This window comes from Lutra lutra, chromosome 13 (assembly GCF_902655055.1).
Source record: "Lutra lutra chromosome 13, mLutLut1.2, whole genome shotgun sequence".
Lineage (NCBI taxonomy): Eukaryota > Metazoa > Chordata > Mammalia > Carnivora > Mustelidae > Lutra > Lutra lutra.
Genome location: NC_062290.1, coordinates 81,896,780 through 82,038,477, shown reverse-complemented (window position 1 = coordinate 82,038,477; position 141,698 = coordinate 81,896,780). Strand labels below are relative to the sequence as shown.

Below are 141,698 nucleotides of genomic sequence, written 5' to 3'. Positions count from 1 at the left end.
CCTACAGCTTACTTGCCCTCTGCTCACAAGGCTGCAGTAGACTTCACTCCTCGCACCTTCAGGGTTCATATCTGTAAAATGGGTCAGCAGCCCTGCCTGTTCTCCCTAGTGTAACACCCCATAACATATCAGAAGACCCAGATCCAGCCTGGGCCCAAACCTGGTATCCCATTGTGCTGGAGCCTCTTTATTTGAACATGGGGGGCAGCCCCTCCCCGGCCCCGGCCAGCTCACAGGCTTTTCACAAGGCCCGAATACAACAAGGGAACATACTAGTGCTTTGTATGTGCCGTGGTACCTTGCCACACGTGACAGGCTCCGGAAGTGTGAGGGCTTCTCGCCCGGGTTGCTGATGGCCAGTCCGCAATGGAGACAGACCTGCTTTCCCTTGACGAGTGGGGGTAACAAGTAAAGGTCCGGCCCAGCAAGTTCTGGTACCTTCTGCCTCAGCACCGGTGTCCCAGCAAATACATCTCCATCCCTGCTCGTTGAGTGCAGAGCTAATGGGATTGAGGACAGGCTGCTACTAAACCATTACTTGTGCCTTTGCGCACTTGTTTCTGAGGGGAAGACACATGTGGTTGCTTCTAACAGTGTGGGTCGCAGCCACTGTTTCAACAAAGGCTTCCTGAGACCCATCTGTCCTCCACTGGCTGGACACTGGGGAGGACAGGTAAGATGTGCACCCCTCAGGAGCCTCTCAGTCCAGTGCGGGAAGCAGGTCCATAAGTAGATCATTGAGACTGATACGGAAGAGTCGCTCAGAGAGAGCACTGGGTCCCAGATCCACTGGGTGAAGCAGGGAGGGAGGGCTTCACTGAAGAGGTGACATTTAAACTCCGCCTTAAAATATTTTGAGATCCAGAGGATCCCTGTGGCGGGGAGAGGAAAGTCACTAAGGCGAGGAGCAGTCTCCGCTGCGGGTGGGGGGTGGGGTGGGTGAGGCAGAAGCATGGTGGGGAGGGAAAGCAGAGCATGGGCTGCATGCAGAAGGCATGGGGGGGTGTCCCAGCTGCCTGAAAATAGGGGACGTGGGGAAGGAGGGAGGGGCTCAGATCACCTGCAGGTGGTCCTTTGCGCCATTCACAGCAGGACCAGATGGTGAGTTCCAACATGCGTCCTCAGCAAAGCCCTGAGTTTAGTGCCTTGAGCGCCTGACCTCGCAGAGTTCCTTGGGGGCGGGAGGGGGGGTACCAGACGGAGGCCACAGTTTAACGGGACCCTCACTACTCCCCTGTGAGGGGCGTGGGAGCCCCATTGGAAACACCGGGAAGCTGCGGCGGAGGAAGCCAGGTGCACAGCCCGAGGTCAGGTGGGAGCAGGGGAGGCAGCTGGAGTCAGGAGTCCGGTCTTCCGTGGCTTGTTATTTTCCTTCCCCTTCAAGCTTCATTTTGGCTGAAGTCTGCTGCTGCGATGAGCTCCGGGCCTCACGGAGGCCTCGGGAGGCTGCGGGTCCCTCCGCGGCTAACAGGGCCAGCCCCTCGCCCCTGGGAGAGGAGGGCGAGCACGGCCAGCACCCAGCACGTCCCCACTCGGCCGGGGCTGTGATTCTCTGACAACCCTGAGCTGCTCCCACGGCTGCTTTTACGCCTCGCATTGCTGATTGCTTACTGTGAGAGACACTCACTAGAAGATTAGGGAAAAGAAAGTACAAAGGTACTACACGGGAGGGAATAAGTCACCCATGAGCCGTGTCCAGAGGGAGTAGGGGTCTTAGTAAATTTTCTTTGTCTTTTTGAAACAGTGTGTACAAACAAACTTTTTTTTTTTTTTTTTTTTTTTTTTTTTTTTTGAGCGCTTGAGCAGAGATGTGCAGAAGGACAGGCCAAGAGAGAACCCTTAGCAGGGTCCATGCCCAGCACAGAGCCCAACACGGGGCTCCATCCCACGACCTGAGATCATGACCTGAGCCAAGATCAAGGGCTGGCTGCTTAAAACTGATTGAGCCATCCGGGGGCTCCCACACGCACAGACTTCCTAAAATGCAATGAAAATCATACTAATTACAGCTTTATGCTCTCCTGTTTTCATGAACATCCCGCTACTACATTGTGCCTCTTTTTGTAGGCAAAGGCACAGCAACTAAGCAAAGGAAAGTAACTCACTCAAGGCCATTTCAGATAAGTGGTGGGACAGGGATTTGCATTTTTGATGTGATTCACACTCAGATGGGAAAAGTGAGGCACAGGCATGGGGGGCGACCCACATGAGGTTGCGTTCATCCTGAGGGCTGAGCCCCCACCAAAGGCCTAAACTCTCCTCTGTCCAGCATCCAGTGCCCAGCAGTGCTTGGGGAGATCCCAGGAAAGGATTCTCTTTGTGGGTCTGGAACAGACAACAGGTCCGGAACCTGGAGGACAGGACACCATGCCCACAGCCTGGGCCTGGGGACAGTGAACCATCCTCAGCCTTCAGCAGCTGAACCTCAGCAGAGCACACAGGACATGCTGTCCCCTCCTGACCCCTGCTTCCCTGCTGAGCTCGAGAGCAGAGACTGGCCAAGCCTCAGTTTCCACTTCTGCCACGTGGGTGAAAATTCTAATGCCCCAGTATTGTGGCGAGGGTGTCAGGGATGATGAAATCACTGGCTTTGGGCACTGTGGCATCCCGGTCGAGTTATAGCAGAAACAAGGGTCCCCAACAGCCATGGAGTACCTGGGTGCAGGCAGCCCTCCAGGACCTCATGGAAACCCTATGAGGAAGCATGGTGGTTATCCTCCCCGTGTGATGGACAAGGAAACCCAAGCTCTGAGAAGTAAAAAATCACACCCGTACGGTCACACAAGGCCCAGATCAGTCTGTGCCAGGTCCAAACCCTTCAGGCCGGTGACTGGATCAGCATAACGTTGTGGAAATGGCACAGCAAGGTGAGACCCCCTGCACCCTCCTCCCCCACTCCCCTCTGCCCGGGGTGAGCCCTGCTTCTGGGCCAGCCCCCTGACAGGCTGGACGACAGGCTGGACGTGACTTCTATTTTTAGCCGCTATACTTGCTGCCTCCACACAGCTGGCTCTCATGCTTGCTGGGTGCGGGCCAGCCCCACGACCGCCATCTCCCTGCCAACAGGGGTCTAGGGAGAACGCGACTCCACGGTTTGGGGCCTTTCAGGGCTTGTAACCAAAGCTTTTGACATCCCATGGCAAGGAAACATTATCTGCACGTTTCCTATGACGAGGCCAAGGCTAAGGGGTCTCTACGAGCGAGGAGGGGCCTGAGCTGCCCAAGGCCTGACCCTGCCTACCGAGTGTGGGGCGCTTGCCAGGTCTTGCGCAGCCTTTCTTCGGGGGATATTTTAAACCTTGCAAAGTATTCTAACCAAGAGAAAAGGACAGAAGCAGTTTGGAAGGAGGGGGTAAGTGGGGGAAGCTTAGCTGTGCAGGCAAACTGGGTCAGAGTAATAATAAAAAAAAAAAATCCACACAAGCATAAACGTGAAACGATGGAAGCCTGAATCACCTTATGGTTCAGAACGACCCCTGGCCTCAGGACTACCTGATTTCCGGTCCCTGCCCCATCCCTTAGCAGGCTCCAGCTTGGCCTTCCTGCGCCCGGTCTCCTCCACTCCACCGCACACTAGTGCTTGGAGGACCACTGATGTCTCAGAACCTCAGGGAAGGTTCCAAGTTGCTGCTGTTCACCAAGGGCTCCATGTGTGTCAGACCCTGCTGAACAGTTACATAATCCCCCTCACGGATGCACGGCAAGCTCACGAGGTCCCGGCGGTCACAATCACTGTTAAACTTAAGGAAACTGAGGCAGACACAGGTGGGATCCCTTTTCTATGTCACACGCCTTGTGGGGGGCAGAGCTAGGAATTTTTTGGTTTTAAGATATAATTCAGGGGCACCTAGTGTCTCAGTCCGTTAACTGTCTGACTCTTGATTTCAGTTCAGGTCTTGATATCGGGGTCATGAGTTCAAGCCCCGCACTGGTCTCGGTGCTCAACGTGGGGTCTACTTAAAAATTTTTTTTAATTTAAAAAAAGATATAATTAAGATATAAATCATATACCATACAGTTCACCCATTTAAAGTGTGAAATTCAAAGGTCTTTATACATATACATAAAATATGCATATATACACATACATACTGGTGTATTTTTTTCTGTTTCTTTGGTAGAATCCTAAATGACGCAGTCCAGATTTGTTTTTCGTTTTAAATAATGTTCTATTTTCTAAGTACACATTTGTTAAATATATAATCATGTAAAATAATATAAAGGCAGGGTGTATTTTGTGGTAAGTAAATTATACTCCAATAAAGCCACTGAAAATAATAATATAAAAATGATAGGTGCTCATTATTTTTAAAAAGGGACAAGGGAAATAGAGAAAAGCATCCCACTGCTCAGAGATCACTGCAATTAACATGGTCCTATATTTCCTTCCAGACACAGATATGGGTATCAGTACAGAAATTACACACACACACACACACACACACACGCGCGCATACAAACTTTAATATTGATGTATGTATATATCATTCTTTTTTTTAATTTATTTATTTGACAGAGAGAAATCACAAGTAGGCAGAGAGACAGGCAGAGAGAGAGGAGGAAGCAGGCTCCCTGCTGAGCAGAAAGCCCCATGCGGGGCTTGAACCCAGGACCTGGGATCATGACCTGAGCCGAAGGCAGCAGCTTAACCCACTGAGCCACCCAGGCGCCCCTATATCATTCTTTATCTTGCCTTTCTTGTGAACAGTTTTCTGTATCATTAAAAAAAAATCTATGTAAAATGTTTATTTGTGGCAATGTTGTATTCCATTATATGGAGGGGACAGAAGTCATTTTACCACCCTCTTACTGCTGGCTAGTTCAGCTTCACCCCACTTTTTTTTTTTAAGATTTTATTTATTTATTTGACAGACAGAGATCACAAGTAGGCAGAGAGGCAGGCAGAGGGAGAGGGGGAAGCAGGCTCCCCGCTTAGCAGAGAGCCCGATGCAGGGCTCGATGCAGGGCTCAATCCCAGGACCCTGGGATCATGACCTGAGCTGAAGGCAGAGGCTTTAACCCACTGAGCCACCCAGGCGCCCCTTCACCCCACTTTGATGAACTGTCTTGTGCTTTAGTCTTTAGTGATGCCTCTGATCACTGCCAGGGGAGAGATGCTCGGAAGGGCTACAAAATATCAACGGATATAATCACTATTAGGGCTCTCAGCACACATTGAAATTTGTTTTCCAGGGCGCCTGGGTGGCTCAGTGGGTTAAGCCGCTGCCTTCGGCTCAGGTCATGATCTCAGGGTCCTGGGATTGAGTCCCGCGTCGGGCTCTCTGCTCAGCGGGGAGCCTGCTTCCCTCTCTCTCTCTCTGCCTGCCTCTCTACGTGTGATCTCTCTCTGTCAAATAAACAAATAAAATCTTTAAAAAAAAAAAAAGAAATTTGTTTTCCAGAAATTACAGACACAGTTTACATTTCCCAAGCAGTGTATCAGAGTATATATCTCACCTAAGTGTGATTGTATTTTTAAGATATGTGCTAATTTGCTACATGAGAAATGGCATTTAAAGATGTTAGCACATCTTTCCTTTGGTATCTAGGGAAGATAAACCTATTTCGTGTGGTTATTAAGCATCTACATTTTGTTCTACGTGGATTGTCTACACATGCCCTTTGTCCAAATTTCTAGGTAAACATCAGTATTTTTCTTATTAATTTGCAAGCAATCATCACAAGGTATGGTAATTAACTATCCCTCTGCCATACTTGTGGCAAGATTTTTCTCAATTTGTTTCTTGCCTTTCTATTTTTATGATCTTTTCATATATGAAAGATCTTCATTTTTTTTAAGTAGCTCTATGACCAATGTGGGGCTTGAATTCATGACCCCATGATCAAGAATTGCATGGTCCACCAACTGACCCAGCCAGATTCCCCAAAATATCTTAATTTTTTAAATTTATTTTTTATTTTTTTTTAAAGATTTTATTTATTTATTTGACAGAGAGAAATCACAAGTAAGCAGAGAGGCAGGCAGAGAGAGGAGGAAGCAGGCTCCCTGCTCAGCAGAAAGCCTGATGTGGGGCTCGAACCCAGGACCTGGGATCATGACCTGAGCCGAAGGCAGCGGCTTAACCCACTGAGCCACCCAGGCGCCCCAAAATATCTTAATTTTTTAAATGGAGCTGTATTTCTTATTGTTCAATATGTCCTCATCCAAGTAAGTTGTGTAGTTTGTTAATAGTATTGTACTAGTTTCAATTTCCTGGTTTTGAAAATGCACTGTTATATAGGAAGTTGTCATTGGGGACAGGTAGGTGATGGGGGACACAAATATTCTGGACTCTTTTCACAACTTCACCTGAGTCCTAAATTACTCTAAAATCAAAGGGTAAAATGTAAAAACCAAAGTGGAAAAGTCATCACTTAGATTTTCTTTTAATTTTTATGGACTGTTTCCTCCATCAGAAATTTATTTTATATGCAGCTAGAGGCAAAGGCTCTCACTTAAAGTTTTTAGATGGATGACTAATTGTCCTAGCCTTCCCCTTGAACCATCCCTTCTTTTTTTTTAAGATTTTATTTACTTATTTGACAGACAGAGATCACAAGTAGGCAGAGAGGCAGGCAGAGGGAGAGGGGGAAGCAGGCTCCCCGCTGAGCAGAGAGCCTGATGCGGGGCTCGATCCCAGGACCCTGGGATCATGACCTGAGCCAAAGGCAGAGGCTTTAACCCACTGAGCCACCCAGGTGCCCCTGAACCATCCCTTCTTGACCTAGTGATCTGGGTTGCCATTTGTATTATCATACACTGAAGCCTGTAGATGATAAAGACTGTTTCTGGGCTCATTGTGTTTTTCCGGTCCTTTTGCCATTTCTTACAGTCTTACCACTCTATTTTTATTTTTATAGCTTTATAGTATGTTCTAAAATGTGCCATAACAGGTGATATTTCCTGTCACCCGTTTAATTATTCTTTTTAAAAAATTACTCTGATATTTCAACACACTTTGATTTTCTTATTCTTCCAGATACAATAAATGTGATTGAATATTTCAAAGATTTCCTGTGGGAATCTCACTAAACTTACAATGTCACTTGAGAAAAGTTGACGTCTGTACAATATCGTTTTCCCACCCCAGACTATCCATATGAAGGGACCTCCTTTCGTTGATATTTGTGTTTCTCAATAAGGATTTGTAGTTTTCTTCCTATAGGTTTGTCGGATTTCTTGTTCATTTCCATCATAGGTATTTCATAGCGGAGATCTTTTAGAATTATATTTTCTAGTTGGTTTTGCGGCTCTGTAAGCAGTACAGATATATAGGGCTCTCACCACCTTCCATATCCAGTTCCTTAACTGAATCTCTTCTTAATCCTAGTAGCTTTTTCAGTGAATTCTCTTGGATTTCAAGAGTGATAAACAGATCCTCCTGAACCCAGCATCATTTTGTCTCCTTTCCAACAGCAAGAACACTTGGAAGCCAAGAGGACCGTTCGGTGGATAAACACAAACAGGTAACTTATGATCTATGAATTTTCATTCCTTTAAAAGTAAAAAACAAAAATAATACTAATACATAAAACAATTACCTAGCCTGTGGTGGGGCCATGAGAATCAGATAAAGTATTTGATGTAAACTCCAGTTTCAGAGTCCTCAAGAAACGGTGGTGTCTTAAAAAATTTTAAAAATAATAAGATAAATAAAAAAATAAAAAAAGAAACGGTGGTGTCTTTCTCTCATCACCTTCTTGCTCCATATCATCTGTGGTGGCTTGCATTTGCAAAACAACGTCAAATAATAGTAGTAGCAGACATCCTTTTGGATTCCTAATTTTCGCTGGAAGGCTTCTACCCAAAGAGCCTGTTAATCAAGCCATCATGCTCTTACAGCCGTAACATAAACACAGCATGAAAATCACAGGCTCCTCTTTAAGGCAATCATGCTCCCTTCAATTTGAAAGCTCAAAAGCCTCCAATAATTTCATGTGTCAACTGTACATCAATGAAGCTGGAAGAAAAAAAAAAAAGATGTTTTTGAAAAGCTTGCTGGAAGTTTCTATGCTTTGTTTTCTTAAGGAGTCAGTTCCTTGATGAGTTTCAGTAACTCTGGAATCCAAGCGAGGAAAGACCCAGGAGGCCAGGGTAAAGGTTTCAGCAGGGCCTGTCTCTCTCTGGGGCGCAGACAGAAAGAGCATTGGACCTGGAATCCTCTGACCTGGTTTCAGGCCCTGCGAGGTCCTTGTCCAAAGTCCCATCACCAGCTCTGAGCCCAGCTGCCTTGGAGTGTGGAGCTGAATAACCAAGTCCCTGACCGGTGGGAGAATGAGGGGGCTGGGATCACACATATAAGGTTCTGACACGAGAAAGGTTCCCAGGTGTGATCAGTAGGAGGGAAATGAGCACTCTGGGGACTGTTTATTTAAGCGGGGAGAATTTCTAAAGCCTTCACCCAATACATTGTTTATTAAGTGTTTATTCATCCCATCTACTATGTTCCTGGCACTGGGCTAGTCTCAGTAATCAGTGGTCAATGTCTCTGCCCACAGAGCAGTTAGGGAGACAGACAACAAATGAGCACAAATAAATTGGTCTTCCACAGGGAGGGCCAGGCATGGGCCTCACCGGGAAGCGCAGGGCTGCCTGCCCGAGTGGGCCCCTCCTCCGGTCCCCTCGGGTCCAGCCGGCACCGCCCAGCACCAGTGGCCATAAGGAATGCATTGAGCAGCGCCTGCATTCCAAGCACGGGGTTCTGCTCCCGATGGAGCCTGTTCCAGGCCCTTGCCAGGCCCTCCCCAGGCATGGGGAGCTTCTCCTGGCCTGGAAGTCTGATAAGGGATCCCCGCCCACGGGGAGGAGGGGGTGCGGCGGGAGGGAGCGTGGTAGCAGATCTCCATTGCCCCTGCTAAGGGCAGGAGAGGGGGGAAGCTGGGCCTGAGACTGCAACGTGGCACCAGCCTACAGGGAACAAGCCAGGTGGCCCCAGGGCTTCTGGAATCACAAGGATCCTGTTGCTCTGTTGTAGAAAACTAACAGAAACATTTCAAATAGAAACTCCTAATGCTGGCATTTAGGGCCCAACCAACTTTCTAATCCGGTTTCCCAGATTGGAGCCCTAGCCTTAGGGTCTGTGGCTGGTTCCCAGCCATCCCAGAACAGCAGCAGGTACAAGTGGAGGGGGCCGCTCAGCACCAGCACTGTGTCAGGCACGATTCCCACACTCCTCCCATTTCCCTGCAGATGCCCACAGGAGAAGGCACCAGCCCTCTTCACAGGTGAGGTGATAGGCTCAGAGCTAGAACCCAGGATTTGCCCTTCCTGCTACCCCACTGGTCTACAAACTGTGCCTCCAGATCACCCCAAGGGCTTCTCAGAACAGGGCCCTGGGCCCACACCCAGATTTTGTGATTCAGTAGTTCTGGGGTGCGGTTGGATAATTTGCATTTATCCCACATTCCCAGCTGATGGTGATGCATTCTGTAGCGGACCACACTCCGGGAACCTCTGCCCTACATGCCAACGAGAGTGCCCCCCTCTAGATCAATTTTCAGCATCTAGGCAGACTTCACATTCCTCATAGGCAAGGATCTATGAAGAATTGCTTTACTCTTAACGATAGTACAGGGTTACACTCCTGACTGTCCACCTGATGTCCCAACCTCAGAGGAATGTCCCCCAGGTGCTACCTTCAATCCTTTATAAGCGCTCGCCCTGAACACCACAGGACACAAACCTCCTACAGGGGGAGTGCAGCCACCAAGCGATGAGAGCAAATGATGGTTCATGGTGAATTTGCTCCTACGTGATGACCAGGAGACGGGCTGGCCAGTTGGGAGGCAGGGACGGAGCTGGAAAGCTTGGGGGAAACAGTGAGAAGCTTCCAGAAAGGGGGGTGTTCAGGACTAGGGCTGCGTAGCTGAGTGATGAAAGGAGCAGGACAGAGTCTTCAGCAGCAGAGCCTGCTGGAAAGAGAGTGTTGGGGAAGCAGCAGGCTCTAGACTGGGACAGGAAGCCACCTGCTGCCGGCACCGGAACCAGGGCTCCCTGGACCAGGTAAGCAGAGACCTGGGACGCAGAGCTGAGGAAATGCAGGGCTTCCCAGAACTCATTTCCATTTTATTCCCCAGCAGGTACATGTGACTTCTTCATCAGACTCAAGCCAGCTTGAGCAGAGCGAGAGTGTTCTCACTCATGCTGCACCTTCTTAATTAGGCTCTTAAATAGTGACGTCATAGACAAGGGCATTTCTTAAGCACCTGTTGTGTACCAGGCTCTTTACATGCAGGATCTCATTCAGTCCTCCAACAGCTCTGGTGAGCTGAGTGCTGAGATTATCCCCATTTTACAGGTGCGGAAATGGAAGCTAAGAGAGGTTAAATAATTCGGCGAAGGTCCCGGGGGCTAGGAAATGACAGGCCTATTGTCTCCCCCTCTCTAAACTGTCGCTTTCCACCCCATCATCCTGCTCTCATTTCCTGAACACCTGCTCTGGGCAGGGCTCTGGGTGCGACTCAAGATGAATCATTCAAGTAGTCACTTATTTAACAAGTCTTTTTTTTTTTTTCCTGAGCACTTACTACTTTGTATGGGCTTACGTAATTATAGCATGCCTTATTCCAGAAAACAGAAACTAAACGGTGCAGGTGTGGTCACGTGACGAGTGACAACTAGAAAACCAAAGCTGAGATGGTCAGAAGAACCCAGGAGTGAAGCAGGCACCCAAAGGGCAGGACCTCAAGGCCATGTTACAGAGACAGGCCCCAGATCGTCCCCTGAGCTTTCTCAGCCACCAAAACCCGAGCCCAAGCAGTTCAGGGATCATGAACCCGTTGCAGAGGAGAAATGTGACTCTCTTAGACCCCAGGGCCAGAGAGGCCTTCTGCTGAGCTGGTGAGAAGCAAGGGCGTGCCGTCGAATGTAAGGAACACTGCCCCCAACTGTGTGCTTCGGTGCTGGTCTCAGAGGCTCTTTCCTAGATGCTTCTCAATGCTGGCCCAAGTCCCACAACTGCTGTGCAGAGGGGAGAGGGTGACAACACAGGGCAAGCATGCCTCCCCGGCTTAATCTGTACACAGAGTTTATAGGAAACATTTAGGGCAAACTGTCAGTCCACTAGCTGAATGCAGGCCTCAGGGGGAGCTTTGTTTGGCCTGAGAAGATGTATTTAAATTGATTGAATTACAAAGGGACACACAGCATCCCAATGTTTAGAGCAGGATTATCCACAAGAGCCAAATTATGGAAACAGCCCAAGTGTCCCCTGATGAACGGAAAAGAAGCAGGGCTACGGATACACAATGGAAGATTACTCAGCCGTCAAAAGGAATGAAATCCTGCCTTTTGCAATGACAGGGATGGAGCTGGAGAATATTATGCTAAGCGAAACAAATCACCCAGAGAAAGACAAATGCCATATGGTTTCACTCCTAGATAGAATTTAGAAAACAAATAAACAAGCAAAGGGAGAAAAAGAGAGAGAAACCAAGAAGTAGACTCTTAACTAACTATAAAGAACGAACTGATGATTACGAGAGGGGAGGTAGCCGGCAGGGGAGGGGACAGGTGATGGGGATTAGGGGTACTTATGTGAGCACCGTGTGTTGTATGGAAGTGTGGAATCACTGTAGTGTGCACCTGAAACTAATATGTGTGTTAACTGACTCGAATTTAAATAAAAACTTTAAAAAGTTGTATTGAATTAGTTGTCAAGTTTAAATAGTTAAGAGTTCACAGAAAAATCCATATTTTTTTTATTAAGAAAGGGGGGGTGGATTTGACAACATGGGGCCCACATTTCCAAAGGACAAGAACTGGCTGGGGCTGAGTAGTTTCCCAATCCCCCCACCCCCACCCCCGCATGGTTCCCTCAAGGCCCTGTATGTTTTTCACTTCCTTGCCTGGCTTTGCAAGCCCTGGGAAGCTTACAGCCCTGAGCCGTGGAGCGGTGGCACACAGGTGTGGCCTCAGGATCCCTGGTAACTTCTTCCCACTGCAGGTCCTCGATGGGCTCCTTCGATTTGGGGTGGGGCTCAGACAGTCATCTTTCTCCCAGGTACTGTGAAGCAGGTGCTCCCTCGTCATCAGCCTGGCAGGCTGGGGGGGGGGGGGGGCGGCGCGGGGTGGGGCGCAGAGCAGCTCAGCTCCACTGATCCAGGTAAGAGGAGGAATAGTGCTTCTTTCAATACAACTTGCGGCAAACATGGTGGGGCTGGGAGTTCAAGGTTATCCCGGCCAGAGGTGCCCAGAGTGCAACTCCTCTGAGTTGCTGGGGAAATCCCGAGTCAAGTACTATAAATCACAGAGCCGTTCCACCTTGGCTGCACATTAGAACCATCTGGGGACATTTTCAACCCGTGCGCACCAATCGCATGCCTAGGCCACCCCTCAAGCCAGACCAGTTAGAATCCGTGAGAATGAGAACACAGGTGTCTGCATTTTAAAGCTCCAGAGGTGATCCCAGCAGGCTCCAAGGAGGGAGGAGCAGGACACAAAACTGAGCACCTTCTCTGAGCCAGATCAGTCTGGATTGTATTGACACGGAGGCGAGCAAAGCTCCTGGAAAGGGAGTCACAGCAAGTGCGGTGAGTGCTCTGGGGGAAGCCACATGGGAGCACCTAACCCAGCCTGGGAGGCTCAAACCATGTCCCCCATCCTCTGCAGGAGAGGCCTGGGCTAAGTCTGGGGAGTAAATACCATCCAGCCGCATAAAGAAGGGGAAGGAAAATCCCAGCCAAAGCAAGAGTACAGTCCAAGACTCTGAGGCCCGAATGGAGGGGGCGGAGGTGGAGCTGAAGATTGTCTAGCTCAGCAGGACAGCAGGATCAAGGTTGGGGGTGGGGAGCATAAGAGTCCACAGAATGGGGGGGCGGTTGCGTGGAAGGCCAAATCACAAGGCCATTGAACTTGACCCTGAAGCTAAGAGGCACCTCTGGAGGGTTTTAAGGCAAGGAGTCATAGAGCCAGAAAAAAACCCATGATGAGCTTGAGTTACCAAGGAGGGCTTCCTGGAAGAGGTCAAACTTGAGTTGCGGGGGATGGGTAGAATTTGGAAAGTTCACAGGGAGGGAAAGGTGGGGGCATTTTGATGACAGCCACTGCAGTTAAAGCTCTTGAAAACCCTTCCCTCCCCCACACCCTTGGAAAGTCTTTGAATCACACAGCCTGCCTGTGTTAAAGATGTGTTCGTCTGTTATTTGAAAATTGTGGTTTCTCTTTAAGAGATTCTGGGCCCCATCCTTTGACTGGGAACCAGGAAGGAATGAAGAATGCATCCTCTTGCCCAGAGAGCTAATTATTGAAATGCTGTGGGCCTCACAGGGTTTATGGTGTCACTGATCTCTTTCCCCATAACAGCCCCTCATTTCTAACTGGTCAGTTTTCAGTATGTTTTTATGGGCTGCCCCACAGCCAGTTAGAAGCTTTCTTCCCATAAACTCTCCCTGAATCAAGTAGCCAGGTTTCACCATTAAAATGAAAATGTCAAAGGGATTATTTAAAATATACGTGTGTGTATTTAATATACATATGCATATTTCCATATATATACACCTACATATATCTATATAGATATATAGATATATATAGATATATATAGATATATATATTCTCATTTGTGAAGCCTCAGCTCATGAAACCCACATCAGAGTCCAATTACATCTGCTTTTTTTTTTTTTCCTGCAAAGCCGCTGGTCAGGTTAGGATGTGGATAAAATCACTTGATGGCTTGTTTATCCATTCACTCAACAAACACTTACTGGGCATTTACTAGGTGCCAAGCTGTGAACTGGGCACCAAGATGAAAAGATGCCTCAGGCATGATTGCTCCATCCCCACAGCCCTCTAGGACTCAAAATATTTTACAAAATGTTTACACATGCAACTTTGTGAGCTGTTCCTGCTATTATTCTCTCCACTTTTCGGAGGAGGTAATTGACCCTCTTGGAGGTTAGATAACTTGCCCAGCATCGTGATGCTGATCAGTGGTATAATGTGCTCTTCGGTCATCCAAGTTCACATCTAAGTTCTACCAACTCTACCTTGTTGATTTTCAAGCAACACCATCTAACCGTTACTGGCTTAAGTAAGAAAATAGCTCCAAAGGTTTAGCTGTTACTTGTAATCTGTCCAGTGTCCACCCCACCTAGAACCCGGGTTCCCTTTGGGGTGTGGGGGGGGATTCTCCATTGTAAAGAAGGAAAAAAAAAAAAACAAAACCTAGCACTCATTCCCCATGTCCACCATTCCTATGAAAGCATAATGAAGCCAAATTCTTTGCCAGCATCATCCCCTGCCTGGATAGGCATGTGTGAAATACAGCATCAGCCGGTCAGATCCTTGTTCCTTAAGCTGACTCTTGAGTGAGTGGTGAGGGGACCCTTGCAAAATTCACTCTCAGTAGAAGCCCCTGGGTCATACTATACCTGCAGGATTCCATTGGCTGGGATTCCCATGGCTCCCTTGGCTCTGCCCTTTGTTCAAGCCTGTTCTCCAGCCTCTTGTTGGTTCTGTGAGCCCTCACTGTCTTCCCACAAGTCCCTCCTCACTGAAGATGGCCAGAGACAGTCCTGGTGACCTGTAACCAAGAATCCCGACTGATACGAGGTCACAGGTCCTCCTCCCATTCACTGAGCTAGCTGGAAATAGCCACCTTTCATGGTGCTGTGGGCACTGACCCAGGAGATCCTTACCAGGAAAACCATTTTTGAACGGAGGTGCTCTGAAAATGTTGACACAGCCTCTGTTGCCAATACCAAAGACATATCCTAGCTAACAGACCCGGTTATCCAGGCTCCTGCCTGTGTCCTGATCAGCCAGAAATAGTCCCCTGTTCGGTCTCACCACACGGTTCCAGGCTTCTCCCTCTTCCAGGGGCCACCAAGCTTGATCTTCTAGAACCCCATTCTTGTCTGGGTCCTTCTGGCCCCTTCTCAGTCACGAGTGTGGAGAAGCAGGCTGAAGTAAACCCTGGGGGTATGGTCTGCAGAAGGAGGGATGGGCTGGGGGATACAGACAGATGGACAGAGTGCCAAGGGGTAAGGAATTGGGGAGAGACCTACATATCGTCAGGGGCTGATCAGTAATCTGTAGTCATATATATATATGTATATATATATATATGTATATAATGTCATTCATTCGTTCGTTCGTTCATTAATTTAGAGAGATTTTCTCAGGGTTGTGGGACTGCCAAGTCTAAAGTCCACAGGCCAGGTTGGAAGGCTGGCAACAGGCAGAAGCTGGTGCCACAGTCCTAAAGAAGCATTTCTTCTTCCCCAGGAAACCCCAGGTTTTGCTCTTAAGGGCTCTAACTGATCAGATAAGGCCCACCCACGCTACCAGGGGTAATGTTCACTCAAATCCACTTACTGCAGATGGTAACCACATCGACCGCATACCTTCTCAGCCACACCTAAATCAGTGTTGGATCAAACACCTGCGAGCTCGGGCCCAGCCAAATGGGTGCATAAAATTAACCACCCCAGAAGGGCCAGGCCAGAGGGGTGCCTCCGGCTAAGTCCCATAAGCTCCTCCTTCCCCACCGCTCTGGACCCCCTCTCATCTTCTCTTCTAACCACCCCCACCTACCCTGGGCCTGTCCAAGCCTCACAGGTGAGAGCCACATCTGGGAGCTCTTGAACTCACAGCCTCCTACCCAGGGTAGGCTGCCTCCACATCTGGCCCCAGATGTCTCTTCTCCTCCGTGGCGGGAGGCCTATGGGACTTTGAATTGTAATCTTGGAAGAAGCTGCTGTAAGACACAGAGCTGAGGGGTCCTAGCTAACCTTGTTGGAACTACTGCCCTCCTCCAGGCCCAAAGATCAGGGAGCAGGACAGACCAAAGACAGAGATCAGACTTGAGCGTTTCTTCTGAGGGCAGCAAAAGACTGAGGGTTATCTTGAAATAGCTGTAGAATTCTGGTGGCGGAATCCAGGCTCTCTGGGCTGAAAAGTCTCATCGATGTTCCCCCCACCCAGGCACAGACTCCCTCTGACATTCATGAGAATGTCACACAGCACAGAACATTCTTACCACAAGGGTTTTTAAACAAGTTCTGGCAATAGAGAAACTCAAGGACTGCTGGACATCTGACAAAAACAATGTGACATAAATCTCTGGGCAAGGAGGCAGAAGGCTTGATCACGGCATGGCTCATCTGCTGATTGATTGCTTGACCTTGAACAAATCTTTTCTTGATGACCTTGAGCAAGCCTTACCTGCTCTCAAGAGACAAGTTTCCCCAGATGAGGAGTTGGACGACCTGACTTGGAAGGTCTTCTCCAGCTGTCGTGACTCCCTGCTCCCTGAGGCTGCTATCTAGCTTATCTTAGTTACGTGGCTGAGGGCACATCACTTCACCTCAACCTCAGATTCATCACTGCAACATGGGAGAATCATAATGCCACCTTGCTCTTCTTGTATAGCGGCCTTGAGGATGGAGTGAGAGATGTGAGGGTCCCCTGGGTAAACTACAAAGCACTATTCATCTATAAAGTATTATCATAAGATGAAATATTGTATGAGGTATTTAGAGTGTCTTAAATGGCATAAGCCCCTGTGACAGACCCAGTAGCAATGTTCATAGGGGACAAAGGGCGTGGGGGTTAAAGGCTCTGGAGCCAGACTACCTGGGTTTGTGGCTCACCTCTGCCAAGTTTACTGTTTCCTCATGGGTGAAATGGAGTCATGATAGCTCATGTGAAACCCAGGGCTGTGCCTGGCATGTGGCATATGCTCCACTCCCTTGGGGATCGCCATGAATATCCCACCATAAAGCAAAGGAGGCAGAGTGGCTTGAAAGTTATCTGTAATCCCCTCTGAAAGCATAGATGGCATAGATGTTCTAAATAGCCAGTGCTCTTGCTTTGGGCTTGAATCCTGTCTGTCTGTCTGTCTATCAATTCTATATTTTACAATCATGTTATTTGTATCATATCTATCAAAGTTCTGTTTGAATGTAATATGTGGACCTATTTCACACAAAAGAGAAGACAGAACGACTATCCTATGATAAAAGCAGCGTTTGGTGGTCTAATCTTTATACAAGAGCCTTTGTGGAGAAAGACTAGGAACTACTCATCCCAAACATTATACTTTAACCGGTGAGGAAGTCGGAAGCCCAGATTAGGAAGTGACTTATTTGAGGACACACAGAGAGGGAGAAACCAAACTTCTGTGCCGTTCATAGAGTGACAGTGTTGTCACAGGAGCCTTAGAGATCTCTGGTATTTGCTCAAGGCCACCAATCCTTGCCTTGACCGCTTTCTTAATGTTGATGGGTCTGTCTCTCCAATCCCACCGGCCAGCTCTGGTCCAGACGCCCACCGCACATTGCCCTAAGTGTGGAATTCAACGAATGTTGAATTGTGAATAGAGCCCACTTAACAGATAGGGAGACTACATTTCAGAGGAGGGAAGGGACCCACTGATGGTCCCGAAGCACGCCTGTGGGGAGGGCTGTTAGGATCACCTGTGTCTCAGCAAGGTCTTTTTTCTCCCCTCCTGGGCTCAAAGAGGGGGCAGAACCTTGCCTTCTCTCATTTCCCCACAGAAGCCACAGGTAAAGGTGTTTATGGCTAGGTAGCTAACCAAGACCATAAGTACTTCAACAGGTCAGAGTCTGACCTTGTCACGTGTCGTTGTCATTGTTATTTTTTGTTTTTTAAATGGTGTTAACAATCATGCTTTCTACTATAATTTGAAAACACTTGACACCTCTGTGCCAAGGGACGTTATTAACTAACCCCCAAATCTGGGCAGCGAAACACAGACACAACTAGCTGGCCACCTGGCTTCAAGGGTAAAAGTAGCTTTACCATAGCTGTTTGTCAAAATTGTATGGCAACAATAATTATCCATATTTGTGAAAAGAAGTTCTTCTTTGCAGAGCACTTGAAAAATATTTCTGGAACAAAGTTATGCTCTCTCAGAATAAGTTAGTGCTGTACTTTGAAAGCAGGTGAATTTATGGTGTAGGAACTACGTACACCTCTATAAAGCTGAAAAGACGGAGAAAATCACAAGTGACTTTTATCTTCTTCCTGTGCTGTTCCCTATTTTCCAAGTCATCCTTAACAGGAAAAACTAGAACAGTGCAGTGCATGGAGAAGGGTGAATACAGCAGGGAAGGTGACCTCCCCTGGAGGTCCTTTGGCCTTTCGTCGTCTCCTGGGACAGGCAGGTGTAGAGACACAGTTGCGGAGAAGGGGACCACTCCTCCCTCCCTACTGCGTGTGACCCTGGACACATCACATCACCTGGCCTCCATATTCGCCCTAGGAAATAGGTCTGGAGGCTGCCCTGCCGGGGTCCCAATCTCTTGCAGGCCTCTGTGACAGACATGTTAGGACACGGTAACCGTGATGGCCCCACATATGTGACATACAAAAAACAGAGAAAATGTTTTGAGCTTGAGAAGGAGAAGGTCTGCCGAGAACAGCTATGGACGGGCCACCCAGTTCTGTCAAATGTTGGCTGCCTTTGCTTCAGATATTTTTAGTTTCCTAAGAAATAAACCACCATAGTTAGAATTAAATTCTCTGTGTGTCTCTTTCTGATCTCATTCCCAACCCTCCTTTCCAGAGGTAACCGCTAAGATTAATTCAGTGTCTTTGATTTCTCATACACATTTTAACATTTTTTGTACCTGTGTCCCTAAATATATTATATATATGTATGACAGTTTTGAGTATTTTGAAATACTTTTTTATAGGACACTATACCTATTCCACAATTTGATGCTGGACTTTTTTCTTTTTTTCCTTCTAGGAAACATCTGTGTTGAAGCTTATAGTCTTGGTTTATTTTTATACCCCATCTATCATCCATGTATGAACAGATCATGATTTATCTGGACATCTGAGGATGGACAATGAATTAAGGTCTAAGTTCTCAGCATTATAGGCAGAGTGAGTAGAGTGGAGTCACTGCATGGTAGGCATAGGCAACCTGGACTTCATTAAAGTTTGTCAACACTTGTCCAGTGTAGCTGGAGCCCCTTACATGCTCATCAGTAGTGTATGGGGATTCCAACCGTGCCATGTGCTCAGCAACCCCCCCAGCTCACCCCATGTTGACAGACCTCTCACTCTGCCTGTCTGGTGGGTATGAAATGAGGTAGCACAGCTCAACAGCTCTCTTCATTTGCATGTCTCACGTGACCAGTGGGGCCAAACTTCTTTTCATATTTTTGGCCATTTAGATTTCCTCTTTTGTGAACTGCCCATTGCTATCCTTAACCATTTATTTTTATTTTTAGCAATTGGGTTGTCTTTGTCTTATTTGTCCCCACTTTCAAGCCACTCCTGCCAGATCCCAAAGCAAATTCAGATCATGGCACTTTCCACAGTTCTCTCTAGAAGACGTACAGCTTAGCCTGTCACCTTGCCCAGTGGCCTTGGTTGGTCTGTGGGCTGAGAATTGAGCACAGCCCCAAAGTCCACTCCACCTTCTCTTCCAAGCTCCCCTTCCACTGCTTCCCTCCACTCCTGAACTCCAGCCCCATCAACACAGCCTGCTCTGTCCCAGGCTTCCTGCACATACCATTTTCCCCACCTGGAAGGCTCACCTCCCTATTTCCAGATTCTACCTACACGCTGCCTTTCCCAAGATATTTATACCCTCTTCTCAATTCAAAGTCAGAGCTGCCTCTGATCAATCACTGGTGATGCTTTCTACCCTTCTGGTGTAGTGCTTTAACAACTCCGCACTTTGCATACCCCCTTTTCCTCTACAGAAGCATCTGCTCTTTCATTATGCTATTTTAATCTTCATTCATAATCTGATTTTAACCTCATCAATGCAACCACCTGTGAGATGGGGTAGTGTTCATAAGTCCTTTGACCAGATGAGGAAATGTGGCCTAAAAGGGGACCAGCTTACCCAAGATCCCATAGGGGCCCCAAGGCAGAGCCGGACTCGAAACCAGGACTCTCCCAATTCCACCATCTAGATCACTGCACCACGCCCCTCATATGTGTATGTGTGTGTTGTTGTCGGCATGTGCCCACACCCGATTTCCCTTGACACTGTGGGTTTCCTAGCTCCCACTCTAGTCCCCCCGCAAGGGTGCCCTCAATGAATATATAATTTCTTGAAACTACAATAATCACAGCACACCCACTGGGTACCAGGGGCTGTACAAATATAAACTCTAATCTTCACAGCAACTCTCTTCAGATAAGGAAACTCAGGGTCCTACAGCCAGTAATCCGTGGAACTGGCCCTTCAGACCCAAAGGTAGCCTCTTCCCCCCATCAGCTCTGTCCATCGCACCCTAAAGGCAAAGCCAGCCAGCCGGAGAGATCATCCACCCAGGCTGGGAGGCAAAGGGCCAACAGTGGGCAACCTGAGAGTGAGCAAGGAAGGCTGGGATGGGGATGTCCACTGACCACACCCATTATGCACACACTGGCCCAGCCTCCCAGGGGTATCTGCAGAACGGGATGGTAGCAGGTCAGAGGAGGCTGAAGGATAGGGTGGGGGGTTCTTTGCAAGTGTTCTCCACCCCACCCCCCACAGAGAGTGAGTCTGGATAGGCACAAGTCTGCCCTTTATGCCCTGGGCCAGGACACTATCTGACTGGAGCCATGTCCATTGCCTCTGTCTATTTCTAGGACGCTGCATGTTGTCTTTCACAGTGTGAACTATTTATACGTTGTGTTTGTGTCTGTGGTATGTATTTGCAATTGTATCTTTGCGTTGTGTTTGTGTGCGATATGTCATTGGGGTACTTTCTCTCCCGTGTCTGTGTTGTTACTGTGTTTTGGGTCTATGCCTGCTGCTCCTCTACATTACGCGTATGCTGTTGTGTGTCTATGCCGTGCGCACTGTGTCTCTCCTTGTGTGTCTCTATGCCTGCACCCTGTTAAGTGTCTCTATTGTGTGTTGTGTGTAGCACGCGTTAGGACCTTGGGTCCTCGCCGGGTGCGCCGTGGACCTTTCCACGTTCGGCGGGGGCTGTGTCGCGGTGCCGACCGTCCACACGGCGGGCGCGGGCAGCCGTGCGTTCACGTGTGGGAGCCCCGTCCGGCCTCCCCGGGGCCGCGGCTCCGCGGGCAGTCAGTGCGTGTCCGCACCTCCCCGCAGCGCGTCCGGGCCCGCGGGAGGTCTGCGCCCCCCGCACAGCCTGCAGGGTTTCCTCCGGGGGCGCGCGGCAGTGCTTCCGCGTGTGCCCGCGGCGTGGCCGGGTCGCGGCGGGCTCCGCTTCCCCGTGCTGTCGCGCCGCGTGCCTGCGCCCGGCGCGCGGGACGGCGGGGATGCGCGCGCGGGGGGCGGGGGAGCGGGGACGCGCGGGGGGCGGGCGCGAGCGCGAGCGGGCAGGCGGGCGGTGCTGCGGGGCCCCGCGGCCGCAGGCTCCAATGGCGAGGCCGCCGCGGCCCCCGCTAATTACATAAGCGGGACGTCAATAATTCGCGGGAAAACGCGAAAAAGATGGCGCCCCGCGCCCTGGGGGCCCCTTCCTGAGCGCCCCGGCCCCTCCCTCCCCCGCCTCCCCCCCTCCTCCCCGCGGCGCCCCCGCCCCGCCCCGCCCCCGCCGAGACCCCGACCCCGGCCCCACGGGCGGACACTCGGCCGGGCAGCCGCGGGCCGCGCGCAGCCGCCTCCGCCGTTGCGCCTGGTGGCCAGACTCCAAGTGGGACCGGCCGACACGCAGACTCGCGGTAAGTTCAGCGGGGACTCCCCGCCAGAAGCTTTGCTCCCGGCACACGTCGCTCTTTGCGAAGTCTCCCCGGACTTGGGCGAACCGAGCGCCTCGGGAGGCAGCGGTGGGGGGTGGGGGGCGGGGAGTTTGGGGTCCCGGGAAACTGCATGCCTGGGGCTGGAACGGGGGTAAGCGGTGTCTGCGGGGCGGGGGAGCTCCGCCCGGGTCCCCGAGCCTTTGGGGGCGGGGGGCGTGGGTGACAGGTCGCTGCTCCCTGGCCCCAAATCTTGACTTTTCCCGTTCGGGGGCGGGGGGTGGTGGTGGCGGCGGGGGTGGAGACCGACAGAGGCATTTGGGATTTTGCTCACGTCTGAAGTCAGGCTGCTGCAGGACTGGGACAGGGAGGCTTGGCGTCGGAGCAACCGAAGAGAGGAGCGCTTGAACCCGAGGGGGGTACCTCTGCAAGTCCCCCCCCGCCCCCGAACACCCTTTTTAAAAAAGCCAACGGCCGCCCTGGGAGAGGCCCCGGCGCATGAATCATCCTCGCTTCCTGCCCCCGCCCGGCCCCGCGCTCCGGGTGCCGCGGATTTGAACTGGACGCCGACGGGAACCCGCAAACAGGCATTTCTTTGCAGATGGGTTTGAATCAACCAATCACAGCCCGCGGGGGCCCGCTCCGGGAGGATGGAGGCGCGGGGAGGGGGCCGCCACCCGGGGGCCCCCGCCCGGCCAGTGGGGGCGCGGCGACCGGGCCGGCTCCCAACGGTGCAGCGGGGGAGGAAGTGTCAGTTTGTGAACCTGCGGGGCCCCGGGCCCAGGCCCGGCGGGCGGGGACTTCGCAGCGCCCGGGAGCCAGGTGGCAGGGAGAAGGCTGGGATTCGGTGCAATTACCTCGCCCAATGCCTGCACTGCTCTGCCGTCCAGAAAAGGGCAGAATGGGGATGTGGGGTGGAGGGGAACGTGGCCACAGTGTCGTCTGGGGAGCCTAGACCTCAGCAGTGCCCCGCCTGCCCCAGGGCCCCTGACAGGCACACACATGTATTTAATTTCATATACCCACTGACACACGGCCGCAGACATCGTGAAACACAATCTCACAGGAGTCTACACGCACTGACACAGCAAAACACACAGGACTCTCTCCCTGTCTACAAACACCAGGTGCCCCCTGCCACAGCGGGGAGAAGGAGGGGACCAGGGAAGGGGGTGCAGGGAACAGAGCAAGGCTGTGTTCCTCTGGGCTCAGCGGAGAGTGTGTGGAGGGGCATAGAGCCAGGTGAACCCAGAGAGGGGAGGAGGGGGCCAAAGCCTGTGAAGACACTGGGGAGCCACAGAAGGTTTCTGGAAGGGAGAAGTAAGAATTGGTGGCCGTGTGGAAGTGTCTGGTGGGAAGACAGGAAAGCAGGGAGTGACGTGCAGTGCGTGCTGGTGGTCTCATTCCCCATCCCAGCACCCTGCGTAAGTGAGCACAAGGCTTGGGAAATAATTATGGGATGAGTGAATGGCCCAAGCAAAAGAGAGGCCTGAACTCAGACCAGGACAGGGACATGGAAAAGAGGGGCCAGATGCCAGAAATCCACTGGGCTTGAAGTTGGCCAACTGTGGCAACTCACTGGTTGGGAAAGTCTAAAGGCGCTTAGGGGTTTGGGGGTCCCCATTAGTGGTCCCATTAGCAGGAAGAAGAGAGCAGTGGGGCAGAAGTGTGTTCTACAGGATGGTGGGAGAGACAGGTGCTAGGAGGGTGGCTTGTGTTGCCTTACCTGCTAGCAGCACATTTGCATCTGAGTAGAAACAGAGTGAGTTTAAATGTCCCAGGACTGGTTTCCATTAAATCACCGCATAATTGAGAGCAGAACAGGGGATTATGAAGACACAGGTGGACCATCTATACCCGGTCACAAGCCACCTAGGAGTTTTCCTTCCTAGGTGAGCTTCCTCTGGCCAGATCTCAGGGCAGGGGTTGGGCTGGGGTGGGGTGGGGGGTTGGTAAGCAGCAAAGTCTTCTCAATGCTCCCCTGGAAAAGGCCCTCCACTCAGAGAACATGTTTGCTTAAGGGATAAATCTTCAGGCTCCTAAGCCTGGGAGTTCAGGCCGCCTGGACATGGAGACTGCTCTATGGTTGGTTGAGAGATTCTTTATCTTTAGAAGGCAGCATGGTATGGGTGGGAAGAGAGGCAGGGTTTAGAATCAGCCCACTTGGGGCGCCTGGGTGGCTCAGTGGGTTAAAGCCTCTGCCTTTGGCTCAGGTCCTGATCTCAGGGTCCTGGGATCGAGCCCCGCATCAGGCTCTCTGCTCTGCTCGGCAGGGAGCCTACTTCCCCCCACTCTCTCTGCCTGCCTCTCTGCCTGCTTGTGATCTCTGTCTGTCGAATAAATAAATAAATAAAATCTTAAAAAAAAAAAAAAAAAGAATCGGCCCACCTGATTATGAGCCTGGCGTGGCCTCTGCCCCACTGGCCACTTTCCCTTGCCAAACCTCAGTTTCTCTGTCCGTAGAATGGGAATAATAAAGTCTCCCTCACAACTCCAGTCACGAGGATCCCATGAGATGATAGAAGTGCCTGGCACGTAGTACCATAAGTTGTGTAAATGGTAGTCTCCTTCCCTCCCCGGATGGACTGCTGAAGCAGGAGAGCGAGGAATAAAAATCCTCTTCTCTTTCTCTTCCAGTGTCAGGGGAAGCTGATGGAGAATCGCTCTCTGGACCCAGGGACTCGGGACTCCTATGGTGCTACCACCCACCTCCCCAACAAGGGGGCCCTTGCAAAAGCGAAGAACAACTTCAAAGACCTGATGTCCAAGCTGACAGAGGGCCAGTATGTGCTGTGCCGCTGGACCGATGGGCTGTATTACCTTGGGAAGATCAAGAGGGTAAACCTCTCCTCCCTGGTCCCAGTTTCCAGGTGTAGCCTCTGGTCTAGGCCTCCCTTCATGCCCCTCCTGCTCAAAAGATGATCCTGGAAGGACCCAAAACCTGCTTTTGCAGGTGCCATCTTTAGGGCCAGTGTCATCCAACCAGGTCTTTAGAATAGAGCTCTGTGTGCCTAGAGAACAAAACAACATCAGGTTGGAAGGGATCTCAGAGGACCACCTAGCCTGTGCTGCCATCTGCATTCCCACCAGGTTGCGGTCCCCCAGACCCTGACTCTGGCCCCGGGTACTGGCGCGAGTTACCTCTGGAACTGCTGTCCTCCCTCCCCTTCCAGCCTAGCTCTGCTTTCTGGGGCACAAGGAACAGGTGTAATCCCCCTATCCTGTGGGGACAAAAATGGGAATGGAAGACCGTGTCCCAGTGGCTTTTCCCTAGCCACTTTTTCACATTGTCCCTCCCTGTTCATGCCCCAGGTCAGCAGTTCTAAGCAGAGCTGCCTTGTGACTTTTGAAGATAATTCCAAATACTGGGTCCTGTGGAAGGACATACAGCATGGTGAGTACTCCTAAGAGCTCGGGCTCCCTGGCCCCATCCCTGGCCCTCTCTCCTCCTCCCGTTTGATTTTTTTTTTTTTTCCTTCTCTCCTTCTCTCTCGTACTGCTTGTGTCTGGCCTTGTTCATGGACCCCTATGCCCCAACAAGCCCACCTGAGCAGATAGGATGGCTAGTTGTGTGTTTACATGGAAAGGCACTTCTGACATCCATCATGCCCTTGATCACTCCCACGTCACGAGGGAGGCAGGCAGGTGGAGAAGGTGGCTCAGGGGAGGTGCTGGGAGAGCTGGGATGGCACATCATCCCCAACTGCACAAAGCTGAGGGTCAGGCTGGGGCTAGGAACTTGGGCGAGGGGCCCAGGCAATCAAAACTGGCACCTCTAGATGTGAGCACTGTCCACATGTGAAGAAAACTAGTGGAGGCAGTCCTAGTCCTGGTGGGAAGCCAAGAAAGCAGAGACGGACCAGGCATTGTGGAGACAGACATGCTTGGACAGAGCTGGACCGCCTTCGAAAGGGAGCTGGGTCGGGTGCCATCCCTGTACGCAGAGAGCTGACATTTTCCCATCTGGCCATCATTCTTCCTTACCACAGACATGACAGACGCCACTCAGGAGTCCCAACACTCCTAAACTTCCAACACGGAGCTCCACGTGTAGGCTCAGGAGACCTCAGACCAAGTTTCAGCTCTGCCGCTCGCTAGCTACATGTCCTTGGGCGAGTGACGCCACTTCTCTGAGCCTCAGTTTCTTCCCCTGAAGAAAGGAGGTGATGACATTAGTGGCCTCACAGGCTGGTGATGTGAGAACCCAAGTGTAGCACTTAGCTTAGCACTGATGAGTTCCGGGGTGGCACTTCTGAAAGAATTTGTTACTGTAAGAAAGGACTTCAAGGAGCCTGCCAAGTAGAGGCCACAGAACCCAGCCGGGTCGTAGAGGTTCCAAACCACCCCTGTCTCCAAGGTGTCGTGGCTGATGCTGACGTGGAGACTCTTCTCCAAGCCCCTGTCACTCTGTTTCTTCTACAAAGGTCTAAAGCCATGGGGAGCTCTTCTCTTGAGCTACCTTCCCATCGGAAGGCATAGGGAGCCAGCAGGGGAAGAAAGACACCGGTGCTGGGAACCCTGGACAGGCTAACAGTGCTCACTTGGGGAACAGCTTCCCCAGCCAGATAACTGTGTCCCACAGGCAGGACAGTATCCCTCTAGCATCACCCAAGATGAGAGCAAAAGGCTGAGTAAGCCAGAGTTATTGATTACTTAATCAAGCTTACTACTTTATTGGTTTACATCAGCAGCTCACTTCCCTGAGCCCGTGCGGGTTCAACGCACCCCGCAGTGGCACATTCAGGAATAAGAGGCAAGAGACCATGTAGTCAACAAACGTGTCTTGTACACATTATGTGCTACACAAAGTAGAAGGTCCTGGGGACTTAGTGACGAGCAGGTACCATTTCTGCCCTTATAAAACTTTGAGTCTGCCAGGGGGACAAGACAGAAACATGTATCAGAATGTATTAATATACATCACACCTTTCACACAGAAACACACATATTCTTCAACAGTAACCAAAAGTAAAGAAAAAAAAAAGAGATGAGAAAGAACTTGCACATAGAAAGCAGTTGAACATACTTAAAATTGTTATGACATTTTAATTTAAGAAACAGTTGGAAATATGAACACTAATTGAATTTGTTGGTTGATACTAAATTGTTTTTAATTTTTAGGTACAATAAAGGCACTGTAGTTATGTTGCATTTTTTTTAAAGAGTATCCTGATCTTCCAGAATTACGTACTGAAATATTTTCAGAAAATGGTTAGGTATCTGGGAATTGATTCAAAATAATACAAGAGGAAGAAATAGATGGGAATATAGTCAAAACAAGATTGGCTATGAGTTCTTAATTGTTAAGAACATGGAGTTTCATTATAATCTATTATTGTTTACATAAAAAACTAAATTAGGCAGAAGAGGAAGCATGATATGGTCAGAAAGAACAAAGGAATTGATGTCAAACAGTCATGGGTTCGAATCCCTCCTCTCCTACTTAACTTCTGGGACTTAACCACTCTGAGCCTCAATTTCCCGGTCTTTAGAATAGGCTAATGATACCAGGCTGCTCCGCATGGTTGGGGCGATTCAGTGAGTGGGCCCACGGGCCCAGTGCCAGGTCCCACATTGAGTAGAGGCTTAGTACCTAGATGGTAAATTTTTAAACTCTTCTAATTCCCTTGAGCCAGACCTGACCCAGGAGGGCTTCTCTCTCTCCCTTTCAGCTGGCGTTCCGGGGGAGGAGCCCAAGTGCAACATCTGTCTGGGGAAGACATCAGGGCCACTCAATGAGATCCTCATCTGTGGGAAGTGTGGCCTGGGTGAGTGTGGTGAGCAGGGCACAGAGGAGGCCCTGACCTGAGGTTCCCCACCCCCTGCTGGCCAAATGGACATGCCTCACTGTTGGGATCTCAGCAGGCTTCCTGTTTCTTTTGGAGCTCCAGAGTGACAGGGAGCTGATCCTGGGAATGAGGGCCTGGGGAGGTGACCCTTGGGGATAGCTGGGGCTTCTGGAAAGTAAGACAAGATGTGCAGGTTGGAGCTCCCCCTAACCCAGTAGAGAGAATGGGTGGAGAGATGGGACACAGAGGCTGAAGGCAGACTGTGGTGTCTTCCCCACCGGGGCCCAGGCTATCTTTGAGTTGCCTGCTTGGACACCGGCTTGCCTGCCTTGGTGAAGATCGCCTGGCAGCTGGCAGGCACCCAGCTGCTTGGACTTGCTGCGCCCTTCCCAGCGCCATCCCCAGGCCTTTGGGTTGATTGGCCTGGGGGCTGCTGCTTCCCTGCGGGCACTCACCACCCCCCCTCTGCTGTAGGGTACCATCAGCAGTGCCACATCCCTAGAGCGGGCAGTGCGGACCGACCCCTGCTCACACCTTGGTTCTGCCGACGCTGCATCTTCGCACTGGCTGTGCGGGTGAGCCCTCCTTCCTTGCACTCCCTGCCTTTCCCCACTTCACCAGGAAGCCTACACGCCCTGGGCTCTAGGTCACAGAGCCTGGGCTTTGGAGCAGACAGTGCTGCCGCTGCTGACCAGCAAGTCATATGTCCCTGGCCAGGTTCTTTAACCCCCCTGAGCCTCAACAGTTGGTAAAATGGATCTGGGTTTGGTGCCAGGGGTAGGAAGCCGCCAATAAATGGTGTTTGCTATCAAAAGACAACACCCATGTGAGTATCCCCCTCAATACATATTGGTTATTATTGTTACCTAAAATGCTGTTACTAGGAGAGCCTCGGGATGGAGAGAGGATAGATAGATTTGGGATCGATGAGGAAAAACTTCTTGCGTTTCTCACTACGCTGGAATACCTGCGGGTCCGCAGGGTCAGCATGTCCCCTGCTAGCCGCAGCGTGCAGACTCGTGTGGCCACCCCGCACCGCCACCCCCCCAGCCACCAGCCCCCTGCCGGGACCCCCACGGCTGAGTCAGACCCTTATCTCCCTGCAGAAAGGCGGCGCGCTGAAGAAGGGCGCCATCGCCAGGACGCTGCAAGCCGTGAAGATGGTGCTGTCCTACCAGCCGGAGGAGCTCGAATGGGACTCGCCCCACCGTACCAACCAGCAGCAGTGTTACTGTTACTGCGGCGGGCCGGGAGAGTAAGGCTGCGGGGGCGGGGTCTTCCCCCGAGGGGGCGGGATGAGGGGCGGGGCCTCCCAGAGGGGCGGGGCTGCGCGGTGGGGGCGGAGCTAAGGCCGCCGGGTGGGGCCCGGAGGCGGGGCTCGAGGTGGCCCGGCCTGCACTCTCAGAGGGCGTCTCCCGGAAAGGGTAGGAGGTATTGAAGAGAGTGTCGGGATCTTCCCCAGCCCCTTGGAGCTGTGTGCAGCCCCTGGGCCCAGTTCTCATCGTAGTGTTCCCGTTACATGGGATTGTGAGCAGAGTAGCGATTAGATAATTCACAGAAAGTCTCACCCGGTGCCTTGCACTTGGTCAGCCCTTAATACATGTGAGCTGTTACTGCTGGGGCACGGAATTGAGGATAAACCTTTCCATTGTCAGAGTCAATGAGACAGGCTCCTGGTGAGATATTAAGGTATTTTTCCTTTGGAAGTGTGCAAGCAGGGGTTGGGGGTCATGTGTCGGGCTGTGGAGGGGATTCTTGTCCCTACTGTAGGGCAGGAGTCTTTGATTCTTCCTGACCGGGCTGGGTCCATGTAGCCATGGGTAACTGAGCCCGCTCCTTGGACTGACTGCGCCAGACATTGTGGCAGGAACCACAGAAGGGAGAGATGGGGGCTGTGCCCTCAGGACACAGCCCACAGGATGCATCGAAGTCCTGAATCTTATCCTCAAGCTCTGTTGACAAGTAGTAGGGGTCCTAGAGGCTGAGCTTATCCAACCTTGCTGGGTAATTAGGGCAAATCACTTGAAGTGCTTCATCTCTCAAGTGGGGTTAACAACCTTGGTGTCATCAACTTCCCTGCGTGTGGGAAGGTCTTTGGGATAAAAGGGAGAAATGCTTAACGAGACCTTTACAGAATTGAGACAGTGGCTCTCAGTGCTTACCGGGCAGAGCCGCTCAGGGTGATTGTTAAAAATGCATCTCCCAGGGGTTCCCTAAAACACTGAGCAGGTCTCGAGGGGACCAAGGGATCTTCAGAGTTTAACCCAGACCCCAGGCGTGTGCAGTCCAGGGACCTCACCTGGCAAGCTGCAAACAAAGCATCAGTTGTCATTAAGGAAGTGCCACTTTGCCCTTCCTTCCCGCTCAGTGAGTAGTCATTGGATGGCCATCATAGGGTAGACAGAGGACTGAGTAAGAAAAGCCAGACAGGGTGCTGCCCTTGGAGCTTACAGGGGCTATCAGGCTCCGACGACATCTCCCGGGCAGACCTTTCCATTTCGGTGGTGTTTGAGAAGTGGCCTGGGCAGTGCAGTCCAGAGATGGGGCTCTGGTGTGGCATGAGGAGCGCAGGTTTTGAAGGGAGGGAGCCAGGATTTGAGTCACCATACCCCACTCGCGTCCTGAGTGACCTGAGCAAGCCATTTAAGCTCAGAGTCCCCCGTAAAATTAGGGCAGTGGCCCGTCTTTTACCAGAGGGCACGATGAACCGATGGAACGCATGCCCGGACCGCCCCGGTGCAGGCTCCATCCATGCTCAGTAACTGTGAGTTCTCTTCCTTTTGCCCCGGGCGGAGCGCGCATTGGTGCAGGGCCAGGCAGCTGAGGCTGCTGGCTGGCTGGGAGTGCGGGCCTGGCTGACCCTGGGTCCTCTGGCTCTCCAGATGGTACCTGCGGATGCTGCAGTGTCACCGGTGCCGGCAGTGGTTCCACGAGGCCTGCACCCAGTGCCTCAATGAGCCCATGATGTTCGGAGACCGGTAGGTGTTCGACTGGCCCGGCTCAGCCTGGGGTGGGGGGTCATGGGGGGAATGGGCGGGAGAGGAGCAGGGGGCAGCGGCTCTTCCAGCTTGGGGGGTTCTCGGATAGTGGGCTCCTGTCTAGGAGAGGCAGCTTGGGGCGAAGGACGCCTTCTCAGCAGAGGAACGTACCAGGCTGCAGCCCCAGATGCCACCGATTTGTGGGGGAACCTTAGACAAAGTCTCACCTTCCCTAAGCCCCAGTCTCCTGCAGCGTCTGGGGAAGAAGGAGAGAGGCAGCCCCGCCCCCACCCCTACCTTGGCTACTCAAGGGGCAACTGGGAGGTGGATGATTGATCTGGCTTCTGATAAATGGGGCTAAGCTAACAGAAGGCTTCTGTGTGTTGCCCAATATTGTGTGTCTTGGTTAGTGTGTTGTGTTTGTGATTGTGTGCATGCATGTCTCAGAGGGGAAGATGGTCCCCGCTCCAGCTCAGCCTAGCCCAGCTCGCTGCGAATTCAGCCGCACTTCAGGATAATGACATGGTTGAAGGAGGGATGGGGAAGTATCTCTTGGTCTTTGTCCTGTCCCATCCTAACCCCCATCCGCTATAGGGCCACTAGCCCTTGGGACAAGGACAGCGCTGACTGTGGGAAGGCAGGAGGGGTGTGCAGGGCGAGGGTCTGGGCTAGGGTAGGGTGTCAGCCCCTCCCACCACAGGCCCTTCTCTGCCCGCCCCCAGGTTCTACCTGTTCTTCTGCTCCGTGTGTAACCAGGGCCCGGAGTACATCGAGCGGCTGCCCCTTCGATGGTGAGAGGGTGGGGCTTGACCTGGCCCACCCACATCCCCTCCCAGCTGCTCCGCTCCCACCTCCCTCCGAGAACAATTCCATTTCCAGCCACCAGCTCCCAGCCTTGCCCCCGCCCTTCAGCCCAGACACAGGAGGTCCCAGCCCTGGCTGGGCAGGCTGCCACCTCACCCCAGCCCCACCTACTCGTCCCCTTGCCCAGGGTGGATGTGGTTCACCTGGCCCTCTACAACCTGGGGGTGCAGAGCAAGAAGAAGTACTTTGACTTTGAGGAGATTCTGGCCTTTGTCAACCACCACTGGGAGCTCCTGCAGCTCGGCAAGGTACGCAGGACTGTGGGACGGCAGAGTGGCGGGAGGCCGCTCCCCAGTGGGCTTCCCAAGCTCCCAAGACGGGAGCCGTTTGCCCAGGACAAGACAGGGATCTGGGGAGCTGAGGGCTCGCTCTTCAGCAGCTCTGCCTGTCTGTGAGGGCTGTGGGCTGGGACAAAGATCCAGAGCCTCTTAGCTGCTATGTCCCTGAGTCCAAGCCTCTGAGCCCGTGCCCTGCAAGGGGCTTCCTGGCCCAGGCTTTGCCAGCGGGTGGGTTGGGGTCTCACTGACTCAGCAGCAGGGAGCTAGGGGTGGATCTGGCTGGGGCGGGGATCTCTACGGAGGTGTTTGATCTCCTCCAGGTACCTAGTTACGATGGAAAGTGAAGTGGGCCTGCCCCCTGCTGGTCTCACTCTGCATAGCAGAAGTCGTCCCGCGGGGCCTGGGGCCTGGGACCCAGGGAGCAAAGTAACAAACCAGAGGCTTTCAGGACATCAGAGGTGGAGACTGACTTGCTGGTGGCCAGCGCCACTTTGGAGCTGAGCCAGGACTGGAACCAAGCTCTCCCATGGTGGGCCATGCCCCTTTTTCCCTAACAACCACCTTAGAGTCCTTTCCACCAATCCAGAGTGAGGTATCTTCTCTACTGAGTGCTCCAAATCTCTCTTTGATAAGACAGGAATTTACAAAAAAAAAAAAAAAAAAAAAAAAGATGACTTTTATGCTTTGCAGAAGCTTTTCATATAATGACATCTTCATTTATAGTATCTGATAATTTATAAGACATAGATATTGTTGGGGCACCTGGGTGGCACAGTCAGTTGAGCAGCTAATCCTTGGTTTTGTCTCAGGTCATGATCTCGGGGTCATGGGACCGAGCCCCACATCAGCCTCTGTGCTTGGCAGGGAGTCTGCTTCACATTCTCCCCCGCCCTTCCCTCACCCCGTGTGTGTGTGCACACACCTTTTCTCTCTCTAAAACAGATAAATAAATCTTTAAAAAGATACATATTGTAAAGCCTTAAAAAAATAGGTAGAGCTAATATTTTTAATAACTCTTTTCTGATTTATAAAAAGAACATACATGTTCCTGGTAGAAAAACTGTTAAGTGCTAAAAAGTATAAGGAAATAGACTTTAAAGATTTTAGTTATTTATTTGACAGAGATCACAAGTAGGCAGAGAGCCAGGCAGAGAGAGAGAGAGGGAAAGAGGCTTCCTGCTGAGCAGAGAGCCGGATGCGGGGCTCGATCCCAAGACCCTGAGATCATGACCTGAGTGGAAGGCAGAGGCTTTAACCCACTGAGCCACCCAAGGGAATAGACTTAAAAAAAAAAAAAAAAAAATCATCCAGGGGCACCTGGTGGCTGAGACGGTTAAGTGTCTGACTCTTGATCTCAGCTCAGGTCTTGGTCTCAGGGACTTGAGTTTGGGTCCCGTGTTGAGCTCTGTGGTGAGTGTGGAGCCCACTTAAAAAAAAAAAAAAAAGCCACCCATACTCCCCCATCACACTGCACAAAAACAACTGCTACCGGCGTCTCCCGTCCTTTCTTCTATGTCTGCTTTTCCTTGGCTTACATTATATAGTAGATAAAATTTTAAAGCATTTTTTTCAGTTTACATTACATCATACTTTTCCATATTCTGAAAGAGTTTTTGTCAACATTTTTAATGGCCTCATTGGTTTCCACCATGGTTTACTCACTGTGTTCCTTCTGGTTGGGCAAGTAGTCTCTTCCCCACTTTGCATACTTCCCGGGCATAGGACTGATGCAGCAGGGAAGGTTTTTGTACTTAAAGCTTTGTTTGTATTTTATGTTCCATTTCTATGATAGAGCCCATGGTGTGTCATGATGGGTTCAAGAGCATGGACATTCTTAAACCTTTATTTTTTTAAGATTTTACTTATTTATTAGAGTGTGCATGTGCAAGAGAGAGAGAGCAAGGGGGGAGGGTTAGAGAGTGAAGGAGAAGCAGACTCTCCCACCGAGCAGGGAGCCCGACGTTGGGTTGGATCCTAGGGCCCTGGGATCATGTCCTGAGCTGAAAGCAGATGTTTAACTGACTGAGCACCCCACCCCCCGGGTGACCCATTAAACCTCTTGATCCATCTAGGACACGAGTTGACTCTCCGCATTTCCAGATGGAGAAGTGAGCTCAGAGAGGTGAAAAGATTTAGAATCCTAGAAGAAGTTAGGATCCTCACTCAGAGATCAGGGGAGGGAAGGGACAAGGGTCCTGTGCTGGGTCTGATTCTCCTGCTGGCTGCTCCTCCTCAGCTCACCAGCACCCCCGTGACGGACCGAGGACCACATCTCCTCAATGCGCTGAACAGTTACAAAAGCCGGTGCGTGCAGGGAAGGGAGGGAGTGCGTGGGGCCCCCAGAAAGTGGGATTGGGTGTAAAGCAGCTCCCTGCCTCGTGGCCTTTGCTCAGACTGCTCCAGCCTGGGTCTCCCTCCCCTTCTCTTTGACTAGATGAGTCCTACCCATTTTTCAAGATTCGGGGAGCACCCCACCTCCTTTATGATGCCTCCCTGACCCCTCCAGCGGCATGATGTGTTTGGGTCCTGGCTTGGCTCCATGGAGGGTGCACCCCTGATCTTTGAGGGCCCCTCCTGCTCCAGCCATCTGTGGTTCTGAGCCAGGCACGGAAGGATTAGTTCATCATCTCCCAGCTGGGCTGCAGCCTCCTACCTCATCCTCAGCCGTGTCTTCCCTCTGGACTGCTGAGACCTTCTCAGAGCACACAGCTGACACATTCCTTGTTGCCACTGCAAGGCGTGCCCAGGATCCTGAGTGCGGCATTCAAGGCCTCTCCTGAGCAGACCCTGCTCACGCCTTCTGCCGCTGATCTTTTGCCGTATTTATTCTGGGTGTCAGCCATTCTGAACCCACCACTCTCTCACTCAGAGCCTTGGCTCCGACCCTTCTGCTGACTAGAGCGCTCTTCCATCCCTTTCACTCGTTTGTTCCCCAGATGGCTGTTTGTTGCAGTGTTACTCTGGGCCAGCCCTGTGTAGGTGCCGAGGACGCAGTGAGGAATAGCACATGGTCCCTGCTTCTGTGAGACCCCTCCAGACATCTCTAGACGCAGTCATCCACTCTATCTTCCACCTTCTCGTGGTTTGGGGCCCAGACACAGAGCTAGTCTTAAAGAGTGGGGTCTCCTGCCCTCCCTGTGGACAGTCTCCTGAGGGTAGGACTGTCTGAGTCACCTCTGCAGCTCACGGTAGCTCAGCCAGTGTTGGAAGGAGGGAAGCACCTGGAGGTGTTTTCAGTTCCTTGGGGAGACCAGAAAACAGAATGGCGTAGAATCCAGTGTCTCGGCCATAGCAGTTCCGCTGGGGGCTGGAGGAGACCCTCCTGTAGGAGGTGACCTCAGGGCTGGTTGAGGCATGGGAGAAGAAAAGGGAGAAGAGCAGCAGGAACCATACATGTGCAAGAGGCAGGACAGGGAGGAACCCTCAGCCACATTCCCAGCCACCATCTGGGACCCCCGGTCCCATGGGCCTTGAGGAATCAGCTTCTCCATGGACAACCCTGGATTATAGCTCTAGGCCCGGGGAGGCAGAGCGGGTTATTTTAATGCTTGACTCTCCTGACCAGGAAGACGATGGACCGACAGACTCCAGAGCTTTCTCCTTCCCCGGCCCACCCCCCAGGTTCCTCTGCGGCAAGGAGATCAAGAAGAAGAAGTGCATCTTCCGTCTGCGCATCCGTGTCCCCCCCAACCCCCCAGGGAAGCTGCTGCCGGACAAGGGCCTGGTGCCCACTGAGAGCGGCGGCGCCTCTGAGCTGCGTAAGAGAGGAAAGAGCAAGCCTGGGTCAGTGCCTGGGGACTGAGCTCGGGGTCTCTGCTCCTCCCAGCTCCAGCCCCAGCCAATGGGCTGTGCGGTGGGCCCAGAGAGGACGGTGGCATCCAAGCGGGCAGGGAAGACTCCAGCAGGGAAGATCTCCACCCGGATAGGCCCTACTGGAGGCACCAGAGAGGGCCAGTTAGCAACCGAGCTGGGCCTCGGTCCCACACCCTGGGCTCCCTCTGCCGTGGCCCCTGTTGTCTTGCTTGGAGGGCAAGCCAGGTCATGGGGCCCAGTCTTGCTGGGTTAGGGCTTAGGCAGAGAGGGAAGGGGAAGTGAGAGTGTGTAAAGGGTCCCTGGCTCTCCTGGCCGAGCTGAGCCCCCTTGTCCTGGGCATCGGGGACAGAGCAGCCTCCTCTCTTTTCTCCTCACCATACCCGCCCCCCACATCCTCCCACACCCACTGTCCGGAAAGAGTGCCTTTCCCCACCTGCACTGCTGTGTCCCCAGTCCTGTCCCTCCTCCCTCTGGGCCTTCAGGCTCTGACCCGGCCCCCCTCTCCCCTTTCTGTCTCCACAGTTTGTTGCCTCACGAATTCCAGCAGCAGAAAAGGCGAGTTTATAGAAGAAAAAGATCAAAGTTTTTGCTGGAAGATGCTATTCCCAGTGTTAGTTTCTTGTTTTCTTGCTCTCCACATTCACACACAGGGTCAGCCCATATCAGGGAATCCTGTGCAGGGAACTGAGCTCCCCAGGCCCGGGGGTACTCTGCCACATCCCTTAAAGGAGAAGCCAGATCCCTGCAAAGGCCAGGCACTGCAAGACCACTCCCTTATCTTCCCAAGTTCTCCCCAGAAGCCAAGGGGGGCGGGGCAGGGGAGGAAATGTCCTCGCGCCCACAGTCCCGTGGGGTCACTGTGGACCAGGAAGGGCCAGCAACTCTCCTGAGGTCCCACGTCAGCCACTGGCCGAGGCCAGCCTGGGACAGGTGCCCAGAGCACTCCTTCCTTAGTGGCCAGGCATTGGCACCGCAGCCCTCCGCGTGGGCAGGGACGCTAACGGTCCTCACATGTCCCCCAACCTGATGGTGTGCAAGGCACTCGTAGGCAGCCTCTCACTCTGCTGTGTGTCCCAGCCCCTTGAGCCGGGAAGCATGGCAGCTCTTCTGTCCGCCTTGGGCAGTTCAGACGACTGAGGCCCAGAGATGGGAAGGTCGTGCAGTCAGCTAGAGACAGAGTTGGGGGCAGGACGGGGATGGTCCAGTTCCCTGGTCAGCCTAGGACGAAAGAGTGGGTGGCAAGTCTTACCCTGGGGAGGCCCAGTTCTCAGAGAGCCTGTGTGGCCCTCAGCGGAGAGAGGGTGCTGTGGGAGGCGGCTCTGATGCTCACTGACCCTCATCCCCATCCATCCTGTGTCCACAGAGCGACTTTACCTCAGCCTGGAGCACCAACCACCACCTGGCCAGCATATTCGACTTCTCGCTGGATGAAATTCAGAGCTTAAAAAGGTAACCGCGTGGGGCACCTGGGTGGCTCAGTGGGTTAAGCAGCTGCCTTCAGCTCAGGTCATGATTCCAGGGTCCTGGGGTTGAGCCCCGCATCTAGCTCCCTGCTCAGCAGAGAGCCTGCTTCTCCCCCTCCCTCTGCCTGCCGCTCTGCTTACTTGCGCTCTTTCTCTAGCTCTCTGTCAAATAAATAAATAAAATCTTAAAAAAAAAAAAAGGTAACTGCGAGGGACCCGGCAGAGGGCTACTCCGAAGCGTGGAAGTAGAAGCAAGCAGTGAGACCTCCCTCCCCCAGCAATGAAAGAAGGCTCTGGAAGGTGCAAAGCAGAGAGCCTTTCAAGGAATGGAAGCTCCCTCAAGGGTCATTCCAGTTAAAAGGGTCCAAACGGAGTTAGGCCGCCCGCCTGGGCTGCCTGCCACTCTTCCCGCATTTGCCCGGTCTCAGCACACCCTCCTCCTGTGGGAAGGCTCCAGGACTCCCAGGGACAGGCTCCCCCAGAGCAGGATCGAAGGCCAGGCCATGTGGCCTGGGCCCTCCCGTCCTTTCCAGCCCCTCTTCTGCTCCTCCCGGCCCTCAGATACCAGAATTGCTTAGGTTACCCCACATTCCCGTTCCTCCAGGGAGCCCTCCCAGACACTACCCAGATGTGCGGATGCTCCTGTGTATTCCCACAGCCCCTCGTGCTTAGTGCACCTCAGGGGAGGGACTGCACAGTCCCCTGTTTCAGTTCCGAAAGGATGAAAAGGCATGTGGTGCTTCCTGTTGGAGGAGGAGGGCTTCGGCCACACAGGCCTGGGCTCCAGCCCCCTCCCAGCGGTTACTAACTGTGCACCTTCAGCACAGTCCTCCGGCCTCTCCGAACTTCCTCACCTGCATCTGCCTGGCTGGTAGATGGGAACAGAGGCTGGAAATGGAGGCTCTTTGGGTCTGTGGAGTAGCCAGGTGTCGGGGCCAGGCTCATCAGGGCTCCCATCACCGCCGGGGATGGTGCCGAGGGAAGGCTTTCTCTAGTGTCCCATCACTCCTTGGACTTGGACGGCTGGCAGGGTAGAAGATGGACAGGCAGACGCACGGCGGGGGGCAGCTCACCCTCTCCTCCCTCTCAGTGCCAGCTCAGGCCAGACCTTCTTCTCAGATGTGGACTCCACTGATGCCGCCAGCACCTCCGGCTCGGCCTCCACCAGCCTCTCCTATGACTCCAGGTGAGGTTCCTGCGGGTTGGACTCGGCCTCCGTCCTTCTCCCCAGTCCCCACCGCCCCGTCCCCATACCTCCTCTAGCGTGAGGACCTGGCCCTCTCTGCTCGTGAGTCTGGGTCTGGAACCACCTGGTTTTGAGTCCTGGGGTTCAGACGGGGCTGCATATGGCCACTCGGGATGCTCTGCCTCGGCTGCAGGGGATGTGACACTTGTCACTGGGAAGTTTCCATGCTAGGGTCCTTGGCCTCTGTGTGCCACGGCTTGCAGGTCTCTGTATGGTGTCCTGCTTCTTGGCTGTAAACCTCTGGGGTCTGTCTTCTCTGTTACTAAGGAAAAGAGCCATGGATTTAGAAGCCTGATGGCAGGGGACATGGCACCATGCAGGGTGGGGGTCTGGGAGAGGGGACAAAAACGCCTGGGGACCTGGGCAGGGCTACAGTGTGTTTGGTAGGAGCCGGTCCTTAGCGGCGCGGGAGGCTCCTGCACCTGCGTGCTAGGACACTGGCATCGTGGCGTCCGTGCACCCGCGGGCATCTCGAGGCGCCACCTCTCTATTTGTATTTGGTTCCTCCTGTTTCTTTGGTTCTCTGAGCTCTTCCGGGCCCACTTTCTGTTCTGAAGCACCTGTGGACACGCACCTCTTTTATGTGTGTCTGTCTCTCCACCAGCTCTTTCTGTCCCTGTGTATGTGTTGCACACACACGCCCGCCTTTCTCCAGTCCAGGCTCTGGGGACAAGGTCCGTTAGTGTGTCGCTCCCATCCGCCCACACCACTGGACTCCTAGCTGCGAACGAGTCCAGGAGCGCCCAGGGAAGGGACCAAGCGGCGCCAGCAGGGCCTCCGCAGGCATACTTTAGTGGGGGGTGCACCCTCGGAATTCCGGGCTCACTGCTCCCCTGCAGCCAGTTTCTCCTCCTCCCGAGCCTCCTCTGGCCTGTGGGGAGGGCCCAGGGACATACTCCATCCCCCGCCACGCCCTGGGGCCTGGCCCAGTGCCCGGTGTCCAGTGTCCGGGGGTGCTCGGGAAGAGGGCTCGTCAGGATGATCCCATCCCGTTCCCGTCGTCTCCCTCTCCCCATGCTGACCTAGACGGACGGTGGGCAGCCGCAAGAGGAAGCTGGGGGCCAAAGCGTACCTGCCACTGCGGGCAAAGAGGCGGGCAGCCGAGCTGGGGGGGCGCTGCCCCTCAGACAGCAGCGCCGAGGCGGCTTCGGTCCCCGAGCGGCTGGATGAAGGCATCGACAGCCACACCTTCGAGAGCATCAGTGAGGACGACTCGTCCCTGTCCCACCTCAAGTCATCCATCACCAACTACTTTGGCGCGGCCGGGCGGCTAGCCTGTGGGGAGAAGTACCAGGTGCTGGCCAGGAGGGTCACGCCCGAGGGCAAGGTTCAGTACCTGGTGGAGTGGGAAGGGACCACCCCTTACTGACTCGCTCCAGGAGATGCCAGCAGCCGGGAAACCAACGGAGAGACCGTTCTCTCCAGGCTGGGGTCGGGGAGGAAAGCGCAACAGCTCCAAGTGCCTGGCAAGAGGCCCTTCCCGCCTGCCTGCCAGCCCGTGGCCTGCGCCGCTCTGCGCGCCCATTCTGCTCCCGGGCCTCCTCAGCCTCATGACCCCTTTGCCTGTGTCTCTAAGGTCCCACTGGCTGTTACTCGGTGTCTCCACACACTCTCTCAAACTGTTTACCTGTAACTCCGAATCTGTGTCCCCCTGGCTCTCTGACCCTTTTTTCTGAGGCCCAAGTCTTTCTCTTTGTCTGTGTCCTTCTCACTCCCACCCCATTTGGGTGTGTGTGTTTACACATGCACGGCTGTCCCTCTCCCGGATGTCCTTCGCACCGGACCCATGGGCAGCCAGTTGACCCAGGGATCGCATTATAAGAACAGGAACCTTTAAGCATGGCTGAAGGTGGAGAAGAGGACGTGTCTCAGAGCTTTTCCCTCCCGCTTTCCTGCCACTCCCTGCTGCCCTTGGCTGGGGTGGTGAGCGGGCTGACTGCCCCTCTGTGAGAGCCTGTGAGGCAGAGACCCTGGGACTCTCGGGATCTGAGGTGTGAAGAGGCTGGGTCTCTGCCTCAGAAGGCACCAACCCCAGGGCCCACTTACTAAGGCTAAGAGTAGAGGCTCTCAGTGTCAGCTTCCCGTGTCCCAGAAGTTGTCCTCTCCTTGGCCACAGCCCCTCATAGTTGCCAAGGAGCTGCACCTGGCCTTGCTGGAATGGAAGTGGCCTTGAAAACCTGTGGGACAGGAAGTGGGAGGAAAGGAAGCCACATCATGCTAACCTTCAGACTGTCTCCTGTGCCTCCCCGCCCCCCGACCCACCACACAAGCCAGACCATACACACTCGCACAGAAGCTCCCATCACACGTGTGCTTTCACCCTCCAGGAGTACACAACGCACACACACACACACACACACCATATACACATACACACTCCCACCCCCTCTGGTGCCAGCCTGGTTCCTGCCCTTGGCTCTCCCTTGGCCCTCTTCAGGGGCCGTGTGCTGCAACTAAATGTGAAAGTCCAGCCTCTGCCCCCTTCTTTCAGCCATGAACCAGCTGTGACCCCGCAGGGAGGCACAGAGGACGCCTACTCTCTTCCCTAGCCCCTGCTGTGCCCTGAGATTGACAATCACTTTTTGGGACAAGTTGGGATTTTTAAAGGGCTTGTGCTATCTATTCAGTCCCCTCAAAGGAAAGTCTTTGTCAGTGAGAGTAAAAATAGAATTCTTAGAACTGACATTACAACTCATACCCATCTGGAGGAAAACCAAAAGTGAGAAGGGGAGGGGACCCCTCATTTTTGCTGCTTCCAGAGATATTAGAAACAGACTCACATGATTGGAAAGTAGAAAGAAGTGCCTTCACGAGGGCAGGGGGTGGACCAGATGGGGACCAGCCTTGCCAACCCCTGCCGTGGCCTCCAGCTTGGCTGGGTTCTGCAGGCTGCCAGCTGCAGGGCGAAGGTAGATGAACAGAGGGGTGGTGTGGGGGTAGCGGGCCTGGGGACTTGGGAATTGGTTTTTCCATTGCTAGGCTCAGCCCCTCCCCACCTGTGAGCATCAGGGAGTCCCTGAGATCGTCCAGGTGCCCCTTGCCTCAAACCTCAGCTCCTAAGTGCCTTTCACACCGGACCTCACCTCCTGCACATGGCCCACCCGCTTCCTCCTGCTTCCCTAGCATGAGCCATGCAGGGACCAGCTGGGGGTGGGCCCCATTCTCCCTCCTCTCAGCCCCACAGCTGCCGCCACTGAAGCCCCCAACTGGGGCCAGATGGAAGGGGCCTGAGAAGCCAGCCTCCAGTCTGGCAGGGGTGTGGGATCTGGGATTCGATCTGTGGCTTCCTGCCTGGCTTCAGAGGGTACAGCAACCCCCCAGGCCTGCTTTCTAGGCTTCTGAGAAAGCACAGGATGAGCAAGGCCTGCCACAGTGCATCTGCACCTTCTCTACTCATGCTCCGGAGAGGCTCTGGGCTTGAAGAGGGGGGTGTCTTCCTCACTTGGAAAGTCAGCATAAGGCCTAGCAAGGCCACCTTGACTCCACATCCCAGCATTTCATTCATACCAGTTAATAGCTGCATTACTGCCAACTGACCTTATAACCCTGTGCACCTTTGGAAAGATTTATGGTTTTGAATTGCTGCTTTTAATAACATTTGTTATATTAAAGTTATAATGAATGTGTCTGGTTTATAATTTAAAAGCTCCCTTTGAAAATTAACTATCCTTCCCCTAGTGAAGGAACTATCCACTGTTGGGTACCAGGAGGAATTATCTGGTTTCTGGTCTTGGTTTCCTGGAAACAGAGAAGGAATGACAGGACCCCATCTGGCCGACCGCCACTCCCTCAACTGCCCCCCCTGTTCTCCCCACCGTACTCTCACCCTTACCACCAACAGGACGTGGAACTTTTTTCTAATCTGTGAGTACCTGACCCATGAGGGCAAAGAGCAGTAGCTGAGGGCCTCGGAGAAGTCAAAGATGGGAAATGGCCTTAGAAACGGATCTTATGAAAATACATATACAGTCACTGTAAAACTACTTACTGCTCACAGGCACACAGGTGCACAGTCCTAGAAATCTGCAGTCACTTCTAGGCCTGTCTCTGCTGGTTCTAACTTACAGCACTTTAGGCAGGTTCCTTTGCATTCCTCACCCTTCCAACGCCAGCTGTGACCCCTCCGGAAGTCAGCTCCCAGGTGAAAGAGGAAACCATATAGATGTGATGGGTTAGGACCTTAAGCTTGTCTAATTAGAGAAAAACTGGTATGAAGGGGTAGGGAAAAGTCAGCAATAGGGAGATGCAGGCCACGGGTTCAAGTGGATTCTGTAAGTTCAGGGGTAAAGTGTAGCCTGTTAATCCCCCTGAGTATTCCTGCTCTTAGAATGTCTGCACTTAGAATTCTTAACTGTGGCCCCCATTTTTTTCTGTCATGCTTTTTGCTTTGGACTTTTAACTGCCCTTAGAACAAAATCACAGCGGATCCAGGGTTGGGTGAGGGGCTGGGATTATTCTTGGGGCTATAATCACCATAACGGAATGAAAAATGATTGGTCTGTGGTCTCAGGAGACCTGAGTTCCAGTCCACGTTCCAAAGTGAACAGCAATACAGACCTCCTCGGTCAGTGGTCCTTCCCGGGGTGAAGAGTGCCTGGTTCTTTGTGGTCAAGATTACTGATCCAGACTTACAACAAACATTTACCTTCGGAGGTTAGGAGCAAGAAATTAGAATTCTCAGAAATTCCCTAAATCACAAGTTATCATATTTTCTCCATTATACATATCTCAAAAAATTTTAACAAATTTTTTTCACGGAGTTTTAAGCTCAGTAGTATTTACAAAGAACTGTAGCCTGTAGGGAATATTTAAACACTGGAAAACGCCAGGGAACATTATCAGATAGTATTCAAAGAATATTCAAATATCCTAGCAAGGTTAAGAATACACGAAATCATGTGTCAAAATTGCTCAATTAAAATTTATTTTGCTTCCAAAGCTAGTGTCTTCAAACAAAGCTCACAGAATTTGTTTAAAGTATACTATGTGCATAAACTTATCTGCAAAAATAACTCACAGTTTGCAGCAGACACAGCTAGACAGACACACCTGGGACACAGCAACAACCCAAGACTGATTCCGTGGTAATCATTTCTCCCCTGCGCGCTCCCAACCTGGTTCCTTTCACCCTCAACTCTGCATGCTGGTGTTTCCTGCTCTTTTTTTTTAATCTGATGGTTTCTTCAAGCCAGTTAACATCTCTATGCTTTTAAGCTTTAGTATTCACAGATAATTTTAATATTTTTTTCTCATTTTCTCAAGTGATTTTTCTGGAGAGTCTGGATTCAAAACAGACCTTTCCTGAGAAATGCTGGGAAGGCGTTCCTGTATGAAGCTGCTAGTCTAGGGCCAAGCCCAGCCCCACAGCAGCGCTCTGCGGGGACAGTGTGGTCTAGGGTAAGTAAGCTGGGAGTCACGCAGATGGGAAAAATCACTGAACTCCCCTAGATCTGTTCCCTCATCTACAGAATTAGATCCTGTCACCAGCCTCCAGATCTGTGGGGAGAAGGAAACAATACCATATATTTTTAAGTGCCAGACCAACTTACTGCACGGATGTTTTTGGACCCAATAACCCTTCGTTTAGAGTTGGCTACAGTAGGCTCTCTAGTTGTTTGGCCTATAAAGGGATATGTCCAACCTCTCTGAAGGAGACCGTAAGAGCGTCAGATCAAGAATTGGACATGGGGGTTCACAGCCTAGCTCAGCCAAGTATTTTAAGTGTCATGCTCTCTGATCTCAGAAGTCAGCTACCAGCTGAGAACACTGAATTAGAAGGATAAAATAATGAGGAGAACCTAGGAGAGCACCAGGCAGAGAGCTGACATTTGTCCTCTCCTCTCCCATTTCCTGTAGCCAGCTGTGACACTGAGGCAGAGGAGGTTCACCGAGAAGCAGTTTGCTGTGCATAGAACAGAAAATGGCTCCGTGAAGGCCAGAAATAGAAAAATCTCCTTTGGAATTAGTCCCACTTTAAGGAATTTCAAAGAAAAAATGCTGGGTTTTGCCAATTCCATAAATTAGTAACTGTGGGCTACAGAGAAAGCTTTATTCAAATCCTTGAAACATCAATTTGGGAAATACTAGCCAAATCCTGTGCAAGAGATCAAACAGATTGAGACATGCCCTTGACCTCGAGCAGCTCACGATCTAGAAACAGGAGGCTGACTATGATACACAAGTATAACGGGGACATGGAGGCCGGAGAGCGGGAGAGCCGGCCTCACAAGGAGCAGCCAGATTTCCCAGGCATTCATGCAGGAGGGCACTACAGGTCGAGGGGAGGCCTGAACACAGGAATAACTTCACACAGCATATTGGAGCCATCTCCTTGCCAGCGTGGGCAAGGAGAAGTGGAAGGTGAAGATGGAAAAAGTGGAGTGAGGCAAGGCTATGAAGGGCCTTGAAGGCCAGACCAAGAATCTGGGCTCTAACCCGAAAGCAACAGAGGCAACCCCTCTGTGGCCCCCAAAGCATTTTCCCTAGGGTTTAAGATTTTCCCGTGTATCAGAAACATCTGTTGTAAAAATGGACATCACCACTATCATTCTCTGTCCTTCTCCTGAGGCAGCTCCAAAATCCGCACTGGCTATCAAAAAAGGATCCTCTGGACCTTTGGAATAGCATCAGCCTTACGTCCCAATAAGGGCTTCACAGAAGGGCCCTGGGAGGGCCTCCATTTTGTATTTGGAGGAACTTAGGTTTAAGAAGCACAGCACGAGTCAGAACTATAGCCTGGCAATAAATACCCTTCCCTCTGAGAAGACCCAGGATTCCACAGAGGTCTGTGGACTCCCATCCAAACTGCCCCTGCGTCTCCCCAGAGCGAGGTTACCTTGTTGACAGATTCATGGAGGAGGCCTAGCTCAAGTCTTTCTTCTCACCCCAACGGGCCCTGCCTTCTCCGCCCTCTTCCACCTGAGACCCAGGAGCAGGCAGAGAAGTACCAGACACGGGGTGAGCATTCTTGATCTTACCATCCTTAACGCAACACGCCACCCCCTTGCTGGACCTCAGTGCAGTTCCAATTCCTTTGGTAATCTATAAAATGGGAGACTGGTTTAGACCACTAGTTTACTAGCTTTTAACCAAGAAAATTTAAACAAAAACAAAAAACAAAAATCTTACAAGGAAGCTTAATATATAAAAACGATGAAAGGTAGTTGAGGTATGGGTGAGGAGGTTGAGGTACGGCTGGGGAGCCTCATACCCTTGCCCCCACCCTGGAAGCACGCAGGGTACCTTCCACCAATCCCTAAGGCCCAAGGGAACAAGTCTGGAAAACACTGGTCTGGCAGGTCCCCAGGGGGCTTTCCACTTTAGGATGCTCAGTTTCAACACTCATGTGACAAGGTTAGTACTGTGGGCTCAGAAACTATGTCTCCAAAGAGCAAGGTACAAGAACCTTTGGATACCTGTCACATTCAGGCTATGGGGGAGTCTAGCCCTGCTTCTAAGCCGTGGGGCTGTGTCTAATACCTAATATTCCCCAGTCCTACCCACACTCATGAAGCCCCTCGGGACTCAGGAATAACAAAGAGCATCTTTAGTTGCAAGAAATAATCCTGCTTGTCCCTGAATTTCTACCATTAGCAATTCATCCTTTTGGCTAAAGGGCTTGCCAGTTTCCCTAGAAGGCAACATTCATCCCACACACTTCGGGTGAACAGGTCACCAGGCCCATTCCTCCTGAGAAGCAGGAGAGTCAATGCATCCTGGACACTCAGGGTAGGCCCAGTGACTGAAGGAGCAGACGACAAACCTCACCCTCACCGCCACCTCCCCTTGACCTCCCCACATAACTGTCCTTGCCTTCCCACCTGTCGGCCACCTTTAAGCCTGAAGCACTTGAGACAAATTCCACTGGGTTCTTGCGTGTCCCAACCAACCCAGCCTCTTCTTCCAGCTTCAGGGGCTCAGACCTCCAGCCTCAAGTCCCTTAGTTCTTCCATGCTGACAAAAACACAGAATCCAGAGGCGCTAGGAAGCAGAGAGCGGCGCCCCCCTTCCCCAGAGTGCAGCTGCTGCAGGCTAGAGGCAGCCATCAGGAGACACAAAAGCCCCGCCGCCCTCAGTCCTCCTCCATTCCCTCCTCCAGCCACTTGAAATAGTGGACGTCTCCTTGGTCCATGGGAAGACTGAAGACTTCTGGGATTTCAAAAGGATGCACCAACCTTTGGAAAAAAAGCAGAGGCCTGTGAGTGATGAGGACTGGAATCAGCCTTTGCAATTAGACCCAACTGGAAAGCCTCAGGGGAGCTGCTCTGCGATCTGCCACAGACACCTGCCCCGGCACCGTGGCCCACTGCTCCTGAGCCTGTTTCCCACCTGTCAACAAGTGAGGAGTTGGGTCAGGTGGCTTTAGAGTCTCATGGTCATGGGTTCAAATTCTAAGTCTGCCCCACATAGCTTTGGAACTATGGACAGATCCCTTAATTTCTCCAAAGGACCTACAAAAGAAGAGATAAAATGTCCCTCCGTGATTAGACTGCCGAGAATTAAGCGCGATGAGGCACACACAGGACGCCCTCACCTGTATACTGACCAGCCTTGCGTGCCCTCATTAAATGTCACTTACTGTCTTCATTACTATCCCACACTCATCACTGCGCCTTCCCCAAACAACCCTCCCTCCCCTACACCTCTGGATTCTCTTCTCCACCTAGAAAGTTCTGTTGATCACTTAAAAGCCTATCTATCGCTCAAGGCCCAACTCAACCACTGACCTTCTCCAAGGGATCTTCCTTCACCATCCAAACCCATAGGGATCTCTCCTTTCTCTCCATTTCTTTCATCTGGCCCTCAGCACACAATGTAAGTTCTCTTCACTTCCCAGACCGAAGATATATAAAGCCTTGGGCCTCAGTCCCTCATCTGAAAAATGGGGGTGATAATCCCCTACCTCCTTTCCAGTGAAAGAGGCATTGTCAAGTTCTCATGAGGCAGCTTACTTAGTAAATCACGACACATGCACACATAAACTTTTGGGAGTTGGGGTAATCCTATCCAGTGACTGAGGATAATACGTTTTCTTATTTTAGGGACACATATCAGCTTATGTGTTTGTTTTATTTTACAGGGAATGAGAGGCAGAGGGAGAGGGAGAGAGAGAATCTTAAGCAGGCTCCATGCCCAGCACAGAGCCCGATGTGGGGCTCAATCCCAGGATCCTGAGATCATGACCTGAGTCGAAATCAAGAGCTGGGTGCTTAACTGACTGACCCACCCAGGTGCCCCTATTGCTATTATTTTAAAGGAACTAAAATTTTTTTTTAATTTCTCAATTTAAATTTCTAATACAATAAATTTTAACATAACCCATGTAAACAAAGCTCCTCTGGGTCCTTGATAATTTTTAAATGTGTACCAGGATCCTGAGACCAAAATTTTGAGAACCAGTATCAACTAATTCATTCTAGCCTCTCATTTTACAGATGGAGGATCTGAGGGACAGGACATGCCCAGGGTCATGTGGGAGGTGGGTGACTAGGCTCTAGGTCTCCTGCTTCTCAAGCTCCTTCACTTAGTCCCTGGTACATCCCTGGCTGAGAAGAGATGCCAGAATTACCTGATATAGCTGGACAGCACGTGGACCTTGGAAGTCTTTGTCTTTATTAGCTGTTAAAAAAAAAAAAAAAAAAAATCCCTGCTTTAGGGAGGACCTTAGCCCCAGTCCTATAGCTACTGAGTCATCTGGCCACTCAGGAAACAACACTCCTTCAGGTGACCAGGCACGGGTGCATTCGCAAATTGGCCTAGGATATCTGATATGGAGCAAGAACCTCAACTGGTTGATCTTTGCTAATTTTAATTGGAACCTGAGAAAAGGCCTTGGTCTCACTCTTCCCCTATTAAGGCTCCAACACCCCCATCTTCACTCACCAACAGGATCTCAGCAGCTTCTTCGATTTCTCCATTCCAAAAGTACCTGGAGAAGAGAAAAAAAAAAAAACAAATTATGATGCTCACAAGATGAGCCCAGTAGGATGCCAAATCTGGCCCAATCAGGTGACTTACCAAGGTAGAAACTTTTTTTTTTTTTTTAAGATTTATTTATTTGACAGAGAGAGACACAGAGAGAGAGGGAACACAAGCAAGGGGAGTGGGAGAGGGAGAAGCAGGCTTCCCGCTGAGTAGGGAGCCCACGGTGGGCCTTGATCCCAGAACCCTGGGACCTTGACCTGAGCCGAAGGCAGCTGCTTAACAACTGAGCCACCCAGGCGCCCCCAAGGTGGAAACTTTAAAATCTTCCCAAACCCACATTAAAATGTCTGGAATTGGCCAAGTCCCCGAAGGTCATCTAGTCCAACCATTCTAATGCATGCTCCCAGCAGCTGCCTAAACGTTCCTGGGGGTGAGAGGCTCACCATCTCTTGAAGAAACCCATAGCTCTAACTTACAGGCTTTCACATGAGAGATGGTTTTCTTTATGGCATGCCAACATCTGCCACCCAGTCATTTTCCCCAACTTCCACATGAAGAGCCACCTCAGCACAGCCCTGCAGAAACTCCTATGTTATCTCTCCTCCAATCTGGGCTTCTCCAGCCCTTTGAGTTTTATTTTTATTTATTTATCTGAATAAGAGAGAGTCTCAAGCACACTCCACGCTAAGCATGGAACCCAACACAGGGCTCGATCTCACAACCCTGAGATCACGACCTGAACTGAGGCCAAGAGTCGGACACTTAACTGAATGTGCCACCCAGGCGCCCCTTCAACTCTTTCTATGCTCATCCTATACTTCTGGCTTCTAGGCCACTCCCATCCTTTGGACTAATGCTACATTTATTATTTACTCTCAAAGTGGAGTGCCCACAAATGGATAATTTAAAAAGCACAGGAGGGGGAAAAAAAAACACAGGAGGCTTCAGGGAACGAGTGAGCTTTATAACATATAGAAACAGGTCCAAAAGTTAAAAAACAAAGTCAGTAATGATGTTCAGAAAAGAGTACAAGAACAGTATCAAGGGAAGGGAAAGAAATTTGGCCTGAAAATATCTACACTGACTCAGGGCGAGGCTAAGATGACCCAGGCCAAGGTGCTATGGTGAAGGGGTCAATTATAAAAAGGATGGACATACAGAGCGAAGGTGAGGCTGATATTCTGTTCTAGTTCCCAAGCACTGGTTCCCAGGCTGCTTTCATGTGAATCACCTACACAATTTTCTAAAAATTCAGTGACCTAAGCCCCACCCTCAGAGAGAATGATACAGAATGATACAGATACACCCTCGGAGAGAATGATACATCTAGAATGGAGCTCAAGAATCTAAAACACAGCCAAATTTGGGAATTACAGCTCTAGATGATGTGCGGCGTCCCTGAGGCGATGACACTGTTGGGGGAGGGGCATGGAGGGAACTTCCATTATAGGGCACTTTTCTGTTTTGACCTTCGGAGTAGATATTATTTCTCTCTCCTCACCGCCCCCAACCTCAACAACAAGGAGAGGAAGGAGATGAGAAACAGGCTGATGGGAGACATCAAGGCACAAGACAAATCCTGCAGAGCTAGTACTGGGAACATATTTTGATGAGGGAAATGGAATAGACCAGAATTAACTCAGGTGCGGGTGTTAAAGAAATGAAAGGCAGACAACACAGAAACAGCTTGTCACATAAGCCGACCCTTCAGACTTTTTCAGATAATTCAAATGCAGTGGGAATTATTTTCTTTGATATCCCTAATAGGATTACTCAGGGATGGAATGCCCAGTCGGGCTTCTTTCCTAACAGCAAGCTAACTAATTTAAACAGAGAATGTGCAAACAAAGTTCACTGTTCCTAAACTATAGGTCTTTTCCCTCTCTTCTCCATGCACAGCTTTTGTTAGGTGACAGAAATCCACTAGGTGACTTCCTCTGAATACAAATTAACATTAAACAAATATCTTTGAGTTGTTCTTTGACAATTTCCCAGGAGCTGAGTGCTCTTTCCACCAGCCAGGACCTGACCTAGCACCCCCAGAGGCCATAGCAAAACTCACAGTGAGGATGCCTTGGGCAGGATGTTCACAGAGGCAGCCAGCTTCTTATCCAGGCTAGCCCTAAAGCAAACAGACACAGTCACCATCACCAGGCTGAGTACCCAACATCTTAAGAATAGGGACAAGGGACAGGAGTTAGGGGAATTACCCAGGAAACCAGAGTCTAAGTAGAGAACCATTTAGAGTGCCTCTTCCCCCTCAAACCAACACACTCCATAACCAACATGCACAGAACTTCTAAAGAAAGCACAGTTTATAAATCCTTCCCCTGGGTGGGGAGAAAAGGAAGGAAGCAGCTATGGCAAAGCAGTGTGAAGGACAGGCCCAGGCTGTTTGGGGAAGGGAAGTTGGTTAACACTGGAGACAAGACCTGGATTCCATTCCTCACCCTGCAGCAGATGGCGGTGTGAATTTAACCACGTTCTTTCTTTCATTCCAAGAATAAGTATCTGAGCACCCATCCAAGACACACATGTCCCCCTCACTCAAGCTGACCTTCCTGCTGTGTATTATAACAGGATTGGTTTGGTCAGTGGATTCCAACCCTTCCACGATCATTTTATTCTATCACCATCTTCTGCTTTTACCTCTCGGGTACGTGTCGGGCTGACACTCACTGCTTCTGATCTGTAGATACTCACGTGACCACGCAGAACAGCTGTAACTCCAAGTAAGAGCAAACAACAACAACTACAACAAACATACCTTGTGTCTGGAAAATATAGGCTCTCTTCACCTTCTTTTAATGTAAAGGTTTCTACCAGAGCCCTAAGAGCACAGTCATCACTTTGCAGACCTCTAAGATTTTTTGGACAGATCACAGGCTGGAGCTCCTGGTCTGAAGTTCTGATTCCCTTGCAGAGTCCCAGGGAACACAAGCAGATGTGCCTGAATCAGCGCAGGCGTCACAGAAACAGGACCACCACCAAATCATCAACGCAAAGAAGCATTCCCAAGCAACAAAGCCAGAAGCCCTCAGAATCAGGCAGGCCCTGACAACCCTTTCTCAGGTCTTGGGCCACCAAGGGGGACCCGTCTCTGTGCTCTGAAGTGCTTGGACCCTGCCAGATAAACCTCTTCGGAGCCCCCTCATCGATCGCCGCTCACCCATCGCTCCTACCGTCGCTGCTACCAAGAGAACTGACCCACTTCCTCTCCCAAGAGTTCCAGGCTCAACAGTGCTCTATTTCAGGCTCCACATTAATGTGGCATTCCCCTAGAAAGTTCCAGAGCTAAATAAACCCCGGACTGTAAGGAGAGGCACATGGCACAAATCTGTTTAAGCAACTGTGGCGAGTCTTACTCACTCAACTGTCCACTGAGAAATTACATTTCATTGCTCCTGAAGATGGCAAGGAAACACAGGGAGTGAGTTAAACCTTAAAAAAAAAAAAAGTAATCCCATTGCCTCCAAGGTCCAGAATGTAAACTCCTCAGTGACTGGTCACAGCAGCCTGTCCGTAGATAAAAGACTGCAGAAATATGGAGGTCTGTGTTATTCAAAAAGACCCTATGGCCAAGAACAAGAACAACAAAAACAAAAATAAAACCAGAGAGCATGAGAGCAAAAGAGCACATCAGCTGACAGATAACACACATACACACACACACACACACACACACACACACACCCCACCCACCCAAGACACACAGTGAATTCCAGATGGGAGTTGGAGCCCTCATGCTCATCTGAGAACAGACGACAGAGACACATGGAACTGTTAGAGCCTCGAGAAACTGCCAAGACTACACAGAAACCGCCACACACTAGTGAATCACAGCCCGCAGACACGGTTTGGCTCTTACAGCATTTTAAAAAATCTTGACTTTGTTACTAATGTTTACTATTAGGATATTTTACACTAAAAAAATAGATTATCTTTTTTCTCACCAGAAAGTAAGTCTTGTAACATTAGAACTACAGTCCGACAAGGTCACATTTAGCTAGAGCTAAGCAGTGGCTACTCCCTTGAGGCGCGACATCCGCTTCTCAGGTCCACACAGTTCCCACTGCTCTCCTTCCTCCCAATACACAGGGAGAGTCAGGGCTGCTTTCCGCCATCACCCGCCCTCATGACACTGCACCCCACTTTGCTTATTTAGGGACCTGTACCCCTGATCTAATCCACTTCCCCCTATACACAGGAGATGGAAGCCCAGAGAAGGAAGACTTGCCTAAGGTCGTACGTGGAGTTGGCAGCGGAGAGGACCCTACAATCCAGGTCTTCTGATTCAACACTCAGAATTTTCACCCTGGCTCCAGTAAGAAATGTTTCTAGTTATTTTTTCTAGCTAAGAATGTGTCTTTCAATGAACCAGGAACAAGAACTGAACTGACCCAGAACTGAGAGGCAGCAGACTAAACTCAAAAGAACACTACAGAAGACAGACCGCCGGCCCAGAGCTGGGGAACCCGGCCTCGGTGCTGGTTCTGTGGCTAAGCTGGGGTTCCTGCCTGCTCCTGTTTGTGGGGCCCTCCCCATCATGTACCATTTACCCTCCTTCTAGAAATCTTGGCAACTAAACCTGTCTGCCTCTTTTCTATTGAAACCACCAAGAAAAGACACTGAACAAAACACGTTGAGTGAGAGCTCCACAGCCACATCCCTAAAGCTCCACTTCAGACCTGCAGGCTAAGTACGTGGACCAAACCAATGCCGCAGCCTCACTTTGACAGCAAACCCTAGAAACAACAGGAAATGCTCACTGCTCAGCCCTGCCAGCGCACAGTAAGAACGCCTTATGCACCAGCGATGGCGAGGAAGCCCCGAAGGAGAAAAGACCACCCTGAGACATGAGGGGGAGCAAGCAGGGCAACTGCCACAGAAGATGAGAGCAACAGTCCCCGTTTGGAGGCGACGAAACCAGAGCAGGGAGGAACATGGAGGCAGCCATCCAAGTGAGTAGCTGGGACGCCATAGCAGGAGCAGGTGGACCCCTGAAATCTCCCAGAGCCCAGGCGCCAGGAATGGAGTGTCTGTCGCCAGGCAAGATCGCTAAGTGTGCCAGCAGAGCAGTTGCGAGGGCCCCCCAGCCTGGACTCACACTGGAAACAGTGCTCCCCATGCCAATTCCTGGCAGCCCTTCTGCGCCTCCTGAGAGAGGTCCCAAGTAGTCACAAGGAACGGAGGAAGATCAATAACCAAGAGAGACAAAAACTGAACACACAGAAGAATTTACATAAAGGAATCAGTTAAGAGAACATTCAAAGCCAAATTTTAAAATAAGTATAATTATGTATACTTGAAAGTTGCTGAGAGCAAATCTTCAAAGTTTTCACCACACGCACACGAAGGTAACTGTGGGAGGTCACTGGTGTGGTTTCTAACCTTTCTGTGGTAATCATTTAGCAATATATATTTATATAAAGTATCATGTGGTACACCTTAAATTTATACAATGTTATAGGTCAATAGTGGGTCAATAAAGCTGGAAAAAAAATTAAAATACATTAAGCGTAATTAATATCCATAGAGAGATAAGGCAAAGTTATTACATCCATGACAATTATGAAATAAGAGCAGTTGGTTATTAAAAAACAGTGAGAAATCTCGAAAAGGAAATCTATTAAAAAACTATTTTAAAAAATTATAATTGTGGTGGGGTGCCTGGGTGGCTCAGTGGGTTAAAGCCTCTGCCTTTGGCTCAGGTCATGATCCCAGGGTCCTGGGATCGAGCCCTGCGTCAGGCTCTCTGCGCAGCCGGGAGCCTGCTTCCTCCCCTCTCTCTGCCTGCCTCTCCGTCTACTTGTGATCTCTCTCTGTCAAATAAATAAATAAAATCTTTAAAAAAAAATTATAATTGTTTAAACAAACAAATAAACAAAAAAATAGGAGGGCTGAATAGCAAAACAGCTGACAAACAAAGGAAAGACTACTCCAAAATTCTCCCAGCATGCAGAATAAAGAAACAGAAAAATATAAAAATTCAGTCCCAGAGAACAAATTCAGCATCTACCTAACTAGGAGTTCCAGTTAAACAGACACAGACGGACACAGGAAAGGACACAGAAAATATAGAGAATATTTACCAAATGAATAGCTGAACACTAAGATAGAAACTCCTAAAGCCTATCAGAGACCAAAAGCATTACCTACCAAGAATGAGACCTCGACAAACACCTGACTTTATCATCAGAACCTTGGATGCAAGAAGGCAATAAAGACCTCTCCCCAGGGAGACACAGATCCATTTACTGAACTGGCCTTTTGACTAGTTAGGATCCAGTCATTAGAGTCCTTTTCCTCCCAATACCCCACCTCACAGATGTCATCTGATGTTGGACATCGGACCCGGAGTGGCTGATCCAAACAGTTTAGCACATACCCTAGTAATACCAGAAACATCAAAGGGATTTCAATTCCTAGCTGCTAAATATTATGGTCATATCTCTGGAATAACCATGGGTTCTTTCAGACAAGTGTAGTCTCCAAATGTAATATTAATGATGGAAAAACAGACATTCTGGTTGCGGGGAGAAAAATGGAATAAATTGCAAGGTTAATCTGTGACCAAGAATTTGGAAGCTGTGTGTCCCCAAAGACGAGATTCAACATTTTAAAACACCATAACTTAGTCTACCATCAAATTTCAAGATGGCTGAGTTGAAGAGGAAGCCAAGTCCATCACCCTCCAGACCCACTAACCCTCTTCAAAGTCACATCTATAAAAAGGAGTGAGGGGGGACATTCAGATACAACAAACACTTAGTGAGCATCTGCTATGTCCAATCTACTGGGATAAGAACTGTATCATTTCACCCTTATATTGCTCCTGTGAGCTAAGTGGCATTATCCTATATTGTAGCTCAGAAAATTAACACTTTGAGAAAGAAAGTGTGGCCTGAGGTCGCACAGTTACGGAAGTGGCACAGCCAAAACTCAAACCCTGGTCTCGTTGTAAGGCCAGTGCTCTTTGCACCACACCGCAGCTGCTTTGAGAAATTCGCCAAATACTGGGGTGCCTGAGTGGCTCGGCCGGTTGATCATGCAACTCTTGATTTCAGCTCAGGTCGTGATCTTGGGGATGTGGGATCAAGCCCTACCACTGGGCTCCACGCTCAGGGGGGAGTCTGCCTGGGGTTCTTTCACTCTCCCTCTGCCTCCCTCTGCTCACATACTCTCTTTCTCTCTCTAAAATAAATAAACAAATCTTTAGAAAAACAAAAATAAAGAAATGAAAGAAAGAAATTTGCCAAATACATGGAACAGCCTCCTCCGCTTCACTTGCATGGTGAGCACCTCCGGGAGCAAGCTAAGAGAGTATCTCGGAGAAGAGAGAGAGCCGGGCCAAGAATTCGAGGACTGAAATTCTCAGCCTGCAGAGCTACCCTGTCCTCTGACCTTAATACCTTGGGCAAGCCGCTTAGCTCTCTGGGCCTCGTATCTCTTAAATGCTCTCATGCACACTCAACATTTTCCAGCCCAGCAGCAGGATCTGATGGGGGATCATTCAGCAGTGCTTTTTTTTTTTTTTTTTTTAAGGTTGGATTTATTTATTTAACAGAGAGAGACACAGCGAGAGAGGGAACACAAGCAGGGGGAGTGGGAAAGGGAGAAGCAGGCTTCCCACAGACCAGGGAGCCCCATGCAGGGCTCGACCCCAGGACCGTGGGATCATGACCTGAGCCAAAGGCAGATGCTTAACCGACTGAGCCACCCAGACGCCCCCAGCCATGCTCTTCTTATGACCCCAAGCGAAGAGGTGTGTAGTGGACACAGTAGAGCATCCTGAGAGCTCCCCAGCCTCCTGGGGCAGCACCTGAGCCCCTGCACCATACCTGGCGATATCTCTAGCAATTTGCTCATTGGGACAGTTGACAAAGACGATGGAGTAAGTGCCGGAGACATAGCTGCCAGTGACAGCTGAACGGAGCTGCAGGCTAAGGGTCCTGAGCATGGGGTATGACAGGAAAGCAGCTGTCAGGATCTACACAGTAGGAAAAGAAAAGCACAGGTCAGCAGTGACATGGCCAAGTCATGATCTGCCAGCTCAAGCAAACTGGAACCAAGGCTAAGGGTCATTTTTTCATCCCTATCCCCCATTCACAAAATAATTCCTGGTATCAATATCAAGCTTTAGCGCTTAAACAAAGTTTCTGTGCCTAAATATTTTCCTCTGCATTTTGCAGGTGATAAGAAAATGGAGGCTCAGAAATCAAGATCACATAGTTTGTAATTGGTGAAGCCGTGATTAGGAATTATCATCTAGATGAGCAGAAATCCATTCTTATTGTATAAAACTGCAACCGGAGGTAATGCCAACCAGAATCCACTGAACTGCTATTATCCTACGGGGATTATTTATGAATGATCTGATTTTGTAGAGTCAATTTCACCTCCAGTCATTTGTGCCTGGGTAGGCACTGTGGGGAGTCCAGTGGAAAAGGTAGCCTAATTCAAAGTAATGTGACCTGTGCAGCTGTAACTGAGAGGTGGTGGGACCTAGAGGAAGGCTATACCTGAGGGAGAAGAAGATTCAAAGAGAAGGTACCATCTAAGTTGGATCTGAAATCGTAAGTAGGTTGTCAAGTGGAAAGGGAGGTACTCCTAGTAAATGATAATATGTATAGACTCAAGAGGTATTTAGGGATAGATGAGATATCCAGTCTGCAGGTATGGTATCACAGGGAAGTAAGACTGGCTGGCCTTATAAAGAAAAGGGTCTGACAGAGGTGTTTAGGGTTTGTACTCATGGAATAGGGTGCTTTTGGAGGTTTTTTAGGTAGGAGAGTAATAAACGTGGTCAAGCTGGATAGAGTAACATTAGAGAGAGGAGTGACCAGAAGGCGGTGTACTTATAAGGCCACTATAATGATCCAGGAAACAGACCTCAAGATCTTGAGCAAAGAAGATGGCAGTGAAAATATGAGAGCAGAAGACACTCAAGATACAATTGTTCTTACTATTTTAATGATAAACATTTAAAATAAGAGGAATTAGAAACAACTGGAGAATGGCTTCTGTTCCAGGGCTCTCTGCTTAGGGGAGGATCATGGAGCCACTAACAGGATAGAGGCAACTTGCAAGGAGGCCCATGGTGACCCAGGCAAGGCTGAACAGAAGTGCGCTTCTCCTGCCTCTCAGCCCAGGGCTCAGGCCTCACTCAAATAAGCCTCTGTCCTCCCACTCCATCCACATTTTTGCCTGGGGCCTGGCTCCTACTTCTTGGCAGGGCCTGAGAACAGCGTTTCACTAGAGGCCTGTCTGGGTTGGGTTTCTCATTCCCTCCTACTACCTCCACCACCTGCAAATCAAAATGCCAGTCCTTTGAACTAAAGCAGTGACCACGCAAGAACAAAAGAACCAGGCTTTTCAATGAAGCTTTTATTGTATGCGTGTTTTTAAATGACAACTCAGACTATAAGAAAAAAAATAAAAGCACTAGAGAGCAGGATTTAAATCCTAGTGCCAGTACTGCTAACTGCCTGTGGCCTTTGACAAGTTACCTCCTCTCCCTTCTATAATTGTTATTTAGAGAATGTACATTCTGACACTTCTGCTGCCTACCTCAGAGTTGTCATGGGTTCAAACCAGACAGGAAAAAGACTTTGTAATCACTGATCCAATAAAGAAAGGCCCCGTGCTTTGCTCATCACTGTACTCCCCGCACAGTTCATGGCACACAAAACGTTCACGATAAATACTTGTAAACTAGTGAATTGATAATACAACAGCAAGATGTGGCTATACAGACTAAATAGTGGGGACACCTGAGCAGCTCAATAGGTTAGGCGTCTGCCTTTAGCTCAGGTCATGATCCCAGGGTCCTGAGATGGAGTCCCACATGGAGCTCTCTGCTCAGCAGGGAGCCAAGTGCCTGCTTCTCCTTCTCCCTCTGCCTGCCGCTCTGCCTACCTGTGTGCTCTCTTTCTCTGCCAAATAAATAAATAAAATCTTAAAAAAAAAAAAAAAGACTAAATAGTGAAGTAGATAGGGCTTTTGAGTCACCCACTGTTGGCTTTGAGCAGAGAACCAAACATACTGGAACACTGTAATGCTCCAATGACTCTAAAGTAGCTTCCAGCAAAGACTCTGGACAAAAAGGGTAGTGGCCTGTCCCCCAACCAAAAAAGTCATTCCTAAGGAAGATCTGGAACATTTCGGCCAGTAGGCATCAGTGGAAAACTGAGCTTACAGGATTAACTATTAACTCACCTAAAATGTATTGAAATTCTCATATGAACTCATAGTCAAAATGCTAAGAGGTAAATGGGCCCCCAGGTATCTAAGATAACCCTTCATTTCACAAACAAGGTAACTGAGACAGAACATACAGAAACTCTGGGACAGAACCAAGACTTGAATCCAAGACTCCTGTATCCCACTGTGGGTTTTCTGAAGTGCTGTGAGCATGTCTAGGAATGGGTTTAGTGGGGTCATTTCAGCTTCACATACTCCAGTGGTTCTCAACTCGGAGCAATTTTGCTCCCCCAGGGGACATCTGACAATGTCTGGAGACAATTCTGACTGTCAAGACTAGGGAGGAGATGCTCTTGGCATCTAGTAAGTAGAGGCCAGGATTGCTGCTCACATCCTTCTGCTGTTCCATTGATCCCAGTGAAGTACAGACAGCGGCTTACACATGTGTCCCCCACTGCGCATGAGCTCTTCAGTCTCATTCATTTTCACATGCGTAGTAGGACTTGACCACCCTTGATAGGGAGGTTTGAGAAATGTTTGTAGACCTAGCATGAGAGGCCAGTTTGGAACCAAAGGTGGACTACAATATATTCTGTAACATATTCTGTGACACATGAACACAAACTTGACAGAAAATACGCACATCACAATATTCCCCAACAGAAACATTATAACGGAAGAAGAGTCACTAGAATTTTTGAAGTCTTTATAACACTTTCATACTTACCTTTTACTAAACACTTTTTCTAATTTACATTCTTTTAAAATATTTTATGTATCCTTTTGGTTCCTATTTCATTCTGCCTTTTTTTTTTTTTTTTTTTTTTGTCCTGGAATATTTACATAACTTTAGGAGGTTAACTGACTTTACAACCTCTGTTAAGGCAAAAGAGACCTCAGAAACCACCCAGTGGTTCTAACCTTATCATTGACCTAATTTTAAGGAATCTGTGATACTCTGGCATTGAGTGCTACATTGTGTTTACCTATACATTTTCCTTGTACAAATCCAGAATTTTCATATACTACACACACACACACACACACACACACACAAATCAAGAAAACCTACAGTTCCAAAAAGGCTAAGAGCTACTGATTTGTGCCAATTTTTCAGATGAGGAATATAAGGGCAGAGAGAAGAAATCACCCAAAAAATGAGCAGCAAGACTTGTGACGCTCTCCTACAGTTCTTCCCACCTCCCACTCAACCACCACCACCACACCACTGGTGGCACTCTGTGGCCACTTCCAACCTTAACATTTTCCTGGAGGATTTCCCCTTCCACCTCCTACCTGCCTGCTCCCAGCTCAAAATCCCAGGAGCAGAAAAAAGAAATGCACCTTCTCCCCTCAACCCCCAGGTTGGAGGGTTAGGGGTGAGAGTTCACAGGGCATGGGGCACTCACCAGGAGGCATATGAGGACAGAGGGCCGCAGGTAGCCTGGCAGAGGGCACCGGGAGCCCAGCCTGTCCATGGCGTCGCTGGTAATTTAGTAGCACAGCCTAGCAAACTGCAGCCTCGGGCTGAGTTGCAAGCTGATGGGCGGGCACTGAGGGCCTCCACCGCCCTATCCCCTCACCACCTGCTGCCTGCCCCACTGCCCAGCCAGGCCCCAGCAGGCTGGCTGGAAGGAAAGAGGGGAGGGGGCAGGGAAAGAGGGAGTAATTCTCACTAGGAAATTCTCTTCCTAGAAACAAAAAACCCGGACACCATATGCTAACCTGCAACGCCTGCAAAATGAAGAAACTAATTTACCCATCCCAGTCTAACAACAACAAAATGATTACAATCCCCACATGTATACATACAAAGATCTAAATTTCTTAACTATATGAAACTTCCAGAAACCATGGCACACAAACACTAATACACATACACAAAACTCTTCCACTTCATAGGGGTCCACCCTGCCAACAAAAACAAGTGAAGCACACAGACATAACGGGTGCGCACACCCACACGCACACCCACACCCACACCCACAGCTGCCTTCCTATCCCCCACAGCACCTCCTCCTCACAGGATCTCCCATCTAATCCTCCTTGGCTTAAAATACTCTTGTTCCCACCTGCTCTTCCTCTGAACTCATTTATCTTTCTAGGCCAGCTGCTTCGTGCAGATTTTTGCAGGGTTAATCCCACAGTCCTCTATTTCCCCTAAGGCACTTTGTATACACTTTTGTTCGACATCATCAATGATGCGATGCGGAGTTGCAAACAGGTAAGAAAAGCAGCAAGCTAATGACTGATTGACTGCTCCCTTCACGAACGCAGAGTCCACTGATGCCAGGATGTGCAATTTTTTAATACAGCTTTTTAATGTGAAATATCTTAATATCTAAATGATATCTCTGGGGCAGGGGAAGGGACTGAGTACACAAGGCCACAAGTAAACTTTTTTAAGTTAAGGAAACTGTTCCATGTCTTGATTGTGGAAGTGGTTACACAAATGTTAAAAAGAGTCTACACACTATACACTTACATTGGTGGATTCTGTATCATATGTGAACTGTACCTTAAGGAGCCGTGGAAATGCTGGAAACCAATTCAAAATTGCTGTGTGCTGGGTAGACCAAACAAAACACATCTGTTAGCCAAATCTGGCTAGCAGGCTGCTGGTTCACAGCCTTTGTGTTTATTTTCATTATCTGTTTACTGTCTGTCTCATTCCTTGGGACTCCAACTTCTTAAAGGCCCACACTTCTCACCAGTGTCTGACAAAGTCGTTAATAAACCAGTTGCAGCCCTGATCTTATCACTTACTTGGTTAGCTGTGAAGACTCAGGACAATTACATTAACGCTCTGAGCTGGTGGGGGGGTGGGCAGTAAAGGAAGGACTAATACCACCTTCACAGATCTACAGTGAGGAATAACAAAGAAAATTCATGTGAGAATGTTGTAGAACACGTAAGCCTATGTCAGCTTTTCAAAAGCAAGTAATCTCGGGACTCCTGGCTGGCTCAGTGGCAGACAGAGCATATGACTGACTCTTGATCTCAGGGTTGTGAGTCTGAGCCCCATGTTGGGTGCAGAGATTACTTAAAACCGAAACTTTTAAACAAACAAAAAAGCAAGTAATCTCATACTGACTACCACGGTTAACTCAGAAAATCTCTGTTAGTGATTGAAGAATTTAGTATCTGTGGGAAACTGGGTTAGAGAAAATGAAGCTGTGGCCCTAAGAAAGACTTTATATTCAAAGTCCAGTAAAATAAGTCAAGACTGTGATCTTTTATACCTATTACATTAACAAGAAATGTAGCCACTGTTAATGACCATTTACCTTAGATCCTGAGATGATTTCCTGAGATGATGTCCCCAAGTTTAGCACAGGACCCCACAGAGCTTATACTCAATAACTGTTTGTTGAATGACTAAATGATATGGATGTGTGGCTGGTGATGATAAGGATGGTTATGATGAAGGTAGATGTTGGGGCAACAGGGGAAGAATGGCAAGAGATGAACTGTCATTTGGAAATAAATGCCTCTGGATTCTCTTCTTCCTTTAGTTCAGGCACGTCTACTCTCTCCAGATTCAGTTCCAAGGTTAGATTCCAAAAGTCCAATTCTGCATTTATGGCTTTGGCAGATTCTTCAGATATAGTGAGAGTCTCAGTGCCATTGCCTGAGGATCCAGGATCTTCTTCTGGAGCCTTCTTATCCTCTTTCTTTCTCTCTACCTTCTCCTCTTTATGGGATTCAGATTCGGATTTTGACTCAGATTCGGATTTCGACTCGGATTCAGATTCAGACTCCCCTTCAGACTCTGATTCTGTATCCATCGTCTTCATCCACACTACCTCTTTGTTCGTGTCTTTTTCTTCCTTCAACTCCTTTGCTTTATTCTGAAGGTTCTTTTGCACCTCTTTATAGGTATATAACAATTTATTGAAGTCTTTTTTAAAGGCCAAACTTCGGTCGAGGAATGGATCCATATCAATTGCAGCATCAATGAGGTCTGAAGCCTGACGTAAGACAGCATTCAGTTTCCTTAGATTCATCTTAACCTCTGGTTCTGGGGACTTGTCTTCTTCCGTATTTACTGATACAGACTCTCTCTCAGTTATGGCCAAAGCTTGAAACTTGAGCAGTTCATTAATTTCACTCTCTTCAATGTCAAAGAATTTAAAGTCCATCCGTTTTGCAGACTCTATGATTTTCGCAACCTCTTCGTTAGCTCTAGGGAAACATGCATAATCATTCACAACATCATCCCAAAGTTTCCACCAGGCTTTATTAAGAGCAGCTGGTTTTATATCATCCATTGCCTCTTTTATCACTACCAACGCATCAGCAATGCTGTACTGTTGCCATGTTTCTTTTAAAGTAAGACAAGGGTTCTTTTCAATACAGTCAGCAAAGTGGTCAAACATATGCTTGGTGTAATACCTCCTGAATGCTTCAATTATACCCTGATCCAAGGGCTGAAGATAGCTAGTGCCTTCCAGAGGGAGGAACACAATATCAACGTTAGGATGAGCAAAGAATAATGAGTCTGGGTGATTGGGACCTCTGTCCAGAATCAGCAACACTCTGAACTCAAGATTTTTTTCTATTAAGTAAGTCCGGGCCTGATGGATAAAACAATTATGAAACCAATCCAAGAAGAGGGCAGTGGTTAGTGATACTTTGGGGTGTGATCGCCAGAACACAGGAAGGCGGTTTTTATCTTTTTCCAAAAGACAAGTGGGATTAGGGTCTTTATAAAGCAGCAAGGGTTTTATCATTTTGTCACCGGCAGCGTTGGCACAAAAAATGAGAGAAATCCTGTCCTTGGCTTCCTCCAAGCTTTCGGGATTTTTGTCTTTTTCCCTAAAAGTACGTGAGGGCATGCACTTCCAAAACAGGCTCATCTCCTCGGCGTTGAAGACCTGTTGAGGCACATAGCCCCTGGCCCTGATCAGTCTCTGGAGTTGTTTGGAATACTTGGGCGCTGACTGGGCATTTAACGGTTCTTCCTCTCCCATCAACCTCGAATTTCGCAGACTGTAGCGATTTCTAAACTTCTCAAACCATCCCTTGCTCGCATGAAACTTATCCGGGTTGCCGTTGCCAGTGGTTTCCACCAGCTGCTTGTAAATGCGTTTGGCCTGGCTGCAGATGGCCTTCAGCGTCAGAGGCCGCCCCCCTATGGTCTGGTCCTCCACCCAAAAGGTTAACTCGGTTTCCATCTTCTCGATGTTGACGTCCCGGGGAATGCACAGCACCTTGGAGCAGACGGGCGAAACACTCTCCATGCTGGCCCTGATGGCCTTCTCGTTTTTCTTAATGGTGCGCACGGTTGACTCGTTGACGCCAAATAGGCGCCCCACGTCGGTGTTACTCACGCCTTCTTCCAGCTTCTCGAGAATTTTCATCTTGTCTTCCAGAGGCATGACCCTCCGCCTTCTCTTGATTCCGGTCTGGCCCGGGAGCAGGATGCCCATGGCCTCCGCGCCGCCTGGGGTGGCCTCGGCCGCTGCCCAAGCCGCGGCGGCCTCCACCACCGCCGCCCTCGCTGCAGCCGACAGCCCGGCTTTGGGGCCGGGAGGCCGCCCGCGAGGCCGTTTAACCTTCTGTGGGTCCTCATTGTCACCACTCCGCTTGCCGGGCATCTGATGCGCCTTCGCTCTCCAAGGGAAATACGCAAGCCAACCGGAAAGTCGGCCTCCGCGACCCACCGAACAGCGCCCACGATGACGCCCGGCCGCGACCCCGCAACCACTTGCGACAGTTGGCCCAGCCCCTGACGGCCCCCGTCTCGCGAGGCTTGGCGGCCCCCGAGCGCGCGCGCTGCCCGCCGGCCCCACATCGCTATTGGTGAGGCCGGGGCAGCTAGAAGTCCCGGCCGAAACCCCGGGAAGGGAGGCTGCGCCCCGCAGATCTCGCGAGGCTAGGAGCGGCGCGCCGGGACGTGGGAGCCGCGAGCCGCGAGCCGGAAGCCGGCGGACCCGCGAGCCCCGGCGGGAGGGGCGCGATGGCTGCTCAGGCGCTGGCGCTGCTGAGGGAGGTGTCGCGGCTGGAAGCGCCGCTGGAGGAGCTGCGTGCGCTTCACTCGGTACTGCAGACCGTGCCGCTCAGCGAGCTCCGCGAGCAGGCAGCGGAACTGCGCCTCGGCCCGCTTTTCTCCCTGCTCAACGAGAACCATCGGTGAGACGACCCCAAGCACGGAGACGGGGGTGGCTGGGACGAGGGGAGGGGCTCTCCCCGGTCGCAGGGAGCGTAAGGAAATCGGTGACACTTTAACGGAGGGGACCCCGGGTCGGGAGGTCAGACCCGGCGCGCAGGTCCAGCCTCTTGAGTTGTGTGCCCCTGGCCGCCGCCCGGCCTCGCTGCCTTCATCCTTGAAACGGGAATCGAGAGGGAAAGCGAGGCTGCCCACGTAGGAGGAGGCTCCGCAATCGAGTGTGCGGGTTCGAGACTCTTGTCCTCTTAAGAAAGGGTCCTGTCCTGGCAATTTGGCAAGGCCCACCCACATTTTCAATTCACGTATCTTTTGATCCGTAGGCATGGAACAGGCAGGTATGCTCGCACTCGAAATGTCCTGGAGAGAGAGAGAGAGAGAGAGAGAGAGAGAGAGAGAGAGATGCATGACAGAAGGTGACAGCAAAAAACTAGAAACAGTCTAAATATCCATTAAAAGGGGTTGGAAATAAATTAGGATACATCGCTGTGTAACCCTGTGCAGCTAGTAGAAAAACTGAGGTAGATCTATATATGTGGACATGGAAAAATCTCTAATACATGTTGTTGAATGAAAAAGGAATATTATAGGAGTATGGTTTCATTATGTGTAATGTTTCTAAGGATTTCAATCGCTGCCCCTCCCCCCCACTACACAGACTATTGTAACATTGAGAATATCTGAAAGGTACAGCAGAACCTATTAATACAGAAGTGGGACCTAGGATGGCAACTTTTTTCATTTTATGCACATCTGTACGGTTCGATTAAAAAGCACTTTGCAGGGGTGCCTGGGTGGCTCGGTGGGTTAAAGTCTCTGCCTTCCTCTCAGGTCATGATCCCAGTGTTCTGGGATCAAGCTCCGCATCAGGCTCTCTGCTCAGCAGGGAGCCTGCGTCTCTGCCTACTTGTGATCTCTGTCTGTCAAATAAATAAATGAAATCTTTAAATAAAAAAAAAAGCACTTTGCATTTGAGCATTTGATCATTGAAAACAGTTTACAAATGTTTGTGATCCAGAAATGTAAAAGTGATCCGTGTCCTTGAAAAGGTAAAAAAAAAATCACTGGATCAACACTGGCTAATTTCAGGGGCTTTCTTGGCTATATCCTCCCTTTTTTATACATGTTATGCTTCATTAAGTCCATTAGTTAACATTATCTGGTTTTGCTTATGAAATATCTCTTTTCTGTCCTCTTTAATTCAGGCCCTTATTTTCTCCCTCTTGCTAGATCTCTTGCATTAGTCTGACTCACTGCCTTTAAGCTTCCTTGTCCAACACATTCTTCCCACACAGCAACCACAGTTAACTTCTTAGGTCATTTGTCCCAAGTCTTATCCATGGTTTCCCATTGTCCACAGGGTGAAATCATGACTTCTTTTTCTGGCATTTAGGCCCTTACAGTATATTTCCATGTACTTTTCCAGCCTCATCTTTTCCCTCCACTCCTGTACAAATATTTCATCTGCTTCAGCTACCATGTGGCCCCCTTTACTTTCCCTTGAGCATGACTTGGCATTTTCCTAACTTCGTTCATGCCGGTCCTTCTTTTTTTTTTTTTTTTTTTTTTTTTTTAGATTTTATTTATTTATTTATCTGACAGAGAGAAAGAGAGAGAGAGGTCAGCAGCAGAAGCAGACTCCTTGCCGAGCAGGGAGCCCAATGTGGGACTTGATCCAGGGACTCCAGGATCATGACCTGAGCCAAAGGCAGTCACTCAACCAACTGAGCCACTCAGGCGCCCAATATTTTCCATTTTTGAAAGCCCAGGTAAAGTGCTGTCACCTCCAAAAAGTCTCATTTGTCCACTCCAGTTTCAAGTGACCTGTTCTCAGACCTCCTGGGAGACATTATCATTATTTCTGTTAATGATGCTTGACACTGTTGCATTATATTATAGTTCTTTATGTGTTTACTTCTCATTTGAAAATTCTTTGAATGCAAGGGACATATTTTGTTCATCTCTGCCTCTCTCTTAGGGAGTAGCACATAGTACAATATATGTCAAATAGAAGATTATTCTCATAAATTTTAAAGAGGCCACCTAGTCCAACCACTTTATATCATGGATGAAGAAAATTTCAAAAGTCATACCATAAGACAACTATCATATGATCTCCCTGATATGAGGGAGAGGAGATGCAACATGGGGGGTTAAGGGGGTAGGAGAAGAGTAAATGAAACAAGATGGGATTGGGAGGGAGACAAACCATAAGTGACTCTTAATCTCACAAAACAAACTGAGGGTTGATGGGGGGAGGGGGATTGGGGAGGGTGGGGTTATGGACATTGGGGAGGGTATGTGCTATGGTGAGTGCTGTGAAGTGTGTAAACTTGGCGATTCACAGACTTGTACCCCTGGGGATAAAAATGTATTATATGTTTATAAAAAATAAAATTTAAAAAAAAAAGTCATACCGTAAGTTACCAGAGATAGAGTAGGAAGTGAAATGAATGGGAGTTTGAAGAATAAAGTCCATGGGGGATGTGTTTTGCCTAATGAAGGAACAGTGCCCAAGGAAACAATTTTAATGGAAATTTTAAAACAGGGTGATTCAGAACTGGGTACATAGCAGGTACCAATTGCAATTTGTGGGAATAATTCTTATACAGATAGTAGATTGGCATTCTCTAGATCTAATTCTGTTATCCTGGCAAAACCACCCAGGTTGCTATATATTGGTTCAGAATCTGACCTAATAGATGTATATCTAGAAACTTGACAGGAGTTTTTGTAATATGAAGTAAGTCCTAAGATTATTGCTTTGCAACATGGAGATTGATTATGTGATTAACTCTTTGGCTCTTTAGTAAAAAGGGCCACATGTGACCTGAAATTTATGCACTACACTGTTCAGTCTATGGCTGCTTTTAAAAATAAATAGCTTTATTAAAAATGTAGCTTGAATAAAATAAACTGCACATAATAAAATAAACAATTTGAGGGATTACCTGGGTGGCTCAGTTGGTTAAGCGTCTGCTCAAGTCATGGTCCCAGGGTCCTGGGAAGAAGCCCCATGTCCAGCTCCCTGCTCAGTAGGGGGGAGTCTGCTTCTTCCTCTCCCTCTGCTCCTGCCCCCAGCTTTTGCCCTCTTTCTTGCTCTGCTCTCTCTTTCTCTCAAATAAATAAATAAAAATTTTTAAAAAGAGTTTTATATAAATGAAATCCCACAGTATGTACTGTGGTTTCTTTTATTCATCATAATTATTTAAAATTTTTCCATGTGTGGTGTGGATGAATACTTCATTCCTTTTTATTGCTGAGTAGTAGTCCCTTGTCTAGATGTACCACATTTGTTTTCTCTACCTGCTGGTGTACATTTGAGCTGTCTTCAGTTTGACTCTATTACAAATAATACTGTTATGAATATTTGTGTACAAGTCTTTACATAGACATATTCTTTTCTCTTTGAATTAACACCTAGGAGTGAAATGGCTAGATCATATGGTAGGTGTATATTTAACCTTTTACAAAACTGCCTGTTTTCCAAAGTAATTGTACCATTTTACATTCCCACCAACAGTGTATGAGAGATTATAAGCCTAAATATAAAACTTGAAACTATAAAACTTCTAGAAGAAAAACCTGGGAGAGGTTTTTTTTGTTTGTTTAATCTTGGATTGAACAAGGATTTCTTTGGTTTGACCCCAAAAGCAAGATCCATAGAAGAAAAAATTGATAAATTGGACTTCGTCAAAATTAAATACTCTGCTCTTCAAAGGTCACAGTTAAGAGAATAAAAAGGCAAGTCAAAAATGGAGAAAAATCTTTGCAAAGAATATTCTGATAAAGGACTTGTATTCAGAATATACAAAGAACTCTCAAAATACAGTAATAAGAAAAGTATCCAATTTAAAAATGGGCAAAATATTTGAACATGAAGATATATGGATGGCAAATAAGCACATGAAAAGATACTCAACATCATTAGTCATTAGGGAAATGCAAATTGAAATTACAATAACAAAGCAATTCAAGTATCTACCAGCAGAAGAATAGACAAAGTGTGGTATATACATGCAAGGGAGTATTAGTCAGCCTTAAAAGGGAAGGAACTTCTGATACATGTTAAAACATGGAGGAAACTTGGAGACACCATTCTAAGTGAAATAATGCCAGTCACAAAAGGACAATACTGTGTGATTCCAATTAGATGAGTCACCAAGGGTAGTCACATTTATAGAGAGAGAAAGTAGAGTGGTGGTTGCTAGGGGCTCAGGGGAGGGGAGATTGGGAAGTTAGTGTTTAAAAGATACAGAGTTTGGGGCGCCTGGGTGGCTCAGTCAGGTAACTGTCTACCTTCGGTTCAGGTCATGATCCTGGGGTCCTAGGATCGACTCCCATGTTGGGTTTCCTGGCTTAGCAGGGAGTTTGCTTCTCCCTCTCCTTCGCCTTCTGCCCCCATCCCCTGCTCATGCTCTCTCGTGCTCTCTCTACCAAATAAATAAATGAATCTTTAAAAAAAAAAACAGATACAGAGTTTTCCATTTGGAAAGATGAAAAGGTTCTAGAGGTGGTTGATGGTGATGGTTGCACAATGTGAATGAACTTTAATGCACAGAACTGTACATTAAAGAAATGGTTAAAATGGTAAATTCTGTGGTATATCCAGTCGCAATTTTTTAAAAAGGAAAAGAAACCCATATCCATTAACAGTCCTTCCTCCCCCTTCCTCTTCTCTATCCCCCCAGTCCTTGACAACCAGGAATCTATAGGTTTGTCTGTTCTGGACATTCATATAAATGGAATCATCATCAAAAGGAAGTTTTTTTATATTTGGCTTCTTTCACTTAGCATAGTATTTCCACACTTCATCCATGTTGTATAATATTCCATGGGATGGATAAAACTGGTTTGTGTTTATCCATTCATTGATGGACATTTGGGTTGTTTCTCTTGCTGTGAACGTCCATGTACAAATTCTTGTGTAAACATACAGTTTCAGTTATCTTGGGCATAATAAACATTTTTTTTTTAATTTTATTTTTTATAAACATATAATATATTTTTATCCCCAGGGGTACAGGTCTGTGAATCGCCAGGTTTACACACTTCACAGCACTCACTATAGCACATACCCTCCCCAATGTCCATAATCCCACCCCCCCTCTCCCAACCCCCCTCCCCCCATCAACCCTCAGTTTGTTTTGTGAGATTAAGAGTCACTTATGGTTTGTCATAATAAACATTCTTACTTATTCCCTTAGGTGTAGTTATACAAAGTGGAATCTCTAAGTTAAAAAGGTTATGTTCATTTTTAGGGCTTTTGCTATGTATTGCTTAATCAACTTTTAGAAAAGTTGTGTCAGGGGCGCCTGGGTGGCTCAGTTATTAAGCGTCTGCCTTCGGCTCAGGTCATGATCCCAGGGTCCTGGGATCGACCCCCGCATCAGGCTCCCTGCTCAGGGGCGGGAAGCCTGCTTTTCCTTCTCCCACTCCCCCTGCTTGTGTTCCCTCTCTCTTTGTGTCTCTCTCTGTCAAATAAATAAGATTTTTAAAAGGAGAAAAGAAAAGAAAAACTGTATCAGTTTAATTGTATCCTCCTATTAACAGTATATGAGTGCCCGGACTATTTACTTGTGCTGCCCATTAATAGAAAAGAAAGTTATTCTTGAAACATCTTCTTTATCCACAACTGGTAATCATCAAGTTCTGATTAATTTACCTCTTTAATTGCTCCTGAATCTTTTCCCTCTTCTCCATCCCTCCTTAGTATTCCCTCGTTTCATTCCCTTATCACCTGCCTTCTAACTGAAAAATTCTAACTAATGCAGAGTGACTTCCTCAAGTCAGATCTCATCATGTTACTTTCTGCTTAAAACCACTTCTTGGGGGGGAGCCTGGGTGGCTCAGTGGGTTGGGCCTCTGCCTTTGGCTCGGGTCATAGTCTCGGGGTCCTAGGATCGAACCCCGTATCGGGTTCTCTGCTCAGTGGGGAGCCTGCTTCCCCCTCTCTCTCTGCCTCTCTGCCTGCTTGTGATCTCTGTCTGTCAAATAAATAATTAAAATCTTAAAAAAAAAACAAAAACAAAACACTTCTTGGCTTGCCATTGCTTTCTGGAAAAAGTCTGAGTTCTGTAGCATGACAAAAAAGACCCATCAAAATCTGGCTTCTGTGCATCTTTCCTGTTTTATTGCTCCCCGTTCATACACCCCCTTTTCCTTTCTCCCCACTTCTCTCCCATTCTTCCCCCTTGTACTTCCTTGAATGTATAACACTTCCTTATTCCTCTGTTCCTCTTCATGTGTCCTACCTGGAACACTTTTGTCCTCCTAGGTAATCCCCACTTTTTTTCTTAAAATTTAGCTCAGCTGTTACCCCTCTGGGAGGGCTTCCTAATCCCTGTGTTCTTTTTTGAGCTCCCGTAGCTTCCAACCCCAACCTCTAACATTTATCCACCTAATTATAGTTGCCTTTCTGTTCTTCTGTATTTTCCATTAGACTGAGTTCATTGAGGCCAGAGAATATATATTATCCTTCTTTGTAGCCCCAGCACAGGCATGGCACATAATAGGTACTTAGTAAATGTTTAATAAATTAATAGGAGTTAGTATTTTTTTTAAAGATTTTATTTATTTATTTGAGAGAGAGGGAGAGATAACGAAAGAGAGCATGAGCAGGAGGGAAAGGGAGGCCCCCATCCAGCAGGGAGCCTGACATGGGGGTGAGACTTGACCCCAGGACCCAGAGGTCATGATCTGAGCCGAAGATGACAGTTACTTAACTGACTGAGCCACTCAGGTGCCCCTGAAGTTAGTATTTTAAAGGAAAGTCTGTGTGGAGAAGATCCTCATTGAGCCAGGCTTCAGATATTAATAGGTTGTTAGTTCATACCTGGCAGGACACAAACTAATGAGATCTGTGATGTTTTCTTTAGGGAACAGACCACTTTGTGTGTATCCATTCTGGAGAGATTGCTCCAAGCTGTGGAGCCAGTTCATGTGGCCCGGAACCTCGGGGCTGACCTTCAGAGGGGACTGACTCACCCCAATGATTCCGTAAAAATTCTCACTCTATCCCAGGTATGAAGTTTTACTAGCACATAATAAGGGAACTGACATTTAATGACCACCTGCTCTGGACTAGCTCTGTGTTGGGTGCCAAAGACAGAGAGATGAAGAAAACAGGATCTGTCTGTGCCTAGGAAGTATCTAGTCTATTCCAGTGTGCATAGCTAACTACAACCAGGAGGATCCAAGCTAGAGGAAGGAGTTCTAGTAAGTATTATCTGAAATACTCATTCATCAAATACTGACTGAATTCCTTTTACATGCCAGGCGTTGTACCATATACTGTTAGAGTTACCAAGATAAATAAAGCCTATTTCTTCCTTCAGGGAGCTTCTAGTCTAGAGAAAGTCATTGCCATCGTAGGTCTTATTATAGTGGCATGGAAAAAGTACTCTTGTAAAGGTCACTAAAGCAAGAATTAAGACAGTGACTCTTAGAACCCTGGTAACCAAACTACTCTACTATTCAGGTGAAGAGCTGCTGCTGAGGATTATCTTGTTAAGTTGTTAGCGCCCAAGCAGTTAGTTATTCAGTAGACATTCAAGTACTGTTTCTCCTTTTCTCCTCTGGAAGTATGAGTTCAACAGAAAAGGAGAAAGTATTGATTGATTCTCTAACCATTTATGTGCTAGACACCATAGTAGATACTTTCCCTCTTTAGTCTCCTTCAATCATCATAATATCCTTCAATTAAGCATTGTATCCTCATTTACAGATAAGAAATTAGGTTCAAAGAAGTTAGTTAATTTGCCCGAGGTCAGTACAGCTACAAATGGATAGAACTAGAATTTGTATTGTCTTCTGTCACTGAAGTGTCAACTTTTTACTGTTAATTTTTTTTCTTTCTTTTCAGTAATGTGACTATACATGAGTGTGGTCAGCTTTAATGAATTTGGGTCATTTGGAATTTTTAATGGCTTGTCTTATAGCTGTAATCAGTAACTCCTAAGATAAATGAACACTAAGGAAGTTTCTGATTGCTTTTTTATTTTAGGTTGGAAGAATTGTTGAAAATTCTGAAGCTGTTACTGAGATTCTAAATAACGCTGAATTACTAAAACAGATCGTTTATTGTATTGGTGGAGACAATCTGTCTGTAGCTAAAGTGGTAAGTCACCTAGAACCATCAACTTAAACACAAAGAGTATCCTAATAAACAAAAGAAGCCCTTCCGGATGGAGAGGTGAAAGTTTAGGATGAATGATTTGTATAGTTGAATTCCTAAACTCATATAGATGGTATCAGATAAATAAATGGTGTCAGATAAATACCAGTAAACCCCTTCTGTTTTCTAGGATGCACATATCCAAAGTATCCATCATGGAGCTTATATTAGGTCGCTTGAGAAGACAACAAAATTACATCATTGTTTTCTAGAGGGAATACTATGTATCTTTTTCAGTTTTAAATAATAATAGCTAAAACATAGTGAGTGCTCATTGTGCAAGATACATTCCACACACTAATTTCACTAATTTCACATCAATTTCATGAAGTAGATATTAATAGTCTACATTTATGATTTAAGAGGTATTTTCTTTCCTTATAAGGCCATTAAGTCCTTATCAAGAATATCACTAACCCAAGCTGGACTGGAGGCTTTATTTGAAAGCAATCTGCTGGATGATGTGAAAAGGGTAATGAAAACAAATGATGTTGTTCGATACAGAGTGTATGAGGTAAGACTGAAAGCATGCTTTTTTTTTCTCAAGAGTGAATGCAGGAGTGCATGAGGAGGGGCAAAGGGAGAGGAAGAGAAAATCTTCAGCGGTCTTCCAGCTCAGCATGGAGCCCAACGCACGGCTCAGTCTCAGAACCCTGAGATCATGACTTGAACTGAAATCAAGAGTGGGACGCTCAACCAACCTAGCCACCCAGGCATCCCTAAAAGCACACTTTCTGAGGCCTACAATTCAGAATGCAATAGAGCTCACGCTGGAAGGCAAGATGGCTTGTTTGCCATGCATTTATTGGGTGTGTTAGGCCCTATATTAGATGCTGGGGATGTGGGGCTGAACAACCAGCCTAGTATGTGGGACAGTCATATAAAAACTATTTACAGTGCACTACATAAAGTACTATAATAAAGGAGATAATGTTAAAACTAGACTTTGAAATGATTATAGTAGTAAGATGAAGAAATGACTCTCATTTGCACCCACTTTATACTTAACATTGTGATAAATCTCCACATATATTGTCTTCAGTTTTTATAGTAAACACTATACATGATCATCATTAACCTCACTATTTTTTTTAAAAAAGATTGTATTTACCCATTTGACAGAGATCACAAGTAGGCAGAGAGGCAGGCAGAGAGAGAGGAGGAAGCAGACTCCCCACAGAGCAAAGAGCCCGATATGGGGCTTGATCCCCGTACCCTGGGATCGTGACCCGAGCTGAAGGCAGAGGCTTTAACCCACTGAGCCACACAGGCGCCCCTAATCTCACTATTTTTTTTATCTTTATTTTTTCAGTATTCCAAGAGTCATTGTTTATGCATCATACCCAGTGCTCCATGCAATACGTACCCTTCTTAATACCCACCACCAGACTCACCCAACCCCCCACCCCTCTCCCCTCCAAAACCCTCAGTTTGTTTCTCAGAGTCCACAGTCTCTTATGGTTCGTCTCCTCCTCCCAGTTTCCCCCAACACCCTTCTCCTCTCCTTCTCCCAGTTTAACCTCACTATTGATGGAGTAGCTGACTGAGGCCATACAGTTAATAGACTGCATATTCAAAATGGAACTGCTGACAGTCTAATTCCCTGTTCAAAACACTTTCTTTGCATGTCTTAATACCATGCTATCCTGGTTTCCCTTCTGCCTCTCTGGTTATTTCTTCTCAGTCTCCTGGCTCATTATCCTCTATTGAACTTTTAATGGGTGGAGTTCATGAAGGTGATTTCCTGAACCTTATTCTCACTGTATATTCATTTCTAGGCATTTTTATTCACCTTATGATTTCAGTTCCCATCTATATGGGATGACTCCATAAACCTCCAACACAGACCTCTCTTCTGAGCTCAGACCCTCATGTCCCAACAGCTTACTCACTATTTTCTCTTTAGACCTATGTATCCTGGGCCCCTCACACTCATGCTCAAACCAAACTCCTGTGGTTTCTTACCCAGCCCATGCTCCCATCAAAACTAGCTGCAACACCCTGGCCCTGTATCATAGTCAACATGGTTGGGTATTAAACCTTGAGCTCATTCTCTGTGAGACCTTGTTTTCCCTGCTACATAACCATTAGGTCATCACACGGGGCCAGTTTTACTTAAAGCATGCACTTCTCTTCCTCGATTCAGCCACCACCAGCCTAGTCTAAACTACCAGTATCTCTCACCACTAGTCTATTTTCACATGCTGTCAGGATGATCTTTTAAAAATTCAAATCTGGTTCTGTCATTCCTCTGCTTAAAATCCTTCAGTGTCCTATTTCTCTCCATAAGCCCTCAGGACAACCTTGTGGAATGAGTAAGTGAATGACTGACTGATAGAATGTATGAATGAATGAATGATTTATAACCATCTTTTTGCTGATTTAGGCTTTTGTACCCTGATTGATGAATTGATGATTTCTTAAGGAAAAAAAAAGGTACAGATACAATCAGATATAGTAGAGTATTTATGTGCCAAAGTAATTCTTACATGTTTTATGAAGTTTCTCTACTTATGGAGACAAGTAATGGACTTTTTAAAAAAATTCAGTTATATAAAGTGCCTAGTCCTGTGTTTAATTTAAAATGATATCTAACACATGAAAAAATGTTCAACGTCACTAGCCATCAGGGAAATACAAATCAAAACCACATGAAATACCACCTTACACCAGTGAGAATGGCAAAAATTAACAAGACAGGAAAAAACAAATGTTGGCGAGGATGCGGAGAAAGGAGAACCCTCTTACACTGTTGGTGGGAATGCACACTGGTATAACCGCTCTGGAAAACAGTCTGAGGATTCCTCAGGATGTTAAAAATAGAGCTACCCTACAACCCAGCAATTGCACTACAAGATATTTACCCCAGAGATACAGATGTAGTGAAAAGAAGGGGCACATCCACCCGAGTGTTCATAGCAGCAATGTCCACAATAGCTGAATTGTGGAAGGAGCCATGATGCCCTTCAACAGAAGAATACATAAAGAAGATGTGGTATATATATATATGTACATACATACAACGGAATATTCCTCAGCCATCAGAAAGGATGAATACCCACCATTTGCATTGACATGGATGGAACTGGAGGGGATTATGCTAAGTGAAGTAAGTCAAGCAGAGAAAGACAATTATATGGTTTCACTTATTTGTGGAACATAAGGAGTAGCATGAGGACATTAAGAGAAGAAGGGAAAAATGAAGGGGGGAATCAGAGGGAGAGACAAACTGTGAGAGACTATGGACCTCGAGAAACAAACTGAGGGTTTCAGAGGGGAGACGAACGGGGTGATGGAGTAACAAGGTGATGGGTACTAAGGAGGACACGTGTTGTGATGAGCATGGGGTGTTATACGCATCTAATGAATCATAAAACACTACATCAAAAACTAATGATGTACTATACAGTGGCTAACTGAACATAACAAAAAAAAAAGTAGTATTTAAGGCCTTGGGCCAGGGAATTTTGAAAAGAGTAGAGTCTTCCTTATGTTAGAAGAGGCTTCATTTCATCTTGTCATCAGAAGAATCTGAGAAAGGACAAGAAAACCTGTTTGGTTATAAAAATCCAATTAACTATTTTAAAAAAATGAGATCTAACAGATTTGGGGCTGTTCTGACCTTTTTGCCTTTTCTGTTTCTTTTTCGTTCAGTTAATTGTGGAGATTTCTTCCGTGTCACCAGAATCTTTAACCTACTGTACCACCAGTGGATTGGTAACTCAGCTCCTCAGAGAGCTGACTGGGGAGGATGTGCTGGTCAGGTATGTTGGTTGAGAGAGCTCTTAAAGCAAAATGTCTTTTTTTGGAGGTCCAAGGAACAGCTTGGGACTTAGTAACCAGAACACTAAGATCATGACCTGAGCTGAAATCAAGTCAGCTGCGTAACTTACTGAGTCACCCAGTTGCCCTGATACCGAGCACTTTGATCAATTTTTAAAATATGTGGAAATGACGTAATTGTGTGAGGAAATGTTCATGTTTTTTAGAGATGCGTACCAAAATACGCAGAGATAAATGGCTAGATGACTAGAATTTGCTTTAAAATAATTCAGCAAAAATGGAGGGAAAAAGATGAAAAGTAAAACGTTGTTAGAAATCTTATGTAAGGGGGCACCTGGGTGGCTCAGTCGTTAAGCATCTGCCTTTGGTTCAGGTCATGATCCCAGAATCCTGGGATCAAGCCCCGCGTCAGGCTCTCTGCTCAGCGGGAAGCCTGCTTCTCCCTCTCCCATTCCCTGGGCTTGTGTTCCCTCTCTCTCTGTGTCTCTCTCTGTCAAATAATAAATAAAATCTTAAAAAAAAAAAAAAAAGGCTTTGTGTAAGGCAAAATCTTGATGGCTATGCAATCAGGATTATGGGTACATGGGGGCATACTGCACTGATCTCTTTACTTTTGTATATGCATGACATTTCAAAATAAAAATTAAGAAAAATTCTTTAGAGCAGGTCTGTTATAGTGGAAATAGTAATGGGCCTCAAGTCAGATCAAAATTTAAGTCTAAACTCTATCTTGTAATAACAATGTGATTCTGAACATATCACTGCAATTTTCTCATCCTTGTGTCCTCATCTGAAAAGTAGAGCCAGGTTACTGACATTCCGATTAAAAGAGTTAAGTAACATAGCCTATGAGAACAGTTTATAAACTATGTTAACCATATGCAAAATCTTGGCATTTCAGAGCCACCTGTATAGAAATGGTGACATCACTGGCATATACTCATCATGGACGACAGTACCTTGCTCAAGAAGGAGTAATTGATCAGATTTCTAATATAATTGTTGGGGCAGATTCAGACCCTTTCTCTAGTTTCTATTTGCCAGGTAAGAAATACTGGTTTCTGTAAAGATGATGGTATATGTTTTTTCTGAGTTATCTCTGACAGGAAAGGCCAGGGATTATTTTCTTTAGAGCAGATTCCCTTTAGATGATACCTGCAGGCCCTTAATGAGGTGCAACGTATTGCCGTGGGAGCCATGCCTTTTTAATTCTGATTTGCTGGAAATACCATTGCTTTTTAGAGCATTAGGATAGTTTCCTTCAAACCTCAGTCAAAAGCAACATAAATAAAAATACTACTACTGACATTTACAGTATATTTCACAGATTCAGCAAATCTCTTTCGGAATCTTTATCTAATACAGGATCTAGTCCAGCCACGCTGTTCTAGGATATGGCTAATTAGCTTTTCTCGAGCACTTGCAGAAACTGGAACTGTATTCCTTCCTTAGGTAGCCTGCTTACCTCACCAGTGAACATCTCTGTTTAAAAATTTCTTGGGGCGCCTGGTTGGCTTAGTCAGTAGAACATGCGATTCTTGATCTCAGGATCGTGAGTTCCAGCCCCACATTTAGGCATAGAGCTTACTTTAAAAAAAAATTTCTTCCTAACGAGCATTCCAAACTTGCTTTTCTAGAGTTTGTATCCAGTGGTCCTTGTTCTTTGCTCTTCCCCCTACATATGATAGTGTTTCAGTGTTTGACTTCAGCTCCACTGACAACCTGGGGTTTCTGTTCTCAGGAACACACATCATAGGTCTTCTAGTATCTCTTTATAGGCGGTCTGATTGCCAGGCAACCGAGTAGAGTACTATAACCATTTTCCCCTTCCTGGCCGGTAGTTTATTACCATCCCTGGGAAAGCACCGGGCCCACAATTTGTATGGTCTTCCTCCTCTATTAACGTATATTTTTGTAAATATCTTTAGGATTTGTGAAGTTTTTTGGAAATCTGGCTATCATGGATAGTCCTCAACAGATCTGTGAGCGTTATCCTATCTTTGTGGAGAAAGTCTTTGAAATGACAGAAAGTCAGGACCCCACCATGATTGGTGTAGCAGTGGACACAATTGGAATCCTGGGATCCAATGTTGAAGGGAAACAAGTTTTACAAAAAACAGGTTGGTATGAATTATTTTGGCTTTCTTTAGAGATATCTTCATTTTTGGCAAGAATTAAATATATAAGCTCACTTGCTGGTGCATTAGCTACATTGTAGAAACTACTCTTAGAGAGGACAGTCTTTTTACTGTGACTTTGGAGTCATCCCTAGAAAGTCTCGTAATTGTTAATGAATTTTTGTTTATCTTTTTATTTGGCTAGACCAAGCACTGTGTCCCCTCTACACCTTCCTTGATAATATTCATGGTTCAGAGATCGTGGACTGGAGTCAGACCTGCATTCATGTCCCAGTTCTAACACTGACTTAATTACTGTAGGCCCTGTTTTCCTCATTCATTCATAAAAAGAGTAAACAACTGCTTCTTGGGATTGTGACTACTTAATGAAAACACATATTTGTTTTATGTTTGTAATGTTCAGGAAGAAAAAGAAACAAAAATTTGTTAGAAATTTTTTGTTAAGAGTGATACTTTATGGCATATCCATGAGTATCATTTTTTAAAAAATTTTATTTTTTTTTCAGTGTTCCAAAATTCATTGTTTATGCACCACACCCAGTGCTCCATGCAATACGTGCCCTCCACAATACCCACCACCAGGCTCACCCCATCCTTCACCCTCCCAAAACCCTTAGTTTGTCTCTCAGAGTCCATAATCTCTCATGGTTTGTCTCCCCCTCTCATTTTCCCCAACTCACTTCTCTTCTCCATCTCCCGGTGTCCTCCGTGTTATTCCTTATGCTCCACAAGTAAGTGAGACTAAATGATAATTGACTCTCTCTGCTTGAGTTACTTCACTCAGCATAATCTCCTCCAGTCCCATCCATGTTGATACAGAAGTTGGGTATTCATCCTTTCTGAGGGAGGCGTAATACTCCCTTGTGTATATGGACCATATCTTCTTTACCCATTCGTCCGTTGAAGGGCATCTTTGTTCTTTCCACAGTTTGGCAACTGTGGCCATTGCTGCTATGAACATTGGGGTACTGGTGGCCCTTCTTTTCACTGCATCTGTGTCTTTGGGGTAAATACCCAATAGTGCAATTACAGGGTCATAGGGAAGCTCTATTTTTAATTTCTTAAGGAATCTCCACACTGTTTTCCAAAGTGGCTGCACCAACTTACATTCCCACCAAGAGTGTAAGAGGGTTCCCCTTTCTCTACATCCTCTCCAACAATTGTTATTTACTGTCTTGTTGACTTTGGCCATTCGAACTGGTGTAAGGTGGTATCTCAATGTAGTTTTGATTTGACTCTCCCTGATGGCTAGTGATGATGAACATTTATTCATGTGTCTGTTAGCCATTCGTATGTCTTCTTTGTATCGGTTCATGTCTTCTGCCCATTTTTTGACGTGATTATCTGTTTTGTGTGTGTTGAGTTTGAGGAGTTCTTTATAGATCTTGGATATTAGCCCTTTGTACTGTCATTTGCTAATATCTTCTCCCATTCCATGGGTTGCCTCTTTGTTTTGTTGACTGTTTCCTTTGCTGTGTAGAAGCTTTTGATCTTGACAAAGTCCCAAGGGATCATTTTCGCTTTTGTTTCCTTTGCCTTTGGAGACGTGTCTTGAAAGAAGTTGCTGTGGCCGATGTCCAAGAGGTTGCTGCCTACGTTATTCTGTAGGAGTTTGATAGATTTCTGCCTCAGGTTGAGGTCTTTTATCCATTTCAAGTTTATCTTTGTGTATGGTGTAAGAGAATGGTCGAGTTTCAGTCTTCTACACATAGCTGTCCAGTTTTCCCAGCACCATTTATTGAAGAGAATGTCTTTTCTCCACTGTATATTTTTTTCTGCTTTGTCGAAGATTAGTTGACCATAGAGTTGCGGGTCCATATCTGGGCTCTCTACTCTGTTCCACTGGTCTGTGTGTCTGTTTTTGTGCCAGTACCATGTTGTGATCATTGGTGATCACAGCTTCGTAGTAAAGCTTAAAATCAGGCAACGTGATGCCCCTAGTCTTGTTTCTCTTTTTCAACATTTCCTTAGCAATTCAGTGTGTCTTCTGGTTCCATACAAATTTTAGGATTGTTTGTTCCACCTCTTTGAAAAGTGCCTGTGGAATTTTGATCAGGATGGCATTGAAAGTATAGATGGCTCTAGGCAGTATAGACATTTTGACAATGTTTATTCTTCTGATCCATGAGCATAGAATACTCTTCCATCTTTTTGTGTCTTCTTCGGTTTCTTTCATCAGTGTTTTGTAGTTCTTCGAGTACAGATCCTTTACCTCTTTGGTTAGGTTTATTCCAAGTATCTTATGGTTCTTGGTGCTGTAGTAAGTGGAATCGATCCTCTAATTTCCCTTTCTATTTTTTCATTGTTAGTGTATAAGAAAGCAACTGATTTCTGTACATTGATTTTGTATCCTGCCACATTACTGAATTGCTGTATGAGTTCTAAGTAGTTTGGGGGTGGAGTCTGTGAATTCTGTGAAGACAGAGAGTTTGACTTCTTCTTTGCCAATTTGGATACCTTTTATTTCTCTTTGTTGTCTGATTGCTGTTGCTAGGACTTCTAATACTATGTTGAACAACAGTGGCAAGAGTGGACATCCTTGTCATATTCCTGATCTCAAAGGGAGGGCTGTGAGCTTTTCCTCATTGAGGATGATATTTGCTGTGGGTTTTTCATAGATAGATTTTTTTTTAATTTTTTTTTTATTTATTTGAGAGACAGAGAGAGAGCATGAGAGGGGAAGTCAGAGGGAGAAGCAGACTCCCCATGGAGCTGGGAGCCCGATGTGGGACTCGATCCCAGGACTCCGGGATCATGACCTGAGCCGAAGGCAGTTGCTTAACCAACTGAGCCACCCAGGCGCCCCTCATAGGTAGATTTTATGAAGTTGAGGGATGTTACCTCTATCCCTATACTTTGAATTGTTTTAATCAGGAACAGATGGTATATCTTGTCAAATGCTTTTTCTGCATCAATTGAGAGGACCATAGGGTTCTTCTCTCTTCTTTATTGATTCGTTCTGTCACATTGATTGATTTGCGAATGTTGAACCACCCTTGTATCCCATGGATAAATCACACCTGGTCATGGTGGATAACCTTTTTAATGTAGTGTTGGATCCGGTTAGCTAGGGTCTTGTTGAGAATCTTGGCATCTGTATTCATCAGGAATATTGGTCTGAAATTCTCTTCTTTGGTGGGGTCTTTGCCTGGTTTGGGGATCAGGGTAATGCTGGCTTCATAAAAAGAGCCTGGAAGTTTTCCTTCTCTTCCTATCTTTTGAAACAGCTTTAGGAGAATAGATATTTCTTCTTTGAATGTGTGGTAGAATTCTCTAGGGAATCTGTCAGGTCCTGGGCTCTTGTTTTTTGGGAGGTTGTTTGTTTGTTTGTTTTTTAAAGATTTTATTTATTTATTTGACAGAGAGAGAGGAAGGGAAGCAGGCTCCCCACCAAGCAGAGAGTCCGAAGTGGCCCTCGATCCCAGGACGCTGGGATCACAACCTGAGCCGAACGCAGAGGTTTTAACCCACTGAGCCACCCAGGCGCCCCTTTTGGGAGGTTTTTGATCACTGCTTCAATCTTGTTACTAGATATTGGTCTATTCAGGTTGTCAGTTTCTTCCTGATTCAGTTTTGGAAGTTTATAGGTTTCCAGGAATGCATCCATAGGTTGCTTAACTTATTGGCATATAATTGTTGATGATAAATTCTGATGCTTGTTTCTATTTCCTTGGTGTTAGTCATGATCTCCCTTTTCATTCATAGTTTTATTAGTTTGGGTCCTCTCTCTTTTCTTTTGGATTAATTTGGCCAGTGGTTTATCGGTCTTATTGATTCTTTCAAAAAAGCAGCTTCTAGTTTCATTGATGTGTTCGACTGTATCCCTAGTTTCTATCTCATTGATCTCTGCTCTAATCTTGATTATTTCTCTTTGTGTGGGGGGGGTTGGCTTAATTTGTTGTTGATTCTTCAGTTCTTTGTATTCTAGATTTTTCAGTTTTTTTGAGGGAGTCTTGGATGGCTATGTATCTCCCCCTTAGGACCGCTTTTGCCATATGCCATAGGTTTTGAACCAAAGTGTCTTTATTCTCATTGGTTTCCATGAATTGTTTAAGTTCTTCCTTGATTTCCTAGTTAATCCAAACATTCTTAAGCAGGGTGTTCTTTAGCTTCCAAGTGTTTGAAATCCTTCCAAACTTTTCCTTGTGATTGAGCTCCAGTTTCAAAGCATTGTGGTCTGAGAATATGCAGGGAATAATCTCAGTCTTTTGCTATCAGTTGAGCCCTGATTTGTGACCCAGTGTGTGGTCCGTGGTCTATTCTAGAGAAAGTTCCATGTGCACTCGAGAAGAATGAGTTTTCTGTTGTTTTAGGATGGAATGTTCTGTATATATCTATGAGGTCCATCTGGTCCAATGTGTCATTCAGTCTCTTATTTCCTTATTGATTTTCTGCTTGGATGATCTGTCTGTTACTGACAGTGGCATGTTAAGATCCCCTACTATTAATGTATTCATATCAATATGACTCTTTATCTTGATTAACAGTTGTCTTATTTAGTTGGCTGCTCCCATATTGGGGGCACAAATATTTACAATTGTTAGATCTTCTTGGTGGATAGACCCTTTAAGAATGATGTAGTGTCCTTCTGTATCTCTGACTACAGTCTTTAGTTTAGAATCTAATTTTCTGATACGAGAATCATTACCCCAGGTTTCTTTTGAGGCCCATTGGCATGAAAGATGCTTCTCCATCCCTTCACTTTCAGTGTGGATGTATCCTTGGGTTCCAGATGGGTCTCTTGTAGGCAACGTACATCCATGAGTATATTAAAGCACTCTGAATTCTATACAGAAAATAATATGGGCAAAAAAAAAATAATATGGGCACTGTAAAACCTTCATGACATATATTTTGAATTGAAAATTGAAAATGCTATTGTGTATCACAACCGGTATCCTTGTGATACATACTTTTCTAAGTGCTTTTACCTATGACATGTAATCCTTTTATGGTCCTGTGAAGAGCATACTCCGGTGTTCTTTTTTTATAGATAAGGTAGCTGAAATTCAGAGAAGTTAAGAAAACTTTTAAGATCACACAGACGGGGTGGGGCAACTCATACTCAAATCCAGGTCCTTTGATTCCAAATCCTCTGTAATTTGTCTTATATATATATATATATACTGTATTACATACAAATGTGTGTTTTAGGTTTGTCATTTAGTCTCTGACTGCATGTTTAATTTTTGTGTTGGTTTAGGTTGGTAGAGGTCATAGTATATGAAAGCATACTTTTTTTTTTTTAAAGATTTTATTTATTTATTTGACAGACAGAGATCATAAGTAGGCAGAGAGGCAGGCAAAGAGAGAGGAAGGGAAGCAGGCTCCCTGCTTCACAGAGAGCCCGATGCGGGGCTCGATCCCAGGGCCCCGGGATCATGATCTGAGCCAAAGGCAGAGGCTTTAACCCACTGAGCCACCCAGGCACCCCTGAAAGCATACTTTTAAAAAAATCCCATTGTTCACTTCATACCCATTTGGATGCTATTAATGACCAAAAAAAGATAACAAAAACATAAAATAACAGGTGTTGACAAGGACATAAATTGGGACCCTGGTACATATTTGGTGGGAATGTAAAATGGTACAGCTGCTGTGGAAAACATTATGGTGGTTGGTTCCTCAAAAAATTATACATAGAGGTGCACCTGGGTGGCTCTGTTTGTTGAGAGACTAACTCTTGGTTTCAGCTCAGATCATGATCTCAGGATCCTGAGATTGGGCCCCACATCAGGCTCCACACTCGGTGTGGAGTCTGCTGGAGATTCTTTTGCCCTCTCTTGCCCTCCTCTTCTGCTCCTCTCCCCAGCTTGAGTGTGCTCTCACTCTCTCTTTCTCTCTAAAATAAATAAATAAAATCTTTTTTAAAAATTTACATAAAATTACCCTATGATCCAGCAAATACACTTCTAGGTATACACCCAAGGAAATTGAAAGAAGGGACTCAAAATTTATTTGTACACTTGTATTCGTAACAGCATTATTCATAATAGCCAAGAAGATAGAAACAGTCCTGTTCATTGATGGACGAGTGCATAAACAAAATGTGGTGCATACAATACAATGAAACATCCAATCTTAAAAAGGAATGACGGGCACCCAGGTGGCTCAGTTGGTTAGGTGTCCGACTCTTGATCTCAGCTCAGGTCTTGATCTCCAGGTCATGAGTTAAAACCCCACACCTTGGGCATGGACCAGTGTGAACCAAAAAAGGGAATGAAATTCTCATACATGATATATAACACGTAGGGGCCTTGAAGACATTATGCTAAGTACAATAAGCCAGACTCAAAAAGAGGAGTATTACATGATTCCACTTATAAGAGATACTTAGAGTCGTTGAATATGCAGAGACAGAAAGTAAAATCCTGGTTATCAGGGGATGGAGGTGGGGGAAATGGGAAGTTACTGTTTAATGAATACAGAGTTTTGATTTGAGATGATGGAGTTCTGGAGATGGATAATGACGACGATTGCACAACAATATAAATGTACTTAACGCCACTGAGCTGTATACTTAAAATTGGCTAATATTAATTTTATCACAATAAAAAACATTTTGTTATCCTTCAAAGGGACTCGCTTTGAACGCTTGCTCATGAAAATAGGATATCAAGCAAAGAATGCCTCGACAGAGCTCAAAATTAGGTGTTTGGATGCAATTTCGTCGATTTTTTATATACCGGTAAGTAAATCAGGAAGTTAATGAAGGACAGTGGGATATGTTTGGGAGAATAAATCTGTATAAATCAACAAAATACTGGTTAACTTAATATAAATGTTACTCAACTTTTAGTAAAAGAAGATAACCCTCGGTATATGACTAGTGACAGTTTTTTTTTGTTTTGGTTTTTAAAAGATTTTATTTATTTATTTGACAGAGATCACAAGTAGGCAGAGAAGCAGGCAGAGAGAGAGGAGGAAGCAGGCTCCCTGCCGAGCAGAGAGCCTGACGCGGGGCTCCATCCCAGGACCCTGGGATCATGACCTGAGCTGAAGGCAGAGGCTTTAACCCACTGAGCCACCCAGGCACCCCTGGTGACAATTTTTTTTTTTTTTAAGATTTTTTTTTTTTATTTATTTATTTGAGAGAGAGTGAGAGAGAGCATGAGCGAGGAGAAGGTCAGAGAAGCAGACTCCCTGTGGAGCTGGGAGCCCAATGCGGGACTCGATCCCGGGACTCCAGGATCATGACCTGAGCCGAAGGCAGTCGTCCAACCAACTGAGCCACCCAGGCGTCCCCCTGGTGACAATTTTTAAGTTAAAGTGGAGTCAGCCAGGTCAGAACTGGAGAGGGAGGACCCTAGAGTTTGCCTAATCAACCCCATCAGGAAAATGAAAAACGACTGGGGAAGTGTGAGCCAGGTTTGGGAAAGTGTGCTCCAGACTTAGCAGAGATCACGGAGCAAAATCAGGACAATGTGCCGTCAGACCCAGGCTTCCTGACTTCCAAAGGCTTGAGATTTTTCCTTTCGGTCCTGTAGCCAGAGCAGCAGACTGATGACCTCCTGCGGATGACAGAATCCTGGTTTTCTTCTTTATCTCGGGATCCGCTGGAGCTCTTCCGTGGCATCAGTAATCAACCCTTCCCTGAACTGCACTGTGCTGCCTTGAAAGTGTTCACGGTACGCATCCTCTTCTTTTTCACAGGTCCTTCCGGTACAAAGCTAGTTCAGCACGTGAGTACTTAGAATGCGCCAGTACCTCTGCCATGCAGATATACCAGCGCATAGTGCACGTTCTGCCCTATGTGCTTAGTGTGGACTAATGAGGGAAACAGATGTGTAAACGATTGTTTCAGTTAAAGGTATCGGGTATAATGGCAGAGCTTTAGGTTTCTATGATCACAGAATTAATTCCAGATTCCTTATCTGCCATCACACAAACCCTCTACTGACCCAGCCCTGGTCCTCTTCCTGAGCCTTATTTCCTGCCATTTCCCCTTCTGGCACTTAATGCTCTAGTGACATCAGACTGCTTGCTTCCCATCTCTGGACCTTTTTGGGCCCTCTACATTCAACAGTGTTCCCCAACTTTGCTTGGTAACCTCTTATTCTTAAAGGACTAGCTCAGGTATGTCTTCAGCAAGCTTTGCCCAAACCCACAAGGTTGAGTTAAGCTGTGTCAGCTCTCATAAAAGCTGTTTATTCATTATTTTAAAATCTGGTAAACATTAAGTAGAAATTTTTGAAATCACTTAAAGTCAGACCTGTTTTGTGTATTTCCTTTTAGTGTTAGTATTTATTTACTTTTTTTTTGTGAAGTTTTGTTTTTTAAGATTATATTTATTTATTAGAGAGCAAGAGCAAGAGAGTACACAAGCGAGGGGAGGGGCAGAGGAAAAGGGAGAAGCAGACTCCCCTCTGGGCAGGGAGCTTGATGCCGGGCTCAATCCCAGGACCCTGAGATCATGACCTGAGCCGAAGGCAGACACTTAACCAACTGAGCCACCCAGCGCCCTTTGGTGAAATATTTCAGACATCAGTAACACTTTCCAATCTCTGCCAACCGCCCCCTTCCTCCCTTTCTGGATGTGATCACTGTCGTGGGGTTAACAAGCCTATGCATGATTTTATACTTTTGCTACATATGTGTGTATCTTTAAATGAATTACAGTATTTTGTATATTCTTAAACTTTGTGAATGGTATCATGCTGTTCATATCATTCTTTTCAACATTATGTTTCTAAAGTTTGTGTATATTAAAAGTGGCAATTAGAAAGTCTTTATTTCGGGGGTGCCTGGGTGACTCAGTCGGTTAAGCATCTGACTCTTGATTTCAGCTCAGGTCATGATCTTAGTGTCCTGAATTTAAGCCCCAATTGAGCTCTGCCATCAGTGTGGAGTCTGCTTGAGATTCTCTCTCTCCCTCTGCCCCTCCCCCACTTGCACTCTAAATAAATAAATAAATAAATAAATAAATAAATTATTTTCTTTAAAAAGTCACTATTTCATTGTATAGCCACAGTGAATCATTCTCCTATCAGTGAAGATTTCAGTAGCTCTATATTACAAATGGTACTACAATGAACATTCTCAAAACTATCTGTGCACAGGTATGAGAGTTTCTTCAGGGTAGTCTTTTCTTCTCTAGTTTTTGTTTTTATTTTTCCACTGTTGTAATCATGCCATGTATATAATTTGGATCTACTTTTTTAATATCATAGGTTTACCTACTCTTTATAAACATTCTTTTTAAAAAAAAAAAAAGATTTTATTTATTTATTTGACAGAGAGAGATCACAAATAGGCAGAGAGGCAGGCAGGAGGTGGGAGGGAGCAGGCTCCCTGCTGAGCAGAGAACCCGATGTGGGGCTTGATTCCTGAGATCATGACCTGAGCCAAAGGCAGACGCTTAACCCACTGAGCCACCCAGGCACCCCCTTTATAAACATGCTTAATGTTTATTTAATTTTTTCTTGCTCTATACTATAGTTTACTTACCTGTCCCTCCCACTATTAGACATTTATAACTTTCACCCTATGATATACATCTTTGTAAACAAAGCTTTTTAATATTTAGATCTTTTTTTTTTAGATTTTATTCATTTGCAAGAGAGAGAGGGACAAAGAGCACAAGTGGGGGAAGTAGTAGAGGGAGAGGGACAGGTAGAGTCCACACTAAGGATAGAGACCAACACTGGGCTCAATCTCATGACCCTGAGGTTATGACCTAAGCCGAAAACAAGAGTCAGATGCTTAACTGACTCAGACATCCAGGCACCCCTAGATTATTTTCTTAAGTTAGATTTTCGGAGGGGAATTTATTTAGGCAAAAGTATCATTTTTTTAAAGATTTATTTTTATTTATTTTAGAGAGAGTGTGAGTTGGGGGAGGGACAGAGGGAGAGAGAATCTCAAGCAGACTCCCTGCTGAGCATGCAGCCTGACGTGGGGCTCAATCCCAGGACCCTGAGATCATGACCTGTGCTGAAATCAAGAGTCAAAGGCTTAACTAAGCAAGCCACCCAAGTGGCCCCAAAAGTAACATTTTTATGGTTAATGTGCTATCCAAGTAACACATTTAACTTCTTAAGGCTCAGAGGAGTTATAATCATTCTGCTTTCCATTTCAGGCCATCGCAAACCAACCCTGGGCTCAGAAACTTATGTTTAATAGTCCAGGGTTTGTGGAATATGTGATGGACCGGTCTGTGGAGCACGATAAAGCTTCAAAGGATGCCAAATATGAACTGGTGAAAGCACTTGCCAATTCCAAGACAATTGCAGAAATCTTTGGGAACCCAAATTATTTGAGGCTCAGAACTTACCTGAGCGAAGGTCCATACTACGTGAAACCTATTTCCACAACAGCTGTGGAAGGAGCTGAATGATTCCTTCTAGAGTCTAGACCATTTTTGACCAAAACTTCTCATAAGGCATTTGATTTCACCTGTATTTTACAAAAGAGAGGCTTCCCTTCCCCCAGAATTATCGTGGAGTATCTAATGTTAATATATCACTACGTCTGTGGTGTTTCTACATGGAAGCATAGTGTGGAACCAGGAAAGCAGGCAAACTTGGTCTTCATGGCACCGGGTATTTTTCAGATTCCTTTGACTGCCTTAATCTTTCCAAGAAGATGGTGTTTTTGTTCTCCCAGAAAATTTTCATGGACTTAATGTCTTATTTAAAGTTCTGCTTCAGATGGAATGGAACCAAATTGTTTCTGAATTCGCTTTACCACTTTTTTTTTTTTTTTCCTTTTTGGTCCTTTCACCTTTCTGATTACACTGTCAAAGTCTTGAGTATAAATAGTCTTTGAAAAACAATATGGAATCTTGAAATTATGTTCTCCATACTAAGAATAAATACTTTTAATATGATGTCTTTGGGTTTTTTGTTACCATTATATCCCTTTGGAAGATGGACAATAAATCTTTTAAAAATGTTTCTAGTGTTCTTTGCTTTTTCTGTTGTTTGTCATTGACTTTTATTCTGTTGTGGTTTGGAAGGATTGCTAACATCCTAAAGCAGGAAGATTCCCCAAACGCTTGTTTTACTTACTGGTGGATCAGCATCATTGAGGGTTTTGCTTTTAATCTTTCAGAGCCATCAAGTCAGAATTGAAATGACCAGAGAGAGAGAGACACTGACTCCTTAAGAACTCCTGTCTGATGGCAGGGCACTATACAAAAACCAGGATGCCACCTCACTGATTAACAAAGGATGCACTTTTCATTGACAAAGAAAACAAAATGTTCCCACCTATTTCCGTTGCGCTGCTTTCTAACTGGAAAAGCACTCTGCACACCAATCACCTGTCAGAGGTTTTGGCATGAGTGTATTATCAAGAGTGTGATTCAGAATCAAGAGGTAGATCTCTTTTAAGCCATAGTGATGTTGATAAACCATTCCCAGTCTGTAACAAAGTGGTTCACAGGTTCCTGGAATTCCCTTGTCCCAGATTAATCATCTCGTTTCTATCCTCTCTGATATCCCTCTGTGGGTGTTTTGTTTGTTTCCATGCTCATTGTTTCTCTACAGCTAATACCACTAATTAGGCTATAGCCAAGTCTTTCCTAGCCTGAGAAACATTCTATCTTAAGTTGACTTTTGTTTAATCTCATTCATGATGTTGGTTTTAGTCTTTTAATGTCCAAGTTCAGAGAGTTGCCCTCTCTCCTACGTGTGGCCTATAAACTCATTCTGATTTTGCACCTGTGACTTTTTTTTTAAGATTTTATTTATTTATTTGTCATAGAGAGAGAAGCGAGAGCGAGCACAGGCAGACAGAGTGGCAGGCAGAGGCAGAGGGAGAAGCAGTCTCCCCGCCAAGCAAGGAGCCCGATGCGGGACTTGATCCCAGGACGCTGGGATCATGACCTGAGCCGAAGTCAGCCGCTTAACCAACTGAGCCACCCAGGCGTCCCTGTGACTTCTTTTTTTAAAGATTAAATAAAATTTGCAAATTATTTTATTTTGCATTTAATCAATAAACGCTATTGACTGCTCATTGTGTGCTTGGCATTGGGAAAAGCATTAGACATTGTCCTAAGTGCTAAGTTCATCGTGTTGACATTTTTACATCTGTTATTTCGCTGATGAAGGAACCCAGGCTCAGAAAAGTTAAGTAGGTTATCTCAAAATCATACAGGTAGCAAGCCACGAATAGTGGAAGAAAAAAGAAATTCTGTTAGAAATAGAAATAGAACATTAGTGTATAGTAAGTACAATAAGAGAGAAAAACAGGAAACACCTACCCTAGATCTGAAGGAAGGATTTCCAGAGAAGGAAGCACCTGAATCTTGAAGAACCAGTAGGATAGAGTCAAGTGAAAACAGAGAGTAGCAGGGGAAGCAGAGGTCCAGATATGAAAACAAGAAACATTTGGAGGAACTGCAAGGCAATGTGACCAAAACCTGGAACTTGGAAAAATTACAAAATTCTTTACCATTATTACTAATAGTGGCTACTATTTCTGACAGATTGCACACTCCAGAGCTAGAATGTTAACCTGACTTCCTGGTGGCTACTCAGATGTGTTACTTGATTATATTTTGAAGATATCAGCAAACAAATGTTTGTGAAGCATTGTTCTAAAAGCTTTTCAGGGGCACCTAGGTGGCTCAGTAGGTTAAGCATCCAACTCTTGATTTCAGATCAGGTCGTGATCTTAGGATTGTAAGACTGAGCCCCACGTCAGGCTCTTGGCTCAGCGAAGAGTCCGCTTGTCCTTCTCCCTCTGCTTCTCTCCCACCCCAATAAATAAACAAATAGCCTTTCATCTATTAACTCATGTTGCTGTCCTTCCTCTCCCAGGAATAAAATACTGTTATTACCCTGTTTACGCATGAGGCCAAGGCACAGCAAAATTAAGGAACTTGCACAAGATCACAGATCAAATAGATGGAGCCAAGATTTGAATCTAAGCTATTTAACTCAGAGCATACGTTTTTAAATGCTGCCTCTTCCTCTTATTGGACACTTACTATGGGCCAAATCCAATGCTAAATGCTTGACAGATCTCAATTTAGTCCACAAGTCTGATTTTATACATAAACTGAAGCTCAGATATTTTAGTCATTTGTCAAAAAATATGATCTAATAAGTGTAATGGCAGGGGTTTTCAACGTGTGTTACTTTGGGGACACCTAAAATCCCAAGAACCCCGGGATGGGAGTTATTGATCTAGCACCTGGTCTTTATACAAGAGAAATCAGAAAGTGTGTTGTAAGTTGAATTGTGTCCCCCCGAAAGATAATGTTGAAATCCTAACCCCTGATTCCTAATGTGACCTTATTTTGAAATAGTTTTGCCAATGTAATCAAAGTACAATGGGGTCATTTGGGTGCCAGTCCAATGACTGGTGTCCTAAGAACAGGGAAATTAGGACACAGCACAAAGGGAAGATTATGTGAAGTCACAGACACATAGGAGAAGGCCATGTGTGAAGATGGAAACAGAGATTAAAGTGACCTCTCTGCAAGCCAAAGAATGCTAAGTATGGCTGTCCACCACCAGAAGCTAGAAACGGCAAGGATTTTCCCTTCTATAGGCTTTAGAGAGAGCAGGGTCCTGCCAACACCTTGATTTCAGACATCTAGCCACCAGAACTTTGAGCAAATACCCTTCTGTTCTCTTAATTCACCCAATTTGTGGCACTTTCTTACAGAATTCCTAGGAAACTAATGAAGAGTATACACATAACACAAATGTGAATTTGTTGCATCCCATCTGTAAAGCAGTGTCTAACTAGGACTTGATGAAAAGTGCTTTACAAAGAGAGATCCAAGTCTTTGGTATGGTTTAAGTTAACATATACTAGGTGGTTAATGCTTTTAAATTAAGTGTAATTCCACCACCCGTTACCAAAATGTTTCTTGCTTACATCCAAGATGAAAATTTTGTTCAACACATTCCTTAGTGTTCTCTTTCAATTCTGAGCATTCTCAAAAATCAGTCACTCTTTCTGTTGGTGAGTCATGACAGTTCCACAGAATATGATGTTGACAAATTCACTTACTGTAAAGAGAAACAAGACTTCTGGTTATAATTAATGTTCTCTCATTTCTGGATAAAAGGTTTTATTTTTTTTAAGATTTACTCTTTTTTTTTTTTTTTTTTTTGAGAATGAGAGAGAGAGAGAGAAGCAGCAAGGAGGGGTAGAAGGAGAGGGAAAAAGAGTCTTAGGCAGACTCCACACCGAGCGCAGAGCATCATGTGGGGCTTGATGTCACAACCCTTTGATCATGACCCGAGCCAAAAACAAGAGTCTGATGACGCTTAACTGACTGTGCCACCCAAGCACCCCAAAAGGTTTTATTTTGAAAAGAATCATACTCTATCAACTTAAATATCATAAAATAAAATCTCAATATGATGTAGTATATCACAGCACTAATAACATTTTAAAACTTGCTAAGAGAAACTACAGAAACACAAGGAAGGAGGGACGCTTTTTACAGCAAGGTATGAGTTAATTTACAGAACACATTTATAAGAAAACGCCAAAAAAAAAAACCAAAAAAACAACCCACAAAAATCCCTCCTAATCACCAAAATACATGTCATAGTTTTTTACGGTACTCATGTGAAAACGTTTAAAGCTATCAAGGTATGTCAGAAGTTTGCAGGAAATGAGCCCGTAGTAAGTCTCAAACAGGGAACATTCTTTCCCACTGCTAATTTCCTCCCATGCCAGGGGCATTTCAGCATCTGTAGTTTCCAAGGACGTAAAAATGAACTTATAGCAACATCTGTTGTATCTGATGTGCTTTTTCCCAGAAAACCTTGAACTGTGGATGGGTATAAGGCCAATGGACTTGGCACAAATCCCTACAAACACATCAGCAGGAACCATTACGGGTACTTCATTGAAAACCACATACATCATCCGAGCCACATCTTGGGACATAATAAAGGCTTCACCACTGCAATAATCTGGGTAGTACTTTTCTGGGTACTTGCTAAAAGGGACAAATTCTTGACTATTGGAGTCTCTGTTGGGTGTATCCTGATGGATAACTCTTCCCACATAGATATCCTCAAGGTGTTCTTTCAGATTGAGAAGATAGTCTACCAAGCTTGGAAGATTGACAAACATCTCTTCATCAACCTTGAGAATGAATAGGGCATTAGGGCAAAAAGTCACAACCCATTGCATCATTGTGATGATCTTCAGGGTTTGGTTCTCAGAAGTGTCCAAGAAGATTCCTTCAATTATATCATTATTCTTATGGGACTCTTCGTCTATCTCTTGCTGGGTAGTTACCAAAACAGGCATTCCTAAAGCAAACAGTGTGAGAATGTGGTGCCCTTGGACACTGGTCACATTACCCCAGGTTTTCCTGATGAGGTCCCGCCTTGTTCCATTTCCTGGGCTACTGAAGATAAGAGAGAGTAAAAATATATTCTTCCCTTTACACACCTCCGACTGGCTCAGGATATAATACTTGGAAAGGTTACTTCTTAGGGGTTCCACGTTCAATTTTCTTGCCTTATCCTTTATTTCAAGAACTTTCATATCTACATAAGGCAAAGCACGCAAAAAGTATTCTTCCACAAAATCAGCCCCAAAAAGCAAGGCATGAAATAGGATAACATTAAATAGAATGAAACACCACTGGTGAGTCCGAAGTCTGCAGAATGTCACCTAAATAAGAAGAAAACACATGTTCATTCAAACTTCATCTCCATTCTTGTTTTTGCCCCCACTGAATGTTATAAGTACTCCTCACAGCACTTAGAAGTACACTATTTTAAGGGTTTCTGACTTATTTTTGCTGTAAGTCTCTCCCACTATATCATGGCTCCTTGGACAGGTGATATCATGCCTCTTTCTTCTTCAGTTCTGCAGAGTTCAGTGTTTGGTATGAGGTAGAAACTGAATAAAATGTTAATTGGTTGTTTTCTTCCTCGTTTGGATGAAAGCCTACATACTAAATGCAAGGCATTGTGTCGGTCGCTGGAGAAGCAAAGAGGAATCAGACACAGACACATGATATAAAGTAGCGAGTGGCATCATTGTGCTAAAAACCTATAGGAAAATATATGATGTTCTTTCAGGAAGTGAAACACTTGGATCGGTTTCTTCTCTAATTACAAAGGTCAAGGACTAATTTTCCATGAAGTAGTTGCTTTTGTTGCCCAGTGAACAATGGCTACTATAAAACATTTATCTCCTTCCCGTATGATTTTCCAATTTAATCCAATACTGAATTCTGACATTGTCTGTTTTGGCAATGTCCCCTAATCCATCCAACACGTCTATCAATATGGACAAATTCCCACTATCTGCATAGCACCCCTCTGGAGATCTAGGGTGGACCTATGCCAAGTTTACTCCACATCATTGAAGAAGATGGAAACTTTCCATCTGGAAGGGTAAATACAGTATTGTAACATAATAAAGCAAGGGAAAATTAAAGGAATTAAATTTCTACTGGAGCTTCAATTGACAAAGCTTCTCATAATAAGTAACCTCTTACTGAGCACTTGCAGTGTTCCAAGCACTGTGCTAAGCACTTTATATGCCTTAATTAGCCCTGGTAATGCTTTCAGATAGGTTATCTTCAAAATTAAGTTAAGCATCCAGGTTTCTTTACTTGCCGAAGATCACTCAATGGGTAAGTACAAAGAGTAATGTCATGATTTGAATTCAAGTCTGCAAAATTCCAAAGCTCACTCTTAACCACTGAGAATCCTGACTCTCTTCCTTCTCCGTGTCCACTGAATTGGAAAGGGACAACAAAACTAAACGAACCCCTGCAATTATCATCTGAACTCCTTTCCGTTTGCTCAATTGCTAATGATTTAAACAGAGAAGAAACTTCAGTTTCCTCAAGCCTATTTTAATAGACATCAAATGCTTCGAAGATTTAAGAAGCTTACCTGCATGTTGTCTGTAAGCAATTTCAGGGCTTTGGAAATTATTGAGTCCAGATGCCAAATGATGCCCGAATGTAGCTCAGCATCATTCCAGTCTAACAGCAATTGAAGTAAAGTACTTTGTGCCCAAGACTTTAAGGATAAAGTTTCTTCCTAATCAACTTGAGCTTTTGTCCCAGAATACCTGCTGGCTGCATAGGAAAGCAAGTGCAGATTATGTTACAGCTAGAGTGAATCCAGAACAAAAAACAGAGAACACAAACCTGTTCAAATGCTCCCAACCTTGTGTACCTCTTGAAACGGACTCCTTGCCTTTATGCTGAATTCCTGGTGAAGTAAGTGTGGGAGTTGAAAGAGCAGTTCACCTACATCACCCCTCCACACATCATCACACAAGGAGAAATGTCATACAGTCTGTTTTGGAGTGTTTTCAAGAAACTAAACAATTGGAATAGTTCCTGCTCCCTAGTATATGCACGTGCAAGACATAGACTAAAAACATCAAGGAATAGTTGTCATCCCTAATGGGTGCATACTTTTCTTCCAAAGAAACATCATATGGTGAGGGTTGTTTAATGTTTGCCATTTTCCTAGGGCATGAATGTGTAGGAATTATTCCAAACACTGTTCCTACCAGCAAGCTGAAGAAAAGAAACAACATTCAGCATATTTTCATGTTCTTGTCACATAAGCAGTTGTATTGAGCATTCTGTTTTTAGGCAGGGCTATATTTCATCTTTGTTTTTTCTCATGTTGATCTTCCTGCCTGCCACTCACAGCATTTTTTAAAATTGTTTGGCTAGGAAAATCTTATTACATTCAACGTTGGCTATGTTTTCTCAACCACTGTCATGCAATCTTGGAAATTTGTTTCACAAAGTGGGAAAATATAACCTAAAAAAATGCAAGTGAAAGGAAATTGTTTATACATTCTAAGTTTAGCAATTAAATAGGTCTTGTATTTAATTAAATACAAGTCCTGTTTTGCAACTTTCAATTCTCAGCTATAAATTTTGTTCCCAGATCTCCTCTTGGCTTCAACTTAGTTTGGTTTTCTCCCTTTCTTTCTTTCTTTCTTTCTTTCTTTCTTCCTTTCCTTTCTTTCTTTCTTTCTGTTTTTTAGACAGTTTGGTTTCTTTGTCCATGGGAAGGTCTAACAACGTTATCTCCAGGCAGCTCCATCTGGGATTTTCAGTTTGATTCATCAAACTCCTACCACACTGGGGTTGAGACACATAGGGGTGCTTGGTTTTCTTAATTTCCTTGGCACTGCCTTCCCTTTCATAGAGGTTATCTGATCTTTGTGCGCATTTCTTCTTAAATTTTCTTATAATGTTGTCATCAGTCACTCTTTGGCTACAGAGACTCCTTTTTGCTCTCTTGAGACCTGACTTTCAAGCCATCATAGTGACTTCTACCTCACATAGTCAAATTTTTACTTCCCATGTTTTAAGGACACTAGATGAACCCAGGATGCCTGGAGTCTTGGCTATTCTCTACCACTAACTGGATACGTGACTGTCTTATTGTCTATATAATGTGATATATCTCTTGGACCAGTCTGTTCAACAGGGTAGCCATTAGCCACATGAGGCTATTTAAATTTAAATCCATTACAATTGTATTTCCTCAGTCGTATCAGGCATTTTCAAGTGTTTAATGGTCACAAGCGGCTAGTGGCTGCCCTATTAGACGATGCAAATTAGAATATCATTGCTGAAAATCTTATCAGATGGTGGTGGTATAAGATAGGAGTATCTGTATGTGGTTTATGAGCCTTTACAGAGAGACAAGGAGAATTTATGTTCTGAAGGGGGCTTGGGTTGAAATCCTATGAAGCCAGTTACTAAGACTTTAGGCAAGATGCCTTTTGACCTCGGTTTACCCATCTCTAAAAACGGAGCTAATAATAGTAACTGCGGTGTAGGGCTCAATTCCGTGCTGCTCGCGCGGAATTGAGAGTGGTGACACAAATTGATTTAGGATACTGCCGGGGACATCGGAAGCACAGTTCTAGTTTTTTGACGCTTAAAGATTTATGCTTCAACTTTCAGTCCTCAGAAGGATGACATGAGGAAGATACTAGAACTACTATGCAGAAGAAGGAAATAAATGCAGAGAGGTTAAGTAAGTAGGCCATAGACACAGCATGAGTGTAAGAACTGGGATTCGAACCTCGATCACCTGACTGTTCTTTCGCTCACCAATCCCCTTAACTTGCTTAATTATTCTCCTTGGCACTTGCTAAGACTTGCACATGCCTTGCTTAGTTATTTATCTGTCTGCCTCCCTCGCTAGGACGTAAATCCCAGGCGGTCCCTATTTTTGTGCTTTTCGCTCATTAACCCTATCTCCCAGAACAGTGTTTGGGAAATAACCGGTGACTCAATGGGCTGTTTGACTTCGGACACGTCTCTGAAACTCCTGCCTCTCCTCCGTAAAGAAAGGATAAGAAAAAGGGCCACACGGGGCAAGGTCAGGTCGGATGAGACACATCACCGATACACAGCAAAAAATAAGTTTAGGACCAGGGTCCACAAGCCTAAGCTGCAGCGCGCACGCTCCCCCGCCCCCTCCGCGCTCTCCCGGGCCAGCCCGCTTCCCCGCGAGGCCGGGGCCGGAAGTGCACCCGCGTCCGCGGGGCGCCGCGGGCGGAGGGACGCGCGGAGATGACGCAGGCAGCACCGGAAGCCGCTCCCCTGTGAGGTTGCAGACCCCGAGCGGCGGCCGCTGGTCCAGGTCTGTATGTGAGGCGGGGTCAGGCCGAGGAGGGGGTTCTCAGGCGCCCGCGCCTCTGCTGACCAGCCGCGCCTCGGGCCGTTTGTCTTTCTTTCTCTGCAGGCGCCATGGCTGCGGAGCGGACCCGGCCGCTGCGAGGCTCTGGCGGCCCGAGCGCGCCTAGTCGGTGTGAGCCCGGCGCGAGGTCCTGGGCCCCGGGGCGCTCGCTCAGGTCAGTGCTGCGCGGAACACGACTCTGGAAGCGGGGGACCTGGGAACGACGAACGGGTTGAAGGGATCTGGAGTTGATTTTAGAGATGGGAAAATTGAGTCTCGGAGTTACTGCCTGTTAGTTGCTCAGTTTCCTTAGCCGCGAAATGAGTTAACAATGATGTTCCAGGGCTACCATGACTTTGAAAGATGATGAAGTGTGGCGAGGTGGTTGATGAAGTGTGGCGAGGTGGTTTATGAAGTACAAAGCGCTGTATTAATGTGAGGGACTGCGCCATAGTTGTGGGTATGCGATGGAAACAGGTGTGTATGTGGGGTGCCGCTTGAGATACAGATAACAATATTAATGCTGGATAATAATGGTAACTGGCATTTCTTGGAAGCTTACAGTGTGTCGGGTACTGTGCTAAACGCTTTACGTGCGTTATCCGACTTAATCCTCACAAAAAACCCTTGTACGGAATGCTGTGCGTGGTTGCATTTTACAAGTGAAGAGACTGAACTTGAGATGGGTGAAGTGATTTCCCCAGGGTCACTCAGCAACAGGTGGAGTTGCAGAGCCTGTATTTAACACTGTTTCTTTCCGAGCTGTTTTTATTTATCTTAGAGCTAAAGGCGGTTTTATTTTATTTTTTAAAAAATATTTTATTTATTTATTTGACAGACAGATCACAAGTAGGCAGAGAGAGAGGAGGAAGCAGGCTCCCCGCTGAGCAGAGAGCCCGAGGCGGGGCTCGATCCCAGGACCCCGGGATCATGACCCTAGCCGAAGGCAGAGGCTTTAACCCTCTGAGCCACCCAGGCGCCCCTAAAGGCGGTTTTAAAGTAAATAGTATATTCACATGGTTTTAAATTCAAGAAAGAGCTCCTCGCTCCAATTCCTTAGCTCTCCAGTTTTCCTGGGAGGCAACCAGGGTTACCAGCTTCTTGATATTCAAATGATACCGGGCATGTGTATGTTTATTAATAACATGTTTTCAGAACCTCTGTACTGTAGCTGCTGATAGTGCTTGATAAGAAAACAGGGAAGATGAATCCTCCTCTCCAACAACAAATGTCTTGCTTTCGTTCTTAACTAGGCCAGGTCCTGGTGGAGAAGAGGAAAACACATATGTGATGTTTTATCCAGAATGGCTGTCTCCAATAAAACCTAGGGGTATAGTTTTGTTTTGTTTTGAAGGGGTGGGGGCTGAGAAAGATGTTAAGGTGCTTCTATGGGACCCTGGGAAAGTCACTCCACTTCTTAGGCCATAAATTTCCTCATTTTATTCGTTAAGGGCGGTAGTACTGATACTTTCCATGAAGTTCTGATAATCCAATGAGGTGATGTCTGTGAGTAGTACTTGAGTCTTTTAAACCAATACAAATATGAGAGTTGCCTGAGGGAACATAGGGAGCTAATGGCAGAACTAGAGATCAAACCTAGACCTCCCATCTTCCAGTTAAGGGGTCTTCATCATGTCACCCATTTCGGAGCCTTAGTGATTGTTAATATTGAGGGCAGAAGGGCAGGTTTAATGTTTAATCTGAAGTGGGGGCAGGGGCGGGCAAGACACAATGAAGTGTGGGTAGAGACAAAAATGCACCTAGTGGGAAATTCTAGCCTCAATTCAATAACTGCCCTTAATTATAAAACTAAATCTCAGTAAGTTTGAGCCGTTGAGTTTTTTCCTCCATATGTTTTAAGCCATTTTAAGGGAAATTTTATGGTTAGGGTCATAGGGTTGAAAGGAATGTTGGTGGGACACCTGGGTGGCTCAGTTGGTTGGACGACTGCCTTTGGCTCAGGTCATGATCCTGGAGTCCTGGGATCGAGTCCCACATCGGGCTCCCAGCTCCATGGGGAGTCTGCTTCTCCCTCTGACCTTCTCCTCACTCATGCTCTCTCTCACTGTCTCTCTCTCAAATAAATAAATAAAAATCTTAAAAAAAAACAAAAAAAGAAAGGGATGTTGATGGCCCTATGTTTTCCAGCCTTAGGGCTACTATCAGCTTTCCTGGCAGGTATTCATAGTGATAAAACTAAGAAAAATACCATGTGAGTTACTTCAGACTGTGTGTTAAGGATGTTCTGGCCCTGTTTCTGATTTTCATAACTCTCAAAATGAGTGATAGCTTCCATTTTACAGATGACTGAAGTTTAGAAGTTGGTCTCAGAGTTGCCCATAATCCCATAGGAAGTGGCTGAATCAGTAGAAGATTTGACTGACTCCAGGGCATTTTCACTTACCTCATTCTGCCTCTGTTTCTACTGTCTTTGACTTTCCCAGCAATGGGAATCGCACAGCGTTCTGGAGACAGACCTTACGTTATTGGGAGCTCCTGTTGAATTGAAATCCTTCTTCCTGAAGTTGTCCTGTTTGGGCCTTGTGCTGCCAGGAGTACATGATATTCCTAGAGGCTCTCCAAAAAGGTTCATTTTAGACCTGTGACCTTAAGAAAGTTCCCTCCAAAGTCAGTTGATTTTTTGTTAGAAAAGTAAAAACTGGTGGTTTTTGTTTTGTTTTGTAATAGTGCAGAGTTGGGTAAAAAATTATTAGGGGTTAAGAGAATATCTGAATCTCAGAAATGGCTGAGTTTTTTAAAGGTGCTCATTGGAAAGTTTGTCCCGTAATCTTCTATGGTGTCATGACTATATTAACTTGGCATTCTGTAGGATGTCTCTTAGTTTTTGTCAATGGTGGAAACCTGATAACATTTTCATGGGTATTATAAATTTGCCTTGTCATTTAAATAATAATTCAGCTTCTTATAAGCAGAAATAAGCATTTCTGTGATGGATGTGTGGATACTTCTGTGTGTGTAGGTGTGAGAGAGGAAGTCCTCCACACTTATTCCTGGGTAGATGTTTTGGCATATGTTTTTAATTGGCCAGTATTAATTAATTAGATTTTGTGACATTTTGTGAGTGTCCACAGAAAAGGATTGTTTTGACTTGGTATGAGTGGCTTTTTTAAAGTAAAAAATTTCCAGAAATGTTACAGATAGAATGTTGTTTGGATTCAGAAAGAGGAAGCTTGTTAGCTTGTTTTGTTTGTTGATAAAACTTTTGGTGAACTGATTATTTTTTGGCTGCCAAGTAAATCCATGAATTAAAAAAGCCTGCCTAGCCCAAACCCTGAGGATTCTGGAGTATTATTTTAAAGTTCATTCACTGTTCCCAAAACCAAACTGTTAGGAGATAATATGATTGGAAGGTTTGGTTGCTTTTACTCTTTTGTGTCCAATAACATTCTTGCCAAATTTGATATTGAGAAATTAATGAAAATGATTTTTACTGACCTACATGAACAGAGTTGGAAGATGAGATCTGGCTTTTGACGTAGACTTGACCTAGATGACATATATGGGAAGGAATTTATTTTCCTCTTCCACATTAATTTGGATATAAAATTTTTAAAATTAGTATGACAATCTTGTCATCTGGTTGGAGAATAAATGATCAGATAGAAGGAAGGTTTTTTTAAATTATGGAAATGTTTAAACATATAATAATAAAAAGAATAAAAAAACCTCTGTGTACCGATCATTCAGCACCAACATCTATCAACATATAGCCAACCTTGGGAAAGCTGTTTTTATGGATTTGCTTTATTTTTTGTTTTCTTTTCATTAGTTTAGTCCCTTTTGTCAAAAGTGGATTGACACCTTGACACAGTATGTAATGCTGTATATTTGTAAGGTTTTTTTCTGTTTCGTTTAGTCCTGGAGCAATTTGTCATTCTCCTAAAGGAGAAGGTGCTATAATCAGATGGTCACAGTGCCTCCAGATTTTATAACCAGGTTGTGGCTGTGTCTCATCAGAGAGAGACAGCTTGGTGTAGTTGGAAGAGTACGGATGGTGAGAGCACTGACCTCCGGGTTGTTCTGATGCTATTTTGATAGCTCTGTTGACTGTAGGCAAATCACTTACCTTCTCTGACTTTTAACTTCCTCCCCTGCAAAGTAGAGATGATGCTTCTTGATTTATTGGTGTTTTCGAAGCATCGGGATTACTAATTTGACTTATTTGTGAGGCTTCCTTGACCCTCACTGCTCTGTGTGGCACATGGTTAGGAGTTGTCACCAGCTCATATGAGGCTTATAAAAACCATGTAAGGCCATGTAAGGCCTTTAGTAATTCATGTTCTAACAGGCTGTGCCATAAAGGAAGTAGAAGAACCAGAATACCTGAGCCATGTAACTTACGACATCTGCTTATGTTTCTTCCCTAAACCTTTTTGTCTGAACATCTATCGCAAAGCCAGTAGTCCGTTTTGTGATTTTGGTAACAGGTCAGGCTGTGCCTAGCATGATAACTAAAATGTCTAGTTACTGCTCACGAGACTTGCCTTCTGGTTGTTTTTGTGATTTTAGTACCCAAATAGAGTGTACTAAGTAAACAGTGTTATGAAGGTTTTGATGGGTGATGGGGTGGGGAGAAGTATATTACATAGAATAAGTTATTTTATAATGAACACTTTGTAAATCTTTTACTGTGAAGATGCATGTAGCATGTGCTAGACTTCAAAAGGAGCAAGTCACATACACCTACATAAGTCTCACTGACTTGGGTTTCAGAGATCATGATTTATTAAAGTATGTTTTCTCAGTATGTATTTTCCTCTGTGTGCATGGAAGATTTTCAGATGGAATATATTTACTGTAAAGTTGTAATGTGGTAACTAAGCATAAAGTTGTAATGCCAAGTTTTTTACACTAATTTTCATTTGTTAGCAGTCTTGCTTGAACAGTCTTTTTGAGCAGAACTAATACAATATTTTGATGTGCCACAGGTAAATTTTTCCATAACCTTATGGAGAGAAAGGACTTTGAGACATGGCTTGATAACATTTCTGTTACATTTCTTTCTCTGACGGACTTGCAGAAAAATGAAACTCTGGATCACCTGATTAGTCTGAGTGGGGCAGTCCAGCTCAGGCATCTCTCCAATAACCTGGAGACTCTCCTCAAGCGGGACTTCCTCAAACTCCTTCCCCTGGAGCTCAGTTTTTATTTGTTAAAATGGCTCGATCCTCAGACTTTACTCACATGCTGCCTCGTCTCTAAACAGTGGAATAAGGTGATAAGTGCCTGTACAGAGGTGTGGCAGACTGCGTGTAAAAATTTGGGCTGGCAGATAGATGATTCTGTTCAGGACGCTTTGCACTGGAAGAAGGTTTATTTGAAGGCTATTTTGAGAATGAAGCAACTGGAGGACCATGAAGCCTTTGAGACCTCATCATTAATTGGACACAGTGCCAGAGTGTATGCACTTTACTATAAAGATGGACTTCTCTGTACAGGTAAGAGACCCTGGAACTGTTTTGTTGTTGTTTTGTATTTCATAGGGTATAATTTTAGAAACAGAAAAAAATTACTCCTTAGGCTTGAGAATGGCAAGATTAATTATATGAGATATCTATAGTGGCATTCTGCCTTCCCCCATCCCTAACCCTTTCCTCTTTCCCTCTAGAAAACAAATCATTTTTATAAAATTGTATGAGAAGAAAGCTCCAGACATTCTTTTTTAAATGTGATGTGAATCAGAAAGCTGTAACTATTTTTTTTTTCGGTGCTTTTTCCTTCCATGTACAGTTCTCCATGTTGGTTAAAATTTTTTTTTCTGTGAGCAGTATTTTTTGAGAAAAATCAGTGGAAAAGTTGGTGTCTAGACCTAGCAAGTAGTTAGATCATCTTGGAAGAATTACTTAACCTCTGTGTGTTTGTTTCCCTGTCTAATATGGGAAGGGAAGTATTTCTCTTTTGCTGTAAATTCCTGTGGTTCTAAGAAGACTTAGAAGAGATTGCACATGCAAGTTAGATATTTTAACCCTAAGCAATTAAGTAACTATATAACAAATAAAATTATCATTAAAATTTGGAATTATGTATATCTTTTAATTATGACGGGCATATGCTTTTACATATAATCAGTGCATATGTTTTAGGCAATACATTTTGATAGGCATTGTAGATAATTCTTAGGCAATGTCTAGAATGATTCCAGGTAGTTCTTATTAATGATCCCAATGCCTGTTCACTTTCATTGTATATAATATTTAAGGATACTTGGTGTTCTTTCTTCTTTCAAGATAATTTCTTTACTTCCTTAAATATTTATGAGCGAGAGACAGGGAGCAGAAGCGGGAGGAAGAAGGAGAGGGAATCTCAAGCTTACTCCACAGAGCATGGAGCCTGACACAGAGCTCAGTCTCACAGCCCTGAGATCACAACCAAAGCCAAAAATCAGGAGTCAGATGCTTAACCAACTGTGCCATCCAGACACCCCCCAAGATAGTTTCTTTTATTTTTTATTTATTTATTTATTTATTTATTTTCCCCAAGATAATTTCTAATAGACATTTGAGTTTTCCCTAACTATATATTTGCCTTTTTAAATAGCATATACTGTTCCTTTGTGTAAATATGTCACCATTATTTGGCCAATTCAACGTTAATGCATATTTAGGTGGTTCTATTTTTATGACTATCTCTGTTTGCATTTTTTTCCCTTGAATTATTTCCTTGGGGCAGAAGCCTTAAAGTAGAATCACAGATCCAGGAATATGAAAGATTTTAAAGTTCCTCTTACTGTCCTTTCCAGAGAGATCGAATTGGTGCCTTGGCCACAGCAAAGTTTTAAATAACCCTCCTTGTCTCTGAGAGTTCCACCAAAGTCAATTTTAACATTTTTGAGATGTATGATTTCTCAAGGATATATATTTTCTCATGTGATATATTCTCTGAAATGCTAGATACTTTGCCAGTTTTATAAAATAAACATTAAATTTAAGGCATTTCGTGGTTTCATTTGTCATCCGAAAGTTACCCGTGCTCATGTTATTCCCTGTCTTATAAGTCAGATTATTGGAAAGGCATCATCTGTTCTTTTATACTTTGATGTACTTTCCCATTGGGGTGATAGCTTTTCTGTGTTCTTTTTGCCTTAGGATCAATCAGTGGCAGGTAGTTTTTAAAGATTAAGATGCAGTATTGCCTTTGAGATTTGTGCTCATTTGTACTTAGGTAAGTACTGGCGAGTTGACTCATTTTCAGAGCCACATTGAGCTTAAAAAAAAAGCAAAAACCTCTCATCAAACTTTACTTTTGAAGTGTAGTAAAACTGCATTAGTTATTTGAAGCAGAAGTGAATGGGACACATTCACTGAGTTCTTTAACTACCTAGAAAGTTAGTATCTACGATAACTATGAACCCAATCCTGCACTTTAAGGTTATTTTCTAGGTGGGTCTATAGTTTGTATTTTTTATTCTGATTAAATTCATCAGATTTGCATATTGAAAATTCTGCTCTGTCTTTTGAAAATAATCCAAAGCATTAGTTTAATTTTTCTAATAGCAGCATCCCTGGAACCGTAACCAGTGAGAGAAGTATTTGTTATACAATCATACATGTGTTTGTTCCCTGCTGTTACTGAAGAGCTCGTGTTTTCTCCGTGGTAGAATTGGGAAATTCTGAATTTGGCAGTAAGTTTACAGTTGACATTTTTAGATAAGCCCCTTAGACAAGCAATAAAATAGTATTGCCAAAAAGATTGATGGCTGATAGTAAAAATTAACATAGCATAGTGAATTAGGTAGTTACCCTTCTGCTTAGCTCTAAAATTGTAAGCAAGGAACCTGTTGTGCTTTGTGCCGTTCAGTAGATATATATAAAATGACTTCCATGTGAAAGACAACGTGAAGGCGTACGTGGGTGAAGTAGGACAGTTCTTGCTCAAGAGAATGTGCACAGTGGGGTCAGGAAGGTAGCCTGATTAGGTAGAGGTCTCCATGTGGACTATGAGAGAGCAAGCACTTGCCCTTTTAGAGGGTAGCAGCTACTCCACTGTAGTAAATTATTGCCATATGGGATTTAAGCTTAGAGTGATCAGATCTGATACTTAAAGTCCCAAATCTAGATTTCTGTGCAATATTCTCTTTTTTTTTGTTTGTTTGTTTGTTTTTTAGTGTGCTGATTTTTAAGTATTATTCACATTTTAAAAATATTGGTTGGGTCATATTGAGTCTGCAGGCTGCTCTAGTGTGACCTTGGCTTATAGTTGAATAAGAAAAATGATAGCTATAAAAGAGGTGTGATCAAATGATAGAGTTGAATTATATGAGGAGAACAAATCATATAATTGTTCAGAGGAAGCAGTGCTTTCCTTCATTTGCAAAAATTGAGTAGTGTTTATGTTGAATCTTGGAAAGTGGGTGGATTTTAGAGAGATAAGAATAAGTGCTTTCCAGTAGGAAGTTCAGCATTAACATTAGCAAAAGTGTGGAAAGGACTAAGTGTGGAGCTTATAGGAGAAAAATAAAGAACATTCATTTTAGGTGATCTTAGGATATAAGTAGGGACCCTGTGAGATTCTTAGAATATAAGCTGGAGAATTGGCTTGAGGTGTATTATAAAAACCTTAAATATTGGGAACATGAGTTTGGACGGTTTTCTGTGAGTAGGAAGAAAAAAATATGAAAGTTTTCTGAGCTGAAAAAGGGCCAGTTTTTCTTATTTCTATCAGACCCAGGTCCTCTTCTTATAATGTATTTTGTAATATTATCTTACCTTAAACTAAAATTCATAGAAATAACTTAGCTGCACATGCACGTATTTCAGAAAGTTAATGTAATACCTAAATGCTGATCCAGAGCAGAAATAAAAAGATCGTAATTTAAAATAATACACATTAAACGTGTTGTGCTCAAGCCCAGCTGTGCTGGAAGACAGAAGTGTGATGAGATGTTTGCACCTGTATGTACTGTTGTCATGAACATGACGGCTCTAAGTGCAGTGTGTTGTATTTGTACCATCAGTGGTATGGCCTCAAGCAGTGAAAAAACTCTTAGCAAAGTCCCCAAGAAAGCAAAATACATTTTTCCTCAATCTACCTGGTATACTCTAAAAATTTACAATAAACTCCATGCTTTGTAAAACAGGTCTGAGGCTCAGACAACTAAGGATAAGCTTTTTACTTAGGAATATCGGGCAGAATCTTTAAGAGGTCATGCAAAATACGAGACAATTCTTTTCGTGTGCTGTCCCAAACATTCCATGATGTCTAGCATTTTCAGCCTTTGCCCGGCAGAGGCTAGTAATGCCCCTCACCCCCTGCCCCAAAATCATTATGACAATTGAAAACACTCCTGCACATTTCTAAAATGTTCCCTTAGGAGATGACACTACTTCTTTAGAGACCTCTGGCATTGACAAATGTAGAGTTTCCAAATTAAAGTATTAGAGTATTGCAGTTTAGGTAAGAGTAAACAGAACTAGAGTTTCTAAATTGAAGTATTAGGGTAGAGACGAACCATGAGAGACTGTGGACTCTGAAAAACAATCTGAGGGTTTTGGAGGGACAAGGGGTGGGAGGTTGGGTGAGCCTGGTGGTGGGTCTTACGGAGGGCACGTATTGAATGGAGCACTGGGTGTGGTGCATAAACAATGAATTCTGGAACACTGAAAAGAAATTTAAAAAATAAATAAAAATTAAAAAGTATTAGCGTGTTGCAGTTTAGGTAAGAGTAAATAGATTTAGATATAGAACAGTAAGGATAGAGATTTTTTAAAGGAGCAGTTAAATGGAAGAGCCGCCATTAAAATGGAATTGACAGGATTTTGGAACGGATTGAGTATGTGGCGAGGAAAGGGTTAATTTAAAAATAACTGGGATTTCTAGCTATATATACACCTGGGAAGTTGGTGGTACTAGTAACAAGAATAGGAAATGAAGGAATAGAGAGGGTAGAGGGAGTTAAATTTGGGATGAACTTAACGTAGCTGGATGTGAGTGGAGACTCCCATAGGTATCTGGAATGCAACATCAGAGCTTCGGGAGTAGCTCAGGGCAAGAGCAAAAGGTTGAGGGGTTAGCCATGTCACGGCTATGGCTAGAACAGGGGGATTTTAAAAGGATTTGGAGAGGAAGAAGAATGTAGCCTAGGATGGATCCTTGAAGAGTGTACTTAGAGGGGGAAGAGGTACAGAAGCAGAATGGTGAAGAGTTTCAAGGACATTGAAAACTGCCTGTCATGAAGAGGCAGTGGCAAGTGTTTGTTCATTTAGTCATCAGAGTCAGATGCCCCCAAGAGGCAGCTGAGAGCTGAGATCTGATTCTACCAGTTAAATATTTAAACTTCACTTGATCCAGTAATTTACTACTCCATTTGAGTTACAGCTCCATTTTCTGCTTACCTTTTTGTTATATACCCATCCCTGTACTTTTTTATATCAAAGTATTGTTTTCATCATCTTTTCTGAGTAGAGAGGGCTTGTTTCTTCTTTCATATAATGAAAAATAGTCTTCATTTATTTAGTCCCCTTTCATCTCTGGGTTTCATCATTGATGACCTGCTGCTAGTCAGTGCAGCAAATGGGAGTCCACAGGGAAGGTTGAAATAAAAATTAAATAGGAGGGGAGAATAATGGCTCCTGAAGGCCTAACAGTGAAGAGTAGACTTGCAGCGCTATAAAATGGAACTGACATCAAGCCAATTTTCTCTGATATTTCTTTGGGGTGTAAAACTGAATATTTTCCTATATAAACTAATTTAAACAATTAGGATCTTTTTTTTGTTTTTATCAAATTGTGGTAAAATAGACACAAGATTGAGGATCCAGTTATTCCACTTCCTAAGACACATTTATGGAACATTTAGATTTATCATTCTAACCATTTTTAAGTGTTGTATAATTGAGATTATCTAGACATACTGTCCAGTATAGTAGCTACAGGCCACATAAGGCTTTTGAGATGGCGCTAGTCCAAACTGAGATGTGAAATGGGAAATACTCAATGGATTTAGAATATAAAATATTTTATTAATTTTTTATATTGGTTACGTGTTGAAATTTTATTTTTGATACATTGGGCTAATGAAATTATATATTTTTTTACTTTTTAAAGTAAGTAATAGAAAATTTTAAATTATATATCTGAGTTACTTCTGTGGTTTGTATTTTGTTTCTGTTGGACAGCGCTGTTTCCACAGATTTTATTTTTAAGTAATCTGTACACCCAACATGGGGCTTGGACCCACACCCCAAGATCAAGAGTCACAGTCACATGCTTTACCTACTGAGCCAGCCCAGTGCCCCTCCCCAGATGATTCTGATGCCTCATATGACCATTGAGGAGCACTAACCAAGTCTCATCCCTTGTTTTATAAAAAGGAAACTGAGTCTCTAAATACTTAGAGTGACAGCAAGTATAGTCTTCGTTTCAGTGTGTTCTCCTAGCATTTGTCCAGGTTGAAATTCATGCTCTACCCTTTTCATAAGTGTAATTTTTCCATTGTGTGAAACAGTGGCTTTCCACCAGCCCTTAAAGGTAGAATTGTGGCCAGTTTTATTTAGTCATTTCATCTTTTCCAAAGCCAGTGATTCAGTGCTTTCCTGCATACTGTGTCCTTGTGAGTGTATTTTTTTATTTTCAAAACGTCTTTAACAATTCTTACTACTACTTTTTTGTTATAAAGTTTGTGAGGCTGATTTAATCATTAGACTTTTAAACATAAAGCTAATCCTGAATTATCATCATGATCAGTATAATTTGATCAGATGCAGAAATAAAACCCGCTTTTTTCTGCAGAATCTTGAGACACTTTATAGGCTCATTGTTGAGTTGTTGTGAATGTGGGAATAACTTATCCATGGTTTTCCTAGAGGTTCCTTCACAGATTTCAGGATGGATTAAGGAAATAGCAGTTAGCTTTTGCAGAAGTTAGCCTGTGATCTGTGGCTTATCTTTGACTTATCTTAGAGTAGAATATATTCCAGCAGACAGGTTTACTCTTCAGCATTCTTTATTCGCTCAGAGTTGCTGGGTCATGGGTAGGAATACAAATGTATACGTGCAATCGTAGGTAATACTCATCATTTCAAGCTCAGATCAGAAAGCTCGTGATAGTCAAAGGTTTATGAAATTTTGCAAGTGCAAGTACCAAGGGATGCTTTGTCTAGTACTCTCTGTGCCTGGAAAGTTAAGGAAAGAGGACTAAACCAGAAAGCCTGCATTCAGTCCCTGTGCTGTTCACACCATTTTGGTGACCCTGAGTGAGTTATTACCCTCCCCATGCTTTGCTTTTTCAGCTATTAAGTGGAAATGCTAGAAGAGGGGATCGTGAGGTTCTACTTGAAGAATACCATGGTTTGCGGATTGACTTTCCTTCTTTAGTGTTTGGTTTCTTACTAACTTCCCTGTTTTTCTCTTGAAGGGTCAGATGACTTGTCTGCAAAACTGTGGGATGTGAGCACAGGACAGTGTGTTTATGGCATCCAGACCCACACTTGTGCAGCAGTGAAATTTGATGAGCAGAAGCTTGTGACAGGCTCCTTTGACAACACTGTGGCCTGCTGGGAATGGAGTTCCGGAGCCAGGACCCAGCACTTCCGGGGGCACACAGGGGCGGGTGGGTTGCCCTTTTTCAGGGGTTTCTACAGTTACTTTAACCTCTCATCCCTTAAAACCAGGAGCCAAGAATGTGACCCCGTTTTGTTTTCTTTTTGTTTTTTAACTTAACCTGTCTTTCCCTCCTATTATTTCTTAGTCATAGCCATTAATCCCTTTACTTAAGGCATTCCTATTTGGAATTTTTTCCTGAATTTTGCTTTTCCGTGGCGTATTTCAAAACTCTTCTGTGTACCCTTGTGCTGGGAGGGGATGGTTTTTCTTGACGTATTTCATTTATACCGTGTTGAACAGTCAGTTCATTTTGCTTTTGTCAGATTCCATACCTCCAAATTGAGCAAGTCCTACACTTGTAAATTCAGTCTACTCTGTTTGTAGAATCAGGGCTGAAAGTCCTTTGGAGTGACAGTAGTTCTCAGATTGTATGATCTACATATACTATGTTGAGTTGGATCTTGGTTGACAATTGATTAAAATAAACCAGTGCCTAGAGATAAGATAAACAGATACCTGAGTATTCCTAGTAGTTTTATAGTGGCCTAATGTGTAGAAACTGGTCATTTGAATATAGCCTTGAGACCTGAGTTGCTAATCTCTGCTGCATTGTATTTTGGAGCTTTGTGCAGAAATCATGTTGAGCTGTTTCCCATCTTCTTGTGCCTCAGCTCCCTTCTTCCATTTCTCTGTTTACTCACTGCCTCAGACCTGTAGAGTCATAGTCTATGATCTTAAGCATCCCGTTTTATGAGCAGTCTTCTTGGACTCCCTTCTACTGTAGGTTTCCCAATAACCTGAATTTTGTCATAACACTTGGCATACAAATGAGTATGGTAATCCAGTTCCCCACCAGGCTCTACATGCCAGAAGGACAGGGACCCTGCCTGTCTTATTCACCCTTAGGTCCTGAGTTCTTTTTGTTGTGTCTGGTGCTCAGTAATACTTTGAAGTGAACCTAGCTATTTTGCTGAAAACCATTTTTTCCCTATTTTGTTTGTCATCTTAAACATTTTTCCTCAGTCTATTTGTTACCACTTGTTACAGAAATTAATATTGGAAGATATATGATTTAGCATGGTATATATTAAATTGAGTGTACTGTTCTATATGTCAGGATGTACATTCCAGGTGATTTTATACCTGATCAACTTCACGACCTCTGCTCTAAAAAAATTTCGTCTTTGCTGTTCCCTGGACATTGCTATGGCTTTTCCTAACTCCATGCCTTTGCTGTTCCCTCTACCTGCAATATTCTCTTTTCTTGATAAACTCTACTCATCCTTCAGGGCCATCTCCAATATCGCCTCCTCCCTGAAGTCCTCTCTGATACCCCTGGGCAGAGTTAGTCATTCTCCTTGGTGTTTCCCTAGCAAGAGGTAAACATTTAAATTTTTTGGACTCCTCCTTTACCCTTAGACTGAGTTCCTTAAGGAAAGCCCAGTGTATATCTCTGGGTCCCCAATGTTCCTTTAGAGTTTGGCAGGCATTTAAAAACAAATGTTTGAGTATTTGCTATACTCAGGCACTGTTTTAGGTGCTGGGGGTACACCCCTCAAGAAATTCAGATAGTTGGAGAGAATGGCTTAGTCTCACCTTTGAGATATTTATGTGTGTTTTGTTTTTCTCATTACACTGGCTTTTCTTGCTCATGGGTATTGTTCTTGACATTTTGTCTCATTGTGAAGAATAGTGCAAATCTGAATAGGGCCACCTATGTTGTTTTTTCCCTGCATGAGCTGGATTGGTTTTGTGGCGTGTCAGGCAGGCGGGCCTGAGTGGGAATGATATTATCTCCAGCACTGGTTTTACCTCTCACTTCGAAGCTAGTACAAGTATAAGAAATTGTGTCATTCCGGGGATGCTCCATCCTTAGAAGAATAAGCTGTAATAATAACAAGAATTTTGAAATGAATATATTTTTTATCATAAAATCTTAGTTGAGTAGCACCATTCTTACAGTATCTCTGGCTGAGAATCATACAGTTGGTCAGCTAGGAGAATGAACATGATTGAACTCTGTTATAAAAGACCCTCACAGGGGCATGTTTTAACTTTGTGTATGTTATATATGCTAGTGTTTAGCGTTGACTACAATGATGAACTGGATATCTTGGTGAGTGGCTCTGCAGACTTCACTGTGAAAGTATGGGCTCTATCTGCTGGGACATGCCTGAATACCCTCACTGGGCACACGGAATGGGTCACCAAGGTAGGAAGACTTATAGAAGAAATCTCCTTGACATCAGGTTTTGTAGGGGTGAGGGAGCTGTGGATGGGGTGGAGGATGGTAGGTGCTGTCTTGTTAAGTGGTAGGTGAGCCTGAAAATGGGACAGATGTACCCACAATGCACGATGGCCTGCAACAGCAACCAGCCAAGTAAAGGACAGTTGGTAAATAGTTTAACAAACGAGTGACTCACGGGCACGGGAAAATGCCCACAGTGTATTTGGGGGGTAGAGGGAACAAATAAAACAGGTCATAGACAAAAAACTACATTATAGAGTATGATATCAATTTCTGAACATATGTGTTATGCACCAAAATGTTACAGGTTATTATTACTTATGGAATTGTAGGTGCTATTTTTCCTTTTAGGATAAACATGTTTCTTTTTGAATCACGAAAGCAGTTTTCATCTTGAAAAAATAATAGTCTTAAGAAATGGGATAAAGAAAAATGTATGGGATTTTTCAAAGGTGATTATGAGGATCAAATGCAGCATTAGTCATGGGAATGTCATATAGAAACACTTTTCCTGAGCTTCCCATTCCTTCCTGTGTGGGACATCGGGTAGAGGAGTGAGCAAAACAGACTTGGGCTTGACACAGACATTAGCCCAGTAGGAGAGATGGTTATTAAACAGTAATTTCACAAATAAATGTACAGTTACAAATGGTGTTAAGTGCTATGAAGGCAAAGTGCAGTGCTCTGTGAAAATGTCTAGAAGGTATCTAATTCATTCAGGGAGAGCTGCTTGAGAAGGGACAAAACATGAAGAAGAAATTGGATGTAGCTAGATAAAGAGTGAAGTGCAGTGTTTCAGAGCACATGATATGTGCCCAGGCCCTGGGGTGGGAAAGATCCTAGAACATTTGTTGGTCTGAAGGCCAGTGTTGCTGTGCTATGGTTGGGGGTGGTATGGAAGAGGTGGCCATCGTGTAGGCCTTCCTTGACCATGTTAAGGATTTGGGTGTCATATGTGTAGTAGGAAACAGTTGAGCGTTCTCAGCACGAAACTGTGATTTATGTTTTAAGAAAATAACTGCTAAGTAAAAAATGGATTGGAGTTGGGACACAAACAGACCCAGGGAGGCCAAGCAGGCTTTTGCAGTAATCTAAGCAAAAGATACCTATGGCACGGACCCACGTGGCAGTGAAGAAAGAGAAGAGCACACATGAAGGATATGTCTTTAAGGGAAAGCCAGCTGAACTTACTGACTCATAGGTAACAAAGAAGGAGGAATTAGAGCTACCCAGTGGGTTTTAGGTCAGGTAGATGAATGCGTTTTTCTGAAATAGGCAGAGCTAAAAGGGTGGTTTGTGAGAAGATCAGTAACATCACTAAACCATACACTTAAAATGATTGAGAATAGTACATTTTATGTTATGTATCTTTTACCACAGTTCTGTATTGGGCACATTGACTATAAGCATCTCTCTTTTTTTTTTTTTTACATTGACTATTTAAATGGAAAAGTTACATAAGACAATCTCGTGTTTTGTTAAAAACACTGGACTTGGGACCAGGACGCTGACTATGTGATGTCTTAAGGCAAGTCACTTCTCCCTTTAGGGCCTGAGTTTCATCTGGTAAATGTTCCTGTGAATTCTGAAAGAGATGATGGGACAGGACCTAGCAGGGCATCTGGGTGTAGTAGGTCTGTCAGTTTCAGTTGAATCTGGAGCTCAGACTACTGAAGAAGTGAGCTTGGCCTCCCTCTCACTTGATGCTGACTTACTACAAAAATAACTAGCCACTAAATGTTTACAGACTATCCCAAGGACTAATGAAATGTTAGCTTTTATTACATCATCATTCTCATTTAACTGTTTTATTTCATTTTCATTTCAGTTATGAGATATAATAAATGCCTCATCCCCTATTTTAAAGATGAGGAAATTGAGAAACAAAGAAGCTGGCTGGTCTTGCCCAAGGTTACAGAGTCAGTATATGGCAGTATATGGTCCCAAGTCCAGTGCTTTTTCCATTATAAAGCATCTGTTCAGGAAACGAATCATTCGTATTTGCTTTTAGGTCTGTGGGCTGTTTTCTTTCCTATTCCTCTCATTTGCTATAAAGTCACATTTTACAGTTTTTAAAATCATTTCTAATGTTTGCTTCCAGACTAAAGCAGACATTAAATGCTGCTGCCAGCATTAGACAATTTTACATCCTGCTGACATTATAGAGAATCTGTTTGTACTAACTAGAAGCTAACGTCATAAAATTACAGCTTAGGTCTTCTAGCATACCATCTCACTTCAGGCTCTTTTTCATATTTTAATTTATAAAAAAAGTGATATAGAAATAGTTTTAAAAGGATCATTCTGTAACATGGATGTTTATATTTCTAGGTGGTTTTGCAAAAGTGTAAAGTCAAGTCTCTTTTGCACAGCCCTGGAGACTACATACTCTTAAGTGCGGACAAATATGAGATCAAGGTGAGGTTTTCTCCTCCATTAATTTGCCTCATCAAAGAAAAACCGGGAAATACAAGAAAATTAAAATGGTATAGCACAGAGGGAATATTTCAAGGGAAGCAGGAATGGCTTAGTATAAGCCATCTTAAACTCCTTGGGAAGAGAATTACTCATTCTATGTATGAAGATGTTTCTTTTTTTTTTTTTTTTTTTAAGATTTTATTTATTTGTCAGAGAGAGAGAGAGACTAAGGACAAGCAGGGGGAGCAGCAGTTAGAGGGAGAAGCAGGCTCCCGGCTGAACAAGGAGTCTGATGCAGGACCTGATCCCAGGATCTTGGGATCATGACCTGAGCCGAAGGCAGATGCTTAACCAGGAGTCCCATATGTACAAGCCACCCAGGAGTCCCATATGTACGAGGCAGTTTCTACTCCTGATTTGTAAATGAGGAAAAAAAGATCCACAGAAATTTATCTTCACATTCTGTTTTCTTAAGATCCATATCTCATACCCTTTTAATTCTTAGATCTAAACTATGAAAACATAAAAATCTACTTGTGTTAAAAAAAAAATTTTTGCAAAAAGTTTACGGAGCACTCTCATATCTGTTCTTACTACATTTTTTAAACCATTCCAGCGGTAGGTGCCTTCATTGTGGGAACTGAGGTTCAGAGAGGTTAAGTATTTTACCCAAGGGCACACAGTACATACATGTACTATCAGAGCTTGAGCTCTAAAACCTGTGGTCTTTCCGATTTACTTCACTTTCTATCTGGCTTCGGCAAATGCAAATCACATTGTTTAAGGACAGGTTTTTCTATGGTGATGTGATCTGTCATCGTTCCTTATTTTCTTTTATCTGTAGATTTGGCCAATTGGGAGAGAAATCAACTGCAAGTGCTTGAAGACATTGTCTGTCTCCGAGGATAGGAGTATCTGTCTGCAGCCAAGACTTCATTTCGATGGCAAATACATTGTCTGTAGTTCGGCACTGGGTCTCTACCAGTGGGACTTCGCCAGTTATGATATTCTAAGGTAATGTTTTTCTGAGCCTTCCCTTTGACAGTCTATTCCCATTTATCTTTTTGTTGTGGTTTAATATTAAAGACAAAACTAAATATTGGATGAACCAGTCAGTAGCTTGAATCTGGGACATGTCATAAACAGTTATATGCTGAAAATCACACACATAAAAAATATTTTAGAGGCAGTTATTATAGAGTTTTATGCTAGAGTCTAGAAGATCTAAGTTTTGATCTGTCCCCTTACTATGTCACTTCCCCTTTCAGAATTAGACCTGCTGGGCAACTCTCTTGTGTCCCCTCCCTCTTTGGGAGCTTGATACTAGCCCTCTATAAACTTTGCTGCCCACCAAAACAAACAAGCAAACAAACAAAAAAAGTGCTTTTCAGGAAAACGAGGGGTTTGGATGAAGAGATCTTTCAGGTCCCTAGTTCTGATACATTAAAAAAAAATTTTTTTTTAAGGTTTTAGACAGATAATGTGTATTTAGTAAAATAATGATATATTTATTTTCTTATTTTAATTCCAGTATAGTTACCACTGTAGTGTTATATTAGTGTCAGGTGTACGATACAGTGATTCACCACATCTTTATTCATCTGTTGATGGACACTTGGGCTGCTTCCATATCTTGGCTGTTAATAACTGCTGCAGTAAAACATCAGGATGCGTGTATCCCTTTGAATTAGTGTTTTCTATTCTTTGGGTAAATACCTAGTAGTGCAGTTACTGGATTGTAAGGTACTTCTGTATTTTTAACTTTCTGAGGAACCTCCATACTATTTTCCACAATGGCTGCACCAGTTTGCATTCCCACCAGTAGTGCAGGAGGGTTCCTTTTTCTCCACATCCTTGTCAACTCTTGTTATTTCTTGTGTTTTTGATTTTAGCCATTCTGAAAGGTACAAGGTGATACCTCATCATGGTTTTTTGTTTTTGCTTTAGATTTTATTTAGTTGAGAGACAGCAAGTGAGCATGAGCAGGGAGAGAGAAACAGACTCCCCGCTGAGCAGGGAGCCCAATGCAGGAGTCGATCTCAGGACCCTGGGATCATGACCTGAGTTAAAGGCAGATGCTTAATGCACTGACCCACTCAGGCACTCCTGATCATGGTTTTGGTTTGCACTTCCCTGACAATGAGTGATGTTGTACATCTTTTCATGTGTCCATTGGCCATCTGTATGTCTGGTTCTGATAAGTTAAGTTCTGCTTCCTCTTCAGTAGAATTCTGCATTGAGGGATCAAGTGGCCTTCTGTTGACTAGTAGAAAGACAGAGGTATTTAGAGAAAAATAAAACTTACAGGATTTCTCTCCAAAGAAATAAATAAGAAGAGGTCCATGACCTAATAATTTTGTGATTTACTACACACCTTAGACCCTTCTTGGAGATTGATGGTATCTGTAAGCATGTTGGAAGCTAATGGAAACTGGTGCTCTATGGTGACTAAGAGAACACTTTGGTGGGACACCTGGGTGGCTCAGTTGGTTAAGCATCCCAGCTCTTGATTTTGGCTCAAGTCATGATCTCAGGGTTGTGAGATCAAGTCCCATGTTGGACTCCACTCTGTGCATGGGGCCTGCTTGGGGATTCTCTCCCCCTTTCCCTCTACCCCTACACACACCCCCACCCCCGCCCCAGGCATGCATGCTCTCTTTCTCTCTCTCTACAAAAAGAGAGAGAAATTATTTTGGTGATAATCCTTGATTTAAAACCCAGCATCACCTCCTGTAAGTTGGAGGATTTTATATAAGTTTCTTAACGTTTCAGTTAACCTTTCAGATCAGTTTCCTGATCTGGAAAGTGAAGATCAGATGAAGTGCCTGTGAGGGCCAAGCACAGGACCTGATGGATCAGTATTACTGACAGCTCTGAGAAGTCCTGCATGAAGAAACCCGCTTGAGCTCGTTTAACCTACTGTGCCTCATACTCACTGTACACAGAACCTTTCTTTTAAGGAACACCTATAACCAGCTCCCAGAATTAGTATTCTGCGGCATGGTTCAGAAAATGTTGACTTGGAGTAGTACAGAAAATTGAATGTTCTCGTCATTGTTTTTATGCGTGACTTTTTGAGGTCAGCTGTATGGGATCTGTCATACTAGCCAGCAGGACTTTGGCAGGCCCTGCCTCTGTGGTCATACAGTTATAACCCCTTTTATATCTTCCTGGAATCAGACTTACATTTCTAACCAATTAGGATTCCAAACTGTCAGAATCATTTCTAGGAATGATTGATAATTATGCTTCGAGAAAAAAAGACTGGAACAGGTCCCAGAGAACATTAGTCCAAGTATTTCATTCTATAGATGGGGAAAATGAAGCCAAGAGTGGGTATGGGCCTTGCCCAGCATCCCACAGCTCACCCTAGTCTTCCATCCATCCATCCATCTACCGTCTGTCTGTCTGTCCACCATCCTGGTATCATGTAGCAGGCATATGCTTAAAGTACCAGCAAACCAGAGAGAAGGAACTTTTGAAGGAACTTCACATCCAAGTAGTCACTTTGGGAAAATCAGATCTTTTACAGTTTAGTATTGTTTTTGTTTTTAAAGATTTTATTTATTAGAGAGAGAGAGCATGAGCTGGGCGAGGGGGAGAGGGAGAAGCAGACTCCTGCTTGAGCAGTGTGCCTGATGCAGAGCTCGATTCCAGGACTCCAGGATCGTGACCTGAGCCGAAGGCAGACACTTAACCACTTGAGCCACCCAGGCATGCTGTGTTGTTTTTGTTTTCAATTAAGACTTGGATGGAGAAGTAGGGTGGAATAGAGGTATCATCATCTTTTTAATGCTTTGAGTTTCTAAGGGTTTTAATTTGATCCTGCATCTGCCTTTCTCATGTATGTGTTTTTCGCACTCTGAGTGGCATGTACAGAGTCCAGAGGCCCAGGTGAAAGTTGTGTTAATTTGGGGATTCGGATACACTAGCTCTGAGCAATAAAGCTGCGGAATTGTTTGCCACTAAGAAGTGTTAGATTCAGATTTCTTGGACGGTGGGCTGTTTTGTCTCTTGCCTCCTCCCCACCTGCCACAACACAAATAAACCGGCCTCTTTTGAAATCTTAGTGCGACTCCTTTGGCCTCAGTTGCTGAGATCAGATCGGGCTGCTTATGCTTTGCAGCTAACTGAGAAGAAGCAAAGCACGAATGGTAGCATGTTGCTCAATAAGTCTACGCTATGACGCAATCTCTGGAGCTGAGTTCTCTTAGTACAGCGAGCAGGGTTATTTAAGTTCAAGGGCCCAGACTACAGGGCAGGGATGTCTGTTTACAGTTCTAAAGTAATCAGAGTTAAAGGGGCTGCGAGCCTGTCAGGACCTGCATTCTCTGCCACATACATGTGCTTCAGTCTTTGGAGTCGGCGCTCCTATCCCCAGCCACCCAGTTATCTAAGTTTCTGGTTATTTCCTGCTTTGCATTGGTGATGTGGGGCTTGCTAGACTTTCTTGCTGTTTTCCCAGTTTCCTTTGGATTTGCTTTGTAGGCATTTTCATTTGCCTGTGTTCATTGCACCACGGTTGCATTCATTACGTGGCCATAGTTACTGAGCACTGCCTGTGTTTCAGGCATCGGGATCTACACTGGGAGCCTGCAGAAATACTCACCGCACTGGTGGAAATTACTAACCCACAGGAGGGAAGATTGGTATTAAATAGCTAATTACCTAGAGATGTTTTCATGGTTGGGCTAAGGGCCACACTGTGTGGAGTAAGTACTTCAAGACGCCACGTAGCTGAGGAATAAGGGAAAGCTTCTTTGAAGAAGAGGTTTGGGCTTAGCTCTGAAGGACGAGTATCTGCATTAACCGGCAGTGGGCATGCAGTAGGGAGCGTTGGAGACCAAGAAACCAGTCTGTTCGAAGGCCCTAAGACTGAAGGAGCCTGGTGCTGGAGATGCGCGAGTAGGAGAGAGCCCTCAAAGGGTTTAAAGTTAAATGAGGTGGTAATAGGATTAGATTTTTAAGGTGAGATTAAATGATTGAAAGGGGCCAAGAGTAGATGTGCTGAGACCAATTGGAATTGTCGGCAGCCGTGCAGGCAAAAGATGACATCTTGAATCAGAGTCGTGGCAATTTAGATAATAGTGAATAAAGTAGGAGAAAATTTAAGAGGTAAAATCGATAGATGGTGGTGATTGAATTTGTGGCTTGAATAAGGAGGAGAGTTGGATGGTTGCCATGTTTCCCAGCTTGAGTAACTGGGTGAAGGAGCAAGCCAGGAAGTAAGAAGGAGAAACAGGTTTGGCCAGCAAGTTCGGTTTGGGGCAGAGTGAGTGAGGGACAGACCTTCATGACAAAATCCCTTTCCCTTCCTAATATCAGGTGAAATCTGCTTCGCTGTAACTCTCTGCCTTGGACCTAGTTCTCTCTTCTAGAGCTCATCATGTCTGGCCTCACACATCCTTCATTTCGTATTTACAGGTGGTGATCAGCTATAGTTTCCCTGTCCCTGCAAATTCTGTTTCTCTCCCTCTCAGCTGATCTCCTTCACCTGTTCCTTATTTGTCCTGGTTACCAGGCCCTGCCCTTTCTGGTTGACCTCTTGGACAGTAGTGTCCTTGTTGACACTCAAGTTAATTGACCTCTCACGGGGCCCAAACCTATTTTCCCAGAGCAGAATTTGCATATCCTTCTCTCATAGCTCTTTTCTTAGTGCCTCCAAGTTATCTAAGCGCGCTCACAGAAGACTCAAGTGTGCAGACAACAGACTATGCTTTTTTGTTTTTCATTTATGCTGCTGTTTGGCTGGATCGCTCCCACTCAGTGCCTCCGTCATCAGCATTTGGGGAAGGTGAAGGCTGTCTGTCCTCCCACTCCCTGAGTTATCTCTAACAACTTCTGAAGCATTTATTATTAATGTTTCTGGATTATTTAGGAAAACTTTAATCTTTCAGCCTCTACTGTTTTTATAGTTTGCTACCTGCTGAATAGAGTAGCACATGAGTCCCTTGGTTTCCAGTCTTTATTCCAGGCTTTAAGAGGCTGATAGTATTCTAGAATTTGATGAATCCATCTTTTTACCTAGTCGTAAGAGTGATTGCACCCCAGTTCTTACTGGTACTGACCAGTTATGAATTCTTAGGCAAAGTATGTACCTCAATTAGACTTCAGTTTTCACATCTTGGAAATGAGATGTTAAGTGAGATAATCTGGGTGGGTATTTTGTGCTTCCATAAATGTTCATCAGATGCTGCCTTTCCCCTTACATGCCTGTGTTACCATGTCATTGTGAAGGGTTCTTCCCCCGCCTTTCATTTCTTAAGGAAGCTCAGTGTTTTGTCTCTTCTTTTTTATGCAAGACTTTCATTTAACTCTCTAAATTTTCTTGAATTTTGCATTGTTTTTCTGTGTCTCCAGAAAAGATTACAGCGGCAGAAACAGAAGTAATATTGCCTTCTGGTTCATGTCTCCAACTCTTGTCTTTGTAGGGTCATCAAGACTCCTGAGATAGCAAACTTGGCCTTACTTGGCTTTGGAGATATCTTTGCCCTGCTGTTTGACAACCGCTACCTGTACATCATGGACTTGCGGACAGAGAGCCTGATTAGCCGCTGGCCTCTGCCAGAGTACCGGAAATCAAAGAGAGGCTCGAGCTTCCTGGCAGGCGAAGCGTCCTGGCTCAATGGATTGGATGGGCACAATGACACGGGCTTGGTGTTTGCCACCAGCATGCCCGACCACAGTATTCACCTGGTGTTGTGGAAGGAGCACGGCTGACGCCACGAGCTGACCACCGCTGACTGACTTTGGGTGCCAGGGCTGCGGGTTTTCAGTGCAACCTTTCTGGCAGCCGACTGCATGAACCAAAGTTCTCACCTAACGGTATCATCGCGCAGTGCACAATCATTTATCTGTGTTTGCCAGGGGGCCAGGGCTCGGGGCGGGGGAGGGCTTGTTTTCTTGACACACAGCACAGCATGCTAATGACTTCATTTGTACTTAGTTACGTTGGTCAGTACAAGAGGATGCATTTGGGATTCATCTTTCTTGAATATTCGTTTTTAGTAAAGGTTAAATGGTTCATTAATCTGCTAATTGGTTGCCTATAAAAACACATTCAGTCTATTAAAGCTTCTTATTATCGCCTTTTTTTCCTTTTGAAGTTGAAGCAAAGGTGCTATGATGTTGTTCCAGCAACTTCTCTCACGTGGGGCTTAGCTTTTATAACCACCGGTGTTATAAAGACCGCTGAGTCCTGTGACATTCAAAAACTCTTCACCAAATACCAGTTCTAAAGAAAGTCTGTCTTCCAGGGCAAATCAAGTTCTACAAATTGATTGTTCACAATACATTCTAAACTCTCGCACTTGGCAGAGTCAAGGTTGGCTATGTCTGAGGTGTAAGGGAGTTCTGGAGTTTTTGTTCCCATGTGGATCAAGCTGGTCCTCGATCCCTACCACCTGGGTGAGTGCACAAAGGTGATGGAATACAGTAGAAAGAGCACTGATCGGGAAGGTTGAAGACCAGCTCTATTACCTAGCATCCGTGTGGCCTCTGTATCACTTCCCTAGGCCCCATTTCCCCTGTCTGTGTAGCCATGTTTGTTAAGCTGAATGATTTCTAAGGTTTTGGTCCTATGTCTGCTGAGGTGTGGGCACGAGTTGGTATTTCAGTTTTGCCTGATTCATTGTTTCATTTAGGTTGAAGATATTTAAATGAAATCATTGGTACAAAGTTATTATCTATAAGGAAACCAGGTATATGAAAAGGATGGATAAAGGAGGAATGTAGAAAATATAACAGATTTTACCTAGAAAATGTTAGCAACTGGATGAAATGCTGAGGGGGATTGTGGTTCTTTAGACAGAATGGGCAGTCTTAGACACCTGAACCTGACTTTTCTTGTTCCTTTGCCTCTAACCTGATGTGTGGCTTTAGGTAGATTAACTTTTTATCCCTCGACCCTCATTTTCTTCATCTTTAAAATGAAGGAATTGCCCTAGATTGGGGTTCACAAACGCCAGTGCCCGTGGCAGCCATGTACATGATGTAAATGATTGGAGTGTGCTGGACAGGGTTGTGCTGAATCATGGAAAGCTTATCTAATGGGGAAGTTACTCAGCTCTAAGTGTTAGGTAGAAGTGAGCCCAGTGGAGGCAGGTCTTGTGATTTTCTTCAGGAGGAAGTGGAAATCCAGATTTTTATTTGAAATCTCCTGATCTGTACAATGTTGACAGCTAATTGAGGAAAGTTTAAAATATAGTGAGCTAAACAAAGTATGTCTACGAGCTGCCAGTTTGTATCTTCCACTCTTGTAAAGTTAGGTAACTCTGGGATCGGGAGTAGGAATGTTTTAACATAATTGTCACAGACATGACGGGTAGAGGGAGCCAGCCCCAAGACAATTCAGCTGTTTCCCATTGTGTTATAGGTAGTGAGGGGGCTTATTTCATCCACACACCAGCAGGAAGTAGTTTGAAGATGGACACACAAACTGGAACCTCAGTTGTAGCCTCTGCCTGGGGGTATGGGTGACTCATTCTTGCTGGCGTGGATATAAAGCTTATCCACTTCACAGGTGGGCAGAGGGCTTGCTGGCAAAGCTGAGAAGGAAGCCAAGCCTGGTGGGGACCCTGCTGTTCCAGAATCCGCAGTAGCGTGGAGCCTGGCGGGACCTCTGAATGCCATGGAGTTAAGACTCTAGAGAATCGGTGTTCGGTTTCAAGGACAGGTGTACTTCATATTCCTGTAGACTCTAAGGAGATTAGGCAAAAGAATATAGTATCTTCTCCATCCCTGAAGTCCATCTCACACTCAGTTGTGTGCCTGAGCTCCGCTTGGGCTTCTCAAGAAATGGACCAGGAATTGCGGCTGGAGTCCATTTTGGAGGAGCCTCCGGAGACGTGGGGCAAGGAGGAGGGTGAATGCCTTTTTCCTCTACCTCTGACCTGAACAGATCTCTGAGATCACTGATCTGATGACCATCCCTATTCCCACCTCACCTCCAGATACATCCAGCATTTCACAAGGCAAGTAATTATAGTTATTTGTGGGAATTTTTTTTTTTTTTTTAAATGACAAACCTGGAATTTATATGACATGTCCCATTTCAATTTTCGGTGGACACCGAAGTTCCCCTCCGGGTGGTAGCATGGTACAGCTGATGTTAACAGTAGTACTGGAGGCAGTGGCTGGAGACCTAACTTTGATTTCCTCCTCACAGAGGCCTTCATTTCACCTGGGCATTTTATTTAAAAGCTTTAGAGATGCTGGGTTTATTCATACAAGTGCCAGCTTTTATAAAAATGAAAAACTAATGCATCCTTTAAAGAATAAAGCCAAGTGGAGGGTCATTGAGAGAAGTGGGTAGGGGAGAGCCAAAGCTGGAGTGGCATAGTCCCCTTGCATTGCGTGAGGGGGCTGCCCTTCCGCACAGAGTGACTTCTGCTTCCTTAGCTCAGAGGGGAGGAAATTGCCTTTTACTCTTTTTTGGTGAATATTCTCATTTCTGAAAAATTCGTAAGTCATGAGCAGAAGAGACCCCATCCTTTTTTGATGAGGGTTGGATTTCTTGAGTGAAGTTGTTGTGGTGGAAGCGAAGGGCCCCTCTCCTCTCAGGTGCATAAAGGGCAGAGAAACAACTTCAGGCTCCGGGGTGAGGGTCGGGGTCTAGGAGAGCTGAGTGAGTGGGACATTTTCGCATTCCAAAGGGTGGTAATTTCCTCCAGCCCCATTATTTGAAGTAATGAGTCAAACTTGTCAAAACTGGCCCTGAGCTGACCTTTAGACCTATGGGTGAAATAGGAAGAAAGACTTCTTTTCAGGGGTGGGGTTAGATGTTGAAAAGTTCCACAGGAAGGTACATAGCTTTGGATAGCTTTTCATAAGTGGAAGGTAGGGGACTGTTGCTATTAAATTTTAAGGATTGTGCTTCATTTTTCATGGTTAAAAAGAGACCATTCTGGCCACTACAGACACTTACTAAATTATGAATGAGGATTGTGTAATCACTCTAGTGTTTGTTCTCAGGAGAGTGATTATTGCTCTGCATTTGAGAAAACAGGGGGAAAAGAAATATTTTTGGAAACCGTATTATTTTAGACATGAAGAAGTTGTTAGGTTAGGCATTTTGACCTAGCAGAAGTAGCTAACGATGGTGGAGCTAGGCTTTACAACATTGCCTTGGCCAAACCCAGCCAGCTCCCTGCAGCTGTGGCTGTGTGCCCTGGCTTCTTGGGAACCTCGTGGTGAATCTTTCATCATCATTCTGCCAGTCTCTGGGCCTCCTCCTTTTGTGGGCCGAGGTGGCCTGCAAGTGCCTTTCTAAGTAGGGAAGTGTGCAGAATCAGATCACTGTTCTAGGATGCAGTCTGGGACAGGGCATACGGTCATCTTTGCCTTTAGGGACAGAGTTCGTCGGGGTAGGGGAGAAACTCTTTAGGTCTGTCCCATTGATGCTGGTGCTTGCTAAGGTGTTTTTAAGACCACCAAGCCTGTCTTGAGAATTATGCAGTCCCCAGCTAGAGTGCCTGATGGAAAGAGCAGGTTAGCATTTTTGATAGAAATGCCCAGTAGCCATCTCTGGCAGTGTCTGATCACAGGGTCCCTTGTTCGTGACTACTCTAGGAAAGTGAAGGTTTTTCCCATAATAAATCCTCCAGTGGAGTCCTGGATAGTCTTTGCACCACTCCCTGGTCAGGCGGAATGGACATGCTCAGTGCAGATGGACGTTTGCGGTCAGGCGGTTTCAGTGTGTTTCCAGTCTTCCCCCACAGCACGGAACTGTGGTTGCTTCGAATCCGTATCACAGTCCTGAAGAGTGAGACCCACTGGATTATTACAGCTTAAAGAACCCAGCTACTTCTGCTCTTCATGAATGTGCTCAGATTAAAATGTTTTTTATATTTAAACCTGGAAAATCAAGAGTTCAGATGACGAAGCTCACAGTTATTCTGTGTTCCCTCTATTCACATTGCAAACAGACGAATTTCACTAATTTAGACTTAGTGCTCTTGAGGAGAATGCTCAGGTTGAGAAAGGCTGGTCTCACCAATCCAGCGTCTATGGCAATGTGGTAAACACGTCTCAGCTCACGTTTAACTAATTTGATGTATGTTGTGATCTAGGGAAAGAGGTAAAGTTTATCTGAAGTTTCTGGGGGGTGTGGGGAAAAGGGAGTGCCTAAGATAGTAGAGCAAATGTGGGACAAGATGTCTCTATAAAATGAGAAGTTATTTTCATGCATCACAGAAGCGTTCTACCATGGGTGATTGTGCTAACTATAAATCATTGATATCTACACATTAAGGCAGGTTCTCTCAATTAGGCAACGTTTGGTTAGTCAAGTCCAAGTTATTGTTTGTACTTGAAAGTAATAAAGCTGCATTTCCTTAAAAATATATTCTGTAGTGAAGACTATTTTCTCACCTTCTTTCCCCAGTGAATTCGGATGGGACTTTGCGAGAGCAGTTGCGTTTTAGAATGTGTTTTTAGAAGTGGAACTGCCTCTCATGTGAGCTGAAGCAGCTCTGTGCCTTTACTGTTCCTGTGTGCTCTAGAATGTAAACCCAACTTCATAACAATTTCTGAATGAGATCCAAGAGGAAAACAGTACACTGAAAAGTCAGACGCAAGGAAAGGATTCTGGCGACCCCCATGAGTAGATGCAAATTGGGCAGGAGCAAGGGGAAGAGTGCCATTAATGTAGGTTCCAGATTTGGGGATTGTCTTCCTGCCTCCTCTACTCAGTCCCCTAGTTGGTTGATTCGTAATTTAAATTTGTAGGGCTCCTTGTTGTTCACCAAGCATGGTCCTGTGCCTTTGATCCCCAACAGTACCGTCGTAGGCAGATTGTCACTTCTGTTATAGAGGAGCAGATTGAGGCTTGGAAAATGGCCAATTGCTTAGAAGAATAGTGAGTGATGAGGAGGTCGGGGCCCAGAATTTTAGCCTCCACAGACTCAGATCCTCAATTACCACCCCCAATCCTTGTTTCCCTTCCCATTCTCTGCCTACTTCAAGTCTCTTTCCATCCAAACCTGGACAGTTCCCCTCCCCCTTGGCCACTTGTGTGTGCCTTTTAAGCTGTTGGCACCTGCCTCTAGGGCATCTCGCCAGCCACTCCTTTGAGTGCGTGGCCCCTCTGTTGAAACAACTGCAGTGACTTCTATTACCAACAGGTTAAGTCTAGATTTATTAACCTATCCGTAACCGAGTTCCAACTCATCTCTTTAAATAGTTCTTGCTCTTTCTTTTCCTGACTTTGCTCTTTGGGTCTCCTCCCATCCTCATGGAAAAGCCCCCAAGTTCCTTGTTACCACTTCTAGAGCCAGAATTTAGGATCCCATTGACCTCCCATTGGCTTTCAAGCCGCCGTTGACCAACATTGCCCACTCAGCCTGACTCAACGTTTTTGCCTAAGGTAGTTAGATGTGCAGTCTGTTGGCAGTTCATCACGTTGTACCTTTTCCAGATGGCAAACCATCAACTTTCACCTTTGATCCATAAACTTTTCAAAATTCAGGTGAACACCTTACCTCCCCAGCAACACTGTTTAAGGTTGAATCATTACATGATGCTCCGTAGGTTCTTGGGAAGTTATTTTAGTAAGTTCCATGGATCATCTTAGGGGCTACATTAACTGGAAGAAAAATAACTTTTGAGTATCCGAACACTGAAGCAAAATGAAAGACCAGTGACACACAGCTCTTCCTCCTAGATTCCCCTGTTCTGGATATCGTATAAACATCTAAATTGTTCTGAGAACATTTGGGCACAATGTTTGATGATCACTCTGATTAGACATGAGTAGTCTTTACCGGTGGGATGTACCTGTTCTTTGCATTTGAACCACATGTTCTGCTCTCATTGTGGTAAAGATCATCTAACAATAAGACAGATTTATAGAGAAAATTCCCCAGAGCTCCTATATCGTAACAATTTTTAATAGTCTAATCCTTATGCACCTAAGTATTGATTTATATGGTAACAAATCTTTGTGTTTTATTGCGCTGTCAAAAATGTGCTCTCTTTTCAGTTACCATAATACTTTGTAATTTTTTTTTTTTTAAAGACTTTATTTATTTGACAGACAGAGATCACAAGTAGGCAGAGAGAGAGGGGGAAGCAGGCTCCCCGCTGAGCAGAGAGCCGGATGCGGGGCTCGATCCCAGGACCCTGGGATCATGACCTGAGCTGAAGGCAGAGGCTTTAACCCACTGAGCCACCCAGGTGCCCCTGTAATATTCTTTTATTATCATAATTTGCTAAGCTGTTCCTATTTTGGTGGGTGATTAGGTACCTTCCAGTTTTGCTTTTAGACAATGGTACAGAGGACTTCTTTGTGCATATTTTCTTAGAATAAGTTCCCAGTAGAAGACTCACAAGTAAAAGCAGAGAATTCTTTCTTAACACTTTTGTCACTGACAGGGAAGAGTGCATAAAGCACACAGTTTATTGAACAGTTATAAAGCAAACACCTAAGGACTGTCACAGTCAAGAAGGATCATTTCTGGCTCCCCAGAAACTTCCTCTATGTGGGAAGGAACATTTCATGGCCTTCGTATCATAATTATCATATGGCTTTCCAAAGGGATTTACTTTATCACCTTGCTGGATTAAATACAATGTTTCACCACAACACCGTCAGTTTTGAGTGTTTTTTTAACATCCATCAGTGTGGCTTATCATGCCACCTGAAATGTGTATCCGTTTTCCAGTGCTGATTACTGCAAAGCCATTATAAATTACTGAGGAGGTATTTGGTTAAAAAAATAAATCATAAATCACACTGTCCAAATGAATGAACTCTTGTTGTTGGACAAAGAATTTAACAGTGTTTACCTGTAATTCTGATGTTGACTGGAAAACATCACAGATGTATTGCCATTATTTTCTTTTATATTGATGTACATAGTTTGCAGAATTTTATAAAGTCATTCCTTATGGTAGCAGTTAGTTTAATGGGAAGATTGAGTGGTTATTTTGAATATGTTTGCCAATTTAGTTTATATAAAGAGGGCATCTCAAGGTTGCTTTAATTGACATTTCTTGTCTTTATGTGAAGACAGAAAACAGATTTTTTTACTCTATGTGTGATTATTTGTACTTTTTAAAAATTCTTTCTTCATCTTTCACCCATTTGCTTTTATTACATTTTCAAATACTTGGACAACATTGTTTAAGATGAATTAAGGTCACAAATAAAATTTCACTAATCTAGGCATCACTAATTTAGAAATAATAATTAAACCCAAGGCATGTGTTGAAAGCAAACCTATCAACAATCACTATTAACATTCCAGTAATTCATGTGATAGGTCACAAATATGCATTGTCTCTCTCTCTCTCTTTCTCCCTCTCTCTCTCTTTTTTTTTTTTTTTTTTAAGATTTTATTTATTTATTTGACAGAGAAGAGAGTATAAGCAGGGGAAGCTGCAGGCAGAGGGAGAAGCAGGCTCCCCACTGAGCCAGGAGCCCGACATGGGGCTCAATCCCAGGACCCTGAGATCATGACCTGAGCAGAAGGCAGATGCTTAACCAACTGAGCCACCCAGTCACCCCTGCATTGTCTCTTAAAGTAGGTCTAGTAAGACCCAGAACTGCAGAAGAGACCTAATCAACAGTACTGGTTATATAGTAAAATTGTATTTTTAATTTTATTCTTTAGTAATGAGGATGTATCACAGGTGATCAGTAGTATTTAAAGGAAAATAGGGACAATCACGAACCAAGTTTTTCCAAAATTAACCATAATATGTTTGAAATTTAAAATGGGGGAATTAATCCAAGAGGCAGTCAAGTGCAGATACCAAGAACATAGTCATACCAATGTTTTGTTTTTGCTCATGCAGAGTCAGGGAAGAGGTTATCCGGTGTGCTTGTGCTTATCCTCTCAGGCCTTGGTGGGCTCAGAGAGGAGAGTTTTCATCTCTGAGAATTTTAGGAGAGCAGACATACTGAGTTTGGTGTTGAGCACATTCAGCCATGTGAGGTGACTCTTGAACTAGTTGGTCATTCAGGCTTTAAGGGCACAAAGCTCGAACTCTCTTTGGAGACAGGATCAGAAAAATAAACATTCATGAAGGCTGCATGTCAGGAAGAAAAACACGGAGAGGTACAAATAACAGAGCATTATTTTCCTCATTCCTCCTCTCTCCTACCCCCCACCCCTTTCACAAGACTATGTCTGGAGAAAGGAAATCTCTTACTCTCTCCTGTCCTCATAGAACCTGTGGAAAGTAAACAACATGGGCATGCGTGGATGTGTGGGTGAATGCGCTTTGGATTGATCTACATCGACTTCCTGTAATTCAGAGTTCTTACAGTGTGTTTCCTTCCAGCGTATCAGAATAACCTGGGACTTATCAGAAATGCAAATGACTGGGCCACGCCAAGGCTATTTACTCAGAATCTCTGGCAGGAGCCTGGCAGGTGACAATGCCCATGGAGGTTGAGAACCACCATTAGCTAACCTGTTCTGCCACCTACTGGAATCTATGGGAATAGCACCTGGCAATGAGTCGACTACATTAATTCTATTAATTTTTTTGCCCTTAAGCTTCTCTGAATGGGTTCTAAAACGGGAGTTGCCTTATACTCATTTCCAGTTATTTTAGGGCAGCTTATGTCAAGATATCAGCAGGAAGTCTGTGTAAGCTCATCTTTATTGAAGTGCCTTTAATTCGGTACTGAAATTGCTTTTATCACACACTGGAATAATATGCAGCTATTGAGTGCTAGGAAGAATAATACACGGGGGAAATGCAAAAATATACCTGAAAAACGGGGTTAAAATGGCCTACAACATTATTTCAACTAAATAGTTTAAATATGCAGAAGAACAAAATGGAATACACCAAAGGGTAATTAATAGTGGTTCTCTCTTGGGGATGATATTATAGGTAAATTTTTTCTATATGCTTTTTAAAAAAATTTTTAAGTTTTCTATGATGAGTCTGAATTATTTTTAAGAATAATTTTTTAAATGTTTTAAGTTATGTAATACAGCTGTAAGCATCATTTAGCTCAAATTTCTTCTCTCAGAAGAAATTTTCTTCATTCAGTATTTATGAAGTCCCCATACCAGACATTGTGCTAGGGCCTGGGGATGCAGGGATGAAATGTGTATGGTCCCTGCTTCCTGGAGCTCTCAGTTCTCTGGGGTGGCATACACACAAAACCCAAGAGATATAATGAAGGAAGTACAAGTAAGGGAGAAGCTCTACTTAAGGGTGGTAACCACGGTTTCCCAGAGGAAGTAACTTTCCAGAGAGTTCCCAAACTAAGACGATTCTAGATTCAGATACCCTGTAAGTTACCAGCCTTTGTAAGCCGGCTGTAGGATATTTGTGGTTGACTGGATTGTATTACTCCTGGGGGTCTCCGTAGTCAATACAGGAACACATAAGACAGTGCTAGAATTTGGAGACAAAATCATTAAACAACTGAAATTCAACAGAAAAAGAGCAGGTTGTTGGTGGAGGCCTATTTTTTCAATCTCTTCAAATCTGTCCATAAAAAAAAACCAAAACCCTCAGTAGCAAAACTAAAAATCCAGACAATACTTGGAAGAAGGTCACAAGGTAACCCCATGAGCCCTGAAATATAAGCAGGTGGGGCAAACAAAAAACTGCCATGAGAACAGCATTGCGCAGGAGGAATAGGAAGGAATGAGGTAGTGTATGATGGATGTGAGAACAGGAGAACCCAAGATAGGCAACAGATGATCACTGAAGAGGGGCAGCCCATCTAAAAATGTTGGCTGAAGCTGAGAGAAGTTTTATCCTCTCCCAAAAGTGGGTTCATTTGAGGGCCTGCTGGAAGAGCACCTGTAAGGGCTGGAGCAAGGCAGCCCTTATAAGCTCATGAGACTGCCTGCTTTCTTCTAGGACACGACTCCACACTGGGGAAAACACCTGGGACTAAAAGCAGAATTGAGCAGGACAGAGCCAAAGGGGAGACTATTCCTCTTGAGAGTCTTTGTAGGCAGTGTAGGAACATGTAAGACACTACAAGAATTTGAAGACAAGGAAAGAAAGATGGCCCAGACCCAAGAAAGGGTAAGGACAGAGGCAGTCCCAGAAAGCAAGCTGCTTTATTTTTAAACTCCACACAAAAGCCACAGAAGAGAGGACTCTGTGAAGGTTGAAAAACCTTTTCTGAACATAGCCTTAATCCAAAAAGCCAGGAAGGATCATTTCACAATCAAATAAGCAATAGAAAAGTATTAAGGCCAAATTCTATCCAAAGTTATGAACAGAAAAGGGACCAAGAGGAAGCACAATAGCATCCCTAGAGACAATGGAAGCACACCAGGAAGATGAGGTTAGAGACCAAAACCATAACATATTTAAAAATGAAAATACACTAAGCACATGAAAGAAGACATGAGAAAATTGCATAAATTGAAAATGGAATGAAGAATTAAGAAAATGAGAAATTATTTGAGAAATGAAGACAGGGTGCCTGGCTGGCTCAGTCGGTTAAGCATCTGCCTTCGGCTCAGGTCATGATCCCAGGGTCCTGGGATTGAGCCCCAGGCTGGGCTCCCTGCTCAGCAGGGAGTCTGCTTCTCCCTCTCCCTCTGACTCTCCCTCCTGCTCCTACTCACATGCACTCTCTCTTTCAAGTGCATAAGTGAAAAGTCTTTAAAAAAAAAAAAGGAGATAGAGAAATGAAGACTGGAGCACAAGCAGCGTTAAGGACTAAATACAACAGATAACAAACACCTTAAGAAGATTCGAGAGAAAGTGACCCATCTTTGAGGTGCACCAAAGAGATCAAACACAGGTAACAGGCCTGAAGAAGAACCCCAAAGCAAGAAGAAATGCTAAAAACTGAAATTCAAGAAAACATTCCATTTAAACAAAAAAAGGTCAACACTGCATATTGAAAGTATACCGTGTACCTGAAAATATAGACCCAGAGGGACCACCCAAATAACAGGTGAGGAGAAACACATCTTAATAAAAGTATTTCAACTCCAAGCGGGAAAAGAGTGATAGAAAAGCACGGGTTGTCAGCCCCACTGAACACCTGGGCGTGAAGCATCAACAGCTGCTGAGATCCCCGTGGGAGAAACAGCCAGACACGGGCCTCTTACAGCCTTGCCAAAGGGACCAAACCCGAGTCTGAACCACTCTCTGAACACTGCTGCTGTTGTACAGGAATACGGAGGACTGAAGACAGTGTGTGTGTGTGTGTGTGTGTGTGTGTGTGTGTGTGTGTGTGTGCGCGCGCGTGCGCGTGCGCGCGCGCAGGGTGGCCTGGGGGAATGCGGTCTGTGGGAAGCTGCAAGTTCAAAGATTCTGCAACACATACTTTGTAGGAAAATGAAAAAGGACAGAAGAGGAATCTATAGATTAAAAGAGACAGAAGACAGGATTTTATAAAAGAGGCAAGGCTCCGAATGTATCTTTTTTTTTTTTTCTTCAAATGTATTTACTTGGCAGAGATCACAAGTAGGCAGAGAGGCAGGCAGAGAGAGAGGAGGAAGCAGGCTCCCCGCTGAGCAGAGAGCTACTCGGGGCTCGATCCCAGGACCCTGAGATCATGACCAGAGCTGAAGGCAGAGGTTTCAACCCACTGAGCCACCCAGGTGCCCCAAGGCTCTGAATGTATCTTAACCAGTGTATTTTACTCCTGGTAAATGGGTAAACAAAAGCAGGTATGTCCACATGATGGAATGCTACTCAACAATAAAAAGGAAAAACTAGGGGCGCCTGGGTGGCTCAGTGGGTTAAGCCGCTGCCTTCGGCTCAGGTCATGATCTCAGGGTCTTGGGATCAAGTCCCGCATCGGGCTCTCTGCTCAGTAGGGAGCCTGCTTCCCTCTCTCTTTCTCTCTGCCTGCCTCTCCGTCTACTTGTGATCTCTCTCTGTCAAATAAATAAATAAAAATCTTAAAAAAAAAAAAAAGGAAAAACTATCAGCACATATGATAACACGCGTGCACTTCAGAATTATCACGCTGAGTGAAATCCGCCGCACACAAGAGAAAGCAGCCTCTAAGATTCTAGTGACACGAAATTCTCCGTGTAAAACTGACTTCTAGTGACAGAAAGCAGATCAGCGGTGGTCTAGGGATGGAGACGGAGGTAAGGGCAGGTTACAGGGTGGCGGGGGAAGGAGGAACCTTTTCAGGGGGGAGGAGATCTTCATTATCTTGATTAGAGCGGTGGCTTCACAGATGGATACTTATGTCAAAACTCATCAAATCGAATACTTCAAATGCGTGCAGCAAATTGTATGTTAATTACACATCATGAAAGTTGTAAAAAAATGACGTCCTGTTTTTTGCTTTATAGTTTTACATTTCTTTCTTTCTTTCTTCCTACCATCCTTTCTTTCTTTCCTTACTCACTTACTTAAAATGCCTTTAGTGTATTTACCATGCACATTCTCAGCCAGTCTGTTCTGGTCATTTTGCTTCAGATGGCTGGATGTCTGTCCTGGTAGATGTTTGTCCTCCTTTTACTGTGATTGTGCCTCTCAAGTGGCTCATTAGTTTGGCTTGTGAGCACAGGTTCCCTTGAGATATCACTGCTCTGTAATGTTTTGGGGGAGGGGCTGAGGACCTGGCTCTAGTCTCTGTCCTCCCCGCCCCCCCCCCCCGTCCCCCCCTCCCCGCCCAGGGTTTAAGGTATGAGGAGGGGTAAGCCCCAGGTCACAGACCCTCAGCTCCCTCCACAATGACTCTTGATCTCTCTGGTTTAATCCCACTCTTCTAAGTGGACTTAATTCCCTGGTCAGGGATTTGTCTTTACATTCACAGTGAGAGGCAGCATTGGGAGGAGGCAGTCTCTCTGAGGTGTAATCTCTGGCTCCATTTTCTTTTTCTTTTCGTGGAGGCTTTTTTGCTTTCCTGACAGGCTGGCGTGTGGCCTGCCTGGGCTTCTGGCTTCTCACGGGGAAAGGCAGGCAGTGGTTATCCCAGAACAACACCTGATGAGGCAGTAGCCAGCCTTAAAGGCCTTTCTCTCAGCCTGTCTTCTTTCTGCTCCCTCTATCAGCCTCCCCGCCCCCCACCCGGCGCTGCAGGGACCCCCTCCCCGCTTCCAGGTGCACACACACCAGTTCTAGACACACTTCTGGCTCTTCAGGGGCCTCTTCTTAGGTGTTGTTTACAAGCTCCTCAACTCTGTCCTTCCATTTTCCTAAAGACAGAGGGCCCAGCGTTAGTTGACCATCTTCCTATGGACCCCATAACTTAATTTATCTGCTTTAAAACCGTTAATATTCTTTGAAGAGGTGGTTTAGGTCTGAACCTCTGGTTGTGAACACTGTTAAGAACACTAAAGACAAACAACACTAAAGAACTATAGAAAAGTGGAAAATAGTTTGCTGATTCCAAAGCCAGAAAAAGAAAGAACTTTTAGACATCTTTTGTCAAATAACTTTTGAACTGTATCCATTTGAGTTAGCACTTCAGGGTCAGGAAAGCACTTACCCTTTTTCTGAATGAAGTACAAACTGAAATCTAAAGAATTCTAAATATGGGGGCGCCTGGGTGGCTCAGTGGGTTAAGCCTCTGCCTTCCGCTCAGGTCATGATTTCAGGGTCCTGGGATCGAGCCCCTCATCGGGCTCTCTGCTCAGCAGGGAGCCTGCTTCCCCCTCTCTCTCTGCCTGCCTCTCTGCCTACTTGTGATTTCTCTCTCTGTGTCAAATAAATAAATAAAATCTTAAAAAGAAAAAAAGAATTCTAAATATGTTACAAAGTTACCTTAAGCGAGAAATGTTGTATTTAACAGATCCCACTGGCCTCCAGGCTGTGTGTGAATATAAAAATTTTCCTGCTTTGGGTATGTGTAGTGATTTTTCCATTCGCCTAGAACACACTTCTTTCAGATCTCTACTGGTAGTCGTGTTTCTCAGTACTTAGGACTATCCTCAGATTTCCCCTTTCTAGAAATTTCCATGACCACTCTACTCTCAAAATCTGCATGCCCAACACCAATCACTTTCAAATTTATTTGCTTTGATTTTCTTTACATACCTAATCCCCAAGGAAATTATATGCCTATTGGTTTACTTAATTATCGTCTGTCTTCTCCCATATGAGGCTGGGGGCTTCTCCTCTCTTGTTCCACAAGGAGAAGATCCCAACACGTAGGATAATATAAAACCTGGTGCACAGTACACCCTCAGTAAATAATTGTTAAGGGAACGAGTAACCCTCTGTGTATTGCTGTTTCTAGCTATTGCCAGGTAATATTCTACTCCGAAATTGAGTGGCTTAACACAACAGTGATTTGTTATTTCTCACAGTCTAGCAGGTGGACTGGGCCTGCTGACTTCTCCTGGTGGCCTGTCTGGGTTTGCCTCCCCCACAGGTCGGGGCCTCCTCTCTCTGTGGTCTTTCACCCAGAGCTTCTATTCTCCATGGCAGAAGCCTTCCAAAGGGCAGAGGTAGAAGGAACACCACAAGTTGCTTCCACCAGGTTCTTTTGGTCAAAACAAGTCATGAGGTCAGCCCCAAATCAAGGGGTGAGGAAACAGATACCACCCCTTGATGGGAAAGTCTACAAAATATTATGATCGTGTTTTTCCTTCTGTCACATTGCTCCAAAGCAAATTTCCTAGTTTGTAGACAGTGGAAGAGTTACAGGAATCATCCACCATTGACGGGCTCAGTGCCTGGCGCCCAGCAGGCCCTCACTGCTGTTGGTCCAGTGAATGAATGAATGAATGTCAAGGCTGATTCCACCACCTCCTTCAAGGATGGACTGCTTCTCTGGACACAGTGGGCTATACTGTCCCCTAGTGGAATTTGAAGATTGAGGAGGGGGCTAATTCCTTTCTTGGAAGATTGAACTATAGGATTCCAGGTTACAGGTTAGGGTAGTAGTTCCTAAACTTTAGCATCAGTATGGAGTATATAGAGATCTTACTAAGAACAGAAGATTCTGACAGTCAATTTCAAAATAAATCTGACAACTGATTAAAAAAAAAAAAAAGAACAGAAGATTCCTGGGTCCCATCCCAGTAAGTTCAGTAAGTCTGGATAGGTTCAAATACACCAAGTCCTAGGCTGTTACTTGGGCTTTGTGATGAGTGGGTGTTAGAAGGAGAAGCTGCCTTGTAGGAAACAGAACCCTAGTTGTTTTTTTTTTTTTTTAAAGATTTTATTTATTTATTTGACAGAGAGAAATTACAAGTAAGCAGAGAGGCAGGCAGAGAGAGAGGAGGAAGCAGGCTCCCCGCTGAGCAGAAAGCCCGATGTGGGGCTCGAACCCAGGACCTGGGATCATGACCCGAGCCGAAGGCAGCGGCTTAACCCACTGAGCCACCCAGGCGCCCCAGAACCCTAGTTTTGCAAGCAGAGAGACATGCGTTGGAAAAACAGCTCTGCGCCTGATGGTCTGTGTCACCCTGGGAGATCCACGGACTCTCAGATTCTCAGGCTTCTCATCTGTAAAATGGGGTTAATGACAACTATCTCATAGGGTTGTTAGGAGATTAGAAATAGTGCCTGGGGGGCGCCTGGGTGGCTCAGTGGGTTAAAGTCTCTGCCTTCGACTCAGGTCATGATCTCAGGGTCCTGGGATCGAGCCCCACATCGGGCTCTCTGATCAGAGAGGAGCCTGCTTCCCTTTCTCTCTCTCTGCATGCCTCTCTGCCTACTTGTGATCTCTCTCTCTCTCTCTGTTAAATAAAATAAATAAAAAAAAAAAAAGAAAGAAATAGTGCCTGGTTATGGCGCATAACACACCCTAACTCAATAAACAGGGTTAACATTATTGCTCTAATACCACAAACGTACAGTGTATAATAGATGTTCAGCAACTTTTAGCCAAATTTAAATATTGTTTAAGACTACAAGGGCAAGAATCATATCTTTTTCAATTGCCATTGTTTACCAGGATCTAGGGTATCAAAAATGTCTTATAGCAGGTGCTTAACCAATAATTTCTCAAGAATGAATGAAGTCCTCATATCCCATCTCTATCAACATGAATGTGTTCGCTGGTTGTACCAGGTGGGTGTGAATGCACACATGTATACCTGTGCCTGTATGTGTGTGTTGCACGTGTGTGTGTGCACACATGTAGTTATTTTATGTCCTCTAAGGACTTCGAGACACATTTTGCTTTGTGTACACTCAACACTGACTAAGCTGCCAGGGGTCCAATTGTTTTCAGACGCATTTTTTTATTGTAGCACCGTGAAAAGTATACGAGCCTTTAAGAAGACCTTGGTTCAAATCCCAGATCTGACAGTCCTACTTTAGGCAAGTCCCTCATCCTCTCTGAGCCTCACTTTCCCTGTTGGGGACATAAGGAAGTTTTTGCCATGGTCAAATCTGTTCTAATGCGTTAGGATTCTGTATCTAATTGGGAGAACCAGCGTACACAAGGGTTGCCATTTTGTATTTTATTGTTGTTTTTTTATTGAAGATCATCACTTTAAGTCACTTGTTGCTACATTGCCTTTATCGTTATCATTTTCACCGACTGTACATTATCCTGTTGAATAACAGAATTTATCTAAATATCTCCTTTATTGTGGACTATTCAAATAGTTCCAATTTTATGTAACTGTGAAAATTGCTGCAATTAACATCTTTGTCAACATAACTTTTTGCTTTGGTTGGATAATTTCCTCAGGAAACGGGGTAATTTTGACTGCCTCATACGGAAGACTAAAAGGATGTTGTGGCAACATTTTTTGCATTAGCATTTTGTGTGAACCAAATATGGGAAAGATCAGAACTATCCTTCAGGAGCAAGTGCTTAAATAAACTACATGCCAACCAATCAATGAAATACGATGCAACGATTAAAAAGTACAAGGATTATGGAGCACTTAGGTAGGTCAGTGAGTTGAGTATCTTGACTCATGATCTCAGCTCAGGTCTTGATGTCAGGGTTGTGAGTTCAAGCCCTGTATTGGGTTCCATGCTGGGGATTGAGACTACTTAAAAAAAAAAAAAAAAAAAAGAACAAGGATTATTCATTATAACCAAAAAGTAGAAACAAGCCGAATGTCCATCAACTTATGAATAAGCAAAATGTGATATGATAACCATACAATGGAACAACATTCAACTGTAAAAAGCAATGAAGATTTGAGACATGCTACAACATGGATGAATCTTGAAAACATGCTGAGTGAAAGGAGTCAGATACAGGAGGCCTCACATAATAGATTCCATTACATGAAATGTCTAGAATAGGCACATCTATGGAGACAGAAAATAAGTAGTTATCAGGGGTTAGGAAGGGAAAGGGAAATTCTAACTATTGATCTATACTATTGGTATAATGGGATTGCTAAGAGGAACTAGGATTCTTTGGGGGATGATTAAATTATTCTGGAATTAGTAGTGATGGGTGCGTGACCTTGTGAACACACAAAATCCACTGAATTGTACCCTTTGATTTTTTAAAAGATTTTATTTATTTATTTGAGAGACAGCAGGAGAAGTAGGAGGAGCAGAGGCAGAGGGAGAAGCAGACTCCCCACTGAGTTGCAGAGCCTAACTTTGGGCTCAATCCCAGGACCCTGAGGTCATGACCTGAGCTGACTGAGCCACCTAGGAGCCCTGAATTGTACACCTTAAAAGAGTAAACTTTATGGTATGTGAGTTGTAGCTCGATAGAAAAAAGAATGAGGAAGACCTATATTGACATGATCTATTATTCATTGAAAAAAGCTAAGTGTCTAAGACATAGCACTTTGGTGGAAGTTTTGTTTCCTATCCTCAGTGTTTGAAGTTGTCAGGCTTCCCCAGGAAATGTCTGTCCTGCCCTCACTGTGCTGTGAGCTCAAGCATGAGAGCACCCTCTTTCTCTGGACTGTAGAACCCATTGCGTGCTAGGGGCTGAGATAGTGTATCATGAATGTAATATGTACATAGAATGTAATATATAATTATTCTCATTGTTTCAGATAACAGAACTGAGAGGTGAGAGAGACAAGTGGCTTGCCAAGGCTATACAGCAGAGAAAGTGGCCCACCAGGAATCAAACCCAGGCCTGTATGACTCCAGAGGAGGGGAGTCAGAAGCTTGGGTATCCAGAAGCTAGTTTATTTGTTCCCTGTGCACTGATGAACCAGGGGGATGGAGGCTGCTTTGCCACAGAGAACATAGTTTCCAAGAATGGTGGTTTATCTACTTACCCAGAGAGGTCCTTTATTTTCCTTTATTTGAGGATTGTAGGAAGGGGATCTCAGAGACTTATCTTGCCCCAGACTAGTCCCTTATTGCTTGATGGGAATATTTTGGTAGTTCCTAACTGGCCCACTCATGCTCCTTCACAAAGCTGCCCTTGCTGTTGTTTCTAACTAGAAAAGTCTTCCTGCCCACCAGCCACTCAACTCAATGAACTCCTACTTACCTGTCAAAACCCAGCTTATATGTCTCTTCTGTTGTTTTCTTCTTATCAGCAACATTTATAGATGCCCTTCCTGGCATTTGTAGAATAATACCGATAATATTAATAGTAGTTATCATTTGGAGAGCCCCACTCTGCGCTAGGCAATTTTAACCATTGACATGTTTGTTCCTTTTAAGTCTCATGGGAATTATGCAATGAAAGTATAATTATTTACATCTCTTTCAGAAGAAGAAACGACCTTAGAGAGGTTAGGAAATTTGCCCAGAATCACACAACCAGGATGTGAAGCAACAGGTCTTTCTGACTCCAAAGTTCATACTTTCCCCTTACCCCACATCCTCTCTCCTACACCAGTCACCTTGAATTGCAAATCCTGTTTATTGCTGTTTTCACCATTGCCTTGTGAGCCCTAGAAGGTAAGTAGTCAGTCACTCTGATTTCAGAACTGTGACCCTAATGCCCCGTGTGGGGTCTGCTCCCCAGTGGCTGGTCCTAAAAGTGGAATAGGAGTGAATTGTTCCATTTGCTGGGACCCAGCCTGGAAAGTAAATGCAGCATATTTGTCCTATCCCTGCAGATGGGGCAGGCTTGTTATCTGTCCTGGAAGGGCGATAGAGGTCTTGCCTCCTTGAGGACTTGCAGATGTTTCCTGAGGCCATGAGAGCACATTCTGCTTCTTGCCAGTTCGTGTGAGCTGCTAGGAGAGCGGGCTTCATGGTTCTGCTAGCGTGCATGTCAACAACCAACTCTAGCCAACACTCTGGAAATCGCACTGAACAGTTGGGGCCTGTAGGGGCCTGTGGAGGATGGAGGCTCCAGCCCGAAAGAGGCTTCACTGTCGGGACAGCAGGACCTGGTGGGTGGGACCTCCAGCTTTGTAGTTAGCTCTGGCTTTGAACACCATCTCCACCGCTTACTAATCCGTGGCCTTGGAGCAAGTTTGGCAACCTTTCTAAACCTCAATGACTTCATTTTTACCTGAGAGTAATTGCCTCCTTTTTTTTAAAGTTATGGATAAAAGGAGATAATGCACATCAACCCTTGCCACCTAGCCCAGTACAATGCCAGCATCTAGTGACAGGGATGCCAACGACAGTAATAGCAATAGGAATTATTGTTATTTTTGAAAA

General features: G+C 45.3%; 6 protein-coding genes across 16 annotated transcripts; 3 read left to right on the top strand and 3 right to left on the bottom strand.

Annotated features, from left to right (window-relative positions):
- The first annotated feature begins 21,234 nt into the window (after positions 1-21,234).
- On the top strand, positions 21,235-39,568 carry PHF19 (PHD finger protein 19). 10 transcript variants are annotated; one of them, XR_007122335.1, is made up of 15 exons: positions 21,235-21,610; positions 24,263-24,463; positions 24,938-25,019; positions 27,298-27,393; positions 27,889-27,989; positions 28,521-28,669; positions 30,297-30,392; positions 31,115-31,183; positions 31,384-31,504; positions 33,771-33,838; positions 35,156-35,317; positions 35,870-35,957; positions 36,711-36,796; positions 37,930-37,996; positions 39,083-39,211. XR_007122335.1 is itself a non-coding variant. In XM_047700501.1 (15 exons), the coding sequence occupies exons 2-15, from the start codon at positions 24,278-24,280 to the stop codon at positions 39,423-39,425; spliced, it is 1,743 nt and encodes a 580-aa protein (XP_047556457.1). In that variant the 5' UTR covers positions 21,235-21,610; positions 24,263-24,277; the 3' UTR covers positions 39,426-39,568. The 10 variants fall into 10 exon arrangements, 6 of the variants coding, with proteins under 6 accessions (XP_047556457.1, XP_047556458.1, XP_047556461.1 ...); XR_007122334.1 differs by having other exon boundaries at positions 35,100-35,317; positions 37,901-37,996; positions 39,083-39,129; XM_047700501.1 differs by having other exon boundaries at positions 37,901-37,996; positions 39,083-39,568.
- A 4,970-nt stretch (positions 39,569-44,538) lies between these two features.
- LOC125083009 (uncharacterized) lies at positions 44,539-60,339 on the bottom strand. The gene is made up of 8 exons (XM_047698906.1): positions 59,593-60,339; positions 55,822-55,970; positions 50,043-50,102; positions 47,939-47,984; positions 47,625-47,674; positions 46,231-46,384; positions 44,941-45,097; positions 44,539-44,669 (listed from the first exon to the last, which is right to left on the bottom strand). Exons 1-8 carry the CDS (start codon positions 59,659-59,661, stop codon positions 44,539-44,541), a joined length of 816 nt encoding a protein of 271 aa, XP_047554862.1. The 5' UTR covers positions 59,662-60,339.
- Positions 60,340-60,482: 143 nt separating this feature from the next.
- Positions 60,483-63,856, bottom strand: LOC125083964 (tigger transposable element-derived protein 1-like). The gene is made up of 2 exons (XM_047701008.1): positions 61,471-63,856; positions 60,483-60,749 (listed from the first exon to the last, which is right to left on the bottom strand). Exon 1 carries the CDS (start codon positions 63,781-63,783, stop codon positions 61,657-61,659), a length of 2,127 nt encoding a protein of 708 aa, XP_047556964.1. The 5' UTR covers positions 63,784-63,856; the 3' UTR covers positions 60,483-60,749; positions 61,471-61,656.
- A 151-nt stretch (positions 63,857-64,007) lies between these two features.
- Positions 64,008-89,344, top strand: PSMD5 (proteasome 26S subunit, non-ATPase 5). The gene is made up of 10 exons (XM_047701009.1): positions 64,008-64,318; positions 71,231-71,375; positions 72,358-72,471; positions 72,914-73,042; positions 76,183-76,292; positions 77,213-77,355; positions 78,240-78,431; positions 85,028-85,137; positions 85,937-86,077; positions 88,528-89,344. The coding sequence occupies exons 1-10, from the start codon at positions 64,146-64,148 to the stop codon at positions 88,783-88,785; spliced, it is 1,515 nt and encodes a 504-aa protein (XP_047556965.1). The 5' UTR covers positions 64,008-64,145; the 3' UTR covers positions 88,786-89,344.
- Positions 89,345-92,942: 3,598 nt separating this feature from the next.
- B3GALT9 (beta-1,3-galactosyltransferase 9) lies at positions 92,943-95,290 on the bottom strand. The gene is made up of 2 exons (XM_047698905.1): positions 95,285-95,290; positions 92,943-94,046 (listed from the first exon to the last, which is right to left on the bottom strand). Exons 1-2 carry the CDS (start codon positions 95,288-95,290, stop codon positions 92,943-92,945), a joined length of 1,110 nt encoding a protein of 369 aa, XP_047554861.1.
- Positions 95,291-97,928: 2,638 nt separating this feature from the next.
- FBXW2 (F-box and WD repeat domain containing 2) lies at positions 97,929-126,625 on the top strand. 2 transcript variants are annotated; one of them, XM_047701010.1, is made up of 8 exons: positions 97,929-98,020; positions 98,123-98,231; positions 103,006-103,515; positions 110,430-110,624; positions 112,696-112,829; positions 115,197-115,283; positions 116,128-116,297; positions 121,715-126,625. In XM_047701010.1, the coding sequence occupies exons 3-8, from the start codon at positions 103,026-103,028 to the stop codon at positions 122,001-122,003; spliced, it is 1,365 nt and encodes a 454-aa protein (XP_047556966.1). In that variant the 5' UTR covers positions 97,929-98,020; positions 98,123-98,231; positions 103,006-103,025; the 3' UTR covers positions 122,004-126,625. The 2 variants fall into 2 exon arrangements, with proteins under 2 accessions (XP_047556966.1, XP_047556967.1); XM_047701011.1 differs by lacking the exon at positions 110,430-110,624.
- Positions 126,626-141,698: the final 15,073 nt, after the last annotated feature.

Coding starts and splice junctions, on each gene's coding strand:
- LOC125083009 (XM_047698906.1), bottom strand. CDS start 59,661: ATGGACAGGCTGGGCTCCCGGTGCCCTCTGCCAGGCTACCTGCGGCCC. Junction 46,385..47,624: donor GTGCTGTCCAGCTATATCAG/GTAATTCTGGCA, acceptor ACTTGTTGACAG/GTGGGAAACAGGCTCAGGAG. Junction 44,670..44,940: donor AGAAGGCAGGGCCCGTTGGG/GTGAGAAGAAAG, acceptor GCTATTCCAAAG/GTCCAGAGGATCCTTTTTTG.
- PSMD5 (XM_047701009.1), top strand. CDS start 64,146: ATGGCTGCTCAGGCGCTGGCGCTGCTGAGGGAGGTGTCGCGGCTGGAA. Junction 72,472..72,913: donor ATCTGTCTGTAGCTAAAGTG/GTAAGTCACCTA, acceptor TTTCCTTATAAG/GCCATTAAGTCCTTATCAAG. Junction 76,293..77,212: donor GGGGAGGATGTGCTGGTCAG/GTATGTTGGTTG, acceptor TTGGCATTTCAG/AGCCACCTGTATAGAAATGG.
- LOC125083964 (XM_047701008.1), bottom strand. CDS start 63,783: ATGCCCGGCAAGCGGAGTGGTGACAATGAGGACCCACAGAAGGTTAAA.
- FBXW2 (XM_047701010.1), top strand. CDS start 103,026: ATGGAGAGAAAGGACTTTGAGACATGGCTTGATAACATTTCTGTTACA. Junction 110,625..112,695: donor CCGGGGGCACACAGGGGCGG/GTGGGTTGCCCT, acceptor TATATATGCTAG/TGTTTAGCGTTGACTACAAT. Junction 115,284..116,127: donor CGGACAAATATGAGATCAAG/GTGAGGTTTTCT, acceptor TTTTATCTGTAG/ATTTGGCCAATTGGGAGAGA.
- PHF19 (XM_047700501.1), top strand. CDS start 24,278: ATGGAGAATCGCTCTCTGGACCCAGGGACTCGGGACTCCTATGGTGCT. Junction 33,839..35,155: donor CTGAACAGTTACAAAAGCCG/GTGCGTGCAGGG, acceptor CCCACCCCCCAG/GTTCCTCTGCGGCAAGGAGA. Junction 35,958..36,710: donor TGGAAGATGCTATTCCCAGT/GTTAGTTTCTTG, acceptor CTGTGTCCACAG/AGCGACTTTACCTCAGCCTG.